The 144179-nt window shown below is 36.7% G+C and overlaps 1 long non-coding RNA gene and 1 pseudogene across 1 annotated transcript; both read left to right on the forward strand.

The window, feature by feature from the left end:
- Positions 1-21225: 21225 nt before the first annotated feature.
- On the forward strand, positions 21226-62285 carry LOC131875535 (uncharacterized). The gene is made up of 3 exons (XR_009372381.1): positions 21226-21671; positions 53564-53653; positions 61991-62285. It is a non-coding gene; the product is annotated as an uncharacterized LOC131875535 (long non-coding RNA).
- A 6204-nt stretch (positions 62286-68489) lies between these two features.
- Positions 68490-90378, forward strand: LOC131875356 (light-independent protochlorophyllide reductase subunit B-like; annotated as a pseudogene).
- Positions 90379-144179: the final 53801 nt, after the last annotated feature.

A 144179-nucleotide genomic window follows, 5' to 3' on the forward strand; every position in this document is an offset into this window, starting at 1 on the left:
TCCCCGTATTTCACAAGTTATGGGTAAGGAATATGATCTTATTGAACAACTTAAAGCTACCCCTGCTAAGATATCCCTTTGGGATTTGATCCAAACTTCTTCCGCTCATCATGGAATGTTACAAGATGCCTTGAAAGATTTGAATGTTCCTCCACCTAATACATCTAGTAATATAGCGTCTTTGGTTAACTCTGTGATGAATCCTAAAGCTCAAATTGTGTTTACTCAAGATGAATTGCCTACTAGTGAAATTCAACAACAATTTGATCCCTTGATGATTGTGGTTATCATAAATGACACTGCTATAAGATGAACACTGGTAGATAATGGTTCTGGCCTTAATGTGTGTAGCATTAATCTATTGCATAAGATGAATGTGGATACATCCCTTATTGAGCCCGACTCTCGTCCCATTCGAGGCTTTGATAATGTGGCTAAGTCTTCATTAGGTATTATCACCTTACCCATCACAGTGGGACCTGTTACTTTGCCTACTCCTATCCATGTTATGTCGGGAAATCTATCATACAACTTGTTATTAGGGAGACCTTGGATTCACAGTATGCAAGCTGTCCCCTCTACATTGCATAGACAAGTTAAATTCATTTATAACAATAAGACATATACCTTGATAGGTGATACTAAACTTCAGGCTTGTTTACAAACATCTACTTCCAAAGGGAGTTCTTCTAAGCCTTCCTCTTCTAGTAATGACTCTTTGAACAAGATACCTATGGATGAATCATCACCCTCTGATAGTCAAAATTCTTTGGATGAGCCTGAAGTTCCTAAAGAAGATTCTTCTCAACTTGAATCTACACATGAAGAGGCTTTTGATCCTGAGAGGGTTCTCGCAGAAGATGATTGGGGATCTCTTGACTTTAATCCCACCTTTGTAGGTGAGTATAGGATTCCTCCTAGAGAGCTTAAAGTTAAAAAGAAGGAAGAAACTAAAAATCAATCAGTCTTACTTGAACCTATGAGCAATAATTTTGTGGCCGCTTCTCAAAATTCTTCTCCTCACACCTCTAATTATGAAGAGTTTGATTCTTTGTCTTATGAAAAACCACCTTCTCTTCCTGAAATGGCTGATCGTTATGGTCGTGGTTTTCGCATTTTTGCTAAGCATGGGTATCATGGAAATGGTTGTGGTGCTCATGAACAAGGGATAAAAGTTCCTCTAGAGACTAATTTTCACAATTATGCCTTTGGACTTGGCTATAATCCCTGCAAATGCACTAAGGCATCTAAAAGACCATCTCTTAATGTGAATGCTATATTTAGTAGTGATGATGATCTCACTTCAACTAAATCATCTTCTACTTCTATCAACTCTCATTCCCCTCATAAGGAAATCTTGGCGATGAACAAATCTCTTTATGAATCCCCTCAAATTTCTAAATCTACTTATGAATCTTTATCTCCTATTCATCATAAAGTCCTTTTCCCCAGGGATAAGGCTCTAATAAATTACACTCATCCCTCTTCTAAGATTTCTTGTGACTTTTCTTCTTCAATTTTTATCATTTTGTACATGTTTTTGATCTCATTTATAGTTGAGCATTTAGCATGTCATATTCAAATACCTCATTCAATCTATCATGTCTTTAAATAACATTAATGGCTATTATGTTGCTCATCATTATGTGATATTGGTAGCTCATTTATTGGGGGCTCATTGTCATTCATGATGGTACAATTTCAAGTGCAATCATATATTTTTTGAAGCAACATAATAGCCTAATTTTCTTGTTCCTATGGGGACAAGAGTGATTTCATACATCCCTTATTTTGCTTATGTCCAAATCTCTCCCTAGAAGATTGTATAAGTCCTTCTCATTGAGGCAATGATCTTTCCTTATTTTTATCTAAGGATCCACTTTTTCCTATTTTGTGGATGGTGTGAACTTTATTACTTGATGTTATTCCTTGTATGCATTTGTTGTTGTTTGTTCAAGGATTCTCTCTTACAAGAGGTGTAAGTCCTTGACTACAACCTCTTTTGCACTTGGTAAAATACATCTATAATGAATTTACTCTCCCAATTGGGTTAAAAAGAGCGTCATCCTTCATTAAGAATCACTTGCACTTCGCAAAAGAAGGAAGTATTGCATTCTTATTCTCTTCTTTGTCTTAGTCTAGAAGATGTTATATTTGTCTAAGACAATTCCTCTTGGGGATAGGTGTCTTTTGTACAAAGATCTCTTCTCCTCTAAGGATCTCCTTTACACATATTACAAGATATCCCTTTTCAACTATCTTATCCTTGCTTAAAGAGTGCAAAACTCTCTTGCTTGGATCTATGACATTGTTGCATTTTTGGGGTATCTTCTTTTGTGATGAAGGTAGGTATCCTTGTTCTACTTTGCTTATGACATAAACATTACACTTTTTGAGTAATGGGTCATTCTCGAAACCAGAGCACAGACTCTTAGAGCGAGATGTCTCCATTTTCTTTTATGCAAGGTGATCATTCTCGGAACCAGAGCACAGACTCTTAGAGCGAGATGTCACGCTTTTTTTTACTATACATATACAGGTTGTAGCATACTCAGGCATAGACTCCTATGAGGTGCTTCTAACCTCCATTACACACACATGCACGAGGTTGAGTGGATCTAGCGGCATAAGGCTAGACTTTCTCACTCTCCTCCCTTACATGGATCACCTAGACAGACTCTAGGGGCTAGTTTTCCATGTCCTTTTCCCATGGATCACCTAGACAAAATCTAGGGGTGAGAAGTCCATGTTTTCTCTCTCACTATTCTTCTCATGGATCACCAATGTGTGTATTCATGCTTTTTTCCTTTCTTTTCTTCTCTTTGCATTTTGTTTCCATTTACATCCTTCATCTTGTGTTAGCGAACTCTCAAATCCTCACACTCTTTGTTGTGTTGGAATTGAGATTTGGTCCTCTTTCTTACCAAATGATTCTCCATTAGTTTTTGATCTTATATCAAATCTTTTTGTGAGCATTTGTCATCAATATTCTTTAACAATTCGAAGTGGTAAACATGATACCCTATTTCAACTCACTAAAATTAGCAAGCCAAAACAGGGGGGGCATATAGCTACCCTCGAATTTTCATCATCTTCCTTAGTAAGCATTAGGTGATTTTGTGATCTAATGTGTGTTTTGTAGGGTGCGGTTCCTAACTGTGTACTGCAGATATCGCTGGGGGCTTCGTTCGACAGACTTATGGATATATCCTTTTTCAAATAATGTTTACTTTTCTGTACTTTAGCTTGCATATGCACGTAGTGTTCATATGACCGCTAAAGTGGGGGCTAAATGTAGCGTCGTAAATTGTACGCACTTGCTAGGGTGGTACAATTTCACACCTAGTTTAGCACCCGCCTTGGTGCATTTTGCATCTTGCATTGCATTTTCCCTTTAGCACTTAATTAATTAAATTAATTAGGTCTAAGGTCCTATTTTATCATCTCCCATATCATAAAGTTGGGCCCTTTCATTAAAGTGTCCCCTTTTCATTTTATTCCTCCAATACATCATTTAATCAAAAACCCTAATTAGGTCCTATTTTGAACTTGGGGGCTTGATTTCGGGGGTCAAAACATCTCGAAATCACCTGTAACTTCGGGATTCTCTCTAAAATCATCATATCCGACGGCCCTGAAAATTTGGTGAAAAGTTGTCGGGACCATGGCGCCCGGAGTGCACATGGTCCCGGACATTTTTCCCGAAATTTTAGGAGCACGATCCAATCATAAAATAAAGCTTAACCCCAATAAATTGGCGGGATATTCAATCTCTAGGTCGGCCAAAAGATGGAATTAAGACCTAGGGTTTCATATATAAGAGCTCTCTTTCTTCATTTGAAAGGATCCGATTTTGGCTTTCAAGGACCTTCTATGCAGCGAAAGAGCAGATCTTTGAAGACTTCAACAACAATCAACATCCATCCATCAAGCATTCATCAATTTCATTCATTCATTTAGGGCTTGGAAGACATTGAAGAACAATAGGAGATTACCGACTGAAGATTGGCTTGTACTCCTCCCTTGAGGGTTGGGTATGATTTCATGTTGTTTTTATGTCTTTGCATAAGCTTCAATATATCCTTTATTCATGCTTTAGATCACTTTGCATCTTGATTTAGAGCATTTACATTATCATTTACAAGCAATTAGGGTTTACTTTCTAGGTTGCTCTAGTTTGCTTTCTTGCATTTTAGGACCTTGCACACACACTAGGTCTGCACACACAATACATTTTACAATACAACTTGGCTATTCATGGAGGTGGAAATCACCGAAGCGGGGGTTTGACTAAGGCAAAACCCTATATAGCCACCCAAAACACCTTTTCAGATATAAGTGCAGGTTTCGGGATTCGGACGACGTCGCAGGTTGCAGATCCGGGAGAAGCAGACTGAGACAAACCTTCCCACCAAATTTCAGAGCAAAAGACCAGGACAGGGGCGTGGGGCGCCCTGGTCCTGCCAGGATAGGGGTGCTGGATGCCCTGGTCCTCCTGACAGACAGCATTTTCAACATTTTTGACAGCTTTTCCAGAGTGCAAAACAGCAGTTTCAGGGGCAGAATCAAGACAGTGGCGCCCGCGCCCCCGTCTCGAACATTTTCACTCAGATTTTGACTCCGGGTACACATTTACATTCTTGTCTTGTCCTTGTGTTTACAGCTTTCCATTGTTTAATTTCAATTCTGCAATCTTGTTATTAGTTCATACTTGCACTCTAGGGCTAGTAGTTGAACTTGCATCATCTTATCTTTCAAATTGCAACAAAGGAATAGAAATCCTAATAGGTAGCCCGTGGCTCTCTCTTTCACAAGAAGAAGTAGCCAATTGTGTGATACCTCTGGGCTCTTTCGTATTCCGTAATGTGTGTCAAAAGGTAGGATTAGGGCATGTTTGCTTAGTGTCACTTTTTCCCCTTACACAGGATTCTAGAAGAAATTAGGAATAGGGTTTAGGATGCAAGTGGGAGATGTACGAAAATGCAAGTGGGTGAGGGAAATTAGAATTAATTAAAATAAATTACTTTATTTCAATTTGGTTGCAATTTGGGGTAGACTATTAATTAAATGTAAATTTAATTAAAAGGTAAGAAGAAGGGATTTAACTAAATTAAATGATTTATTCAATTAAATGATGTAAAGGACTTAAGTGAATTTAACTAAATAAATTGAATAATTTACTTAATTAAATAGAGGAATGTGGGTGATTTAGTTAAATTAGATTTAACTAAAATAGATGAACATAAAATATTCATTTAGGAATATGGTCATTTTTATATGTCTACAGGTAGTCCAACTATCCTCCATCTAGTAGCAAGAAACTAGGAACCTATCTAATCTTTCAGATATAGCCTTAACCCCACATCTCCTATTTTTCTAGGTAAATAAACCATTAGAAGGTTGGAAATCCACAACCCTCGGAATCTCAATGTTACTCCTCAAGAGCCTTGCAGAAGGGTCCAGCCTAGGAATACCTCCCCACTTCTCTTCCAAACATAATACAACATTAAAACCTCCTGCTAGAATTCAGGGAAACAAAAGCGCAAGAGAGCGGACAACACCTATATGTGACCAGAGCAAGTATTTTCCAACATAATCAATTGGAGCATAAATATTAGTGAAAAGGAGAATCTCACCAGTCTCTCAACAAGTGGCCACTAAGGAGATAGAGGACTTGCTAGAGATCCACCAAAGTGGGACGAACTTGCGAGGATCCCATAACAAAGCCAAGCCTTCAGAACTACCCTGAGCACCAATACATTGACAAAGACATTTTAACCAAACTTTAGCAGCCATGTTGAACATACCATCTATAGAAAGCTTAGTTTCCTGAATGAAAACCACATCAGGTGAATAAGATCGAATCAACTCTTGAATAGCCTTTTGTCTAGGGATACTATTCAACCCCCTTACATTCCATGAGAGCATAATCATTTATGAGGCTAAGAGAAGTGAGATTCAATGGTCTTCACAACACCAGATTTCACTAAAGTCTCACCAACAAGTTTAACCTTCTCCTGGTCTTTCTTCCTACCCACCTTAAGGGACTTCTCCGAAGTACCTTTCTTAAGAGTTTTTTGTTGAATTCCCAAGACAGGGAAAGTTCCTATACCTTTTCTCCCACCCAATAGATCCTTTCCAACACAAGTCTCCAAGCAGATATAGTTTAAGCTCACCTGCACTTCAATACCTCCACTACCTAGCATCTCTCCCACAGGCCTCAGGGAAGTATCTATATCCATCTGCACCCCAACTGCTTCCTCCAGTGATTCAATCTAAATATCATCGATCTCTTCCCCACCTATTACCCCTACCTCCAAAAGACCATCGCTAGCAGACATATTAGCAATAGCTCCATCGAACTACTCTAGATCTTCAAGGGCATCAAACCTATTGAAGACCTCATCTGCCTGCATGTACATAAGAGTCCACATTAGACCCTGACCTTTATTTTGAGTTCTAACTGGGGTGAAACCCTCCTTATCCTCCCTCACAGGAGCTTTCCCTTTATCTTGTTTAGGGGATGCATTGGTTGTCCTAGATTTAAAATCCCTAACTGATTTAGATTTGAGACACATCTTCTACAAAATGCCCATAGTCATGACAAATTCGACAACGAAACGATAATGTTTCATAATCAAGTTGTTGAATCTGTGAACTAGATCCCAATCGAAGTTCCATAGAATCAGGCAGAGGCTTGTTCAAATCAATTTCTGTGCAAACATGGGCATAAGTAATTACCTTATTTTCCATACTCTGACATGAGGAGCCAATTGGCTTTCCCAATTGAGCTGCGACTGGATTGAAAATGTCCTCTCTCCAAAATTCCAAAGGAAACCAAGGAAGTCTTATCCAAATAGGAACCCTCGAAGGAAGATCTTATGTGGGATTAAATCCAACATGCCAAGGTTTGATAAAGAGGCCAATCTGATTATAGAAATAAGGCCCCCCTTCAAACACCTTTTTTTTGTCAGTCAAGCACGAGAATACTACCAAAAAATAGCCATTACCAGCTAGCATCACATTCATTTCCCCCTCTAGATTCCATGTCCATTGAGCCCAGGAATTCGAGAAAGGCAAGGACACCCAGATCCCCATAAACTTACAAATCAGAGCATGCCTAGATAGATATTTAATGTCCTCCTCAACAGAAGGTGGAGGAATCACAATAACCGGCCTACCGTCACTCTTTGCCAAGCACCCATTAACCTTCATTGGTCGAAAACCTCCAACATGAGAAGATTGTTCACCCATATCTTGAACCGACTAAGCCAAACATTGGATTCTCCCGCATGTAGGAGGAATAAATATTGCTTGTCAAAATATCACGAAATGGTGTGCCCGAAGAACCCACATGTCCTTTTGGGTAGCCATGCAAAGCCACCACACAAAGAAGTAGAGCCCACAAACCCCCAAAAACAAGGGCACAATCCAATCAACAAAAGCACCACAAACACCCAAGATTCGACACCACCACCCACCACAAACAACCAAGACACGACACCACCACCCACCATGAAAGCCAAGGAAAAGAAAATGAAAGTGGGGCAGGGCAGCCCCATACTACTCCTACAACACCACACCCCCACACAGCCCGAATGACACCCCAACGCTACAACAAGCATTAAACAGACCCAAAGATCACATAGGAAGGCAAGGGAAGGTGTGGCTAGGGTTTCCCCTAGCCTATACACGCAAAACGACCAACCGAAGCCATCAATCCACCACTTAAGTCAGATTTTATTTTAATATTAATTATTTTTATTTTTTCACTTAATATTTGTTGTTACTTTTAATTTATTTATTTTTAAATTTATCCAAGATAAAGTAGTCCATATATTATGTGTACCTTAATATCATCATCCAAAATATTTTTATCGATCTCCTCTTTTCCATGGAAGAACACCAAACTTTGAAGCCCATTTAAATTTAAGGTACACATAATATAGTTAGAGTTAGAGTTAAATATTGTCATTTAATGTGCAGATAAGATTAGCATTTAAGAGGAGATCAAATGTATAGAATCTTGTTATCAAAAGACAACCAGGAATTGTTTTGCGTTACAATTCCTTGTAGACGACTGTTTCTATTTATTGCCAGGAACTAGGTATTTCCCACTATCCCTATTCCTATTCTTATTTCTTCTATTCTTCCTATCAGCTAGTAAGTAGGATGCTAGCAAGTTCTCTGTTTTAAAGAAAAAAGAAAAAAATAACTTTGTCACTTTACTAACTTTTAATCACACAAAATATAGATTTTGTTTTAATATTATTTGAAAAAATTAATTTGTTGTTTTTCATTTAATATTTGTTCTTATTTTTAATTTATGTATATTTTTAAAATTTATCTATGATAAAGTAGTCCATATATATCTTATTACATTTTAATTATTTATATTATTTTATCATTTTTATTTTAAAATTGATCTCTGATAAAGTAGTCCATATAAATCTTATTATATTGTTATTTTTTATATTATTTTATTATTTTTATCATTATTAAAATCTTCTAATTATTATTATATATCTTATTATATCTCCGTCGTATATATCAAATTCCAGATTGAAGAGATTTTTGATATTGTATGATAGTGGGCCTGATAAGCCACGACTAGGGAGCTTCCCTATCTCACAAATCATATATGAAAATTAGGTCATGTAGTCTTATTAATACACAACAATACCATCTCTGATATAAACTTGTAAAAATAAACCCAACAATGAAAAACAATCTGAAACTAAAATGATAGAACATGAATCTAACAAGGCAGTGACAAAGTTATTAGTTGAGCATGTAATCATACTCCAAGTACAAGGGTTTGCAGACATCCAATCCCAATTATTGAGTACATTTTGTGGATCATGCAACATAAGAGCAACAACTACAGCAATAAATAAAGCAATTTTTATTCCTATCTCAGAATCACATAAATTTGTTAGCATCAAAATTTAACATAAGCCAACAAAAGCATGGGAACATACTCACAAATACCTTCACAATTGAGGCCATTTGAAGAGAGTGTTGCTATGCACGATAATATCATCATCTAGAATATATTTAACGATCTCCTCTTCTCCATCGAAGAACACCACCAACCAGCACAACAAAGTTTGAAGCCCATTTAAATTTAAGGTACACATAATATAATTAGAGTTAGAGTTAAAGATTGTCATTTAAGGTGTAGATAAGATTATTATTTAAGAGGAAATCAAAGGTACAAAATCTTGTTATCAAAAGACAACTAGGAATTGTTTTGTGTTACAATTCCTTGTAGATGAGCATTTCTATTTATTGTTGGGAACTAGGTATTTCGCACTACCACTATTTATATTCCCATTCTTATTTATTCTATTCTCCTATCAGCTAGTAAGCGAGATGTAGCTATTGGTATCAATGTAGACAACAAGTTCTCAATTTTTAAGAAAAAAGAAAAAAAAAACTTTGCCACTTTATTGACTTTTTCCCACATAAAATATAGATTTTATTTTAATATTATTTAAAAAAATTAATTTGTTATCTTTCATTAAATATTTTTTGTTATTTTTAATATATATATATATATATATATATATATATATATATATATATATATATATATATATATATATATATATATATATATATATATATATATATATATATATATATATGATAAAGTAGTCCATATATTATGTGTACCTTAATATCATCATCGAGAATATTTTTAACGATCTCCTTTTCCCCATGGAAGAACATCAAAGTTTGAAGCCCATTTAAATTTAAGTTACACATAATATAATTAGAGTTAGAGTTAAAGATTGTCATTTAAGGTGCAAATAAGATTAGTATTTAAGAGGAAATCAAAGGTACACAATCTTGTTATCAGAAGACAACTAGAACTTGTTTTGCATTACAATTCCTTACAGACGACCATTTCTATTTATTGCCTGAAACTAGGTATTTCCCACTATCCCTATTCCTATTCCTATTTCTTCTATTCTTGCTATCAACTAGTAAGCATGATGTAACTACTGGTATCAATGTAGTCAACAAGTTCTATGTTTTAAATAAAAAAGAAAAAAAAAAACTCTACCACTTAATTGGCTTCTTGCCACACAAAATATAGATTTTATTTTAATATTATTTGAAAAAATTAATTTGTTATTTTTCATTTAATATTTGTTCTTATTTTTAATTTGTATTTTTAAAAAATTTTATCTATGTTAAAGTAGTCCATATATATCTTATTATGTTTTTATTATTTATATTATTTTATTATTTCTATTTTAAAATTTTCTATGAGTAGTCCATATATATCTTATTATATTGTTATTTTTATTATTATTTTATTATTTTTATCATTTTTAAAATATTCTAATTACTATTATATATCTTCTTATATCTATGTCTTATATATGAAACTCTAGATTGAAGAGATTTTTTATATTGTATGATAGTGGGTCTGATAAGCCACTGTTGGGAGCTTCCCTATCTCACAAAACATATATGAAAAGTAGTTCCTATAGTCTTAATAATACATGACAATACCATCTCTGATATAAACTTGTAACAATAAACCCAACAATGAAAAGTGATCTGAAACTAAAATGACAGAGCAGGAATCTAACAAGGCAGTGATAGAGTTATCAACTGAGCATGCAATCATACTCCAAGTACAAGGGTTTGCAAATGTCCAATCCCAATTGTCAAGTATATTATGTGGGTCATACAACATAAGAGCAACTATTGCAACATAAATAGAACAATTTTTATTCCTATCTCACAATCACATAAATTTGTTAGCATCCAATAGTCTAACATAATTCCTCGCAATAAGGATAAAAAATGACAATCGGGAGCAGCGGGTGTGGGAGCAAGAGCGGAGCAGTCAACATGTGAATTCACGGAGATCAAGTGACTAAAACCCTTGACCATGGACAAAAAGCGCAGGGGTATATTGGTTCATGGAGCGATGAAGCCGATATTTTCTTTCCTCTTAACTCTTCAAGAGCCAGAACATCCATCGGGAATCAATTGTATGCCAGAACAGTGGAGAATTCACAAAGAGTCACTCAAACACGACCAGATAACATGCATATAGGAGGAAATTCCAATCCCCAAATAAACCTTGGAAATCCATACTCGAATGGCAACCAATGACCAATAAACCAACAAAAATGGAAAGAAAAAGGTTTCAGATAGAACAACAATGTTGGTTCCGCAATGCGAGGCATCTTGCGTCGGAGTTAGCATAAAATTGGCAACCAATCACAAAAAATAATAATTCGGGAGAGGAACTGAGGCAATCCAATCCAATTAGGCATAATCGAAATAGTGGAAACTACTACATATTGAGGGATGGGCAATTCAGGCAAGACACGAAGTCGAGAGCAAATCAGGCCAGAAATTGGAGATCTAACCACCAATCTAACCTTAAATTTGATTAAAAAAGGTTTTCAGAATTCAAGGGCAAGCAACATTTTTCAACCTCTCGCTTTCAATCCAATCCGATAAGAAAGACCTTTAGACCTACCAATTTTTTGGGATGATAATATGATTAATATTGCTAGGTCAAATTTGCAAGATTTTTGCTTCTTTACCAAATGGGGCGGTGGAAATTGGGGAAAAGGATGCTTCAAAACTTGGTGTAGATCAAATTGGGGGGAAGACATAAACATCAATATCCTCCCCAATGGATTTTTCATGATTGAGTTTATGAAAAAGGAAGATAAATGGAAGGCCATGAATAAGGGACCTTACTTTTTAGATGGAATTGAAGTCCACATTATTGAATGGCAGCCAAATTTTAATCCCCAGAATCATCACCTTCCTGGTAGTAGGGCATGGATAAGGTTCTATAATTGCCCCTCAGATTATTGGCATATAGATATCATTAAAGATATATGTAAAAGCCTCAGAAGCTTCGTTTCTGTGGATGATATTATGGAAGATAAGTTATGGGGAAGTTTTATCAGAGTCTGCATTAACACTGTGCATGTTTTTAAGATTCTTGAAGAAATAAAAATCATGGGCACTGGAAAGATTTGGATTCAAAAAATTGATAGGGAAGACCAATTACATATCTGCCCTAAATGCTTCTCCCTAGACCATGTGGGCCTAGACTATGAAGTAATGACTACCATACTGAAAAGCCACACCTGTATGCAATTTTCCATTGAGGAAGAACTTCAATCAGAACCACCTAAGGAGAATGATCCAATTCTTGATGAGGTAGATACTAGGGTTACTAATCAAGATAAGACCAATTTCCCACTTATTGAGGCTATCCCTGTTAATTCGGCACCTCCTTCTGTTGTACCCCAAAATCAGGATTATAAACCTACTGGAACAAACAAAAGTATTACAAACAAATATTGAATCTCAACTTGCAGCTTCGTCAAAATCATATAGTGTGGAAGGTTGTTTGGAAATTAATGATACTATTAGACCCTCACAAGAAACCTCCAATGTAGAACCTCGGATCAAGGAAAAGAAGGAAACAGTTTTGGAGGAAGGAGAAATTGAATCCTCTGCCTTAGAATGGGAAGAAGATTTTGACCTAGATGCATCAATAATCATGGATATGATTGTTAAAGGTTTTGAAAAATTGACCTCCATCAGGAAAGAGCCAAATATAAAAACCAATGGCAAAAGGGGAAGGAAATCAAGGAAAACTATGTTGAAAATTGTTGGTTCGGCAAATGGGCAAAAAAAACTTAATTTGGGGAAGGGCTTTACCCTTCCCCAAGAACAATGAGACTCCTATCTTGGAATTTCAGGGGCATAAATGCCCCTGACAAATGGCGCTTAATCAAGTGTCAAATTGATGAGACTAAATGAGATGTTTGGCTGCTGCAAGAAATTAAATGGAACCAATATGAAATTGACAAAAGATTGAGGTCTTGGAAGCAATGGCATGGTTTGATAAGGCATTCTGAAGGTGATTCGGGTGGTTTGGGAATACTTTGGAATCTCATGAATGTGAAAATATCACTCGTAGGAGAAGATAAATTCTAGCAACACTATGTAGTAACCCATTTATGTAATAATGAAAGTTTCAACTTATTCAATATTTATGGACCAACAACTAGAAAAGAAAAGAGAAGATTATGGGGTTTGCTAACTAACAAACTTTAGTCTACTAATGATGGACTTTGTATTTTGGCCGGGAATTTTAATGCTATTCTGGCTGAATTGGAAAAAAAAGGAGGCATAAAGAGGATTGGCACTACTCAAAAAGATTTTCAAAATTTTGTTGACCCGAATCACTTGATGGATATTATTCCCAAGAATGGATCCTTTACTTGGACTAATAGGAGAACAGGTTTCACTAATATTGCAGAGAGATTGGATAGGTTCTTAATGGTTGGAAATTGGTTGGGGCAAAATAGGCTGATAGAATCAACAATTCTTTCTCTGGTAGGCTCAGACCATTATCCTATAAGCTTGAAGATCTTGAGGGGGCAATTACTGGGAGGTACCCTGTTTAGATTTGAAAAGATGTGGTTTAGAGATCCAACTTTATAGGATCTCATATTGTTGTGGTGGAATGAGCTAGAACTTGGTAATCATTCTAGGCTCTTCAAGCTAAATCAGAAACTCGAGTATATAAAGACAAAAGTCAAAGAATGAAATCTTAATCAATTCCAGGATATCCATAAGGAAAAAATTAGAATCATGACATAATTAGAAGATGTGGCTAACTTCATTATTAACTTAGGAATGGATGAGACTTTGTTTCAAAAGGAGAATAGCCTAAAATCTGATCTAAATGAGATCCTTTGTAGAGAGGAAATTCATTGGAGGCATAAATCCAGGGAACTGTGGCTTAAAGAAGGGGACATAGATACAAGCTTTTTCCATAGATATGCTATATCCAATCAAAATAGAAACGTAATTTTAGAGATAAAAAGATTGGATGGGAACACTGCAAATAATCAAGAAGAGATCGCCCAGGAAGCATAATTTTTTTTTGAAAACCTCATGAATGGGGTTAGTTAGACTGACCATGAAGCAAAAGATAGAATCCTAAACTCAATACCTTCATTAATCAAGGAGAGCCAGAATAAAGAACTATTCAAAGTAATCACTATGGAGGAGGTCAAAAAAGCAACCTTCCAACTTAATCTAGATAAGACTCTGGGCCCAGATGGCTTCTCTGCAACCTTTTTTCAAATTATTTGGGACATCATTGAGCAAGATCTATTTCAAGCAATAGATGAAACTTGGAAAAGATGACTATGCTTGGAGCAATTAATCATACTTTCTTGGCTCTTATCCCAAAAAATAAAAACCCAGCGAAAACAAGTGATTTCAGACCAATCTCTCTTTGCAACATAGTCTACAAGATCGTGACAAAGATTATTGCCAATAGACTGAAGCCAATCTTAAATCAGGTCATCTCGGATGAACAAAGTGGTTTTGCTCCGAGTAGGTTGATTGTAGATGGAATAATTATTGCCCATGAAACTTTAAATACGACAAGAGAAACAAAGAATTCCTGCATGATACTTAAGTTGGATATTTTAAAGGCATATGATATGGTAGACCGAGAATTCTTAATTGATGTTTTAAGGAAATTTGGCTTTTGCAAAGATTGGATAGCATGGGTTAAGAACTATTTAGCTTCCTCTAAATTCTCGGTGCTAATTAATGGTTCCTCACATGGATTTTTCCCTGCATCAAAAGGAATTCGCCAAGGTGACCCAATGTCTCCATTTTTGTTTATAATCATGGCCGAAGCTCTAGGAAGATCAATTAGAGCCCTTCAACTGGAGGATCGTTGGAAAGGGGTCAAGGTGGCTAATGGGATTGAAAACTCAACTCATTTACAATTTGTTGATGACATGGTCCTTTTTGGGGAAGCAAGTAGAAGGGAGGAAAGAACAATTAAAACATGCCTGGATGATTACTGCAAAGCCTTAGGCCAAAAAATCAACTGGAGTAAATCGGAAGTCTTCTTTATCAATTCTAATCTGGTTCTACAAGGTATACTCTTGAGAATTCTGAATCTAAGAGTTGCAAAATTTCCAGGGAAATTTCTTGGAACACCCCTATTTATAGGAAGTAATAGGATAGGCTATTGGAAGCATTTAATAGAAAAATGCAAGTCTAAACTTGAGATTTGGAAAGGAAAATGGTTATCATCAGCTGGAAGGCTTATGATGATGAAATCTGTTCTGTCAGCACTTCCTGTTTTTCAATGGCATGCCTTAGACTACCCTCGACTATAGAAGATGAGCTGACTAAACTAATGAGGAATTTATTATGGAATGGCTCAGAGGAAAAAGGAAAATTCCCATTAATTGCTTGGAAAAATATCTCACAATTGAAATCAGTAGGGGGAGCTGGTATCAGACAAATCTCTACAATGAACTTGACAATGGGAGCAAAATTGGTCTGGGAGATATGCAAGGGTGGAAGCCAGAAATGGGTGAGGATTCTCAAAATGAAATACCTAGATTCAATGGAACCCAAAAGGATACTCACAATTGCTAATCCACCATGAGGATCGGCTATTTGGAATTTCTTGCTAGATTGCAGAGATATTATCAATGATCAAGCCTCTTGGGAGAACAGGAATGGAAAAAGTGCATCCTTTTGGCATGATTCCTGGGGTGTTAAGGAAATCTTAAGCCAAAATCCAGCTTTGCAGGCAGTAATGAGAGAAACATGAAACCTTTGGGGCCAAAAGGTCAGTGATTATGGTTTTATCTCTAATGAGAATGATTTTAACAAATGGAATTGGAAGTCTGTAGATCCTCTAAACCTTGATCAAGACCAGAAAGACTTATTCAATAAAATCATCAAGGAAAGAATAATTTGTCCATCTCCTGAATATGACATTATTAGATGGTGTGGCTCCTTGGATGGCAAATATAAGTTTTTCTTCAGTTACAAGTTAAAAGAAGCTGCAATAGACAGGAAAGAATGGTCGGTAAATCTCTTTTGGCACAAACACCTACTCCCTAAAGCAAGGTCCTTTGCTTGGTTGGCCTTTCAAAAAAAGATCTTAACAAGGGATAGATTGAGGAAAATTGGAATCCTGGGTCCAAGCAGATGTGTCTTATATTGTCAAGAAGAGGAAAATACGGATCACCTCCTTCTGCATTGCGAATACACTAATAAATGTTGGTGGCATTTCATGGGGAAGCTAAAGTTGCAATGCCCATTCCCAAAAGGATTAGATGAATGGTTCCAGATATGGCCCAAAGCCCCAAAACAATCACTATTTGGAGATATTTATAACATCCTTCCCTCATTAATAATATGGGAAACTTGGGAAGGAGCGAAATTGAAGAATTTTCCATGACAAATAAATGTCACCAGTATCCTTATGCGGGAAAATTGAAAAGTGTCCTATATAACTAATGAATGAAGCATCTAAATATAAAACTCTGAAATAGAATATGTATACAGATTGGGATTCAAAATTAAAAATTTCTCTACCAGACCTTGTAATTCTGACTCTATTTGGAAATGGGAATCAACAGGCAACTAGTAATCTGAGGCCGAATGTTAAGTGGGAACCTCCTGAGGTTGGGTGGCTTAAATTTAACTTTGATGGTTCTTCTTCTAGAAATCTAGGCCGAAGTGGAATCAATTGTATAGTGAGAGATACTTAGGGAATATGCATCAAAGAAATCGCAAAAGATATAGGCTCGACAACAAACAATGAAGCAGAATTTAGAGCAACTTTGCACAACCTACAATTGGGGGTGGAATTAGGTATTCAAAAAATTCATTTGGAAGGTGACTCTTTGAATGTCGTAAATGCTATTCATCGAAAATCGATGCCAAGTTGGTGCCTCAATCAGTGACTACGACTGATCTTGGCACTGCTGGAGAAAGTGGAGGAGTTTCGTATTAGTCACGTATACAGGGAAGGAAATGTAGAAGCGGATAGACTATCTAAAATCGCATTATGCGATGGTAACGACATCCCTGCCTCGTGAAAAACACATCATCAAATGACACGAACAACCTTGATAAGTAATGACTCGAGTATAAGGTTTTAGACGACATGCTGTATTAAAAATGATGCGATCTATTAAATCTAGAAAAAGATTTGCGTGACATGAGGAAAGATTATTCTCGATTTATGAGAATATGGATGGGTTGTCACAATAAATAGAAGGGATTCCTTCATTCAAACACCTCATCTCTTGCTTCTTTCTATGCGAAGATATGGAAACACCTATCCTGTTGAAAGCTACCTGTAGACAGATGGCCTTCCTGGGGGAAGTTACGAATGAGATTGCTAGAGGTTCTCAATTCTAAGCATCCTCTGATTCTGTATAGCGTTAAGAAAGTCCTGGGTGAAGAATTTATTAAGGCATACCATAGATACAAAACAAATGCTGACATTGTTGCTTTCTTTTTAGCGATGCTTCTCTATATGGGTGTGTCCAAGCAATTGGCAAAGAAGATCACTGAGATGACCTTCAAACACAGGTGGTTAGGAGCTATAGACGCAACGCTGGACAATGTGGATGGTAATCTCAGAACCCCTATGCCACAAAATTTATATGTCTTTGGGGAATGGAGCGAAGGTTAAAAAATATGTTGTAGTGAACTCTCTGGATTTCGATACCCTAAAAATGACCTAGCCTGAGAAGAAAAGGAACATTGCCATCCTTCTGAAAGTGGCTGGCTTGTAAATTGGTTTCTCTTCAGCCTAGAGGTGTAAGTTCCTGCATGATGAAGCCCTTGTTGGTAAAAGGGACATTGGTATCCTAGAAAATGGGGACATTTAGGAAAGTAATTTTGGGGCTTCGACGGTGGAGATGAATGGATTCCAGACGATGACAGGAATCCTAGAGAAAAAGCTCAGCCGACAGCACATGCTACCTGTGGCAAAGAGTGTCCCATCATCTTGGATGCTACCCTAGTGGAGGAACACATTTCCCTTGACTTGAGCTTAGACAAGGAAGCAACCCCTGACACTAGAGGTCTGAGAAGTGTTGAGGGCGAGGCTTCATGATTTCACTCCAGACCAAGTTTCGAATCCCATGGTTGTTTTTGTTAAAATAAGGGTCTTTAATCCCCCTTGCAACTACTATCATGTTTATAATATGAAGATTATGAATTAGTTAGATTATGAATATGGCCATGGGCCTGCTATCTCTTTTTTTGTAAAAAATATAGATACTTTTGTATTACAGTTAGTATAGTTTGCTGTTTAGTGGAAGGTTGAAGGCCATGGGCCTAGCTTTGTATTAACAATATTATCTAGCATTTTGTTAACCAGTATGTTGGTTTTTCTGGAGCTATGGTAGGGGGTTTTCTTCCCCTGGTTCTTTCCCCCTACCTCTCCTTTTTGAACTAGGTTGTAAATTTTTCAATAGATAATAGAAACGGGTACTGCCCCTCTGCAGTTATTTATCTATTAAAAAAAAATGTTAGCATCCAAATTTAACAAAAGCATGGGGACATATTCACAAATACCTTCACAGTTGAGGCCATTTGAAGAGAGTGCTGCCATACACAACAATATCATCATCCATAATATATTCAATGATCTCCTCTTCTCCATCGAAGAACACCACTAGCCAACACAACAAAGTTTGAAGCCCATTTAAATTTAAGGTACACACAATATAGTCAGAGTTAGAGTTAAAGATTGTCGTTTAAGATGCAGATAAGATTAGCATTTAAGAGGAAATCAAAGGTACATAATCTTGTTATCAAAAGACAACCAAGAATTGTTTTGCGTTACAATTCCTTATAGACAATCCTTTCTGCTTATTGTTGGGAACTAGGTATTTCCTACTATCATGATCCCTATTCCTATTCTTATTTCTTTTATTCTTTCTATCAACTAGCAAGTAGGATGTAGCCACTGGCATCAATGTAGTCAGCAAGTTCTCCGTTTTGAAGAAAAAAGATTTTTTTTTTGCCACTTTATTGACTTTTTCCCACACAAAATATTGATTTTATTTTAATATTATTTGAAAAAATTAATTTGTTGTTTTTCATTTAATATTTGTTGTTATTTTTAATTTATATTTATTTATTTATTTTATCTATGATAAAGTAGTCCATATATTATGTGTACCTTAGTATCATCATCAAGAATATTTTTAACGATCTCCTCTTCTCCATGGAAAAACACCAAAGTTTGAAGCCCATTTAAATTTAAGGTACACATAATAGAGTTAGAGTTAAAGATTGTCATTTAAGGTGCAGATAAGATTAGCATTTAAGAGGAAATCAAAGGTACAAAATCTTGTTATCAGAAGACAACCAGGAATTGTTTTGCGTTACAATTCCTTGCAGACCGTCATTTCTATTTATTGATTCCATGCCCAAACGATACTCCTCCGAGACAATAGTGTTCATCACCTTCTTCACCGGCTCCGTAGAAAGCTCCAATTGTAGTCCCCACGCCAACATTAGTAAGTATATGTCTATATTCATCCTGTAACAATGCTCCACCACCCCAATAGATTCACCCAACAACCTCTTTTCACACTTCACTATCCTTTCATCTCTATAAAGAAATACTTCATACAACCTCCTCTCTGAAATCGACCCGAGAAATGGACAGAGTTGTTTCTTAGTCTTCAATATAAAATTTGCTTCCATTTCTACTTGGATTGGCTCTATATTCGCCTCCACCAACCTTAGACAAGAGTTTTAATTCCTCCAACCACTTCAAAGAAATAGGAAATGAAAATGAAAACAACACAAATCAAAGCATTGAAAAATAAGACCATATAAGTACCATTAATGTACTGTCCTCAATCCGCCACCTTTCAACCACGATGAGAAAGAAAGCATGCTTCCCAAGGTAGTAAATAAATCATGCATTAAAGACTCGTACTTGCACAAGGATTTTAGACATTTCAACAAATAACACTTCACATCCCCAACCGTAAATGCAACTTCCCTGACAAGTCATTGTTCACTCTTTCTTGCGCAAAACACAGTGTCCAATACTCTCAACATCACCACAACACATTGCAACCAACCAAACCCATTAGATGCCAACTAAGCAGTTCAATGTGCCTCCTCATCTGCATTCCCCCACCACTTGAATGCAAAAGGGTCCAACTCACGTGCCACATTAGATAGAAAATCCACCACCCCATTGCTTGCCCTTTTAATGTGTGAAACTCGAAAATCTTGGAAGGTTCATAATTTTGAGTAGATGATTGAAATAAACTTATTGATACACCAACTTGGGGAGGATCCCTTAGAGATTGCATCAACAACAACTTTTGAGTCTCCTTCTAAATTAACCTTCCAAACCTTTAAGTTGCTAGCCAGCTATACTGCCAGCAAAGTTGCTTGAATTTCTGCTTCATTATTTGTTCCAACCTGCAAATGTTGAGCTCCTTTGAATAAGATTTTACCATCCTCATTACAAGCAACACAATTTGCATCTCAACAACACAATCTACACCTGAGATGCTTGGGTTGCCTCTCGAAGCTCCATCAAAGTTTACTTTGATGCACCCTTGCTCTGACTTAGCCCAACCACAATCTGAGCCCCCACCACCACTAAGATTAACCTTAGACTGCCCATGAATGGGCCAAAATCTATTTTAATTATCTTTCACTATATCTCTATAAAATTAATATGAACTTCATTACTTGTAAACTCAAGACAAATATAAAATTGACATTAATTTTTTACCATTACATAATTTAATATTTAAGTTGAGTAGATCATGCTCGCTTGAATGATTATGTTTTTAATAAATGATTATAGTTTGAATATAATATAAAATATGTTAGATTTAAATATTTCCTAGTATAATATCACCTCCTTTATCTCTCACTCTTGTTCCCTCTATCTCTATCCTCCGATCTTTCATGAGATCTCCCTCTATCTACCTATCCCTTTCACTATCTCTATATATGTCACTTTCTATATCTTTATCTATGTCTCCAACTCCCCACTCTCTCTTTATATATCACCCCCCATCTCTCTCTCTCTTTCCCCCCCTCTATATCTTCTTATCTCTCTATCTCTCCATCTCTCTATCTCTCTATCTATTCCTCGCCCTCTTCCTCTCTACCTCCATTTAGACATTCCTCCCTTTATCTATCAAACTATCACTCTCTCTCTCCCTCTCCCTCTCCCTCTCCTAAAATTCTATATCTATGTCTCTTTGCCCCTCTATTTTTTATCCCTCCATATTTCTTCTTTTATCTCTTATGTTATCTCTATCTTACTATCTATCCAACTCTCTCTACCTTATATATCTCTCTATCCTTCTATATATCTAAATGATGTTAAAGTCGAAAAGAAACTTGTAACAAAAATCCATTTTATAAATTAAAAACCCTAAAGTGCTTCGAAGTTTTCAAATTTTTTTTCCCTCATTTGTAAAAACCTCAAACTGGGAACGCTGTGATTTAAATTCCACCTGAACGCTCGCAAACCCTCACGGTGAAAACCCGACTCACTGTTGAAGGAGCTCTGTTAATGGCGGCTCGACGTGGTGCATTCTCATTTTCAAGGTCTGCGAGATCTGCATTTAATTCATTTAGAAATAATTCCTCTGGTGCATCACAAACAAACAGAGCTCGCAGAACAAAGAGTCCATTTGAAAATGGTAGCCCTAGCATGAACAGGCGAAGACTCGCAGAAACGATGATACCTCTGCACAATGCGGTCGCCTCTGCTAAACTCGTGACCCACCTCAGTGTTAGCTCGCGCAGTTGCCGTGCCCTCTCTCCAGGTACCTTCTACTCTCTTCTCTGTCTTCATTTTATTTTCAATTGTTTTCCTCTATAGTTTTTCTCACGGAACAGTCAATAGCATACATGCCACGATCTGGTTGAACGTCTAGCATCAAATTTTCGGAAACAATTGCCACTTAGGACAGCTGAGGATCAATAGCTAATAAATAGGAGGTTCTATTTTTGAGTCTTAATTTAGAAATTGAGTAGTTAAAAGGCAGAGCACACCAGCAGCAAATGGTTAAGTCTTAGGTTTGAATCCTAGCTTGTCTAAGGAAATTTAATATTATAACTTCCCTTCCATGATTTTATCTATTAGGTAATGTCACTGCTAGAGTTCTAAAGCTATTTAAACACTGTATGCAACACCTATGGTTTTAACGTACTTTGCACACAACACGAATTGTAGGGTATTGAAAATAGAAATATTAGGGAGAACGCCCAGCTTTAAATAGGAGGTGCTATGTTTTAGTCTTAATTTAGTCCTGAAAACTTCCTTACTAGTTAAACCTTGTATGCAACACCTATGGTTTTAACCTGCTTTGCACACTTAACATGTATTTCAAGGTTTTCAAAATAGAAATATTAGGAACCAATTACCACTCAAGTAGTTCAATCACCATCCATGGCCACAAGAGGATAAGTAGCTCAATGAACACTCCTGACCGCAAAGAGGACAAGTAGCTTAGAGGCAGAGCACCCTAGTAGCAAATGGGAGCTTCTAGGTTTGAGTCCTAAGTGGTCTATGGGATTCGAAGATCAAAATTATTGCAACTTGTAGAAGGCCTAATCATGTTATGGTAAGTCACTCCTGAATTTTTAACCTAAATCAAGCACTTTATTCCACAACTAGAAATTTAATCTAACTTTAACACATGTTTTAATTGTATTTTAACACTTTATGTCATACATAGGGTATTAACCTAATTTGAACAACTTTATGCCAACTATAGGTTTAACCTAGACTGAATACTTTATGCCACACCTACGGTATTAACATACTCATAGGGGTTTGAAGTTTGAACATGTTGTGTTTTAACAAATGACTTGATTATTTACCAATTAAGGTCATACTATTTGTCTATATTCATATTTTTTCTTTAAATGACAGAGTTTCAATGTTTACCATTTAAACTCGTCCTATCCAAATGTCATCATCTTCTATTAAGCATTCTACTTTTGATGATTTACCACTTAAGGTGATTTTGCTATGTAGTTTTTATCCTTTCTTTAACCTTGTAGCTCCGATTACTTACTGCTTAAGCTCTTCCCATTTGACCATTTTTATCCTTTCATTAACCTCATTCTGATAACTTACCACTTAAGGTCATTCTATTTTACTATTTTCAATTTTTTTTAAACCTGGTTGTTGGACTAGTTTTTTCTTTAAGCCATCCCATTTGACCATTTTCATGTTTTTCTTTTATCTCATAGTTAAGATGCTTTACGATTTAAGACTATCTTTTTTATGAACTTTTGTTTGACCACATAACCCCAATGATTTGCCACTTAAGTTGACCCCATTCTAATATTTTCATCTTTTTGTTAACCACTTAAACTTATCCCATTTAACTATTTTCATTTTGTCATTGATCTTGTAGCTTTGCCGATTTACTACTTAAGCTACTCTATTCTACTATCTTAATCTTTTCTTTTACTTCTTAGCTCCATTGCTTTTCCACTTAAGCTGACCTGACCCTATTCTACTATTTTTATTTTTTCTTTTACTTCTTGGCTCCATTGATTTACTAAAAGATAGAGCACCCCAACTTCAAATGGTAAGTTCTAGGTTTGAGTAGTAGCTTGTCTAGGGAAATTTAATATTAGAACCCCCCATAAATGATTTCATCTATTAGGTTATGTCACTCCTAGAGTTCTCACATAATTTTAACATTGTATGCAACACCTATAGTTTTAACCTACTTTGCACGCTTAGCATGTATTGTAGGGTTTTGAAAATAGAAATATTAGGAATGATCTCCACTCAAATAGTTTAATCACCATCCATGGCTACAAAGAGGATTAGCTCAATTAACACTCTTGAGCACAAAGAGGACAAGTAGCTCAAAGGTAGAGCACCCCTATAGAAAACGGGAGGTCCTAGGTTTAAGTCCTAGTTGGCCCATGGGAGTTAAACAACAAAATTCTTATAACTTGTTTAAGGCTTTATCATGTTAGGGTATGTTACACAAATTTTTAATCTAAGTTGAATGCTTTATTCCACAACTAGAGTTTTAATCTAATTTTAATTTTAACACTATGTTCTAATCTAGTTTTTAACACTCTCTATCATATATAAAGTATTAACCTAATTCGAACAAACTTTATGCTACCTAGAGTTTTAACCTAAATTCAACATTTTATGCCACATCTAAAGTCTTAACATATTCATAGGGGTTTGAAGTTTGAATGTGATGTGTGGCAACAAATGTCTTGATTATTTATCAAGTAAGCTCATGCTTTTCATTTGTATTCTTTTTCTTCAAATGACAATTTTTTAATGTTTTACCATTTAAACTCATCCAATTCAAATATCATTATCTTCTCTTCAATATAGTAGTTTTGATGATTAACGACTTAAGGTGATTCCATTATGCAGTTTTCATCCTTTCTTTAACCTTGTAGCTCTGATGACTTACCACTTAAGCTCATTGTATTTTACTATTTTCAATTTTCCTTTAACCCTGTAGTTCGATTGGTTTTTTTCCTTAAGCGCATACCATTTGACCATTTTCATCTTTTCTTTCATCACATAGTTAAGTTGCTTTACCATTTAAGACCATCTTTTTCATTAATCTTCATCTTTTCTTTGACCACATAGCCGCAATGATTTACCACTTAAGTTGACCCCATTCTATTATTTTCATTTCTTTGTTAACCACTTAAACTTATCCCATTTGACTATATTTAACTTGTCATTGATCTTGTAGTTTCGATGATTTACTACTTAAGCTCATCTTATTCTACTATTTCTAACATTTTTTTATCTTGTCTCCATTGGTTTTCCACTTAAGGTCATCTTGTTTGATTGTTTTCACTTATAAGTTAGCCTCATGGCTTCAATGTTTTGCCACTTAAGCTCATGCCATCTGATTACTTTAGCTTCATAGTTTTGATGATTTATGATTAAGCTCATCCAATTTGATTATTTTCATCTCTTATTAAGTTATTTAGATGCATAGTTCCAATGATTTACCACCCCATCTCATCCTATTCATCTATTTTCCTATTGACTAAAATCTTCTAGCCGCAATGACTTCCGTGTAATGTCCCCAACTAGGGATTACCTGAATTTCGTCCTAAATTAGTAATTCCATAATATAGTTTATCATTTTTTCAAATTTTTAGAGTGACTTAATCTATTCATTAAATAAGCTTACGAATTGACGAATAAAAACATGGATTAATAGCACATATATTGCAAAGAATGATAAACATGTCTTTCTACCTATAACCAATCATAGTTTAGTTTGGTAGGAAAGCCTTGAGAGGGTGCCTGTAAACTGCTCAACCCAACTAAGCCCAAGAGCATGCAGCGTCCCACTATGACAACTCACCTCTTGGCCCACAAGAGGAAGGAACGTCCCAATATGACATTTCCATCCCTTGGGGTGACCTACTTAGCTTGGGAGAACCGGTAAACTGCAATTCCCTAACATACTTCCTCCATTCATTCCTTTGATTGATTACGAGATAAGACATGCATATATAAATAATCTAAGAAAATATAATCAATCAAGCCAATATAAATCTTGCTACATCATTATCATATATTGGTAATATAACACAGGTTGGGCAGAAAGAGAAAAAGGCCAAACTATATATATATATAACCAATATATTTGGTAATTACCTACTATATAAATTATTAACACCACTTCTACCTATTGTGGCTGTAAAAACAGACAGATCTGACATGCGTCAGATCTGGTCTGCCACAGTAATGAAATTAAATATGTCTGTCATCGTATTGCAGTCTATATTAATAGTATTATTAAATTCTGCATAATAACATTATCAAGCTTCATATATTAAGCATACGTATTAAGCACATCCCCATGCATACCACCAAGAACACAAATGTTACTGCCTGTAACTTGATAACAATTCTGATCTGATCCGATCAATGGTGATGTCACTAGATGCTTTTGATTCCTTCCCTTTACGTCTCTCAATTTGAGGGAGAGGTCACACCTCTTCATCATGTATGCCCTTTGGCAAGAGACATACCCTTTCACCATTAGCACCCTTTGAAAGAGTGCAACTCTTCATTATTTCTACCCTTTGAAAGGGACACAGCCTTGCATAATCAGATCTGCACTTCTCATTTCCAAATTATCCCCCCCTCTTAAATGAGGTTTTCTTCTCCCTTTTATATCTCATTGTTGAGGGAGTCACAACTTTTCCTTTCATGTCTTTTGACTTTTCATTAACTTAATTAATTTTTAATTAATCATATTTAATTATATTATTTTATATTTTAATTTAATTTTTTTATTAACATTTATTATTAAATTCTTTTTCAAAGTGGGGACATTACATTCCGACTCAGGCCCATCCCGTTTGACTATTCTCATCTCTTCTCTCACCCTTGCTCTAGTTTGGTTTAATATTGCACCCAAACTGAATATTTACATGTCATATTTGCTAATAAGATGGAAAACTAAATTTCAAATAGTTGTATCACATTTAGCTTAATGAGAATTTATTACCTTATAATAAATAGCAAGAGTCTTGAAGATATTTTAGGATTCCATGGAAAAGAATGGAGAAACATATATGTCATTGTGTATTCATCATGTTTGTTTTGATGCAAATTGTATTTAAATGCCGTAAATATCAATGCAATTTTTTTTTTCTCCCCAAATGTCCACCATGACCTATCACAAAAACATAAAAGGAAAGGTGACATCTTAGGTTTCATCTTAGCTAACATGGCTCTTGAGTGCAAGTGATATCCTTTGCAGAAACACGGATTTTTTTTTACTTTAATTTACATATATTGTTCAAGTTCTGTACCTCCTAAGTCTTGAGCTCATGAATAGGTTCAAGTGCAAATCAAACCTTGCAAGGTTTGATTTGCACTTAAAACTGCATGTGGATGTTGACTATCTTTCCAAGTCACATTTTGTTTTTTTAAGTAAAGTGGATGACATGCTAACAATTATATGTTGGGAAAGAAACTTCTTGACTGTCAAGGGGCTTTGTAGTTGAGATTTTTGAACTGATTGAAATGGATTATGATTTTACTGCAGTAAAATTTGGCAATTGTTTCTTTGAAAGCTGGTAAAGGTGAGTATTGGAAGTGGGAATGTGTAAATGGCCCTTTTAAAATTTTCTTAATTTACTTTGAATATAATAAACCCTAACTCACAATTTTAATAATTTGGACTATTAATATAAATATAAAATCTTTGTGATTAAGAAATTTCTGCTAATATATAATTCTGTAAATCAGATTTAATACTCAGAAAATAGTTTTTGAATGACCAAATGTACTCTTTCCAATAGTTGGTAAAGCATTCTCTCTTTTTTGTAGTGATTTGTCTTCAATAGAATGCCTTAGAATGTCTCTAAATCTTCTTGAATCAGGGGTTTCGTCCACTAACTCAGCAATGGAAATTAAGGGGGTTTTGTTTTCTAATTCCAGACCTTGAGGGGTTCGTCTCTAGATTGTTAAACCATAGTAGATTTTCCACAAGGAGTAATAAGTATTCACAAAATGTACTCAATGATTATCCTTCCTCCTCCCTTTTCGATTTCTTCATATGCCTTTTATTTCTAATAGTCATAGCACTTCATATGCCCTTTGACTTTTACTAAGACTAAACTTTAAATTAATTATACTTTATTATCATTTAATCCTTTTTTAAGAACTTGCTGGCATTCTCCATATCATAAATATTATTTATTGAATTTGTGAATCAGCACTCATCAATCTCACAAGACTCATGGGAATAGATGGGCACAAGTTTTAGTTTTGGTTTTTAAATTTTAGGTAGGGGCATTACAGTCCACTCTTCCCAAGATTGCATGTCCTCAAGCAATCATCAATTAGGATGTTGAAGAATTTCTATACCTTCCAATATAGCTTCATCTTCAGAAAGATCTTTCTATTGAATAAAATATTTTGTTATTGTTTTGTTATTATTTTGTTGTTAGCTTTCTTTCTCTAAAATTTATAACAGATTTAGGAATTAGAATTATTTTCCCTTCACCATCTAGTGGGGATAGTTCTAATGAAGGAATAATTTAACTTCCTAATGCTCTTTTTAAACAAGAGAAATGAAATACATTATCTTACTTCTTGACGTGTTTTTTAGGACAGTGTCTAACATAGAATAAAGTCACCAACGGTCACCTTATCCTCTCTTGATCAAGATTAGTCCGTATGCTAGGATTGCTTAAAGTTCAGATGGCTAATTCCAAGGTTCCTTAAGTGCGTGGACGTGACTCAGATGTTTGATGGGTTTGCTAATAACCCAAGGGGCCTTACGTGTGTTCAATTTGAGAAGACTCATGCAATCTCAATGATTTCTGCGCGGATGATTTGCAATGGAAGTTCTAGTTTTGGATCTTTTAGATTTTGAATTATGCGGAAAGTAAATAAGAGTAGGGTAGAGAAGACTATGTTAAAACTAATTTAATCCTAAGAGCAGGAGATAGGATCATTCATGCAAAATCAAACCACGCTTTGTTTCGCCAGCAGAGCACAACTATGCGAAGGCGGTGCAATCTTCAAAGGATGTGTGGAGGTTTTTTAGATCATCAATATGGACCATCGGATCGAACAATCTCTACTGATGATCGAAGTTAAATGCATACACATCAAAAGGCTCAGGATAACTTTGCATGGTATACAACAATCAGCTGCACAACAAAAGTATGAGCTCGGATTCTGCAACAAGTACTATCAAATCTAGTTCTTCTAACAGCATATAAGCAAATCTAATCTAATTGAAGAGAGCAAGACCATGGAGATTGCCAAAGTAGAACAAGAATACACCTTCAAAATTGAACAATGCATTAAGTTGGCTACTTCACAATCTCGATGCAACAATCTCAGACAATAATCTCTCCTCCTTACAAATGAGGGGGGTCGCCCCTTTATATAGGCCTCAGGCCATGCAAACCCTAATTAGGGTTCACCCCAGAAGATTTCCACTCAAGGTGCAACAAGGTGGGAATCGACAATTAATAAACCATTATGCCCGTATACAATTAATTCAAAGAGCCTAAAATAGTGCCCACTAGCACATTAAATGTGCCCCATGATGTTGATTATGCTCAGAATATAGTGAACACCTTCATAAAGCCCATCATTCTCCCGACGACGACGGCATGCATGAAGAATCTGTCATAAAACCATAATGAGAAGGCGACATGTAAGAAGATTCCTTATCTGACGGCGACATGCATTGACTAGACCCATGCCTAGTCAAAATACCTTCAGCAATAAGTATGCCACTAGTATTCATCCAAAAATGGACGACCATTATCCCTCTCATTTATGGCGTATGCAATGAATCTGTCGATGACAACTTCTAGCTCTCTGATGGAGACACTTGGCACATTTTCGATGTCAAATTCCATCAAGGCAGTTTCTTCCTCACTTTTGGAAAAGAAGCTCTCCCACTCCCTCATGATTTCCTGTGTCTTCTTCATTGTACCGGAAAATGAAGAAACATTTGCAAAATGTTCTTGAGGGAATGAACCTACGAAGAAGAAATCGTGCAACTGAGATTTCAGGGAGTTCACCGTTATTCCTCTGTCATTGAGTTTCTTCACAAACAATGCTTCTATTGTACTAATGATTTCCTCCTGTACCCCTCTGATGGACTCTTTTAAGGTAAAAGAGTCAACGCTGAATTTGTCAAAGGTGTTCTTTCCTGAGCAGATTGCGTAGAACCATCGGGGAAAGTCATAAGCTTCATTTTCTTGAATCACTTTCCCGTCCACCAGGATTTGCCTTGGAGTCTTCGTCAGAGCTCTGAGTCGTGGAATGTTTAAGTCTTGCTAAATGCGCACATCCTCCCATAATCCTTCTACTGTCTCCAAACTGTTCAGAAGGGCCACGAACTTTGAATGAAGCTGAGCTAGATCCTCAATGAATTTTCTTGCCTTAGCATAAATGTCTCTACCCATTCCGGGGAATTTTGCGCCATTGCTCTAATAAGCTCTGCATCGTCAACCACTTCCTTGGGAAGGGAGGAAGGAGGTGCGAATGAAGGACCCGCCTCCCTGAGGGGTCTTTTGAAACTCTTGACGTATTCGCATAGGACTCTATTTTCTTGCCTCAGTGGCTTAAATTTCGCCTTTGATTTCATCAGTTTCTCCATCATGGCTAAGGAAGATTCTTCAAAGTCTCCCATTACTTGACCTGTGGAAGCATGCCCAAGATCAATCTGTCTGATGACATAATCCTCCTGCCTGATTTCACTTCTATCTTTATCCACTGCAGGCTCAACAATGTGCAAAGTCCGCAATCCAGATTCTTCCCTGACAACCTTGGAAAATTTCCGTGGAGCCTTTCTTTCCGCTTGTTGATCCATCCTCTTCAATAATTCTACCAACTCCTTAGCAGGATCGGTTTCCCCTTATGCTTTTCTCCCCAGCCTGCCTATCAACCAGTCTGGAGCGGGGATGGAGTGGCTATGATCCTCTACGTGCTCTTGTTCCTGAGATTCTTCCTCCATTTCACCAAGGATAGCTTCCACGAAGCTATCTTGGCGAGCTTCTTCCTAGTGTGGGAGACTTTCTTGCCTTTGACTTCTCAATCGACGGTGTCCTTGTGAAGCGTTGATGCAGAGTATATCGGGTGTTGGAACGCTCTCTAGAAGTGGACCGGTGGTATGTGGAAACTTCTCTACTTCTTGCACACTCGAGGAACTAATTGGTGAATGCTCCCTTTCCGTCCTTGCTCTCTTTTGTGGAGTTTCTTCTTGCTGGACTTCCTGCTGGATATCCTTCTTCTTCGTTGTCCTTGGTCTCTTTGGGGCATTTTTCCCTTTATCCATACGAGCTTCCCTTCCTGCCTGAACCTGCAAAGAGCTTTCGGTTGCCTCACTGTGGGAATCTAGACTTCCCATTAGTTGATATGTTAGATGAACATTCTCTTCCACCAACTTCCTTATCTGCTTGTCAATCTAGTGCTTAGTGAATTTCAGCACCGGTCTAGCTAAAATACTCAAATCATCTATCTCAGGCTCTGACCAATTTGGCAACTGAACAAGCTGATCCTTTACTTTCTCGAATTCAGGTTGTGTCAAATCTGCATCTTCCTTCACTTGATTTGGCACTTGATAAATTTCACTTATCCTGATGGTGTTGAGGGGCAATCTGGAATGCATTCTCTTCCGGATTTCAAGGTCATCCTCGACGCTGGCCCAATAATTTTCTAAGTGAAACTTGTGTATAAATTTGACACCAGCAATCTTTTCGATTTGGCGGTAAGGATCATATTGGGCCTTGGATGTATAAAATGGTAGGCAATAGAATGCCAATTCCCTTGTTGCACTTTCAATGGCGTCCAAGCCTGGGCATATTTCCATGAAGTCACCCAAGACAACCGGAAATTTGATTGACTGCTTCTTCTTCTTCTTCTGTAACTGATCATAGGCAGTTAACTGTCTTATGAGTTCCAGTAACACAAGTTTATCTGAGGGATATCTTGGCAACTTGTATGACTGGAATGGGAATCCTTGCATCTCGATGTAGGTGAATTTAGGAAATTGCAAGAACGCAGCTCCATATTTCTGGACCAAGGCACTTGCTTGCGGTGACACCCTTACGTGCAACTTCTTTTGCATAAGCCGTGTCAAGTACATGGTGAAGGTGACATTCGCCAACCTGTAAGAATTAACATTATGAAGATGCAGCTAGGGATAACACTCATGTACTTTCAACTGAGCTGGTCCGCAACCCATGATTCCTCTTGCTGGCAACCCATCGAATCCTCGTCTTCGTGCAAGCATATAGAATAGGTAGGAGCTTATGAAAAAGGATTGGGATCTTTTTTCTTTTAGTTTCTTCAATTGCTCATGCAAGTAGTGACTAATCAATCTAGCCCAGTCGATTAGCCCATTTGAATTCATGATTTCACCTATGTAGAAGAACATTCAGGTCTCAAAGTTCACAGAATGTGAACACCCCATTACCCAGCTTAGCATTTTATCAGGTCCACATACTCCTTCTTGAACTCGAAGATGGTGAGAGTTTTGGCATCTTGGAGGCGTGCACTTTGGGCTTCAGTAACCACTGTTTATTAATCAAATCAGCACACCTGGCAGGACCTGCTTCATATACTGCCTGAGTTCCGCTGTTGGTCTTGTACATGTTGGTGTTTGTTTTATCATCTACCAAACATTAGGATAGGATACCCGAAGGCATTCTATCCTCTCCTGAAAAATCACTATTGATTCCAAGGTCTATATGTGCGAACAAGCGACTTTAGTGGAATAGCTTCTTGGGTAGTGTATGCTGAAAATCTCAAGGGGGACTTACGTTTGACAAGTATCCTGAATAGCTGGACTTAGAGGGATTTTGCAATTTTGGGTTCTTCTTTTTTGGAATTTTCAGGGTTTAGATGTTCAAAAGAAAGGAGAAAAGGAATAGGGTTAGGAAGGCTAATCTAATCCTATGAATTCCGGAGACGGTGTCAACTGTGTGCTCTCGAGAAACCAAACTTCGCTTCTCCACACTAGGGACAACTACACAAAGCTGGTGCAATCTTCAGTGGGTTGTGCGGATGATCGAGATGTTGGGATGCACATGGGATAGGCTCAGACTAACATTGCACGGTAGAATGGAAATCATCCATTTACCAAAAGTATGAGTGGAGATACACAATCAATTGATACTTATCAAATCCTTCACTCCAATTTAACAACAATGTAAGCAAATCTATATTAACTTTAACTAGGTGTTGAGGAAATTGAAACCATGCAAATCATTCAAATAATAGTGATTACAAAGCAGCGCACATGCAATATATTATCTGGAAATGACCTTAAGCAACAATATATCAAAAACCTCACTCTCTCCAAATGAGAGGAGGCAACCTTATATAGTTTTTCGAAAATCAATGAATGGTCGAGATCGAACAATGATCAAGGGCCAAGATTGATAGCTACAAACCCTAATTAGGGTTTCCCCAAATTAACTACCCTCGACCAATGAGAAGATTACATTTGGGACACTTGTTTTTCTTGCTAAAAATGAACCTTTAATGAAAATAGAAGGTTGTTACATTGTGAAGTGTGCCCTTCTAGAAGCTTCTGGATAAGTCAGGTTTATTGAACCTAGACATGTTGACTTGGAGCAATCTGATTGGTTGGAAAATGACGAGGTGCCACCTCAACGTGTTGGATGTTTTTCTTGAATTCTCCAATTTGTGTCAAGAAATCGTCTAAGTATGGAAATTTGATTCCTTCTTGTCGCCATTTGATTCTGCTTGGGAGCTTGTCCTCTTCAGGAGATGAAATCCTTCAAGAAGCTGGAAGCTTTTCTAACTTTTCCATATTTTCACCAAGTTTGAGAACTTTTCTTTCTTGATGCCTTGAGATTCTTTCAAGTGCCTTGAGTTTGGAGAAGAAATCCCCTCGTGAAGCTTTTCTCATACTTAGCCAAATTTTGGCCCTCTCTATACTCGGACGAACCTTGCCTGTGGTCCCGTCTTCAATTCTGAATTTGGCTTGAAACTCCATTTGTGTTTTCTGTGATGATCCTGCCTTCAGTTGCCATTTTATGTTGCGTGGGAGGAGGGTTAGAAAGTCCTTAAAAATACTCCCTTAAGCATAAATTGATGTAATCCGGATATCAATTGTTCAGCCCTCCTTCTAGCGCCATTTTATGTTGCGCTTGAGAGGAGGGTTAAAAAGCTCTGGGTAACCCCTTGCAAATATGAAATGATGGGATCAAGTTGTTCGGGCATTTGCTGTGATCATGTCCTCCTTCTCGATGCCTTCATCATAATTGAGGAAATTGGAATTTTCTTTGTGAAACATTTCCCATACTTAGCCAAATTTTGGCTATCTTCACGCCTGAATGAACCTTGTCTGTGAATTTGTCCTCAATCTTTCGTTTGGCTCGAAACTCCAGCTGCGATCTCTATGATGATGATCCTGCCTCTACTTCCTCTTCCGACCTGCAAAACCAAAGGTAAAATAAGTTAGAAAATTTCTGCAAAATTTCGAAAAAAAATAACGGGGCCACGAAAGGGCTAAGTGTTGGAAAATTTTCCATTTTTCACTCTCATACTTAGCCACAAAAATTGAATTTTCATTGGTTGAAGTCGCCATCAAGTGTTAAAACTTTCAAAAAAATTTCACACTTAACCAAAAGCCAGATTTTTTTTCAAAAAAAAATTTGAAAAAATATTTCTTTCCAAAAATTTTGAAAAAAAATAATTCCCAAGTTCTTGAAAATATTCAGAAAAATCCATAAATCTGCATCTTGAATTTGGTTTCACCTTCGAATGTGCAGAAACAGGGCTATAAATCCTCTCGAAAATATTCAGAAAAATTCAGCAAAGGTTAAATAATCTTCTCACGCTTTGATTGCCCTCCAAAAATTTGCGAAAAATCTGGTCTAAAGTGATTATCCAACTTCCAGAAATGTCAAAATCCTTGTCTAGATGATCTTCGAACTGAACTATTTACCAAGCTTTCCTTAGTAATTTCGAAATTGTTGATGTAATAATGAAGTATTTGTAGGCAAGGTTAAATTCTCAAGTAGAAACCTTTAAGATCTTCCAAATCATACTTCTAATTTCATCTTCAGTCCTTTTGGAAAGTTTTTTGTCATGTTTCCAAGTTTGAAAAATATCTTCCAAAACTTTCTAATTTGGTTTATAAGTTCGAAATGTCTATTAATCTTCCTATATTCTTCTTTGGAAAACTTTCTATTTTGGTTGAGGTTCGAAAATATCTGTTAATCCTTGAATTTTCCTTTTAGAAACTTTCCATTTTGGCTTTCAAGTTCGAAATCTGTGTTAATTTTCCAATATTCTCCTCCGGAAAACTTTCTATTTTGGTCTTTGAATTCGAAATTTTGGATGAGTTTTATGACATCATGTTGATTTTGCTTAACTTTTCAATGCGTAGGTGGTATTTTTGAATTTTGAATTTTCATTTTCCCCAATTTTGGCGCACTTTGGATACCTCTCCAAGGTATGGCGGACTTTGGAGGTCTCTCCTACTTGGCCTCTCTTCAAGGCAAAATTTTGGCTAAGGCATGGGGCGGACTTTAGGCTTAGCTCCATCAAGGTCTCCCAAGGCATGGCAGACTTTAGCCTTAGCTCCTCCAAGGTATCCCAAGGCATGGCGGACTTTAGCCTTTGCTCCTTCATGGCCTTGAAGACCTTGGGTGGACTTGGGACTTGGCACCCATGTGACCCCCCAAAGGCATGGCAGACTTGGGACTTGGCACCCATGTGACCCCCCAAAGGCATGGCGAACTTTGGAGTGAGCACCCACATGACCTCCCCAAACATGGCGGACTTTGGAGGGCTCTCAAGATGGCGGACTATATATGAAATATAACATTTAAGTATAAGTGGTATTTCAATATGTCTTTTCTCTTTCTTTCTTATACTTTAAGCTATATTTCATATATATTGTCGGGATGTTTGAGAGTGGTTTTGGACCTCTAGGACTAATAATGCAAAATCTAGTTTTTGGAGGATTCTCCAATTTTCCAGACTTGTCAAATTTCAGGATCAGGATGACATTCCAGACTTAGCCAATTTTTAGAGAAATTTCAAAATTTCGCAGTTTAATCTAATTTAACCGGATTAACTTGAAATTTGAAATCCATGCTTAGGTGGATCATCTGAGGCATCATGCCCCCTAAAATCTAGGGATTTGGCTTTTTAGGTCAAAACTTGGAATTTTTGAGTTCCGGTAGGAGCTGGTCAGTGGTGCAAGTGTAAACCCTAGGTTCGCATCTCGAAAAAGCAAAAAGCCTAAAATCTAGGGATATAGCTCTTTTAGGTCAAAACTCTGATTTTGGATCCCGGTCGAGGCAGGTCAATGGTGGTGGTGCAGACCTTGAGTACCCTTTCTGAGAAAGCCAAAAGGCGGACTTCCTAAAAATAGACACACCGGGGATTGGGCTAGAAATGCCAAAAACGAAACTTCCTAAAAAATCGGAAAAAGCAAACTTTCTAAAAATAGAAAGTTGTTCAAATTGATCCAAATCGATTGCGATCTTCGTTCTTTGGCGTCCCTAAGTGCTTTGAAGGCGTTTGTACTCTGGAATCACATGATTTTCAAAAACTATCTTTCAACCGTCAGGGCTTGAACTGTTCGAAACTGAGCAAGGCTTGACAAAATTGAAGAGAAAGGTCGTGGGCGCTAACAAAAACCCTAGAAAGTAGGAAAAGAGAGGGTCCCCATTTGCAATGGGGCGATGTGTGAAAAAGGTCACAACAGTACGTCATGGAATAGTGTGAAGGAATTCCAAAAGCCTCACCGATTGACTTTGGAGTCAATGTTGCCAACAGCTTGCCATCTGGGGTTGAGATTGTCTTTCACTCCAAATTGTAATGTGTTGCACATTCCAAGACCATGTTTGGGCATTGAATAGCAGGAGGAAAACCAGCTGCCCCAACAATTCCACTTTTCACAATTCTAACAGCTGTCGGTGATGGATTGTGCCCTGCTGTTCCGAACATTCTGATCTTGAATGCAGCCAAGTTGAATGTGCCCAGATTAGTATCGCTGATTTCATCCCACCTTGAATTCAACTAGGAATGAGGAAGAAAACTTTTCATTTCCGCCTTGATCAATGCCTGCTTGGAGAGAGTAGCTGCCTTGCTTGATTTCGCTATCCTGGAAGCACCTTGGAAATGTTGAAAACAGAGACTAAGTATGACTACTCTTCACTTCTCCACTTCTTCCCTGAATTTTGCACATGAGAAATGAAATGCCTTTCCAAACTTATGTAGAATTCTTAAGAGGCATTAAATTAGCAATTGCATTCATGACACGTCATACTTTTCCCAATTACTACACCATGCAGAAGTAACTTCCCATGCGAATGAGTTTGAATTTAGAAATTTCCTTAAATGCACCAAGTCATGCGTCATACTTGGAAGATTCTCTTTGCCAACTCGTTGATTTCACTCTTTCCAATTTTGGAGGGAATTTGAAGGATTCTCTCAGATTTGCTTGATTCCATTTTAACTTGTCATCTCCTGCTTTTGAAGGAATTTCTATATCTCCTTTTCAATATCCCTATTTTTTAGGGATCCTCCTAAAATTTAGGAGCCAGGTTCATTGGATGGAGAATTTCACCACGATTCTGAATCTATAAAATTTTCCACATTCTGGCGAGTTTCGGTGTCTAAAACTAGCAAATTCAAAAATTTGCCCGAAGGGAATTTTGCTTTTTATTCCTCCTTGATCACTTGGATTCCATGCCTTAGGCAAAATTTCAATCTTTTCAAACTTGAGCGTGGATTTTCGTTGGAGGGGGAATTCCATCAAATTTGTGAATCTTCCATGGACGTTTCATATTCTCCATGAGCATCTTGGTTTGGCGCTCTCCTTAGTACTTGGGCATTATTTCTGCAAGGAGGAATTTCATCATGTTTGAAGGTTCCTCTATTACCTCCATTTGGTGCCGTAGCTAACCCTTGGGCGCTATTCTTCATGAGGCGTGGAAATTTCACCTTTTCATTTTCTCCATTGCATGTCTATTCTGGCGCCCTTCTCAAGGTTGGGGCGGTTTTTTCACTGGGTGAAGGATTCTTCACTTTTTCCACCTATCCTTGGAAAGTCCATTTTGGCGCCCATCTCAAGGCTGGGGCGGAATTTTCACTTGGCCAAGGATTTTCGCACTTTGTCCATTGTCCATGCATTCCCCCTTTTGGCGCCCAATCACTTCCTTGGGTGGATTTTTGGCTTGATCATGGATTCTTGAAATTTCCATGCTATCCATGACCTCCCTTGTTTAGCACGCAACTCCTTTCTAGGGCGGAATTTTGACTAAGGCAAGGAATTCTTCACCCTTAATGTTTTCCATGTTGGCCTCCCTATGGTGCCTTGGCCATGTGTTGGGTGCTATTTTCCTTTAGGCATGGAATTTCACTATCCTTTCATCTTCCACGTCTTCATGGATTTGGTACTTGGATTCATCATTGGGCGCAATATTGACTTGGAGATGGAATTTAAATTTCGTTGCATTTTCCACGGGTTCCTCTTTTGGGCACCCATGCACAGACTAGGGCGCTTTTTTTTTTTTTGCTCTGGTGAGGGATTTTTTTACTTTTCATGAATTCCATGACTTGCTATTTGGTGCCCTCCCAGGTGTTAGGGCGGAATTCTGCATAGGTGGTGGATTCTTGCAATTTATTCATTTCTCCTTGTCTTCCCCATTCTGGTGCCCATCCTTGGTCTAGTGCAGAATTTTGCATGGGGGAAGGAATTCATTGATTTGTGAATTGTCCATGAGAAGACCACTTTGGTGCCCAATCACTCCTTTGGGTGGAATTTTCACTTGGGCATGGATTCTTGGAATTCATCAGTCAATCTCTGGACACTTGGATTTAGCGCCCAACTGCATACTTGGGCGGAATTTTTACTTTGGCATTGATTCTTGGAATTCATCATTCAATCTTCTAGACTTAAAACATTTTGACCTCCTTGCGATTTTGAAGTGACTTCCTAAACTTCGGTGAATTTCTGAGCTTTCCATTTTAGGCATGGGCTTCCAGCACTTAACCGATTTCTGGCTTTCTCAGTCTGCTTTTTGACTTTCCGGAATATAGAAATATCTGAAAATGTCTGATCTTTGTCGCCTTGTCTGACTGACCCTGCTAGTATTGACTTTCCAAAAATAGAAACCTTCAAAACTTCAGCGTTAGACCCCCTAGACAGGGTGCAGGAATGACTTACTATAAATAGAAACTTACTAAAAATAGAAATTACTAAAAATACTAAGTTTGATTTTTGTCAAAATCATGACACATTCCGGGACCCGGAAAAATCTCTAAAAAATAGGAACTTTTTAAAAATAGAAAGTTGCCCCGTTTTGGCTCAAATTTTATTGGGAGGTTCCTTGAAGGGTCCTGATTCTAGTTGTATGTTCAGTTTTCCAAAAACTCCTAAGAGAAACCCCTAAAATCTAGGACAGAAGGTAGAAACCATAAAAAGGGACAAAACAGGCCCTAGACTTCATAGAACTCTCTCGACAGAGAAGCAGATTAACTCCAAATGACCCCCGAACATCTGCAAAGCGGAGAGACTGACAAGATTGCCACTAAAACACACACAAAAAACAAGACTAAACAACCGAAAGGGCCTAAAAGTTAAGGGGGTCCCTATTTGAGATGGGGTGATGTGTGATTAGGTCACAACATTACTGTTCTCAGGTAATTTTAGTTTGTATTCCCCCTCCCCAATTTTTTGCTTGTAAAAGCCACAAAACCTTGGTTTTAACTTCTCTACTCGTTTTTTATCAAAGAGGATTGTCTATAAGGTTGTAGCCTGTAATGTCCCGTTTTTGGATATTCTTGAGTTTTGCCCTAAAACAATAATCCCAACTCAAAATGAGAATTGCATTATATTTATAAATATAACTTCATCAAATATGATGAAATTTTATTATGATATTCAATTTATAATTTTATAAATAATTCTGAAAATAGAACTTTGATTTTCTGCAATATTTTCCTTTAAATTGTCTTGCCAAAGATCAACAATACTTGGATCAATAAATCATAGCACAATACTCAATTGATCAAATTGTGAATTCCTTGTAAATCTACTGAGTGAAAAGATCCCATCCCTAACTCAACAATGACGAAACCAAGGATCTCGTTCCTAGTTCATCAGAGGAAAAATACCTCATCCTTCCAAACCATAGCTCATCTTGTGAGCTGAGACCCTTCCCAATGACAATACCAAGGACCTTGGCCCTAATTTGTCAAAGGGTAGGAAAAGACCTTGTCCTTCCAAACGTTAGCCCACCTTGTGGGCCCAAATCCTGTCTGATTTGCAAGTACTAAGTAGAATTCAAAATTTATATCTTGATGCATTTGCTAGATTATTGTTGATTGCTCGATCTCTCTTTACTGACATTTTTTGAAGGATTGATGAGTGTTTTAGAATAATATCTTCTTATTCTATTTGTTAATGGTCATCTTAGTGTAATTAGCTAGTTTCTAATTTCGTCTTCAGTTATCGTTTGTTTCTATATGGAAACATCGATCTTGTAACTCTATAAATGATCTTTCGATCATTCATTTAATTTATCCAATTACCTATATGTAATAGAGTGGATGCTTAAATGTTGCTTGAATGTTGCTTTAGGAGATTTTTTCCGAATTTTTTTTGAAATTATATGCTTCATTAAATCCTTCAATTTAATTCTTATAACATCTAAAATGCAGCTAGGTTAGTAATTCCTCCTTAAGAGTGTATAAAATCATTAAAACCTTAATGAATTACTAAAACCCTATGCTTTTGCAAAACCCTACACTTGTCTAAAATCTGAAAACTGCCATCTAAGCTAATGAATTAGGCTTTGAAATGTGCTTAGATGATTAAAATGCAATGAACAAAGCATCCTATGATTAAAATCGTATGAAAAAAGTGAATGTGAAACTGTACCAGCTTAAACCAAGGTCTGATTTTCTAGAAAAATGCTTATTTCAGACCTCCAAATTGCTTGAAAATGAACTCGTAACTTCAATCTGATTGATCCTTTGGTAAAATTGCCCTCTATTGAGGTGTTTGTTGATATCAAATGCTTGAAGTTTGTCAAATGGCAGATGTAGGATCGCTGGTCTCCCTCTAAATTCGCTGTTAATCGATCATGAATTCGCTGATTTAGAAAATCAGTTTGCCGTTCCTCAATGAAATCGCTAGATGCTTGAGGTCTTGATCACTGATTCTGGATGTAATTTGTCTTGGCTTGCTGAAAGTCGTTGATGGTTATGACAAATTTGCTATCCTTTGTACAATTTCACCTTTGCTTGATCAAAATTGCTTGCTAATGATAAATGAATTTGCTGCCTTGTTGATTAGATTCGCCGTCTTAGCAAGATCATTCACAAAATCGATTCTTCGTTGATCAAATGCAATGATCCGGGTGGAACCTAGGGAGAACCTGGGTTGACTCGAGAGAACCAAGGCCCATGGGTTCCCAAAAAACGGGGCCCACAGGTCATAAAAGACCAAAAAACAATAAAAAACAACTTTTTAAATATTTTTTTAACATCTAAACCCTAATTTCGCCCCTTATGATGCATGAAATGCATCAAACATTCATTCAACTCATTTCATTTGCATTTTTGGAGATTTTTTCTCTACAACTAGGTTTCTTAGTTTTTGCATTTTCTTCGAAGGTGAAGACTACGAAGTTGTGAGACACGCATCAAAGGTGTAGGAATCATTGGAGAAGGAAGATTTAGCCATCAAAGCTGACTGAATCTGAATTTTTTTCAAGTTTTCAATAATTTTTTCAAGTTTTTCAAATTTTTTTTTGAAGTTTTAATTTTTTTAAAAAGAAGTCTTCTATATTTTTGTTACACTTTGTATGCATAGTATGGGGTTATAATGCTGATATTTTTTGAAATTTTTTCAATAATGTTGTGTTTTCTCTTTTTATTTTAGGTGCATTATTCATATATATTATAAAGCATACATAATGGCTGGAACAGGAAGTGCAAGTGCAGGCTCTAGTTCAGTTGCCCAGGTCTGAACTGAAAATAACCCCTTTAAAATTGATCAAGATTCACCACTTTGGCATTGTATAATAATGATCAAAGCAGTGTCTGGTGGTGGTGGTTTTATTTGGTAGTGTAACCATTATGGCATTGAGTGTATCAGCTCATACTATTGAGTGAATGGTCACCTTTGCTTCATCCCCGAACGTGGAATAAAATTTTGTAAGGGATCAGATGACAAGGGACTGTCAAAAGCTCTAGTTTTGGAATATATTAGAGAACAAGAGGAAGCTGATAGGAGAAGTGGCAAAGCAAAGACTGATCATCCTCTTGTCCAGTCAAGCTCGAAGACTACGAGGCCTTCTAGTAGTCTTGGCTCCACAAGACTAGCTAGTTCACATCCTTTCATGTCAAAACCACCAATTGCTCCTTTAGAGAATCAAAATGTTGCGGCTTCATGGAAAAGAGGCCCATTGGATAATGCCTTCAAAAATGAAATGTGAGAAATTGCAGATCAGAGCATTGAGTGTTGCCTTTATGGCAATGGGCTTCCTTTCAACCTCGTTAGATCACCTTACTTTTAGGACATGGTACATACCCTTTGCAACACACCTTCTCATTATGTTTGTCTAGGGTATGGAAAGGTGAGAACTACCTTATTGGCAAAGGAGAAAGTATTCGTAGAGTCACAGTTGAAAGTCATCAAAGATACATGGCCGGAAACAGGTTTGACCATCATTTCTGATGGATGGAAAGATTGTAAAAATTGGCCATTGTTCAATGTTATAGCAGTGTGCCCTAAAGGGGCAATGTTTTTGAAAGTGGTGGATTGTGAGGGGCAAGTGAAAGATGCAAGTTTCATTGCCAATATCCTCATCGAATGCATTGATATGGTGGGGTCTAAAAATGTTGTCCAAGTCATAACGGGCAATGCTAAAAATTGTAGGGCAGCATGGACTATAGTGGAGGCTACATATGGTCACATCTTTTGGACACCATGTGTAGTCCACTCAGTCAATTTAATCATGCAAAAGATTACCACACAAATTGATTGGGTAAAAAAACTGTACGTCGAGGGCGAGGAGATTCAAATGTTTGTGACTAATCATCATATGTTACAAACCATTTTTAGGACCTTCTCCAAGTTGGAGTTGTTGAAGGTAATTACTAATTTAGATTTTATTTTTTAATTTTTTATAGTTGATATGTGTATTTTTTTATGTCATGTTAGGTTGCTAAAACACGATTTGCATCTCATAGGCTTGTCTTAAGATGACTTGTGAAGGTGCGAGAGGCCTTGATTTCTATGGTCATCAACGGATTGTGGAGTGTATGGAAGCAGGCCCACACAAAAAGAGCTCTAAAAGTAAGAGCATTGAACCTTGATGAGAAATAGTGGGATAATGTGGAATATGTTTTGAATTTCACTGAGCCCATTATGAGCATGATTAGGTATGCTGATACTGACCGCCCATGTTTGGGTGAGATTTATGATGGCATGGTAGAGAAAATAAGAGAAGTAATAAAAAGAAAAGTAAATGACCCAACGGAAACATTTTTCAAAGTTGTGTAGAATATTATTGTTGACCATTGGAACAAGATGACCACCCCCTTACATCTCTTAGCATTTGCTTTGACGCCAAAATTTTATAGTGTAGAGATGCTTGCAACACCAAGGAGGGTGCCACCATATAGAGATGTAGAGGTTGCTTCTGGCTATAGGGCTGCCTTTAGAAAGATATATCAAGATGAGGAAACAAGAAATGTTGTCTTGAGGGAGTTTGCCCAGTTTGTATCCACAAAAAATCATGATGTTGTAGCTCTCAATGCTAGATATGGGATGGATGCTGATGAGTGGTGGTATGTACATGGTCAAGGCTCCATTTACTTGCAGCCTCTTGCAATTAAACTTCTCTCCCAAGTATGTATCTTTTTATTTTTTATTTTTATAGTTTTCCAATTCCATTTGATGTTATCATATTTTTATTTTATAATTTATAAATTTCTAATTATGTTTTAACTTTTAATAGGTTGCAATTTCTTCTTCAGCTGAGTGGAATTGGAGTACATACTCCTTCATCCACTCAGTCAAATGTAATCATTTGGGTGCAAAGAGAGTTGAGGATTTGGTCTACGTACACCCCAACCTTCGTTTGTTGTCATACAAGGACCTTGAATATAGTGTGGGTGCAACAAGGAATTGGGATCTAGTCCCTGAGTGTGCTAATTTAGATGCTACAATTGCACAACTTGCCCAAGTCTCTATAGACGAGGCAGCTATGGAACTTGAGAGAGACATGGCTAGTGGGAATGGTATTCCATTTGATAGTGGCTCAATTGATGCTGAATTTGAACCACTTGATGACCTTAGGCTTGGGTTGAATGCTTCAGACGAAGATGAATAAGGAGTTTAAATCCCATAGATGGCTTGTAATTTGAATTTTTATTGTCATGACATTTTCACATTATGAAACTTGAATCAGTTGATGCTTGAAACTCGAATATTATCTTTTTTGCAAATTATGAAAATGATATTAGACTTTAGTTATTATTGATTACATTTGCGATATATGAATATTTATTGGCATTGGCAATTATGGATATATGATTCATCATTTATCATTTATGTATGGAAAGTCATATTGTATATTTCATATTTGTATGGATTGTATCATTGTAATAATCAATAATGGTAGTGATAGTTTATAAATTATATAATTATATTTTTTAATTTTGATGTTTGAACATATTTATATATATATACATATGTATACAGACGTACCTGTACCCCACGATTTTTTTTTTTGGCCGAATCCGTGAATCCGTATCCATACCCATAACCGAATCAGCAACTTGGTTGTTATTGCATTCTTTTCAGTTTATCAATGATAATTAATTGAGGAATTGAAAGTTTAATTTACTACCGATTCAACCTTCCACCCCCTCTCTCAGTAGTAGAATTGTGTTCTACAAAACATATAAATGAAAAATTCTTACTCCCTCTTGTTCATGGTTTAATAGTAAATAATAATCGTCATAAAGATATGATTGGTTACACTACACCAAGGAGCCAAGATTTAACTTTGATGGGGCATCGAAAAGCAATCCAAGAGAAGTTGAAGTTGGTTTTGTGATCAGGGACTGTCAAGGTTCTTTTTTTGCATGGGGTCTCTAAATACTTAAAGAGTAAAAATGAACAATGAAGTAGAGATGGAAGCTCTCTAGTAGGTCTTCAAGTGACTTATGTGGAGAGTTATAGGTGTATATAGGCAGAGGGAGATTCACAAATTGATATAAATGCCTTTGAAAAGGAATTCTGTCCTAATTGAAAACTTCAACTGTTGCTAGAAGAATTGGTTGTTTGAAAAATAGATCGCTTTGGTCAGCATGAGTCATTGATATTGAGATTAGAGTAGAATTGCAGATTGTTTGGCAAATGGAGTGATACATAAGAAATTTGCATAGCTAAAAAGTAAGGAGGTGGGTGGTATGGAGAGAGTGTGTCACTTTCAAAATGGAAAATAGCAGAAGGAGAACCATTTATAATCATAGATAAAGTAGGAGTGGTACAGTACGCATAGAGTAGATAGCTTCCTAGACAATCACAATACTATGAATGATTTGATGATGCTAAACAAACCTTCCTTGTTTGGAATAATTGATAGAAGGAAACGTTTCAACTTCTCAGCAATAGTTCTAGAGAAGTTTTTTATAAATAGTATGGCAAAGAGCTATTGGTCTAACATCAAAAAAATTCAAGACCTCATCCTTCTTAGGAAGCAAAGAAAGAAAAGAGCTATTGAGAGATTTAAGCATTTGTTTTGAGGTATGTAGTTTTTCAGAAGCCTCCAAAATGTCATATTTGACAATATTCTAGAAATTTTGAAAGAACTCAATAGGAAATCTATCAGGGCCAGGAGTATTATCCTTTTTATCATAAAAACGACTTGCTCTAACTTACCCATGGAAATAGGACCATTGAGGAAGGAATTGTTATGAGCAGAGATAAGATTAGGAATTCATTTCAAAACGATACTAACTCATGAAAGTGAGAAACAACTTCTTTTTAAATATCTTGAATGAAAACAATTTTAGATCCATCCCATCTTTGAATATCATTGACAACATCAACATGTTTTTGTGCCACAATAGGGTGATTGAGAAAAGAAGAATTCCTATTCCTACCTGCAACCGTTTAGCACAAGATTTTCGTCTGCACATGAATTCCTCCTGAAGCTCAGTTCTAAGTCATTCTGAAATTCGGAATGCAAAGTTAATAAATCCTTACTTAAGCCTTTTTCTTGAATACAACCTTGTATCTTTGTTAGCTTGTTCAAAATATTCTTTTCCTTTGCAAAATATTACCACATGAAGAAAAATTCCATTGTTTGAGTTGTTTGACAAAACATGATTTGCAGAACATAACATATTGAGTTGTACCATGGCTTACCTTATTGCCAGCATGGTCTAATTTTTCCTTCCAAGTCAGTTTCTTTTAACCATGTGTTGGAATCTAAAAAGGAGAATTTTGAGGCTTGAAAGGTCCTTTCCAATGCCAAGCTATGGGCTAGTGATTTGAACCAGCATTGTCGAAGATGAAAGAGGCAAATTGAAGGGTGCTAAGAAGGCCAAAAATCACTAAATAAAATTCTATTCAAATGTTCTGCAATGAACTCATCTCCAATTCTACAACTGTGCCAAGTAAAGTAGCCATTGTTTAGGAGGGATATCCATTAATGGAAGATGAATAATGTTTTGTAGAAGAAGAAGAATAGCTTGAGGAAGGGTAGGAGAACCACCCTTTTTTTAACAAAGGGATAACACAACATTGAAGTCATCTTGAGGAGAAGCTTCTTTGTGAACATGCAAATCATTCCTTGAAGATCTTTGGGGGCATAACCATTAGTGGTCAAGTCTCAAGACATTCAGATTGTTGGAAATGAGAACTCCTAAAGATAGACCACTAGTACAACTCAATAAATTTTTTTCAAGAAGTGAATGTTTACCCCGTGGGGTGTGTTATTATCAATAGTCAGATGATAACCATAAGATAGAATAGTAACCAGAAACTCAGAGCAATGCTTTCATTAATGCCAAAATGTCTAGTACAATAATCATTCTCTGCATCCCTGTCTCCAACAACAAGTACAAGAGCATATATAAAGACATGGTCTAGGGTTGCGGTTACCACCCGTGGGGAACCCTTGTGCAACGGACAACTACCCTCGACGACACTAACATACTTAACCAACATAGCTTAACAAGTAGTACAAAGCCCATTTTATGACCAACATCATCCCCCCCCTAAGAAAAGTCATCTCCGGACGACAAGGACAAAAATTCGAGAGTAGCACAACAAAATGGCGATGAAGTACACTATATACAATAAGTAAATCACTGAGAAGAAGGGGCTGAGGGGGCGTCCCTAGAGGAGGTAGTTGCACCGACGATGAAGAAGATGCAGGAACTGTTGACACCAGTCGAGCCCGAAACTCATACACCTGCTGCATCCTCGCCTGAAAACCATTTTCTGCTACCATCCGATGCTCAAGTGTGGATTTCACCATTATTGCTTCCGCAAGGAGTTCTTTTTTTCCTTGACATCACAATCCTCCTGTGCCTAACCCAAACTTGTCTACAAAACACGCTTTTCAGTCTCAGCCTCCACCAACTGCTATTCAAATGATGCTGTCTCCCTAGCCAATTTGTCCTCGATAGCCACTTGTGCTGCCCTCTCGACATCCAGCTCTTGGGTACATTGAGCTAAGTCTCACACTACTACTGCCTCCAACCTGGTGGTTAGCTCCTCCCGAGCCCTCCGTGCATCCACCAATGCAACCTCACGTCCAGCCGAGGCATACTCCGAGTTCCTCAAAGCGTACTATTCATGCCTATAAGTGGCCACAACCCTTTGGCACAAAGGTTAGGAGATGCCTCAAATTCTCCATCACACTCCCCAAAGGCTGATAACTGAACTGAATAACTCCCTGGTGCCGTACGACTTCGTGTGCTTGAAATGCCTTCCCTCAAACTCTGTTTGTTTGCAACCTCCAAATCCGTCTCCCTCTACGGTTTATGGCTTCCCCGCCAATGCTTAGCTTCAGGCTTCTTTCTCATAGTACAAAACAACCCCAACACTTACCGCGACTTCTCTGATGCCCTTCGCCCAACTCAAAAGTGTATTGTAGCTCAAAAATAAACTGGGGGTCTGGGTGCCCTTGCGGGGTCTAGGGCAGTGCCCCCGCCGCCAACACCAATTTACAACCTTCAGAACCACACGGAAGTCCATGGCGCACATCATTTTTGTGATATTTTAAGATGCCAAAAACCACCTTCTCCACTCTAATTTTTTCAGCGTCTTGGCTCCAGACTCAATCGAATGATTTTTCAATCTGGTCATCGTTTTTTTTATTCTTTGTTGTTTATAAATTAAATGCATGCTTGTTTGAATGTGGTCCTTCAGGCCTACGGTGGTATTTCGCTGCCGCCGTCGCCGTGCTCCTTCAGGCCTACAGTGGTATTCCATCGCTGCTGACCTTCGTCGACGGTGGTTCCACCGCACGGTGGTCCCACCACCACTTTCAAAATATATATAGATATATATTTTTTTAATTTAATTTCCTAATCTAATTGTCCAGAGAGTCTTTGGCTTAGGTCCCGTGCCTATGGGATCGCCCTTCATCCTTCTTGGTTTGCCTCGCCCGAGAGTCTCCTGTTTTGGTCCTGTGCCTCTCGAGTCGCCTGCCCGGCCTCTCGGGTCCCCTTCCATCCTCTTGGGTCCCCCTCCAGACTCTTGGGTGTCCTTTTGGCCTCTCTTGTCCCCTGCATGCTTCTTGTTGCAGGGTCTCAATTTGGACCTGTTGATGGCAAGTCTATTTTCAATGGCCATCCGAAGACCTAGAACCATAAATTCCATAGTGACCACGGTCTCCTTCTTGTACATAAGAAGAAGAAGTAGAAGAATAAAGATTTTGAAGGGTGCGGCCTTCCACACAGGGTTCCAATTGTTGCCGAGACGAATGATCTTGGGATTATCTACGTCATCGAGGTTTGTCTCCTCCAATTTTACCTCTTGATACTTGATGGGTTCTTCCTTTGGGAACTGGTGTGCCGTGGTGTCACGCACACGGGCGTCTCCCTTCCAATATTCTCTGTATTCAGCAGGTACACCTCCTCTGTTACTTGCTTTGGTTCCTCTACTTTGAGCCTGTAGCTCTGGAACATTTTGTAATCCTCCATCTGCAAGTGGAAGAGCTCGTTCAAAGATCTCGTCTCATCCTTAGATCACTCTCCTAGTTTGAGAATTCCTTCGTCGTTGGGCTCCATGCAGCCTCGTCCTTCGTCCCTCAGGTCACCTTTTGCTTCACCCTCCGATTCCGAAGATGATGCCAGTTCCTCACTAACCAACTACTTCCCAAGGTCTATGATAAAATTCCTTCCTCCATTCTCCTTAGACAGAGTGTTCTTCTTCCAGTTGTGGGTGGCCTTGGCTGTCACCAGCCACCCTCTCCCTAAGATCACATCATACCTTTTTTTCTTTAGTGGGATTACCACGAAGTCCAGTATGAAGGGCTGCGCCCCGATGGTAACTTGCTGGCCCATTAGTCTCTTGATGGGTTTGATTCTATGCTGATCTGCTCCCAACAGATTGAATGTGGATGGCCACAATGTCGACTTCCCCAGCGTCCGTCAGGTTTCTTTTGGAAGAACATTCACTTCCGATCCACCATTGACGATGGTATCGGTTAGAATGGTGCCAAGGATACCCATCTCCACAATGGCCGGGTTCCTTCCAATGTTAACTGCCAGCAGCCTGGGGTCTATTGTAGACCCCCCAAGAACATCCGTGTGGTGGTTGGTATTGGTGCGTGGTTGGGAGATTATTCAACAATGCCTTTCGTAATTGAGGCATCGTCTAGAGGAGATCGTGTACCTTCACAAGAACCTCCAGTTTTAAAATTTGATTAAGTATAGCCTCCTCCGCCTCCAGTTGGCTGGAAGTACCTGCCGTACCCTTCGCCTTCGCACTCTCTCGTATCTCTTTCTCAATTTCTTCCCGTGCTTCTCGTATCCTTCGCTTCTCCGTCTGCGGGTCTAGGCACGTTGCTTGTCTAGCTTGGGCGTGGGTTACGACCAGTACTTCCTCTTCTTTGGTTTCCTCGATATTGAGCAAGTTGATGTCGGACTTCAGGCAGGTGGCGTCTTCGTGGTCTCCCGGTCTGCACCATTTGCACAAATGTTGTGTGGGCTCTCCCTTGGGGCAGTCTTGGGCGAAGTGCCCCCATTGGCTGCACACTTTGCATTGTATCATCGGTCGACCTTTGGAGTCGTATTGGATCCGGCTCCTTGTATTGTTATTGTTGTTATTGTTGTTTCGTCCTCCCCATCGGCTATCTCGGTAGCCTCCCGATGTTGCATTGTTGTTTGCATGGGAGCTGCCGGTACCGCCCGATGTAGTTGGTTGTTCCTGCGTAAGCAATACTTGTTGGTTTCGTGTTTTTATGTTGTAGGGGCATGCCCTGGTGGGATGCCCCATCAACTGGCATATATCACAATAGGCCTTCTTTGGGCAAGAGCATTTTGTGTGGCCATCCGTCTTACATTCCGTGCACCAAAGCTCCCCTTCGTCGGTCTTGCTCGGACCTCCCTTCATAACCTTCAGCTCTTTCATCATCCTCAACATGTCCTTCTACAGGGCTTGCACCTTTTTGCCGGACTCGCCATCGCTGCTGCTTCCCTTGGAAGAGTCATCATCCTCGGACGAGCTATCCTTCTTCTTTTTCTTCTTGGATGTCTTGGTCTCGCTCTCGAGATCCATCGCTCTATTAAATGCATCTTTGTACGAGGTTAGTGGAACAATTTTCATCTTCTTCCGAAGGGAGTGTTTTAGTCCCTCCACAAACCATCTCTTTTTCAACCCTTCCGTTGGTTGACTCGCCATTTTCCCCAACAGTTCCTTGAGTCGCCGACTATAGGCTCAGACTGTCTCGTTCTTGTTCTGCTTTGTGCCATAGATTTCGGCTACTATTTCATTGTCATCTCTGAGGAGGCAGAACTCTATCTCGAACTCCTTCAGGTTGGGCCATGTGCTGACTTTGGCCTTATCCGTATCGGAGTACCAGTCAATGGCCACTCCCCTTAAGGTTGCTGGAAATTGTGTTACCCATTCATCTTGGTCAGTAACACCACTTGCTAACCATATGGTTTCGCAAGTGCGGGAATGGCGGACGAGATCTTCCTTCCCGTTGCCGTTGAACTTCGGCAGCTTCTGTTTACTGGCCATTGATGGGGGTTGTGTCGCCTGTCGTGCACTTGCACCACTCCCACCCGTGCTGGTGGTGTGTGCTGTTTGAGTGACTGGGGGTACAATGGTTTGTACTCGTGTGCTTGGTGTGATGGGTCCCAAGAGGGGGTCCTGCTTGTCCTGTGCCTATGCCTCCTCCGCACCTACGGTCGTACGGTTGCCCTCCCCTTCGTTCTCACCCTCGTCGTCTGTTTGCTCCATTTGGTGGTCCTCCGTGCGCGGTGTAAGGGATAAATTCTTGAACTGATCCCAGGTCTCTTCGACCAGATTTCTTCGTAGCCTTGTTTCCTCCAAAAATTCTTCGTAGCTTCTCACCCTATGATGTTCTGGCGACACGTAGAAATCTCCTTCGGCTTTTGCTCTTGCACCCTCCGTGACACCCCCTTGGTTCCCTTCGGGCAACCCTTCGGCAGGTCGTCCTTCGGCAAGTTGCCTCAGCCTCCGTCTACGTTCTACTTGTTGTTCCAGAATCAGGGCTCTCTGTGCGGCCTCCCACTCCTCACTTTGTGCCTTCTTATTTCTATCCTTATTTAATAAGTTGGGCATTAATTCCCGTACATAATGTAGGAGTCTTCTTTATTTTGCCCATGAGGCTGAAGGTTCAAGTTTCCCGTCGTCGCTTGCCATTACGCTCCTCTTCCCAGCGACAGTTGTTTTCTTCGTACTCCCGGAGGACCTATTGGCGTCGCTCCTCACGCTGGGTTTCCTCCCTTCGGTGCTGGTGGGCAAGGGTTGCTTGGGTAGGAGACATGGGAGTTGGTGCAACAACCTATTTGCCGCCGTACTGACGTTGAGAGCGTCCTGGACTACACCCTCGGGTACCTCTTTCTGTGTAGCCTCCCCTCGTACGAAAGTCTCTATAGCTGTTTGGAACTGGATCACGAAGTCGCCTGTCAATGCGTTCTCCCCTTCATAAAGTTCTCTCAGTCGGCTATCATCCTCATCGATGCTATTGCCAATGGGCTGGCCCATTATCCTCCGTAGGCCATTCACACTCCATGGCTACCCAGATTCAGACGACAATGGTGCCAGATGTTTACTCCGTGGGGTGTGTTATTAATATTGCATATCACTGTCAGATGATAACCATAGGATAGAATAGTAACCAGAAACTCAGAGCAATGCTTTCATTAATGCCAAAATGTTTAGTACAATAACCATTCTCTGCATCCCTATTTCCAATAACAAGGACAAGAGCATATGTAAAGACATGGTCGAGGGTTGCGGTTACCACCCGTGGGGAACCGTCGTGCAATGGACAACTACCCTCGACGACACTAACATACTTAACCAATGTAACTTAACAAGTAGTACAAAGCCCATTTTACGACCAATAGTGAATATCATATGAGAAGATGTTTCCCTAATGCTTTCATATTCCAGTTGGTGTCCACATGTTTAGAAGTGTTAGTTTATTTCAATATAAGATTCTGAAACTCAAAAATTTGTCTATATCAACATTGGGTATGCCTAAGGTACTGCCTGGGCATAACTGGGGATGAACTTGCACCAAATCAGTTCCAGAACCGAACCCACACACAAATTTAGGTGAAAATAGGATCTGGTAACATAGTCTGAAATGACTGGCTTCATAATCAAGGTTTGATACCAAGCAAAATCTCCCACTTGAATATTGGGCAAAGGATTATTTAAAGCGAGTTCAACATAGATATGGGCATAACTAGAGATTTTTTTTCTCTGGTAATCTGTGAAGTACCTAAATAGGTATGCAAATAATCTCTCAAGTTTTTAAAGCATTAATCTTTGTAGAAAATCAGTGGCAAAGGGAAGAAATGAATCTAGACCGGAACATTGGATGGGGTTTCCAACATGCTTGAAGAAATAAAGGCTTTCAAAAAATTTGGACACAATCAACAACATTATTAAAGGAAGCAAAAAAATACCCATTAGCAACCAGGGTAATCTCCATGTCTCCTTCGATCAGCCAAGCTCTAGGTGTCCAATCCTCTAGTAAATATCCACAGATTTAATCTTAAGCCCAATGAACTTACAAATGAGAACATGCCTTTGGTAATTTTCTTGTCCCATTTTTGGTATTAGAAGGACTACGAATAATGTAAATCCTTTTATGTTTAAACATAGGTATTTGACATTTGAAAAAGAAAACCATATAAAAGGAAGCAAGTATGTTTCAATCCACTTTTGTTTACTTCACCTGGACGTTCGTCTAAATTTCATCTTAAATTGTACTCTAATTAGACTCAGGTAGCTGAATCATTCTTGAGGACGATTTAACTGGCGGTCTTCATGGAATACAAAAACCAGCTACTGGGTCAGTTCATAAATCATGAAGGCTGACAGTCCTGCACATGATCTGGAATGCTGATTATATTGAAATGAGATTTAAATATGGAACATTCTACCCTGTCTCTACAGACATGCAATAAATATCTCTGAATTGGCTTTCATCTGTTGCTGCAGATGTAATTCAGTGGATCCTATTGTCTTATACCAAGTACGGCACTGTAGTAGATTTTTTTTCAAGCAATATTTTACTTTATTATGGCACTCCATTCTCATCAAATTTTCATTCAATCAGGATCTCTAGCTTTTGTGGATGCCTAAAATTAATTCAGGTTTTGCTATTTTCAATGGTTGCAAATCTCTGTACTCCAAGTGTTTTATGATACCTTTAGGAGCATGGCAAAATTTTCAGAGCAAATACTTTTAGAACTCATTGGTCATTTTTCATTTTGGCAATATATTGTATCTATTCAATTATAGGGACAAGTACTTTTATATATCTAATATTTGTAAGTTCTAACTCATGCCATGGGTTTTACTTAGAATAGGTAATCTGCATTAGTGTCACATTTTAAACTGTTTCCTTCCGCTTGTATAATTCCCATTTTGCATCATAACTATACATTTTGATATGCTATGGTTGTATGCAGGTCTTCAGGGTTATTTTTATGCTTCTTTTCAGTTATCCACGCTTCATAGGAGTTGATATTATGAGAGGCACATTGGGAGTTCAAGTCAAGGTATGTCCTGGTCCCTTTTGATGATAGTTATTAGTGTTCCTTAGACAATTTGATAATTCCTATGTCCATTGTATCAAATGTTATTAAAATAAAAATAATATATGCTCTCTTAGCTGGTAAAGTCCATGATTTGCTTTTTATATTGGAAGTCAATTTTAATAAAATAAAAATTCTTGAATTTAAATAATTTTTTTAATCAAGATTTGTTCCCCATTTGTCTCTCGAATTTTTGATCTGCTTATGTTGCATCTGTTATTTCATTTGGATATGGTTTATTGCAAAAGAAATCATACTTCAGGGTCATAACAAACACATTTATTGCTGGACAAACGATCATTATGCAGAGAGCTCTTAATGATCGTAAAATGACTGATAATGTACTGTTAGCTACCTTATTCTTCTATCTTTAACATGTTAGTTTACTGATTATGTGATTGGTAGAAAGATGGAACATTATAAGTATTAGATATAATGTTTTGAGTAGGCTTTGTACACAGTTATTGCTTCTGTGCATCATGTCATAACACCACATTTATTGTCTAAAAATAACTTACACTATTAAGTTATAACTGCCAAAAAACTTCCTCTTACAATAATAAATACAAGCAAATAGACATTGGACTTTGTGCCATACAATTCTCTCAAACTTAGTGCATTCATTTTTCTAATGTTTGCCATTAGAGTAAGGAAGCCCTAGGCAAGGGTATGCTAAGGCAATCATCAACAACTAGGAAATTTCCTATTAAGACCTAAGGGAGAAATGCTGTCAAAGGGTCGACTGCAAAATTTGATGATTGCTATTGAGGAGTTGATTGGTTTCTGTCGAAGGAAAGATGGGGATAATATTGAAGAACAACAGCTTCAAACTGTTGAAGGGCTGAATGAGGGGAAATCAAAGACAGCAGGGTCACACAAAGCAGGTGTGTGTGGATAGAGCGGGAGGCATATGGATAGGGCAGAACAGACAAGCAGGGCAAAGTGTGCAGACAGAACAGGCAGCACACAGGGTTGAAACAAAAATTCTACTTGTGCATTTTGAAACAAAGAACCTGTCTGCCTCCAATGCATCCACCTCTATTGCTACTTTCTCCAATTCATTGATATCTTCATTAGTAAATAATCCTTCATTATGTTTTTGGAGAGTTTAATTAGCAATTGGATCGATGAAATTCTGTAATGTCCACTTGTTGAAATAGGATTTATTAATAAATAATTATAATAAATTAAAATATAAAAGAATAAAAATAAAAATTAATATAATTAAAATTTAATTAAGTTTAATGAATGGTCAAAAGGCATGAAATGAGAAGTTGTGACTCCCTCAAACTTGAGATATAAAAGGGAGAGAAGAGAACTCCATTTGGGGAAAAAAGGAAAGGAGGAAAGAAGGGAGCAAAGGAATAAAGGAAGCATTGATGGGAAGAAGATAAGGAAGTGACTCTTTCAAAGGGGCAGCAATGATGAAAGGTTGTGACCCTTTCGAAGGGCAGTAATTGTGAAGGTTGTGACCATTAAGAAGAGGTGTGACTCTCCTTCACATTGGAGGATATAAAGAGGAGAAGTTTTCATTTGAGAAGGGAGGATCCATGGAATAGAACAAAATAGCTGAAGCATTAAAGCAGATTTAGGAGCAAACCTAAATCAGAATTATAAGAAAATCTGGAAGAATGATATGAACATTTATCAAAGAGATCAGAACACAAATACAAATCTGCAAACAATAATAAAGCAGACATCAAAGGAAAAGAAGAGGAAACAACATTGAATTGATATAAACAGCAGACCTGTGCATTTAAAGAGGGAAACAACATTGGATTGAATCTGCCCAAATTACCACAGCAGACTGAAAATACATAACCTGCAATAATTCTACAAGTATATTGGGCAAGATTTAGTGTCCTCCCAAAAGGGGACATTACACATTCAAGTTGATTGTATCATGAGAAGAACCCTCCACTTTTTAGTTTAAAGGTGAAGATTGTGTTGGACAAAGACAAGGTCATTAAGCCTTTCTTGGGTCAAATTGTTTATTTTCTTGGCCTTAAGCTCTCAAATAAGCTCTAAACATCTTCACATGCAAAAGTGTATAGGGCCAGGACAAAACACATATAACTAGCCTATGAAGAGTTGGTGTCCTACCATCACAATTATCTCACCACAAATCTACAAACAAAATATTTAAAAAATATAAGAACTAAGTAAAATATATAGAACTTGTTATTTAAAGTTTCCACTTCTAAGTATTAAACTAAAAATTAAACGATAATCTTTTATGTGGCTGTTTGTTTCCCCTCTTCGAAATGTTTTAACTTGAAGAAAAGATCTTCTCATCCACACCTTTGTAGACTTGCAACTCATCAAGAATTTTGTCTCTTACTCATTATTTGTGATCATTCCATCAATGCATGAAAGAACTCTTGCCATGACCTCTTCATCAGCTTTGAAGTTTGAACGTATTAGGCAAGTAAAATTTTTGGGTATAGGTAGCAGGCCAAGGCATGTACTAGTTAGTAGAGTTGGTTTGCTTGTCAATGATCAATGATGCACCATATTATCTCATATTTTTGGTTATATGATCTCATTGGTGTTGATTTATAGCTAGGTCGGATCCCTTTCTTGGGCTGACCTAGTTCACTTAATTGCTAAGTGGCCTTTGGCCTTAGCAATTCGGCTTTATATTTATCTGGCCCTATTTGGGTGTACAACTTATGTGTCATATAAGTGTTATGGGGCATGACCTATTTAATATATAAATTGTAAATGCAATTTGTCACCAAGGCCGACCTAGGTGGCAAAGGAGTTTGAAGCATATAAATAAGAAGTGACTTGAAGTCACAAATAGAACCTACACAATTCAGTAAATACATTCCTATCTGCTATCAAGTGAATTACTTAAGAGAGCAGCAAATCATCTCTGTGATCAGCGAATCATATTCAGGAGTTGGCGAATTTCTGTAGATGCACAGCGAACACCCTTGAAGGTCAGCAAACTCCATCCAAGACTCCAAAGGCAGCCAACCTTCCTTTCTGACAACAGTCTTCACTTGAAGGTCAGCGAACTGTCATTGAAGGCTGTGGACATCATCAGTGAACTTCATCTTTGTGATAGCAACATCTGCAGATAAGTTCACTATTCCAGTGTGCCCTAGGTGGAAGATATTACTGTGTTTAGTTTGCTGATAGCTTCAAGTGTTGAAGCTCATTGTAAAGATTCAATTCGTCATTGCCTAATAAAGATCTGAGATATTGTAGCTGGGTTTTTCACCTCCAAGAGGGAGGTTTTCCCAGGGTATAAGCGTGTTATGTGTGTGCTTTACTTTTTAGTTTGGTTTTCTGTTCTATACTTCTAATCTGATTGGTAAAAACTAACAATTGGCTCCATCCATGGCCTTATAGAGGTAACCCATTGGCATGCCATCCCTATCCACCAAATGTAGAACCTTGTCACCTAAAATTGAAAATAAATTTTGAATTATTATAAAATTAACTAACAAAAACAACAACAACTAGAAATTCCTTATAAAATTTATGTTTATATTTTTTTCTATGATCGGATTAGTAATTTATGAGGTAAAAGTGGGTGTTTGAAGAGGCTTAAACTCTGGTTTATAATTGTTATTTATGTAACTCATTTGCATTTTTGATGAACAACTCAAAAAATTGTTCTTCCAACTTTCCCTTTGTTTAACTTTTCTTTGGAATATGAAGAGTACATCTAGATATGCTTACAAACATCTCCTTGAAAGGACTAGTGGCTATAATTCTTTGCGAAGTGAGGAATTTGGTGGCCAATTATGTCACCTTTGGTTGCACTAGCTTTTGCCACTTGTGCGATTTCTCATCAAAGAAAGGACCAAAGTATGGTTGTAGATAAATTTGGTAACACTTTTGACCGATCGAATCCTCTCAATGTCCTCTAGTATCAAACCCAAGCAATGTGTAGCACAAGGACTTTAGAGGGATGCCTCTCCATAATAAGTTTCCTGGTAGCTACATATGTTGTAATGTCCATGACATTACAAACAACATTCTCAATCCAAAGCTCTTGGACCACCTTGTCTAACAAATTGAACAAAGTCTCAACATTTTTTATTTCATGTGAGGCATGCAAAGACTTTAAGAACACCCAGGTGCCACTCAAGCTAAAAAAGTTGAAAGGCCTACTTTGGCCATCTATCCATCCATTTACAACATACTATAGCCTTTTCTCTGCTATACTTTCTTTTGATCCTCAATCATACACCATTTTTTAAAGTAGCTTCAACTAGCAATGGCCCAATCAAATCCTTAATTGTTGAAGTCTTAAAACTCTTATTGACAATTGTCAATACATTTACCGACCCTTCCCAATATGGGTTGTTTTGCTACATTGAAGGTATGTTATTCTAGTAATAAGAGTTTGTTGCTACCATCCTTTCTCTTTATTCTAAATGACACCTTCAAGTGAAGGTTGTGCTCTTGGAACATAGTGAGGAAAAAAGAAATTGAATGAAGAAGGAAGACAACCAGAATTCTCATGTGTCTCAGCAATAGAGGAAAGCAGGTGATGAATTCACCTGCCAATAAAGAAATTTGTAATTGAATTGGGATTGGCATTCTTCATCGCTTTTTATATTAAAACTAGTAAGTAGTGCATCCATTTCTCTTCTAATCTCATTGGGTACATTATAACACACCGTAACATCTAGATATCCAACCAAGCTGCTGTTTTAGCCTATTGATTCCTTGTGCCATTTCTGTTCTAATCTCATTGGGTACATTAGAATACACCTTAACATCTAGATATCCAACTGAGGTGCTATTTTAACCTATTGATTCCTTGTGCCATAGGATGCTAGCAAATTTACAATTTACCTTGCCCTTGGCATCGCCTGGAGTGCTAGGCTTCCATTAGGGTCTTCCTCATGTTGCTTTGTATTTAACTTGTCATTGCTGATTTTAGCATAGAAAAAAAATAGTAGGGTTTGAAAAAAATTTGTCATGGAAAATAGTTAGTTATAATACAAACCAGAATGTAACATTATGTTGTAGGGTCAGGAAGTGAGAGAAAAATTGTAGCACAACACTTACATTTTAGTATTTAGTCAAAATTAGGAAAAGGTAAATACCTTTGTCAACCAACTCAAACCCACTCCAAACTTGATTGGATCTTCAAAGAGCCTTCTTTAGCATTCAAATATCTTATCTCAATTGTTGTTTAGTTGAAGAAGAGTTTGACATAGGAACTTATGAGACCGATGACTAGACTTGGTTGTGTTCTTTTTGTAGGAATCGGATAGTCTTTTGTGAAAGCATAGTGGGGACTCTACTTGAGTCTTGTAGGCTTGATTTGTTTTCTTAGTGGACTTGCAATTTGTGCTGAGTCCACACGAGTCTTCAAACTATGGTGAAACACATTCTGATGACTTGATCCCAAAAATTTGGAATGCTATTTCGTTTGTGATTTGTGGGAAAGACTCGTAAACAAATATCAAACCTCTATTAAATGTAGACATAAACTTGATATTCTAATGTGTTAGACAAAGTTGGGTGATGGCGTCACTCTTTCAGCATCTTCTTAGGATGAAAAGCCTAAGTGATTCACTCTCCATCAACACAAAGGTGGATAAAGATGGCATGCTTGCTCTTGCAATTAATATTTTGCCACCTTCATTTGTATGTTTGTGGTGTATTTGCATTTGTTGGTAGGGATTTTAACACTAACATGAAAACTCACATTGAAAATTGAGTTTAAATTCATCAGAGAAGGAACTCAACAAGTGCAGTTGGGAGATTCCAGTTAAAGGCAATTTTAGAATGCATTTGCTACACTGTGCTGGTGTATAATCATGCTTAGGTGTTAGCTTGCTTATGTGGCAAGCTAGTTACAGGGCTAGGTAGGATATTTTGCTATATATGTACCTCATCCTAATGCATTTCAATGGATAACTCAATCATCAATCTTCATTTTGCTAGCAATTCTTTTTCATCGTTGTCTCCATTTTTTTCAGTTTCCTAGCATTTTCTACATGGTATTAGATTTTTGCTGGTGCAAATGGAAATGCAAATAATTTGCAAGCAAGTTCAGCATGAAGAATTAAGGCGAGGGCTGCAAATTTGAGCCTGAAGATTTGCAAATTTTGCAAATATTTGCTCTTTGTCAGCAATATTTGTCATCTTCATGGAAATTTTGCGCGGTCTATGGAAAATCGACATGGATTTGCAATTGACTGGTGAAATATGATCAATATTTACAATTTTTTTAACATTTTTGGCAAATATTTGCAGTTTTGTTGAAATATTGAGGAAATTAGTGTTGATATTAGCAAATGCCAGATCAATATTTGCATATAAGCGCTCATTTTTGTAGAATCTTTGTATGTAGGGACTATTTATTTCCACTTATGGTGTTAATAATGAGTGTCTACTTGAATATTTAACTATCATTTTGACATTCAACTTGCACTTTGAAAGCTTGATCTGTAACATTTGGTGTTTCTACAAATATTTTAGCACTTGAGGGTTTGCATTTCAATTCGACTCAGTATTTTGCCTCAGTTTCAATAGAAATCTACCTTTGAAATCTGTGACACTGTCCAGATCAGCATGGCTTTTGATTTTGGCCCTGAACTTTGCATTGGAGAATTTAGATTGACTTGATTGTGCATTTGTACCCTACATTTTGCCTGCTGCTTTGTCATCGAATTGCACTATTTTGGTGTTTCGACCTCATTATCATCAATAATAAATATTAAAAACAAACACTTTATGCATTAAGTTTGTGTTGTAGCCTATCACCAAAGCATTATGCTTTAAAACACACAGCTGTCTTGAAGCAATAATTCACAGGACCTATAGCAATAATACACAGGACTCGTAGAAAACGTGCAGTCCCTGTTGCCTTTCTATAGCAGCTTATAAATACTTGAAACTAACCTGTAACAAATTTAATTAGGCTTAAAGCAATCTGTAGGTGTCCTTTAGCACAACTACAAGTGGATTGAAACAGACAGCAAAATTGTATTCTTTCTGTAGCACTCCTGAGAAAACAAGTTGACTGAAGCTGCAACACAGTAAGCAAACACACTAAAATTGAAGAAAATTTGAAAACAAAAACATTTGTAATTGTTTTTTGGTGGCATGGGACTATTCATGGATTCGGATGCTTCCGCATCAATGCCAAATCACTTCAGAAAAGCTCGAGATAATACAGTGTAATCCAACATCTATGCCTATGAACATTGGGATCAACTCTCACCTTAAATTGATTTATTATTGGTTATAGAATCAATGCATGGTCAATTGGGGGTAGTTTGATTTTTCTGATTTCTATTCAATTGGATCCATCTTTTGTAGTAAGCCATCTTTTCTATTTACATCCAAGCCACAAGAATATTGGAAAGTTTCAAAGTTATCTCTTCAATATGTCAAAGTAGATACTTGCAAATCTACGACAGGTTTAGTTTTTGCTCTTGGTTCAAGAGTTATGTCTTGGTAGAGCAAGTTACAAAATACGTTTTCCTTATTGTCCATTAAAAAAATATAAGGCTACTATTAGCACAAGCTATGAGGCAATGTGGCAGTAGAGTATATTAGTTGATCTTTAACTTGACTAAGCAATACCTACACCACTTTTCTATAACAATCAAAGTGTGCTAAAGATGGTGAGCATCCAATCTACATTTCAGAACCAAGCATATTTTAGTTCATCATCATTACACCTACCGGTTGATCAATACTGAATGTTTGTCTTAATTATTGTCCTATAGAGGAGTCGATTGTTGATATAATGACTAAACCACTTGGAGAGGTAATTTGTTAAAATTGGAGATAAACCTAGGATTATATCTGGTTTAGTCATTAAGAGAGGGTATTAGATAATATAAGTTAGAGAAGTTAGGGAATATAGATGTTTGAGATTGCTAAATAATAGGCAATTATTATGCTTAAACTAGAAGCTTGTTTGTATATTAACGAGGTTTGGTATTTATAATTTGGTTTCTTGCTTATATAAAGATGCATAATGTAATGTAAAACTATGGCTTGTTTTTCAATAACAATAAGAATGCCTATTAGATGTGATTAATAATTGAGCATGCCCATACTTACCAAGGACTTCAAACATCAAAGTAATGCAATTGATGTGGTCCTTATTATTAATATATACTTCTGCTTCAATGTTTAAGCTAATTCAACTTTATTCAGTTATGTACCAAAAATATCTAGCTAGTCTAAGTGGATGCTTTTATATTCGTTCATCATTGTTTTATATGTTTAGCATCTGTGAAATCGAATAACTTTTGTTCTTTTTGATTATTATGGTTGTGATAATGTACTGATCTAATCTACTATGTGCAGGTCGACAAAGTTACATAAAATGTCACTTCTTGAGCATGTAGCATTGTTAGAGTCACAACTGAACTAATAAGATGGTGCGATTTTATCAACTTCATGCAAGTGTTACATTTCATACCTATTGTAATAATGCGTTCTTCAAAGTTTGTTTGTATTAGATGCAAAGTTTTAAATCCCTATTTATTTTTCTTGGAAATCTTATCTATGTTGGATCCCCAACCTTTCCATTTTGGATCCCCAAGATTTTCATATTAACCTTTAATCTAATAAGTTGAAAATCCTCTCGTGTTCAGGTACATTCCACTCAACTTACATGCATTCTTTGAATATTCTTTGCTTTGGTCATTACCATGCTGATTAATGGGTTTTGCAGTCACTTAGTTTTTAGTGTTAATATACACCATCTTATGTTGCATGAAAGTAATGGCTAAAACTTTAGATTTCCCTTTCTACTTTTCTTTATATATTGAGAATCACTGCTTCTATGCCGATTCTTTAACATTGTCTTCTTGTATTGTATGAATGTTTAAAACTAAACATTTATTCGATTATTGATCCTCCCACATTGCTGCTCATTTTATCGAACTTTTCTGTTATTGGTAGGTTATATTCTTGTATATGTTAGATTGATGTAGTGCATTATGCTTGTGATATATGATGCACCCATGAGTTGTATGTGATAAGTTATAAAAGGCCCGAATGTTTTTGCCTTGATATATTTCTTGTGTTCTTTTTTATGAGAATGTATAAATTTATAGGGGTCATTCTTTCCTCCAATTTTTAATTGACTTTGTTTTGAGTTGAATGAATGCTTTAAATAAAACCTGTATTTGATTATTGATCCTGCTACATTGCTGCTCATTTTATGGAACTTTTCTGTTATTTGGTAGGTTATATTCTTGGGTATGTTAGATTGATATAATACATTATGCTTGCGATGGATGCACCCAGGAGTTGGATGTGACAATTTATATAAGGCCTGAATGTTTTTACCATGATATATTTCTTGTGGAGTTCTTTTATACGGGAATTTATAAATTAATGGAGTCGATTCTTTTCTCCAATTTTTAATTGACTTTGTTTTGAGTTGAAGCTTCTATTTGTTGCCTGCTTCCTTTGTGGTTGCTACATGGATTGTAGATTGTATTTTTTGATTTTCCATAATTATGAATTGCATCATAATAGACTATATAATTTTGTTATGACGTTAGTTTGTTTCTCCAAACTAAATATGTATTGTACTCTAGTTCCCTATAGATAGAGATCTTATATTAGATTTAGGTATAGTTTGGTGCTAGTGATCGTTAATTATTTTTATTTGAAGATGAAAAGTTAGTTGTGTTCTTTTGCCATCTTATTTTGGTTGTGAATGAAATAACTGTTATCTCTACCTCAGTCTCCTATTTAGAATATAAGCTTTTGCTGCTTCTAATGATATGCTATATAACTTGTACATAATGACATTAATAAGATTGCTGATGGCATTGGCATTTTAAAAATAACGGGGAATGTATGATTAGACATTCCACTACACAACCATTGACTTCAGAAGTATTGTGGAAGGGAGGAGTATATCCACAAACATCTTTCAAGATTGAAGGAAGGTTTGAAGAATGCATATCAGAGCTAAACCGGTACTAAATCCAATATATGAAGATGCTATTTTGAGCAGTACATCATCATTGGATTTAACCATCCAATTGTAGTCAGTGTGACTCCCATTTTGTGATTGAGCAGTGAGCTTTAGGCAGTTGGCCTTTCTGCATGTGCAAACTCTTTTTTGTACACGCATACTATTTGCAATAGTATTATCTGATTGTGGGTAAGGTTTTCCATCGTGGTTTTTCCCCTTACAAGGTTTCCACGTACAAATATTTGTGTTATATGTTGTTAATGTTATTGCCTTTCTGTTTCATGCATTAATCTTTACCGATACTGCAATTAATTGATAAACTGTTTACTAACATAAAGTTGGGTTTATCGATATTAAGCATGAAGTTTTGGTTGAGTTAATTATGGTTGAATTTATTAGACAACTGATTCATCCCCCACCTCTCAGTTGTCTCTGAGACTTAACAATTGGTATTAGAGCCTAGTCCTCTTTTTGCAGAAGTTTAACAGCTTGAGGAGATCCAATGTCTTCTAACTATTTCAGGAAGGACAATCCTAAACTTGATGGAACTAACTATGGCATATGGAAGATGAGGATGGAGAGACACTTGAATTACATTGGAAAAAACATATGGGAGGTTGCAAAGAATGGTTATGTTGCTCCTACTTAAGGGCAACTTAATCCACCCACTTTGGGCAAAGATGAGGAAAATGATTGCAAAGCAAGAGAAACACTTTTGAGGGCATTGTCAAATTAGAAAATCATGGGATTGTTTGATAGATCTACTGCTAAAGCTATTTGGGACAAATTGGAAACATTGAATGAAGGAGATTCCACAGTCAAAATTGCAAAACTTGAATGCTTTCGAGTCAGGTATGAAAATCTGAAAATGGAAGAAGATGAAAAGATTTCTGCTTTTATGGAAAGAGTAAATGAAATTGTTTCAAAAGTTTTAAGAGCATTGCCACCGGCATATAAAATGAAAGTAACTGCTATAAATGAATTGTGAACAATTCCTAATACATTAGTAACTAAAGACACTTTGGTTGGAAAACTTTCAGCTTTTGAACTTGAGGAATTTGGTTTAGTTGCTACTATAAAGATAGATTTAGCTTTCAAGGCATCATCATTTGTTTCATCATCATCATTTGATAAATTTGATTGGAAAACCTTTTATGCAAGAGAACATGAAGAAAGCAGGAGAGAAAATGAAGAATTGGAAGAACTTGAAGCACTATTTGCAAAGAAAATGTCGAAAGGTCCAATTGGAAGTAAGTATGAAGGTAAGCACCCTTTAAATGTTTTAATTGTAATAAGATTGGTCACATGGCATCTAGGTGTCTCGATAGACATGCAAGTTTGAAAGAAGAAGCTAAAAGAACATACAAGCCTAACCTTGAATATCAAAGATACAAATTTAAGAAAAATAGAGACAAATCTTGTTACTTTGTTGATGAAGTAGTTATTGATGATTTTGATTAGGATCCGATAGACAATGGATGGGTCTTTGTTGCTATAGCAAAAGATCAATCGACACTTACTGTTCAACCGGTATAGCAGACCCTAGCAGCTAAAATTGAAGATAAGGATGAATGGATCATTGGTTCAAGATGTTCACATCATATGATTGGTGATAAAAGTAAATTCTTAACCTTTTAGGAATACAATGGAGGTCTAGTGAGATTTGGAGATGATAAAGCTTGTTTGATAAAAAAAAAAGACACTATATCTTTTGATGGTAAGCACAATACTGATAATGTTTACTATGTTGAAGGTTTGAAGCATAATCTTTTGAGTGTTGGTCAATTAGTTGAAAAAGGATTTCAGTTACAATTCAAGAATGGAAAATGCAAAATCATGAACAAAATTGGTTTGAAAATTGCAACCGGTAATTAGACTATAGGTAATATTTTTCATTTGAATAACAATGAAAAGAAATGTTTGATTGCACATATTGATGAAAGTTGGTTATGGCATAAGAGGCTTTGTCATGTAAATTTTAATTGCATTATGAAAATCAATACAACTAAGGTAGTAAGGGATTTATCTAAGATTGTTAAACCTCACAATCCAGTATGTAAGGAATGTCAATTTGGAAAGCAAGTTAGAGCATCTTTTAAGAGTATTCCAAAAAAATCGAGTAATGTTTTTGACTATTCTAGAATGTGTTGGGTTACTTTTCTCAAGGAGAAATCATAAACACTTGGAAAATTCAAGCTATTCAAGGTGATGGTAGAGAATGAAACCGCAAAGAAAATCAAATGTTTGAGATCAGATCAAGGAGGTGAATTCACATCTAAGGAATTTAATACATTCTGTGAAGTGAATGGAATCAAAAGATAGTTATCAACACCTCAGACACTTCAGCAGAATGGAGTTGGAGAAAGGAAAAACAAAATCATTTTTGATGCAGCTAGAAGTATGTTATCAGAAGTAAATCTACTTCATGTATATTGGAGAGAAGCAATGAGTACAACGGTTTACACATTCAACAAAGTTCACATCAAAGGTGAAACCGGTAAGATCTTTTATGAACTATGGTTTGGTATTACTCTTCCTTTTAAATATTTCTGAATATTTGGAAGTAAATGTTATATTAGAAGAGATGAGTATATTGACAAATTTGATCCTAGAAGTGATGAAGGAATATTTCTTGGTTGTTCATCTAAAAGCAAGACATATAGATGTTTTAACAAGAGATTGCAGAAAATTGTTGAGAATGCAAATGTAAAGATTGATGAACAGTTTAGAGGAAATTCAAGGTACATGGACTCTGAACCGACAACAAAGATAATATCAAATGAACCTACATTGAGTACACCGGTACAAAATGATGTTCCAGTCACACCGGCATCATCTGAAAATTTCACAGTAACTGAGGAACAACAAGAAACAAAGACACCTTGGTATGTAAGATTGAACCACTCTGAAGATCAGATAATTGGGAACAAGTATCAAGGAGTTATGACTAGAGGAAGATTGGCAAATGAAGAGGTATGTTTTATTTCTCAAATTGAACTAGCATCAATTAATGAGACGTGAAGATAAACACTGGATTAAAGCTATGGAAGATGAATTGGAACAAATTGAAAAGAATAACACGTGGACATTACTCCCTAACTTAAAAACAAAAATGTAATTGGAATTAAATGGGTATTCAGAAACAAACTTAATGAAGATAGTAAGGTAATAAGAAATAAAGCAAGACTAGTGTGTAAGGGATATTCACAGAAAGGAGTGGACTATAATGAAACCTTTGCACCGGTACCTAGAATTGAGGCAATCAGATTATTCTTGGCTTTTGCAGTTCACAAGAACTATAAAGTATATCATATGGATATTAAATGTGCATTTCCAAATGGTAATTTTGAAGAAGTTTATATTGAATAACCTGATGGATTTTCATTGACATATGACAAATATATGGTTTGCAGGTTAATGAAAACTTTGTATGGGTTAAAGCAAGCTCTTAGAGCTTGGTATGTTAGATTGGATAAATATCTTTTGAAGATTGGTTTCACTAAAGGTAATGTTGACAACAACTTATATTACAAAGTGACTAATGATGACATCTTGGTTATAGATGTTTTTGTTGATGATATAATCTTCGAAGGAGAAGATGGATTGTGTAAAGACTTTTCTAACAAAATGCAGCAAGAATTTGAAATGTCTATGATTGGGGAGATAAAATTCTTTTTAGGATTGTAGATTTTACAGACTGATAAAGGTATATTCTTGAGTCAATCTAAGTATTTGAAGGAATTACTAAAGAAATTTGGCATGGAAAACTCTAAACCAGTAAGCACACCTATGACTACAACTGATAAATTATCATTAAAGGATGAGGATGAATCAACACCTGTTAATTCGACTAGATACAAGTCTATGATAACAGGTTTACTGTATTGAAGTAATTGGCGCTCTGTAAGTTCATAATGAAAACGTAATCTTTGTTTTTCTTTTAGAAGGACAGGATATTTAGAAGGCTTAGGAGGTTTAGAATGTTTTTTTTTTACTAGGCTGTTTCGTTCTATTTGGTGTTTTCTTACTTAGTCCTGGTAAAGTTTTGAGACGATTTATTATTTTTAAACGAGGTCCGCGATAACGAGACATAAAAAACTCCTTATTTCAAGAAATGAACAAATAATGTTGGAAAGAGGAATAATATAAAGAGTACGAATATTAGAATGATTTTATATAGAGATAGAAAAACAAAATATTTTTCAATTTTGTTTCTATTGTAGAGAGAAAAAAAGATATGTTTCAATCATTCATTTCATTTCTAGTTGAAACGGATTATGCTAGGACAGACCCGACGGATTGGCGATCCGAAATGGAAGAGTCTTTTCCTTATTTCATAGATTTTAGCATTGATAATGGAAGAAATGAAAAGAATAAAAATGAGCCATCTATCAGGATCGAACCGATGACCATCGCATTACAATTGCGATGCTCTAACCTCTGAGCTAAGCAGGTTCATATGCATGCAGTATGTAGTCACATACTTATTGGCTGAAATTCAAAAATCTCTTCGAAATCGCTAGAATTATAGTGAATCGAATTAGAATAATGCAATTCAGATTAAAATGAAACATTGCGTCAATTGATATTATTTGATTAAAATTAAGCAACAATGGGGTGTGGCCAAGCGGTAAGGCTGCAGGTTTTGGTCTTGTTATTTCGAAATTTCGAATCCTTCCGTCCCAGGGGAAACAGTATTATTGAAAAAAGAAATAAGAAAAAAAATTCTTTTTTGATTTCTCATCCTTTCATTGACTATACTTATAGAACGGAAATATGATTTCAATAAGATTTAAATATAGAAAGGGATATTTTTGTGATGTACGATGGGAATACAAATCAAATTGAGATAGAGATAAAGTCTAATTTATGAAATTAGCCTATTGGATGTATGCTGGTCCTGCTCATATTGGAACCCTAGGAGTAGCTAGTTCTTTCAAAAATGTGCATGCCATTATGCACGGTCCTCTAGGAGATGATTATTTCAATGTAATGCGTTCTATGTTAGAACGCGAAAGAGATTTTATTGCTGCAACTGCTAGCATAGTAGATCGTCACGTACTAGCACGTGGATCTCAAATAAGCGTTGTGGATAATATTCTCCAGAAAGATAAAGAGGAACATTTTGATCTTATCATATTGACACCTACATGCACCTCTAGTATTTTGCAAGAAGATTTACAGAACTTTGTGAATAGAGCATCCATAATTTCTGATTCCGATGTAATTTTTGTAGATGTTGATCATTATCAAGTAAATGAAATTCAAGCAGCGGATAGAACTTTAGAACAGGCGATATTATTTAGATAGATGTTATAGACAAGAAAAATGGGATCAATTTCTAACCGATGCGCCTTCTGTCAATATAATTGGAATTTTTACATTGGGTTTTCATAATCAACACGATTGTCGTGAGTTAAGACGTTTATTACGAGATTTGGACATCCAAATTAATCAAATAATTCCTGAAGGAGGATCTGTAGAAGAGCTAAAAAATTTACCAAAAGCTTGGTTCAATTTAATTCCTTATCGTGAAGTGGGCTTGATGACAACAATGTCTTTAAATAAAGAATATGGGATGCCTTACATATCTACAACTCCCATGGGAGCTATAGATATGGCGGAGTGGATCCGCCAGATTCAAAAAAATGTGAATACCTTGGCTCTTAGTTCATCGAGTAAAAGAGTGGATTATGAACCTTATATCGACAGACAGACTCGATTTGTTTCCCAAGCTGCTTGGTTTTCAAGATCTATTGATTGTCAGAATTTGACGGGCAAAGAAACAGTTGTTTTTGGTGATACAATGCACGCTGCTTCAATCACTAAGATACTTGTTCGAGAAATGGGGATTTGTGTGAGTTGTGCAGGTACTTATTGCAAACATGATGCAGAATGGTTCAAAGAGCAAATTCAAGGTTTTTGCGATGAAATACTAATCATAGATGACCATGCTGAGGTAGGAGATATGATCGCTCACATGGAACCATCTGCAATATTTGGTACTCAAATGGAACGTCATATTGGTAAACGTTTTGATATTCCTTGTGGAGTTATTTCTGCACCAGTTCATATACAAAACTTTCCCTTGGGATACCGACCCTTTCTAGGTTATGAAGGTACTAATCAAATAGCTGATCTAGTTTATAACTCATTTGCTCTGGGTATGGAGGACCATCTTCTAGATATTTTATTCAATACATCTAATTTATTCAATTTCCCAAATTGCAACCAAATTGAAATAAAGCAATTTATTTTAATTAAATCTTATTTTTCCTCATCCACTTGCAAAATCCTACATCTCCCACTTGCCTTCTAAATCCCCTTCCTAAATTTTTCTAGATTCTTCTAATCCTAATCAATTAGCCCAAACCTATTCATTATCCCCTTTCCCTAAAGTTGAGGAGGTCACTTCTCAAAATTGGAGTAAAGTCTTCAAAAGGCATTAAAGTCTTTATCCACTCAACAAGTTAACTTGTTGAATGCCCTCAAATTTGGAAGGACTCTTACAAATTTGTCCCCCAAAGTCTTCAAACCATTAATGGTTAACTAACCCTTTGTGACATGGTTAGAGACTTTTTGACTAACTTAACCCTCATCTAACTCAAAGGTCTCATCAAACATTTATTGCTTTGACCATGGTTATTCCTTTAACCTTTGCACAAGGGTTTACCCCTTGGGTAAAAGCTTTATCCAATGGATAACCCTAACCTAGCCTTAACCCTTACCTCCTAAGGTAACCACCATTTCTTCTCAAGAATTTAATGCTTCCTACCTCTCATCTCAACCAATCTTATGTTGACAATTGTCACCATTTCATTGGTGAAAATTGAAAACATGGTTTGACAACTTTCAATCTTGACCCTTGATTAACTCTTTCAATTTTGACCATCCATTGCCCCATTTTTTCTTTAAATAGAGCTCTCGTTCCTCCATTTTTATGGATCCATGCAAGCTTTTAGTATCTCATTTATGCTCAATTTTATCAATATATCTAGTCTCTCTTTGCAATAGGAATTAATCTAATAAGCATTTTAGAATATTTCCTTTATCATTAGCTTAACTCATAAATTAGTATATCATGTTAGGATAGTATTTATACTAATCTTGTCATCTTATAATCTAGTTTATTGCATTTATAGAATCATGCATAGATAGGATGCATTTTCATAACTAAATCAACCATAAGAATCCTTCGTTCTTGCATTTGTCATCCCTAAACCACTTTGCTCAATGATCTGAGAGCAAAGGCATTGGTTTGCGGGACCTTATGAGATAGAGAACCATGGAACCAACCTTGGAAAGTTGAGTCATTCTTTATGACTCCATAACTTACACCAAGAAGTCTTGTGGGTGTGTGAGCAAGCCTCTTTGAGACTTCATTTTTCATATTTTAAGTTTCATCAACCCGCTTTTCCCGCATACAATGTGCATTCATAGATGCAAATTGGGCACCACCGGTGGAACATTTTTTCTTGGTAGCAGATTAATTTCTTGGTTGAGCAAGAAACAAAGTTGCACATCTTTATCAACAACATAATTAGAATATGTTGCAGCAACAACTAATTACACACAGGTATTATGGCTTAAGCAAATGTTGAAGGACAAAGGTAAAATGCAAAAAACCTATAACAATTTACTGTGATAATATAACATCAATTGATATATCTAAGAATCCAGTACTTCACTCAAAAACTAAACATGTTTCTATCAAATTACATTTTTTGAAAGAGAATGTTGAAGCAAAAGAAGTGAAATTGGTTTATGTGAATACTAAAGAGTAGATTGCAGTTATTTTTACTAAGCCTTTGCCTAAAGAGACTTTTGAATATCTCAGAGAGCAACTTTGGGTTATACCCCTACCGGTAGAGACTTAGACAATTGATGTTTGTCATCAACTGACATAATTAACAGAGAAACCTTTTGTTCTGGCTTTGATGAGGAGATCTACTTCTCAGGGGGAGTAGTTGGTATTTTGTATGAACCTGTTTTTTTTTGTATTGCTTTGACATTTGATGTCAAAGGGGGAGAGATTGATATGAAAAAAACACCTTATCCTTTGAAGGAGAGATATTGTTTACTCTCTGTATTTGTATTTTGATTTCTGATTAATGATCTCTTTGGGAGATTTTTGGTTTTTGGTTTTTGGCATGGCACTTTGATGGTTTTTCCATCTTGTGTTGCTATCAATGCTAAAGGGGGAGATTGTTGGTATTTTGGATATGTTGATATGGTTTTGTCATTGATGTCAACAGTTGTCAACATTTATCAACACTTGGAGATTTGGTTATGTTCACCGGCAAGTCAATAAGTTATGCACAGTCACCGGTATTAGGTTCACCGGCAGGTTATATTGTTCATCGACACTTGGAATAACTTGAAGATTACTTGGTTATGTCGAAGACATTGCTTGGACACTTTGTCTTGGATATTTGTTCATTGGTTTGATCGGGTTTGCATATTTGCTGTTACCGGCAAATAGGTCCAGGTTATGCACCGACAAGCATATCTATTCCAGATTAGCACGCCACAACATGAAGATGTTTTGTTATTATTGTAAATGCATTGAGCCGACATGATGCATCAGATATTGATTAATTTGTAATTGGTTTTATTGTAATATCTCTTAGTGAGCCGACCTACTCAATTGGTCTTAGGTTATGGTATAAATTTAAGATCTCATTTGGGAGAATGATATGTGTGGTTAAGGAAAAAAGATTGTAATAAGGTATATGCGAATAAAAGCAGAGATATATACGTAGACATCATTCAAGATTGAAGGAAGGTTTGAAGAAGGCATATCAGAGCTAAATTGGTACTGAATCCATCATATGAAGATGTCATTTTGAGCAGTACATCATCATTGAATTTAACCATCCAATTGTAAGTAGTGTAACTCCCATTTTGTGATTGAGCAGTGAGCTCTAGGCAGTTGGCCTTTCTGCATGTGCAGACTCCTTTTTGTACACACATACTATCTGCAGGAGTATCATCTGATTGTGAGTAAGGTTTCCCACCGTGGTTTTTCCCCTTACAAGGTTTCCACGTACAAAAATTTGTGTTATCTGTTGTGGATGTTATTGTCTTTCTGTTTCATGCATTAATCTTGACCGGTATTGCAATTAATTGATAAATTGTCTACCAACATAAAGTTTGGTTTATTGGTATTAAGCATTAAGTTTTGGTTGAATTTATTAGACAACTGATTTACCCCCCTCTTAGTTGTCTCTGGGACCTAACACCTATCTACACCAAAACACAATAGGGACAACTTAACCGCAAAAAACTAAAAGAAAGAAGAAAAAATCAGACCCTTTAATATCAGCTTGCCAACTGTTTGATGAAATGCTAAACCCAATAGTCTGAGTTTTTGTGCTGAAGGGTAGGGGCCTTTATAGTTAACTCAATCTTAACTCAACCTATTGCTTCAAGTTGAACTTGCTTTGCCTTTTTGTAAGAGGTGCCATCATGTATAAATGAAAATAACTCAACTCCAATACCCTTTTGGAAAACATTTGTTTTGCCCTCTACCTAGTTAACAAAAATACTCGACTCTAATACCCTTACGGAAAACATGTTTGTGTTGCCCTTTACTGAGTTAAAGTATTTGCAATTATCTAAGAAGTTTATTTTATCTAAGAAGTTTATTTTGGTCTTGAACATCTTGAAATGATCTTCACATCCTTTCACATTCCAATTTGATATTGAAGAGCTAATTTTATTGAACAAAATTTGGGCTTTTGCAAGGTCAATCCATGCAATCCTACTAATCTAACATAGCCAACTTTGAATAGTATCAATGATATGTTTAAAATTGGGTGGTACACATTATTGGTTTTACCATGGATATTGAGGAATCTATGAAAACTTGTGATCGAGAATGATCATATAGGTGATTAGTGGTGTATAAGTTGGAATTATTCTTATTTGCTTTTTATGTTGGTAAGTGTTGAATGGATTGATGTAATGAGTGAATTGTTCTTGAAGTTTTTATTCTAGTGTGCAATTGTGATAGATAATAATATTCAAGTAATATGAACTATAAAATTGATCTATTTCCTTCATTATTTCCTCAATAAGCTATCTCTGCTATTGATATTTTCTGAAGTATTTTACTTAAGAAGGTCATAGCTTTGTGTTTTAACATAACATTAGATACAAAAATACCAACATCAGAGCAATTAAAGGAAAAATTACAAAGCATTTTTTTTGAAGTGCAAAATTTTTTTGAGGTGTTAACTACAAAATAATTTCTCATCAAGGATATGTGCTCTATAACATGTTAAGAGGTAGTCGTTCCTAATTCTAACAAAAAATGTTACATCTTAATGTCAATGTGGCATTAAAGAAAATTGCCACAATAATTGGAATTAGATCTTAGAAATATAGTACCTAACATATTTAACATTAATTTATAGTTTCTATGACTATATGTTTTAGCTCTCCATGAAGCTAAATTGGTGAAAATGCAACAAATTAAAGACAGTTGATATAAATCGAGCAAAAGTAGAAAAAAATAGGGATGATGAGTAACCATGCAATGCTATACATTACCAACTCAACACCATTAGGAACCAATTATAGTTGAAAAGTTTGTCTACAATGAATTACATTTCAGATAAAACAAACACATGCATGTAAAGTTGCAGGCTACAATAAGTGCACCACCTATAACATTAAAATAGTGTAATTAGGAATAAAAAGTTGAAGACACTATTTTGTTAGTCTTAATAAAAAAAGAATTTGGAATCCTCTTCACCAAATATATCATTCACTTGCAAGCATAGTTATAACCATGAAGTTTATATAAGGTCCTTCTGAAAAGCTCGAAGTAAGATGAATCAAGAGCTAAATAAAGCATGTTGACTAGGCAAGTTTTTTAACAGAAGTAAAAATGTAGGGTAAAATAAAAGTGTTTAAGAAAACCCAAAATGTACTTATACATCATAGAAATGTTAGAGAAGCCATACAATGCATTTTGTTACACAAATTAAGCACTTATCTTCTAAAATCTTGCATTATGATTCTAGAGATGAGACACAATTTGTTGGAAATATTGTCATTGTTGTCACAATGCTTGGAAATATTGTCATTAAAGGTCCGTGGTTATCATTGATGTGGACAAAATCGAATGAAGGTGAAATGCGACTATTCATGGCCAAGATTGTAATCACAAGACCATCTCACAAGTACACAATTAATCTAATTAATGTTATTTTGGGCCAACCTCATGTTTGGAAAAGGTATTTAATGCCCCAAGGTTGTGGGACACATTTCATCTGTTGGCCTTGGTGGTGGTGCTTTTGTCAATGATCTTCTTGTTTTGGTTGTTTTCCTTGTTGGTTGTTTTTTGGTTGGTTCACGTAGCTTTGCCCATGCTACCAAGTATGGTCGTGTTTGCTCCTAGCTAGCGATTCATCATGTCCCTTGAGCCAAACCATCTTCAGTGGTTGTTTGTGGTGCAGAGGTTGCTGAAAATGAGGAGTTCTACTAGCACAAAGGCTACTTGGAAACTCATTGTGGTTGGCACACTTGAGCTCTACTCTTATGCTAAAGGCTTTTTCATGGCCTCTATTTCCTCATCTAAGGATAAAGATTTGGTGGTCTAAGATCATTGGGCTTGGGGAGAACATTTCCTCTCTGTTTAGCCTTGGTCTCCTTCAATCCCCTCTTTAAACCACTTGATGTGCGCCCATTTTGGATTTAACTCTTGAATCTTCCCCTCTAGCTTTGGAAGGACACCACTTTTGTGGCCAAACATAACTCAATGGGTTGCTTTCTTAAAGTTGATTATCCTACTTCGCATTTTGGTTGATTATGAAGGCTTCGCCTTCAAATGTTGTCGTTGCTTCATTATTGGTCACTTGTCTTTGAACTGTTCTCTATTATGTTGGAAAGGTTCTTCTACTTGGTGGAAGAGTGCCAATGAAGATCATTTGATGGTTGAGGTTTTTGTCTCTTTTGAGGATATTCCTAATGTGTGCCCTGATGTTGATGTGACATTAGTGTTTCTTGTTGCTTCTGCTAGGGATTCTCTCGCTTCAAGTTTGATTGCCCTAACTATGGATTCTCTAGCTACATGCTCAACTCCGATTACATGCTCAATTGTTCTATTGGCTTCCTTGACCTTGCCTCCTCTTGTGGTTGACATATGTCTCCTGATTGGTTCTCTCATTGCCCCATCTACGATTGTGGTTGATGCCCAAGTGGAGGAGTCACCACTTGTTTCCCATGATAACAATGTCCTCAATAATGGTATTGCTTGGATTGTGGTTTGGAGGAGGAAAGGTTCTTCCTCTTCTCTTCCTCTTTTGTGTTGCGAAAGAGAAGCATCAAATATAGGGTTGGGATCCTTGTTTCTTGCCAATCCTTTGCTCTAGTTAAAAGCTTTCTAGATTTGTAGCTCGTTTTTTTCTTTCTAATCTCAAGTCTTGTGAGATTCATCTCATTTGCCTTGATGGCTGTTTTAACGGGTCTGGGCTTGGGCCTGGGCCTTCCTGGGCTTATTTAATCAAAACAATAATAAGAATCACATATATAATGAACAACAAAAGTGGGCAAGGTAGTACACAACGATCCAATGAAGATGTTAATAGACTTAGCAAATAGTGGTCCAATGCTCATTGAATAAAATATTAGTGGTTACATGTTGAAGAGTAGTAATAAAATAATGGTTAATAAATAATATGTAGTGATTACATGAAGAGCTGCGACAACATAAAAAAATGACATATTTGTTAATGATTAAGAAATAAATAATTAGATGCAATTGGAATGGAGGCTTCTTCGAGCAATGTGGAGTATTTGAACTAGGAAATAGCTAGAAACATTGTTTTAAGTTTGTTTGGTTCTAGTGGTGGTGGTTCTGGTGTGGATTTATAGTTGGTAAAGGCTTTTCTCAAGGTGAAGGGAAGGTTGGTGGTTGTTGAATTGTTGTTTTGTTAGGTGGGTTTGGAGCTTTGGTTTCAAGGATCCTATCTCCCCGATCTTGAAAAGTGTAGTTTATGGGACAAATTGCCTTTTCAAGGGGCTTTCTCTAGCTGATCCTCTGTTGAGTTGTACATGGAAGGTTTCTCACCTTGATGCTTCATTCTTCAGTAAGGACTTTTTCAAATAGGTTTTTTCAAGACATATGGGTGAGAATTCTAAATGGTCTATACACAAGTTACTCCCCCCCGATCCAAAACCTTTATAATCTTGCTACACGTGAGTTCTCTATTTCCATCCTTGATGTCTTGATTGATAAGAGTGTTTCCTTAATGGAAATGTCTTACATGGGCAAGATTTTGGGCCTTTCACCAGTTCGATCTTTCACTGAAAAGAAATGGAAAATCAAAGGACAAAGAGATGTTTCTTCCATGGCTAGAGGTTCCTTTTCCTTCTCTTTTTCCCGTGAAGAGGATTTGTGGGCAATCTTATGTGGTGGGCCTTGGCTTATTGGTAAGTCGACTTTGGCTCTCAAAAAACGGGAACCTGGTTTTTACTTGGCTGATTGGCTGGTTTTAACATGGTTTTAATTCTACGATGGGGAAGTGTGAAAGAATTGTGAACTCCTTTGGTTTGGTCTTGACTATTGATGAAATGAATTATTCTAGAATGTAACTTAGACTTAAAGATTGTTGTCCTCCATAGTTCTAATGCTATTGGGATCCATAGCGAGGAGATTCTTCCAGCTTCCATCTTTGATGTGGTCACCCACCCTACTACCAAAGAATCTAATACAAGTATCTTTAAAAGGGAGTGCACTTGACAAGTGCTTAAGAGAACAACGATGAATCCACCAATCATCTGAGAAGCTAATAAGTCAACCATTTTGAAGGGACCACCTTAAGCCTTTAGAAATGATAAACTTTAATTTTAGAAAAATAAAAGTCACACCACCAATCTGGGCGAGTAATCTTGGGAGTTCATAAACCGACTCAAGTTGGGAGGGCCTTGTACATACTTGCTAAGCATGACCTTATTCCGTTTGTTATTTTATGTAAGAAGACTTCAAAGTTGTTTAAACAAAAGAGCATAATTAAACTCTCTTAATCTTCTAATTCCAGTCCATCGAATTTTGTAGGATTGCAAAATGCTCCCAAGCTAGATGTAATCTTTTTGTCTCCTCAATACCAATCCACAAAAGCCTCTTTTGAATTTGCTATATCTTTTTCATAAATCTACTAGGAACTTTGAAAAGACTCAACACAAGCATGGAGGTTATGAGGAGTAGCCTTTATAAGCTAGACTTTCACCACTTGGCTTAGGAGAATACCCTTACAACCATCTAATGTTGATTGAAATCTATCAATGACCCCCAACCAAAAAGAACCTGGAACATTATTACCACAAAAGGGAAGGCCCAAATATTTGCAAGGAGACTTTCCACTTTACAATCAATAAATCTCGAGATTTTCCTCTACCTAGGCTCTGAAGTGTTAAGAAAGTAGATGAAGCTTTTTACGAGACTAAACTTCTAACCAAAAGTAGCTTCATAGCTGATCAAAATAGGCTTAAGATTCTTTGCCTCCTAAACCAAAGACATTAAAAATTATTGTGTAATCAACAAATTATTGATGAGAGAAGATCTGCAAATTAGATGAAGGGAAGAGACCTTTCAACAACCCCACATTCATAATCTTCTACAAATATTTCCCCAACGCCTTAGCCATAATGATGAAAAGAAAGCGAGAAATTAAATCTTTTATCTAATTCTATGAGAGTTGTTGAAAAAGGCAGATAGAAAACTATTGATGATCACCAAGAACTTAAGAAGTCAATAGGAAGTATCATAACCTTACTATCAAAAACAAAAGCCTTGAGCATCTTAATGAGGAATTGCCAATTTACATGACCATAAGCTTTCATTAGATCAAGTTTAAGCAAGAAACCAACTTTTTTGACATTGGTCTTAACAAAATTGAGCCTTTTCACAACTATATAAATAGTAGAACCGTCAACTCCAACATTCCACCATTCCTTAATTTTGTCTTTGAAATTTGGGTGCCTTAGCCACATCCTTCCAAACCTAAAAGGGAACCTCCTTTTTCTACCCAAAATCTCATCAAACCCAAAACTAGAAAGTATCAGGAGAGAACAAACGTAAGACACAAGCTAATTAGAGGGAATTGGAGGTTGGTCCAATTTTATTTGAATAATATCTATCCCCACACATCTGTTTGAATAAGTGGAAACATCTTGAAGTTCCACATCTTTATGTGGATTATTAAAATCCCCCATGACCAACCAACTACAATCAAGATGGGAGAGGATTTGAAACTAGAAAAGGTTATTCTAAAGTCTTCTCCTAGCAATCTTATTGATTCAATGTGATCCAAGAAGTATCATCTGTTATATGCTTGAAAAGGGTAGTGACATGATTAGAGTCCTCAAAGGGACGAGTCCTCTTAACCAATCTTGAGTTCCAAAAAGTAGCAATCCCACCTAAAGCACCAATAGCATTAGAACTATGGAGGACAACAATCTTTGAAGAGGGAGTTCTTAATTCTTTCAAATTTGTCACTTTGCATACTAGTCCCTTGGACAAGTAAGATATTTGGTTTATGTTCTCTAATTAGGTTACATATGAGATCAGGTTTGTGAGGGTGATTCAACACTTCAATATTCTAGGATAAGATCTTCATAATGTTTTTTTGAGGTGTGCTCTTAGACCACATCTATGGTAGAGTTTTTTTGGATTCATTCAACTATTGCTAGCTTACTCTCATTTTCCTTGTTGTGAAGAGGGTCTCCCCTTTTCTCTTGATTCTAAACCTGTTGGGGAGCGAAATACCAGTGTGCTTTGTTCCTCAGAAATTGTTAGGTACCTTCTTCAGAATGAAGGTTGGGGACTCTGTCTGAAAGATCGAATTTAGAACAATGGATTGGTACAAAGGAAAGTTGTAAAGTGACAGTGAAAGTGATGATGAAGACTATATATATCAAAAGAAGCAAGTTCTTGATGAGCTCGTACAAGTTGACTTCTTGAAAAGCTTTTATGGTGGCATGCAGTTTACTCCTGATAAGATTCATCCCTCTTTATGTCAAGTGTTGCAAGATATTGAAGAAAAGGATGGAAAGGAGAACAATTTTCTTGCTTGTGATCATTTACCTAAATCAACAATGATCAAGACAAATGAAGACAAAAGTGATCTTTCTCCTAAACCAGTTGCTCAACAAAATCAAAGTCTTGATAATCCTGAACGAGTCAACTTCTTGAAAAGTTTCTATAGTGGAAAGAAACTTGATCCTCATAAAATTAATCCTTCTCTACTCCAAACTCTACAAAAGATTGAGGAAATAGATGGAAGAGAGAACCAAATTTTTGTTCATGATTGTATTCTTGAATCAATAATGGATAATAATGATGATGCTCATTATCCTCCACCTATTTCTCAACAAAATCATATTCTCAATCATTCACATATCAAGTTTTTGAAAAGCTTCTATGGAAATGGGAAACTTGATCATGATAAAGTGCATCCTTCTCTGCTTCAAACATTATAAAAGATTGAACACAAATATGAGAATGAGAATCACTTTCTCATTGATATAAATTCTTGTGATAAAAGTAATGAAATGAGCTCATTAGAGTGTATATGCAGAAGAAGATGAAGTCACATCTACTTGTAAGGATACATGTCAAGAGAAAGATCTAAAGGTGAGTGAGATAGAGAAAGAAGATTGCATTGGAAAATGCCATGAGCACTATGAAGGTTGTCATACCAAAGAAAAAGTGTTGTATCAACTTGAAAGCAAAGAGATTGAAGATGATGAATTAAATTCTTTTCAGACATGCATGCATCCGAAGCTTGAAGAAGATGATGAAGAAAGAGCATCCCAAGATGAATTCCCTATAGTCTTCATTCCAACTTGGTGTCTCAATTCTTCTAATGATGACTTTCTATGTGGTGAAGATATTCTCATTCATCCATCACTAATAGTTGAAGATGAAACCTTTTCCAAGGAAATAAAAGGTATGATACCTAGTGGACAACTTTATACGGACATGACCAATGGAGAAGCAACCAAAAGTAAAATTTTACAGACATATTCTTTATCTTAAAAAATGGAGACCTTTACTGAACTTCTAGATCAGCATCAAGTGAAAGAAGTTGAACCATCAAGCATTCACTCTTTATCATTTATGCCACCTGAGTATGAAGTTTTCAAATTTCATGAAGGATGTGATGAAGAGGAATCATTGGGACAAGAGAACACAAAAAGTAATGCAAATGCCTATCAACAGGTTGAAGATGAAATCTATGTAGGTATATCAACAAATGTCCCTATCTTGATGGAATTACAATCTATTACTTATGACGTATTCAAGGTTCAAAGAAATCCTCCTTTTGAATATTTGGATCAAGAAGACACCCCTATACAAGAGGATAGTTTTGGGAACTGTACCAAAAATGCATAGATAAATGAAATAATGGATGATCTAATTAAGGAAGCCAATGGAGTTAATTCTCATAATGATTTTATTCTAGATTGGTGTTTGAAGGCTTCAAATGATGACTTCTCCTATGCTGAAAGTGTGTGCCTCAATCCTTTGTTTTCATATGAGTGTATTTGTACAGGTGATTTTCAAGCTGATATTCATGAACATGATTTGGTGGTTATGTCAACTCAAGTTTCTTCACATCACAAATTATATGAAGTTTGTCCAATTCATGGATTAATTTATTGCAAGCCAGACTATCAGAGGGATCTTTAGATAGAGGATATGGGTATTCTTGAGAATATTCCACAAATTGCCAATAATGTTCAAAGTAGTACCCAAATCTTTCAAGAGAGCCTGTAGATTTATGATGAGAGATGGATGTTTAGTTCATTTCTCAAAGATATTTCTCATCTTATACATGTTGATCTTACCAACCTCCTGAGCTTATAGGTGTCACATGGATGCATGCCACTTTTCCACTAAGGTGCTATTTCTCTTAGCCTGTGAATGGTTTTGTATGACAATCCTGGAGAAGTTTGAGGTAGGATTTGCCTACCATGTACATACTTTAGTTAGAAGTTTTATTGTGTTCCTCCCATTTTTGGTTTGTGTCTGGTTTCTCTAGCTATTCCCTATGTTGCTTCCTCTTTGACTCTGTTGCCCAATGAGTAGTGCACAAGCCTACGAACCAAATATTTTGGGTTCATCTTGCGTGCTTTGCAGTCCTTGTCCCCAATCAGAGCCAACTGTTGCCCCCATATTTGGCATACCTAACATTTTAACTTCAAATTGGTCTCAATGTTGAATGAAGATCCAATAGGTGTTTATGTGTAAGCAGTGAGCACGTGATCCAAGGTCGTTTCCAGTCATAATATGAAAAATGCACGTGTTTTGAAAATTACCAAGAATTGAGGGAAATCAATTTATAGGAAGGTTCTAAGCGTCATTTTGTATCACATAGCTAACTTTCGCTTGAACCCAGTTCATTTTTTACTATATATTAATCCTTCAAATTTTGGTGTCTGTCGCCTATAAATGACTAAAATATCTCATTTTAGGATTCTTCATGAGGAGTAAATGATGTTATTGGTTCATTTCCTTACCATTGATGCGTGTTTAAAATTTCAGGATCTAACTCCCTACCGTTTGGAAGATATGGTCATTTTCCTCAAGCCTGAGCATTAAATTTAAAATATTTAAATTATTTTTCAAATAAATAATTTAATATTTTAGATTATTTTAATATTATGATCATTTGAGGGAAAAAGTTGTCTAAAACATCATTTTGATTTCTCCTTTATTCTCCTTTGTGGTCGATGGTTTCTGGACGTCAAGGTCATAATCTTTGAAAGAAATGGTTAAAGATGCTCCATTTTCGAACATTTTTAACTCATAATCATAACCTTTGCAAAAAATGGTTAGGAATGCTCCGTTTTTGAGAATTCTTAACCCATATTTATAACCTCTCACAAAAAGGTTAGGAATGCTCCAAAGTGGAGCATCTCTAACCTTGTGGGCCCGCCTTGTCAAGAAGGTTAGAAATGCTCCGTTTTGGAGCATCCTGAACCTTTCCAGAAGAGTTTTTGTGTGTACAAAGAAAATGCAATCTTATGGCTTTTTGTAAGCGAAGATAATATGGTTAATAATGCAAATCTGATCTTGCATGTTCTTCTCGTCCTTCCCATCCATGCAAAGTCGAGAACTTTGAACAGGTTATGGACATTCATCAATGTGTAAAAGATAAAGTGATTTTGCCAGATGTTATCGTTGCAATTGCTCTGAAAGACGTGGTGCAAGCTATACTCATATGTTTAAGCTGTTGATTACTTTATGATGATGGAAACCATAGTATCTTGGCCCAAGCCGTGTCATGTGCCTGAGTAGCTGCCGATCGTGGAGGCTAGATGTTGTAGTTGCAGTTGCTTTGGAGAATTTTGGTTTCATAGCCAAAGTCGTAAATGGCTTACAGATTAACGTGTTTGTAGTAACACAAATCGTGAGAACAAGATAATGTTGTTGCAACTACTCTGATCGACATGAATGCACGTGATGGAAGCATATACACTACACGTGAAGTGTTCGAAGAGAACACGACATATGCAGAATGTGGTAAGTATAAATAATGCAAGTTCAGACAATGTTGCAGAATATGGAAGCATAGATAAAACATGTCGAATTGCTTGATAGAATGCCACGTCAAAATGCATGTAAAAGTGGAAAGCTTAGAAATCACATGTGAGTTGTTTGACTGAATGCCTTAAAGAAATGCGGTCTCATTTAATGCAATGATCACAAGATATGCACCAAATTGTCACAGGCATTCATCAAATCGCAGAGAATAGAGGAATTTAGTTAGATGTTGTAGTTGCAACTGCTCTGGTAGATATGACAGCAAAATCATGGGGTCATAGCCAATACCGTGAGATGTTTGATAAAATAGCATGATGCAGTTCGTGGGAAGCATAGACAAAGCATGCTAACAGTCTGACAGAATGCGTCCAAGAGATGTCATCTCAACGAGTCGAATACAATGATTATGGGAGCACAAAATGAATTTTTGAAGTGGCTTTAGATGCTTTCAAACCAATGCAAGGAGAAGTTTAAACTACCATCTCCCTAGGAAGCCAAAATAAGCTCTTTGTAATGGTCTATGAGCATTCATCAAAGAACGAAGAATAGAAGAAATTTGTTGACTTTCACAGTTGCAATAGCCATGAGAGACATGTACGCGAAATATGAGAGCATAACTAAGACACATGAATTGCTTACATGCTAGTTCGAAGAGATGTCATCTCAGCGAATGCAATATTTGCAGAGAATATGCACAAAATAGATTTAATGGCATCGCTGCCATTGTCACTGCACACGCAAAACGTGGAAGTACTAATAAGGCTTAAAAAAAATTGACAAAAATATCTCAAAGAAGTGTCCTCTCAAAGAATGAAATAAAAGGATTGAACAATGTGCACTGAATGGATCGCACAAGGAAACTCTCAAAATTTATTGGTGAATGAATATCTCTTTGTCAAGCTGGTGAGAATGCATAAGAGATAGTTAAGCATATAAATCTTCCAAGTAATTAAAGTTTGACTTCATCTAGTTGAATTGAAAATGACTTTGTATTTATTCCTGGAAGGCTTAGCAAGTTTGATGGAACACAACTTACTATTTAAGGGTGTGAGTGTGAGAAAATTCGGTTATGTCCAAACTCTTTTATGATGGTCAAAGATTATCCTTATAGATGAATCATATCATGATGCAAATTTCAATGTACTAGCATTCCAACTTGTAAATTATGGCACTTTCAAGAAAAGAATGAGAAGGACAAGCTCAAAGTCTCTAGAAACTACAATGTAAGTGGAAGTTGTGATACCTAATGAATATTCAAGAGATTGTGTTGGTGAGCTTAATTTGAAGCATGATTAGATCTAAAACTTTAGTGAGAAGCCAATATGACTGAACTTCAATAATGCATTGGTTCCAAAGGCATAGATGTTTCAGTATGCAGCTACACTCCATAGTGCAAACAAAGATGGATAAGCACCTTGCCATGATCCTAACCTGAAAGTTTCAAGATGTTCTTGTGAAGAAGTGGCTATGCTACTCATTGTAACTAAAGGTTAGAAAGTGGACCTTATTCGTTCAAAAGTGAAGTCGTTTCTAACTAAGCTCTTTTTTCATAAGAATGAGTGAGTTATTAACCTATCCAAAGTTAGTTACTAAGGTAGTTATTTTGGGAAGCCTATAAAGGCAAGGCTATTTGTAATGTAATGGGGGGGGGACTCTGACAAAGGGGGAAAACTCAGCATAATTTTGTAGGAAAACTAAGTGAGATCTTTTGATGTTCATACCTTTGTACTAAGGGGTTTTTTGAACTTGTATATTTTCAAAAAGAATAATGAAGGATGCATTGAATTCGAGTGTCTTGAATGTATTCATGGGTTATTATTACTAATTTCTCGTATGTTGAATTAGTAATCCCTTTATGTATTGGTGAAATCTATTGATGAAACACATCATTTCATGGTATCTTGGCTTGCATGTGCTAGTACAACATGTCTCTTCATGTGTCGAGGTTTATTGTACTTCTCATCATTGTTGCATGGCTACCCTTTTTGGTGGTAACCCCTTTTGTGATTGTTATCATTTATGAAATCCTACTTGGTGTTCGTATGTCTTCTAGTAGGGTTTCTGTTATTAATCTTGTTTAAGTTCTATATTTTCTCCTTTATGTACTTTCAGGTTAAAAGTACACAAAATCCTAAATACTACTATCATACGAGGGAGCTGCTCCTCCCAAACGCAGATGAAGATTGTGGTTTCATTCCAATCTCTCCAACTATTTGAATGTTTGTCACTGCTCATCGGGGCAAATAAGGTCAGTTTCAGATAAACAACCGCAGTGACAAATATTTTTCCCAACAAAACCACATTTAACCTATTGTATATTTCTAGTAGTGACCCCTTGAGAAAAAAAAACAATGATTGGGGTTTTCTTTTATCTTGCATTTTACCATGATAAAAGTTTTAACTCATCATGGGTGGAACCCTCAAACAACTTAAGCTCGTAAAAAGGAATAATTTGTGACGTCTCCTTAATATCAAGGTAAGATCAAACAAACTACAACAAAAAGCAATCTTAAGGTTGAATCCCTGATATGTGATGGTTTCAAGAGGAATGCCTGAGTTTGGAGAATCCTTGAGAAGGGTGGAGTCACTCCATATATAGAAGGACTCAATGATCATGATCCTCAAGCCTCAAGCACCTTCATAAGTGTTGGAAAGGGCATACTTTGTCTACCTATGGGAAGGACTTGGGTATCACTAAAGAGGTTATTGTAGAGATTACTGGTTTATTGGTGCAGGGTAGGAAGCTCTTCGAGGATAGAAAGACGTCAGAAGATGTTGTGCATAAATTTCTCAAAGGGAAGGAGGAAGACAAACATGTCAAGAGTATGAATGGTGACTATGACAAGGAGTCCAAATGCCTCTGACAAACATTAATAAAGGTAATCATGCACTACTTCACTCCTAATGAGTGGTTTACCATTGTGTTTGGCTCCCATTTCATTTTGTCGAATAATTTCTGACACAAATAGTTGGTTTCTTTCCCTTTTATCTCCTTGCCTCACTGGAGTTTGGTGTGAAGGAGCACATGAAAAATGCTTGACAATTTATTTTGCATGAATGCTAGATTCTTTTAATTGTTGGATAGTTGAAATCACTTGTAATGTCCCCTCTTCAGTGACAGGGTGCAGGAAGTCATATTCTGGCTTGCAGCATTCCCGAGGCTAGGATTAATGAATTAAATAAGGGAATAAAAGATTAAATTAATTTATACCCCACAAAAGCTTATGATTGGAAATTAAAAAATTTAATTCATCGATGTCACTTAAGTTGGGGCTATTTCAAGTTATTAAGTTGTTTCACATAGGCAAATCATTATGGGGGTCAATTTAATAATTTACACAACATTTGATAATATGCTTGTCTTTTAAGGAGGTTTCTAGATGGATCGATGCCTTTTGTTGAGGTTATTATTTAAGGAGCGGTCAATGTCTAAGAGGAGGATTATGTTTGTCTTCTCTTGTTTATTTACGAGCTCTGCAACTTAGCATAAGTACAGGATGAAAACCTTGTCTTAGCAGTTCTGGATGCAACCTTAGGTCTCCAACAACGTTCTACTTTAGTTGGAAGTAGTAATTTCATCAAATTATCTATTGCCTGAAATGTTGGTGGTATTTCTAGCCATCTGGGTGAGTTGATTTCAGCCTGAAGGAGTTTGTGGGTACAATGATCTGCATCTAATATAGAGTCTTTCATCCAACCAGGACACGTACATGTGACCAGAATATAAATCACAACTCCATGAGGGTTTTGGATGCCAAAAGATTCCAGTTTATGGTTTGTTGCACATCTGAGAATTAATCCTTGACAACAAATTAGGCTTGTTGATTGGTGTGTGATCTATAAATTCGAATATTGAAAAAGCCAATTCATGAATCAAATTTCCAAAAATTCAATATAAAAAAACCTTGTTATCCTATGCCTAGCTTTTTATTTAGTTTGGATTGGAAACTTAGATAATTGCTGTTGTTAACAATTTCTTTAAAATAAATAAACGTATAATGAATTGAGTTTCAAAAGGGCGTAGTAGAGAACATTTGAGTGGTATCAGAGCCACTTTTCCTGCCAACCTGTGTGGGAAAACTATTTGCATGTCAGTTATCTGGTGAATTTAGTGGTTTCATGTTAAAGTGAAGAAATTCTATGCACAAATATAACACCAAAAGTAGGTCCGAGCATCAGGAGGAAACTGAAATCAAACAAGTTGAAGGTGAAATGGGTGAGAGAAGATATGGATCACCACCCAGATATTTAAACAATCAAATGGATCAGTTCTTGATAGGCCTTGCCCAGCAGCAACAACAAATGATGCAACAATTCCAAGATCGAATGATCACTGGTATGGGTCAGTTGAGGATGGATTGATCTAGGTCCAAAAGATCGAGTAGTGTAGCCAATTGACCCAATAGTCGACATGATAACCATGACAAAGCAGGGTCTAATATTGTTAGAACAACAACTAAATGATCAGATAGACCCCTACGTCCTACCTTCTTGCCTAGACAAAATGAAGAAGAGACCATTCCGAAGCAACCAGAGGTAGAAACTCATATTACCGATGATGTGATGGCTGGATATTGGTGCAAGAGCACCTAACCCAAACGTACACCAGGAGTTTAAAGATCATTCCATGAATCATTTCACTCATATTTGAGTTTATATGGTCATTTTAATGTACTTTGAGTCATTTTGTGAAGCATTGTAAGACATTTGCTCAAGATGTGTATTTGAGTCCTAATTGGGTCTAGGAGGTCAAATTTGTATAAAAAATTCATGGAAGGGTAAAGAAGATCTAAAAGGTTGTTTTGAGCCCATCTAAATGTATTTGAAGTGCACAGGCAAAGATTAGGGGTCATATTTATCAAAATGTCAAAATTGTCAATTGTGTAAAAAATGTTGCCAAGCACAAATTGCATTATAAAATTGCAAACCAAGGATGTAATTGGCCTTGGGTAGTTGTAACAGCCATATGGATGTGTGGAGGTTATAAAAACCATAATTTGGTCGAATCCAATGGGTGTGTGTAAGATTGGAGGAAGGAAATGAATAACATTTGAAGTTTTTACACACTCCACATTGTTTTCTGGGTATTGCAGTCTGATCGTTCACGTTTTTCTTTATGAAAAATAATTTGTATCCATTGGAAACTTATTTGATATGATAATGGCATGAGTTAAATTTGTTTTCCCTTTGGTTTCATTTAATTTCAATCAATTTGAAGCAAGTTATGCAAGATTTGGTGAAAACTGTCAAAAAACCCTCCAAATTGGGGTTTGTGGAGAGTTTCACTAAAATATTTTGAATGAACCATTGGAAATTGTTGTAACTTTGGTTTTTGATATAGGGTTGAATTATATTTTAAATTAATTCAGTTTCAATTTGATTGGTTAAGTATTTCATGAGATATTTAATGCCCTAGGCGGATTGGGAATGCAAATTTCTTGTCTTTTCTATAACAGTCAAAATGGTCTCAGTGCAGAGACCATAACTCGTAACTCCACCGTTGGATTGTTCTAAATTTTGGATATGGTTTTAGAAACCTAGTTTTCTACAGCCTCATTGAAGAGATCTTCCAAATATGCTCGGGTTTGAAAGTTATTAATAATTGAGTACGGGTATATCAAACTGTCATTTACTGGGACAACATAATGCATTGTTTGGGTCTTGGATAATGTTTAAAGGGTTATAATGATATGAAAGATTTGATATTGGATTGGTTGGTTGATAGTAATATTTTTAGATTCCTCAAACATATCAAGGTTGCAGATTGATGATTATTTTCGGTCATTGAGCACCCTAGGATTGGGACTCCATGGTTGATTTGGGGTTCTTCGTTGGTTTTTCATGATGCACTGCATCACATATGCTTACTACATGACCATTCTTGAACATGTTAGAGCGTTAATGAACTTGAATTAGTTCATGGATCAATGAAATAACAAAGCTAGATATCGTATGAATAGGCAAGATGAAAGACCTAGAGGATAGGGTAGACTTGGCACTCAACCAACTGAATATAAGGATGCACTTAATAAAATTCCTTTACCCACTTTTGATGGAAGTGGACAATTGAGTGCCAGATCTTGGGTACACAAACTTGACACTTTCCTATTTCTCAAATCGATGGAAGAAGATAAGGCCATTCAATTTGCTACAATGCATTTGGAAGGAGTAGTATATGACTTGTGGCATCATGGGCTAGTCTCTCAAGATCATGCACTGATTCACTTTTATGAAGAATTTGTTAACAAATTGATTTCTCTGCTTGATAGAAAAAATGTTGAAGTCTATTAAACAGAGCTGGCATAGCTTAAGCAGTTTGGTCATGCTGAGGCATATATCAATGAATTTAAAAAAAATGCAGTTATGGTTCTTGATATGATGGTTTGGCGTGTTACAATGCTATTTGTTGAGGGCACGAGTGACATATTGCGTGGGTTGGTGAAAGCTCACGAGCCTAGCACATTACACGATGCCAAAGGTCTAGCATTGGATCTGGAGACCACACCTCCCTTCCAACCATAGAAGAAGTTCTTTAGTGGTTCTCAGTCAAAGCAAAAGAATTTTAAACCACAAAAGAACTTCTCACCAAAATCAGATCAGGAGTCCAGAAATGAACTTTACAGGAAGAAGTTATGTTTTAACTCCAAAGAACCCTATGAGCCTGGCTATCGTTGCCTTGGTAAAGGCAAGGTTATTGAGGTGGTTTTTGAGGATGAAGAACAAGAAGAACATGATACTAGTACTGATGAGGATTCTAATCAGGGAGATCAACCACAGATAGAATTGGAGGACTTAGCAGCTAAGGAAACATCACACATTGTTACTCTATCTGGAGTCCCACGTAGTAGACCTTTTAGATTTAAGGGTGTTCTTAAGGGACAAAGGATGGTATGTTTGGTTGATAGCGGAGTCACACATAACTTGATTGATGAGGGATTAGTAATGAGGCGTGGGCTTCAGGTTGAGGAGTTTCTTGGATTCAGTGTCATAGTGGCTGATGGTTTTTCGTTGACGTGCACTGAGGTAATTCCACAGATCAGTATACAGTTCTATGACTGCACTTTGACAGGGGAATTCTATGTGATTAACCTCAGTAACATAGATGTTGTATTGGGATTGGAGTGGTTGGACTCACTTGAATGTTATGTTCAAGACTTCAAACAGATGCAGTTGGAGTTCATGATAATGGGAAAAAGATGATACTTAAGGCAATGGCAGATGGTGGACCTAGCTTGGTGTTAAATAAAAGGATGGAGGCCCTTATCAGACATGGAGATGTAGTTTGGGCAGCACAATGTTTTGTTTCTTCTAAACCGGTCTCCAGCGGGAAACCAGAGCACTGTGTGGACATACAGACAATGTTAGATAAACATAGTGCAGTTTCTGGAGACATACCTCTTGGATGACCACCAGACAGAGGATTTGAACATGTGATTGAGCTGGAAGAGGTCTCAAAGCCTGTGACCACCACACCTTATCAACACCCGCGTCACTTTAAGGAAGAGATCAAGAAGAAAATCAAAGAGCTTCCTAGTATGGGACATATCAGGCCCAGTTCGAGCCCATTTGCCTCATAAGTAATTCTGGTTAAGAAGAAAGATGGGAGGATGCGCATGTGTATAGATTACATGGCACTAAACAAGAAGACCATAAAAAACATGTATCCCATACCCAGGATCGATGAGCTGATCGATGAACTACATGGGGCCGTGTACTTTTCCAAAATATATCTGTGCTCTGGTTATCATGAGATACATGTGAAAGAAGAGGACATTCACAAAACTGCCTTTCGTTGTCACTATGGGAATTTTGAGTTCCTGGTCATGCCATTTGGACTCACAAATGTACCGACAACATTTCAATCTTGTATGAATCATGTGTTTGAGGAGCAATTGAGGAAATTTGTTTTGGTCTTCTTTGATGACATCCTAATTTACAATAGATCTTGGGGTGACCATTTCCAACATTTGGATGAGGTATTGGGAGTTATGGAGGTACAATGACTTTATGCAAAATCCTCTAAGTGTGAATTTGGGTTGACAAAGATCCTATATTTGGGACACATCATTAGTGCTGATGGTGTGAAAATGCATCAAGAGAAGATTCAAGCAATCTTAGACTGGCCACCACCTACAAACATATCATGTAAGGTTTCTTGGGCCTATGTTCATATTATTGAACGTTTGTGCATAGTTTCTCTCAATTAGCTTCTCTACTGACTGACTTGACTAAGAAGGGTGCGTTATCATGGTGAAAAGGTGCACAATTAGCTTTTGATAAGCTTAAGAATGCTATGAGCTCATGATAGGTGCTAGCACTACTAGACTTCATGCAACCATTTTTTTTGGAGTGTGATGCATCAGGGCATGGAATTGGTGTAGGGCTAATGCAAAACCAACATTCAATCGCATACAAGAGCAGAAAATTGAGGGATAATGAGAGACTTTATTCCACATATGATAAGGAAATGCTAGCAATTATGCATGCACTAGCTAAGTTCAGACAATACTTGATTGGGACTTGTTTCATAGTGCTTACAAATCATAATAGTCTCAAGTATTTCTTGGAGCAGAAAAAATTGAATGAGCGGCATCATAAATGGGTAAGCAAGATTCAAGCCTATGATTTTGATGTGGAGTATGTAAAAGGAAAGAAATATGATGTTACAGATGCTCTCTCTAGGAAACCTACCCTTTGTTCCCTCATATAGATTGTAGCTGACTGGAAGACGTAGTTTTTGTTTGAGTATCCGAAGAATCCGTTTACTTGTGACCTTATTGATGGTAAGGTGTATGATGATAGATATGCAATGATGGATGATATTATCTATTTTAAAAACATAATCTATCTTGTACTTGGTTCCAAACTGAAGAAAAAAATATCGAAGGCACTACATGATTCACTTGTAGCAGGACATCGAGGTTTCTTTAAAACCTATCGTCAGATTCGTGAGAGGTTTACCTGGAAAGGATTGAAGGATGTTATGCTCCAACATGTTAGAAGATCTCTGACTTGCCAGCAAAACAAGCGAGAACACACATTTCCTGCAGGTCTTCTACAACCTTTGCCAATTCCTGAGCAGAAATGGAATATCAATGGATTTTATCACAGGGCTACCTCATGTGGAGGGTAAAGATTGTATCTTTGTGGTAGTTGACCGACTCACTAAGTATGCACACTTCTTTGCTATCCCTACAGATTCCACAACATTGCAGATTGCATAATTATTTTTCAGGGAGATCTCCAGGTTGCACAGATTGCCCAAAACAATTGTAAGTGATAGAGACAATAGATTTATGAGTATATTTTGGCAAGAGTTGTTCAGATCGGTAGGAACAAAATTGACACCCAACACCAGCTACCATCCCCAAATGGATGGGCAAACAAAAATAGTTAACAAGTGGATTGAAGGCTATTTGCGAAACTATGTTTCAGGGAAACAACTTGCTTGGGTGAGGTGGCTCTATCTTGGTGAGGTGGCTCTACAATACCACCTATCACATGTCCATTGGCATGTCACCTTTCAGATCTCTGTATGGGTATGAAGCTTTATCATTTATGGATTTAGTATTTGATGACAGGTAAGGTCCCACGGGCTAAGAAGACTATGCAGAACTATGAGGACACCCTCAAAGCACTAAAGGATAACATACATCATGCCCAAAACCAACAAAAGATGTATGTTGACAAGCACTGAGTTGAGTGGACTTTCGAAGTGGGGGACTTAGTCTTTCTATGTTTGCGGCCATATAGACAGTCCACATTGAAGATGAGCGAGGCATAAAAGCTAAAACCATGTTTTTATGGGCTGTACAAGATTTTGAAGAGAATAGGAGAAATTGCATAGGAGATGGAGTTACTTGAGGGCAACAAAATACACAATGTGTTTCATGTCTCCTGTCTTAAAAGGGTTTTGGGTCAACATACAATTGCTTCTCCTGAATTGCCACCTCTAGATGAAGAGGGGAAATTGGTCTCGGTTCCAGAATGCATTGCAGATTGGAGAGAAAGGAAGTTGAGAAACAAAATGGTTCGAGAATATTTAATCAAATGGAAGAATTTGCCTCGAGGACGCTATTTGGGAAGAAGAAGAGATCCTTCAACACCCCAACTTGCAATTGATGGAGGACCACCAATCTCGAGAAGAGAGGACTGTAATGTCCCCTCTTCAATGACATGCTATAGGAAGTCAAATTCTGGCGTGTGACATTCTCCGGGCTAGGATTAATGAATTAAATAAGGGAATGAAAGATTAAATTAATTTATACCCCCAAAAGCTCATGATTGGAAATTAATTTTTTTAACTCATCGATGTCACTTAAGTTGGGGCCATTTTAAGTTATTAAGTTGTTTCACCTAGGCAAATCATTATGGGGGTCAATTTAATAATTTACACAACATTGGATATTCTTCCTGTCTTTTAAGGAGGTTTCTAGATGGATCGATGCCTTTTGTTGAGGTTATTATTTAACGAGAGGTCAATGTCTAAGAGGAGGATTATGTTTGTCTTCTCTTGTTTATTTATGAGCTATGCAACTCAGCATAAGTACAAGACGAAAACCCCATCTTAGCAGTTTTGGACGTAGCCCTAGGTCTGCAACAACACTCTACTTTAGTTGGAATTAGTAATTTCATCAAATTATCTATCGCTGGAACTATTGGTGGTCTTTCTAGCCATCTAGGTGAGTTGATTTCAGTCTAAAGGAGTTTGTGGGTACATCAATCTGCATCTGATATAGAGCCTTTCATCCAACCAGAACACACACAGGTGACCACAAAATAAATCGTAGCTCCATGAGGGTTTTGGACGCCAAAAGATTCTAGTTTATGGTTTGCTGCACATTTGAGAATTAATCCTTGACCGCAAATCAGACTTGTTGATTGGTATGTGTGATCTATAAATTTGATTATTGAAAAAGCCAATCCATGAATCAAATTTCCAGAAATTCAATATAAAAAAACTTGTTATCCTATGCCTACCTTTTTATTTAGTTTGGAGTGGAAACTTAGATAATTGCTGTTGTTATCAATTTCTTTAAAATAAATAAACGTATAATGCATTGAGTTTCAAAAGGGTGTAGTAGAGAACATTTCATCAATGCCTTCTTCAACCTGCAATATTAGGGTTTGAAGAGAGTATTCCATGGTCTTACTATTCTAATGAGTTATGATATTGAGGATTCAATCATAAGGCATGGGATGATGATTGGGAGGTAGAGGAGGATGAAACAACTTTGTTATAGACCCATTTGAAGCCCCTGCTTGAGTTGAAAAAATCTAGTTTGCAAAAATCTAAGATGAAGAGAGCAAAATATCAAAATTCTTGGATTGATGGGTTTGATTCTGATTGTTTAGGGAAATGTGAAAATAAAAACTATGGTTGAGAAAGGGAAAATAATAAAAATAGGGTATAGCAAAAAAATTACGAGCAAATCTAAGGGCAAGGATATTTTGGGGGAGGCTTTAACGTTTTTACCCTCTTGGAGGTCAAGTGGGAGAAGAGTGGGGCATGATCCATTTTCAAATGACCTTAAGAAGGATTCCCCTCTTCTTGATCTCAATCGAGAAGACTCAAATGGTCTCCTAGGTGTTGCTAGGGATGCGATTATTGACCAATTTAGGTTGCTGAAGTGGTTTTTCTTGGAAATCAACGAAATCAATGTGAGTGTTTGCTCTTTGCAGAATAAAATGGCTTCTATCCAAAGAAATGAGGAAACGCCTAAGGCAACTGATGAAGATAAGAAAATGATGACTATCTTGGAAGATGTTGCCAAAGATGTTAGTATAGTGAAAAATGACTATGAAGTTTGGATAAAAGGGGTGGAGGAGAAAATAAACAATATGTATGATAACCTAGAAAAATTGTTTAAAGTGAGCTAAACTATCATCGATAACAACGCTAATAGCATCAAAGTTATATTTGAGAAGTGGCAGAAGCTTTAGACAACTGATACTTCCGGTGTTGCTATTTATTGATGTGGAAAAAATTGACTAAGGGTAAATAGGTGACTGTTATGAAGGGAGCTTGCATGCGTACGTGGGGTAGGATGCAAGAGTCCGTCGAGGAGGCCAATATTGTTTGATAGGATTTGGCTAATCTCCATCTTAATGTTAATTGACTAGAGGCAAAGGTTGTAAAGACTCTAAAAAACTTGTAATAGTTATGCTTGTTATTGCTCTTGTTGTCTCTTTTTGGCTGTTGCTACTCTTCTTTTTTATAGTATGTTGGTTGTTGGTTGATTGTGCGTATCCATGTAACAACATTGTGTTAAAAGGGTTTCTGATTCTTTCAAAACTTGCTTTACCCTTTATTAATATAAAAAAAATGATGTGACTTTATATTAACCATTACATGGAGTGGTTTTTTATAAAGTAAATAATGTTTTAGTGTGACTTGATTAAGGGATGTGACTTAAATATTACATAGTGCAACTTTGTAATGCAATTTCCATAGAGCAATAGATTTATCCAGTTAAATCAATAACTAACACAAGTATATCAAAGCGTGTGGATTGATTATTTGTAGTGGACAAATGTTAATGAAGATAACAAATGAATGGTTATAAATGATGTAAGGTATAAATGGAGATGGTGAAAGGTGGAGAAGAATGAGTGTGGAAAACAATAAAGTATATAAAATACATCAGCTGATGAAGAAAGAATTATAAGGAGTTTAATTATAGACTGGACGTTGAGATTGTAAGAAATCTTATGGGAGATTTGCAATTAGATTTATATTGAATACTTAAAACAAATTTGTGAAGGGGGACTTAGGCAAGGTTAAAGAAGATTGAAAGCAAGCATTTTGGAGGGAGTATTTAAGTAGATTTGGACAAGGTTATAAGAATTTTTTTAAGACAATGCCATGAAGAATATATGCTGAAATTTATAAGAGGATAGTGAGTTTTGTTGCCCAGATTTTGAGAAGAATGTAATTCAAATTTGGTGAACATGATATTAGATACTATCATAAATAAAGATTGTAATGTCTATTATCCATCATAGAAGCAACTTAGAGGGCAATACTTTGCATTGTAAGTTGGTGCTTTCTAAGGAGACATTGGTGTCTCACTAGTAGGTACCATGGTACCTAGGAATTTATTTGTTAAAGTTGTTGCTTCCAGTGGGTTGGTGTCTGGAAACTTTTGTTAAGGGGATTGGGGTCTCTTGTAGGTTGGTGCCTACAAAGTGGTAAGAACTTATATAAAAGCATTATTGTGTCGTGGTTTTCTTCCACAAGGGTTTCCACGTAAATCATGTGTTGTACTTGTGTTGTGTAATTGTTGCACCATATGTTGTTGTTATAGGCAATTGACATGTTTATGGTATTAAGGATGAAAAAGTAAAACAATTTTGTTTTATTGATTCGTCCCCTCTCTCAGTATAATTGTCATCACAATCCCATTTTTTGGATATTTCTTATTGTTGGCTTTTCCATAGTAAATTCATGTCTTAATCTCTATTTTTCACAGTTCTTATTTTATATATGTTTTTACTTAGAAAAAAAACATTAACCAGGGTGTTGACCCTTAACATAGTCAAAGACTATCAACAACCCATAAACAACATAGACCCAAAATGAACCATGAGAGCAAGCCCCCGAACAATAAGGTCAAATAGGGGAACAAAAGCTCATCAAACCAAAAACAACCTAGACCCCACTCTAGGAGGGGAAGACACCCAAGCCTTGACAAGAGGGGTTTTGGGGGAGAGGGGAGGAATTCCCCTTCTGCTTGTGACAAACCACAGTCCAAGTACTTCTATCATTAGGACCATCAAGAGAGAGGTCAAGTAGGGAGGACCCCACAAAGTTACATTTAGAAGAAACAATGTGTTGCTGAAGGACCGCTGTAGGCTACAACAGAACAATGCTAGGCTATTGCAGAGGGACAACATTAGTAATAGGAGTAAAACGAGGTTGTGAATTGTTAGGGATAGGAGTGACAACTGCAACATCAACAGTAAGAGGCATGTCATCTCGGGAAGGGATCTCATCATCAACCGAGTCAAAATCAGAAGCATAGATTGTCAAGTAGTCAACCGTAGCATCTTTCCACCAAGTAATGACACCTTTATGGCGTTACATATGTTAAGTTGCTTGGAAGAATACTTATTTTGTTTTCAGTAGCAAGTATAAGCATTTCAATCACACAGCTGACAAAATTAAATCTTATTAATTATTGACCATGAATTGCAAGTTACATGTCAATTATAGTATAAAAGCAACATGATGTCTTGTTTATGGACTTGTTTGCATGCATATGAGCATGTGCACAATTGAAAATTGAATGATATATTTAAATTACTATTTATATTAAAAATTATAGCTTACCGATGTTATTTTCAATAGAATATATCATTGTATTAACATAAGTTTTTATCCATGTTGGTGGCTCTGATATTCAAATATCCAAACAAATTACTATTATTTATCTCAACATATATATCTAGCCATTGCTTATGCTTCTATCAATGTAGTCTTTATATATTAAACTACTTTTCTTGTCAATATTATAGTCTAGAGGGGGAAAAATGAACCACATGGATAGGTAGATAACAACCTCTTGGGGACTTACTAATCAACCTCTCTACTCGAGATGAGAGCAAAGCCTAAGGCTATCAAGTATCCTATAGATGACACTGCAAATGTCATAGAGATCTTTTGACGACCTCTGCTAACTTCTTGTCTGAGGATGCACATGCAAGTCTTAGAGGATATCATGACGTGTTGGTGTCACATATGGATAGAGTGGAGTTCCGTACAAATAGTACAAAATGATGGATATGTGTTGCATATATAATAAAATGAGATAAATGCATAACACAAAGTAGCAAATGATTGTAGAAATGGAAGAGAATAAATGAAAGAGAAAAGGGGAAGTGAAATCTCACAACTGATCTACAATTGCAATTGAAGCCTCCAACAATGTGCTCTTCACAACCAAACCTGCACACAAGTGAGAAGGAAAAATGTTGGCACTATGTATAGAGGCATGCCATGGTCAGACCCCCATTTCAGTGTTTCCACCTCCATGAGTAAAGAGTAGTGAAAATGATCTTGTAGCTAGAGAGATTCAAAATGAGTTGCTAGAGAGCTAAAATGAAGCCAAAGGGGGAAATATACATGCTAGAAGTAAAATTGATGTTGGTGGTTGTTAAGAGGGGCATCACAAATGTTTCTAGACTTAGGCATAATACTCAAACGACCACTTGCGAACTATTGATTTGTGGGATGCTAGCGTGGCACACAAATGTCTCCGTGGCATACAGGTTTCGAGTCATACAATCAATGAGGTAAAAAAAGGCCAAAATAGTGTGTGATGGGGCAAACCATGTAGGAAAAAGGACAAAGGGTGAAGGAGGTCTTCATTTAATATAAAGCGAAGATGCTTATGTAGCATGAAATTGCATGAGGTGCAATTTATGACACGACATGGAGAGGAGTTCGTGTGTTTGGGAGCTACCTTCCCCCAACTCCATATCAAAAGAAAGAAAGAACCCCAACCAAGGCTCCTACAATTTTTATGGAGTCAATTTCCTATAATAAGAAGGGAGGCACTCTTATTAGCAAAAAATTATTCCTTCGTTCCAACTATATCCTCCACCATAGAATAGTAGGGGGCCCTACTTTAGTGAGCATATTGCTAGCACAAGATGTGAGCTTAAGTGGAGAGATTTTATAAAGATGTACAAAAGGGATGCATAATTCTCTAATCTATTGGCATTTTTGATGATTGATGTTGTGATTGTCATTGATGGACACACACTTGCTTTGAGATCACCTTTTTGTATGTATGAGCTAAGCTCAACTGGTATTTGTTCCAACCGGTATCATGTGTTAGCCTTTAGACTATCGGTGTTTTGCAGAAAGTGTTTACTGATCTCAAGCGGTATGAAGACCCCAAGCGGTTAGAGGATCTCAAGAGGTACGAAGGATCAAAGCAGTAGAACACATATATCCCAGTCTTCATTTTCGTCAAACTGGCAACCGGTATTTTGTGTAAACCGGTATTTTGTATGAACCGGTAATACTCTATGATGAGTTACCAACTGACATTTTGTGATGAGTTACCATCCACTGATTGTCTGGCAGTGCCGACACTTTGGTGGTGCTTTTTGTGTCGTGTTATCAAATATGTCTAGATGCACTAAACCTAGAAAATTGTATTATAATCCTACTAGACTGACATGAAATTAGATTCCTTTATAAGGACATCATGTCTAGGGTTTTTTGTTGTAAGGGTTTTGAAAGTGGTTGATGAGTTTTTGTGAGTGCGATCAAAGAAGAGAAGTTTAGGTTTGCGAGAGAAGGCAGAGTGTGAATGTGTTGAAGACTAAAGTAATGCTGGAATGCATTAAGAACGAGCTATCAAGGATCTAACCAAGCAATCTATGCTATCTGCTAGATCACTCACTTGTTGATTACTGACATCTTCAACAAGTCTGAAGCCCTTAACCGGGTAGGCCCATAAAGCCTTTTGTAAATCCTCTAACAAGGTGGTTTACATATGTGGATCTAAAATCCTCTAGCAAGGTAGTCTTTAATCGGACTTATCTCCTAACAAAGATTGAGATTCCTAAAAGGATCTGTTTTGGTAAAGAACATTGTATGACCTTAACTGGTCTAGTTTCTATTCTGCAGATAGTTACTTGTGAGTTTCATCTCACTGTGGTTTTTCCCATTTGGGTTTCCGCATCAAATATCTTGTGTTATGGTGTTATTTCTCCTATGGGTGAATGCCTTATTTTCTATTTGGTTTGCATGTGTGTTAATCAGTTTGTTTTTCAAACTATTTTACCAGTTTACTTCTAGACTGTTTAAGTGTTTAAGTTTAGTATTTTTTGGCATACTAATTCACCCCCCTCTTAGTATTCATCAATTGGTATCAAAGCCAACCTTTCTATAAGTCTAACCACTTGGAAAGAGATATGGGGGAATACACTGTGAGGGAACTTAATCATCAACTCACTTAGTCTGAGCAAGCCTATGATGAACTTATGGTCAAATATAAGGCCTCTTAGGCAAAAAGAAGAGAGCATGCTGAAAAAATGATGGAGCTATTTGAAAATAGTTCTTCTGATGAAGTGGACATGGAAGCCCTAATTCAAGAAGTAGAAAAGCTAAATGAATCCAATTCCAACTTGAGAAAGGAGTTGGAAGGACTGACTATATGAATGTGTTAAGAGCTTGAGAACCAGAGGAAAGATGAAGACCTGGTAAAAGACAGATCACAAGATCTCCAAGCTGAAGCAAGAGACCAGTGCACTTACCGCTAGTTTTCATGAAAGCGAAATGGAAAAAGAAGTGCAAGGTGAACTAAACATGGCTATCTCTAAGAATGCAACCTTGAAGGAATCCAATACTGCTATTTCCAAAGAACTCACTGAGTCAAAGGAAATACTTGCCAAATTCAATAAGAGCACTGTCAAGCTAGAGCAGAAGCTAGAATCAGCTAAACCGGTAAAGAATACCAATGGACTTGGTTTCTCTGATTATGAGGAAGGTGAGACCTCTGGAACAAAAGATGAAGCATCAAAGAAACAACCGACATCAAAGGATAAAGGTAAGGAAAAGTTCAAACCTGTTTGCTTTAACTGTCTCAAGGAAGGACACAATGCTAATGTATGTAGAAGTAAGGCTTACAATATTTTTCCTTATTTTGTAAACGATAAGCCTAGATCCAATAGTTTCAATGGTAATTATTATGCATGCAACAAGTTTGGGCATAGAGCATTTGAATGTAGGTCGGTCATGCACAATACCAGAAAGTATCCTCAAAGGAATCAAGGAGTTTTTCTTGAACCCTCTGGGAACCAGAACCCAAACCGGTTTAATACCTATAATCATCAGTCAGGTAGTGGTGGCCATCAACCAGCAACTGGATGAAGAGAAAACTGTTGGATTTGTCATGGTCATGGTCACCCTGCTGCAACATGCAGAAGGAAGAATGGAAGCATGAATAATGGACCTTGGAGAGCACCTGGAATGGTTTGTTATCATTGCAACAAATCGGGTCATTCAACAAGATTCTGCAGAAGTAGAAAGAGCATATCGGATGAAATACCAGTCACTCCAGAAGGAAAGATTGATGTTGAAACTGTTCAAGCGGATATGAACAAAACCTAGAAAAAGAAACTAGGGGTGTTGCAAGAAGAACCGGTTTCTACACCTAATGCGGAAATTTCAGAACTGACAAACTAAGCATCAGAAAAGCTTAGGGGGAGAAAACGGTGAAATGTTTCGAACCACCAGTTTACACTGGTAAAATACCTTAACCGGTATGTGATACTTGTTAGATTGGCAGAAGACTGAAAATGGTAAAAGGCAAATTAGGGTTTACGCCCTAATAGTGGAGCATTTATTATGGTAGGTGGAGAAGCTGTTTAAAAGGAATTTTCAAATCATTTCTCACTATCATTTTTTGAGTGAAGAAGTTTTTCAAGTGCAGAGCAAAGAAAAGCGATTTACACTGCGATTCAAAGAATTTATCAAAATCCTGAAGAAGAATCTGAAGCAAACATCTGTTGGAGGAGTGTAGAATGCAAAGCGGCAATTCAACAACTGAAGGAGTGTGTGGCGAAGTTCAAATTGCGAAGCCCTAAATTTTGATTAACGAAGGTATTTTTCAAAATTCTCTGTTTATCATGGCTTCCGCATCTCATACTAGTTCTAGTGCTCCCGTTGATTCTATAGACTTCATTCAACGAAAGTCAAAATACAATGCCCTATCTCAAATACCCGCTGGTGTTATAGTGGAAGAAGGCATTTCCGATTACATAGACTGTAAAATCGAAGACCTAGGGTCTCTTGTGATCCATTCCTAGTTGAGTTTGTTCTACGGGAAGGATAAGAAGATTAAACCGAAATTTAGCATTCTGGAAAAGAAGAAACTCCACAATACAGTCTATTTTCTTGAAGAATTTTCAGATGATCACATTCGCATCATTCTGAGCAGAGTTCACGGTGATAAGATGTATTTAGAGCGGACGCATGACATCACACTGAAAGTGATTCATGCTGTCACTGGTTTCTGTAACATTGGGGAAGTACCAGCCCTAAGAAAGGTCAACAAGACTAAAATGTCCAAGATCACCAGTTCAGTGAGCGACTCACGTGCAATGACTTTCAACTCAATCAAGGATGATATGGTTAAGTATGCCTGCATGGTGATAGGTTACCGGACGTTCTCTGCTAGAAGAATTAACTTTGTCTCTGCTGCAGTGGTAAATGCCACTTAGAGGATGATCTAGGAAGATGCATCGTTTGATCTATGCACTTGTATGCAAAGACAACTTTTGTTGAACCTCAAATCGATCAAACAGGACAATGCATTGAGATTTAAGTTTGGACAACTATCGGTTGGGTTGTTCTTCTACTTCCAAGGTTACTTCCAAGGAGTCGAAGATATTCAGTGGTCTGCCGACCAATCGGTGTCAAAGCAAATCAAGGAAAGCCTACAAGCGGTTGGAACAGGTTATCCGGAAGTACTGAACAAATACTTTGATGAGTTCAAACGCAAGATGAGCCAAATGATAAGAATATCCGGTGATATAGTAAAAAAATATGAGGAGGACATCTGCTTCACCATCAAAGTTGATGTGTGCATAATGGAGGCGGTTGTGCCTAGATAAGAAGAAGTGGAACCAATGGGATATGAGGTAATGAATGACATGCTGGATGGGTATGCCTCTACCCTACTTGCCTTGCCTCTTGATCCAAAGGAAAAGAGAACCAACACCTATCTAAAAAGGGTTACACTAGTTATAGAACCCTCAGTAAAGAAGGGAAAGGCAATGCCTTCAGCATCGGCACCAGTTACTGCAACAAGTCCCAAAGTGACCAAGTGGTCACCAGTAAAGAAGAAACTAGAAGTGGCACCTGTCAAAGTCTTTGAGAGGAAGCACAAGACAAAAAGAAATTCGCGAAACTCAGAGGACACCGTGTCTGAAGAACAACCTAAAAAGACTAGGCAAACGAGAAAAAAGACAAAGAATGAATCGACAACATCGACACTGGTAAATATTGACATTTCTTCCTACAAACCTTTGACACATTGTCAAAGAACCATTAAGAATATTAGGAGAAAATTGCTTGAATCATTTAATAGATCATTTTGATGATTTCAATAATGATGAAAAGGAAGAAGTTGAACAGGAAATCATTAAGTATTTATGTGTTAATGATCGGTCGCCATCAGACATCAAATCCGTGACACCAGATTCTTTGTATAATTCTTTAGACATCAAATGGTGCATTGCCATTGAAAAAGAACAGGAAATAAGAGAGGAAATATTTGCACAATATTTTCCTCACGTATCCCATTTGTGTTTCCACGTCAAATATCTTGTGTTATGGTGTTATTGCTCCTACGAGTGAATGCCTTATTTGCTATTTGGTTTGCATGTGTGTTAACCAGTTTGTTTGTCAAACTGTTTTATCGGTTTACTTCTAGACTATTTAAGTGTTTAAGTTCAGTATTTTTCGGCATACTAATTCACCCCCCCCTCTTAGTATTCATCATAATCGTGCAGATTTTTTCCCAGGGAGGAGACTTGAAGCTTCATGAGATGTTGCTAGGTTGTTTCATCAAAAACATGTTAGCTACAAATAAACATGTTAGATGAAAAATAAAAAAATACGATAAAATGATTTGATTAGACATTGAGAGTTTTGATTAAGTAAAAGCAGGTATTTGAAAGGTACCCGAGCCTTTTACAAGCCAGGAAATATAAATGCTAAAAAAAGTGCCTGATCACTTCAAAAAGTCAAAATGAACCCACTGGAAGGGCACAACTTAATACATCATTACATTAAAAACTCAGAACAGACAACAAAAGGAAAGCAAAAGACAACAAAGAGACAAAACCTAGGACAACAACTGGAACTAAATACTATTCAGAATCTCCTCAACATGAACAACCATTTGTTTCATGTTGTTCGCTGAGGTCTTCATATCCTCTAACTCACGACCATCGATGTCGACCTTATTCTTACAAGACATTGAGAGTTACAAGATAACGATCACTGAGATAAAAAAGATTTGGTTGGTATGGGTAGCAAGTTGTGTTATGCTAGATAGCTATATGATAGGGCGATTGTAGATAGATAGTGGTTTGGATTGAGAGAAAAGTCAAAAGATCAAGTGGATTGGTCCCCACAAAGGCGATAAAAGTAAAGATCAAGTGGATTGGCCCCCGCAAAGGCAATAGATAAAAAGAGATCGAGTGGATTGGCCTCCACAAAGACAATAGATAGAAATAGATCATAAGATAGACAATCATGACACAAATACAAAATTGAAATGCAAAAAATGTAGAGATATGAAAGGCCCCCCTTAGAATGGTATGAGTGGACCACATGTGATTCTAAGGAGAAGATATATTGTGTCACATCAACATAACAAGATGTTTTCATGTAATGTCATCTTCGACGAAGGACACATAAGACCCACAACATCAACAAAACACAAAGAAGGATAATTAACAAATAGAAGAAGTGCACAGTTGATAATCCCCTATTTCCAAGCGCCAACATAGCAACTCAGGTCCTCTAGGAGAGCACAAACACATAAAGACGTCCTCTAGGAGAGCACAAACACATAAAGACAACCAACCTCTCATTCCAAGCACCAACAAAGCAACTTGGGTCCTTTGAGAGGGAACAAACATATAAGAAAAGCATGGGGGAACACAAACAGGCACACCCTAATCTAGAAGATAAAGAAAATGAGGTACTTTCTTAGAGTTTTTATGCCAACAGGTCATTGTCCTCCCAATATTGTTCATATTGGGAGAGGGGACGAGCCCAAAGAAGAACAACATGGGTAGCACTAGGTGCATCACCAACAACAAGAGACAGGGACTATTCAACTTCCACGTTCTCATCTAGAAGCTCCTAAGAGGCAAGGGTCGATGATAGTGTGAAGATCATAGACAATGTCGAGATATACTCTAAGGAGTCAAACAAATACCCCTCAACATAAGAGGTAGGTGACTCGATTTGAGGCATAAAAATAGGAGTTGTACCACCAACTTCCTGAAGAGGGGAAAAAACAAAACTTCAAAGAAGGTGGGACCTCCTTAACAAAACAAACATAAGAAAATAAAGAAACAAACACTAAAACAGGTAAAGAAACAAAATCATAAGGCGATAGAGTTGACTTCCGACGATTAAACTCATGCATGTGGATCTTCTCAAAATTTTGCTTTAGGTTTTTGCGGAGGTGAAGGCCTTCGATCAATCGTAGAAAGTTAGAATACCCCGAGAAAAATGTGATGCAAATGCAATTACAAAACATGAAAATCAAACAAAAATACACTGAGCACAACCTATGTATGCAACATATCAACAAGATGGGAAAACAGAGGAACATTAGGCAAAGAAAGTGATAAGAGGAGGCTCTTAGAAGGGAGAAATAAAAACCGATACCCTATTAAGATGAGACTCATCAGCAGTTTCCTAAGTGAATGACAACATCATACAAGATGAAGTAGGCATAGGGGAGTAAGAACTAAAGAAGGAACAAAAACAACAAAGACATGATCAAACACCAAAGATTCACTCACAACCTTTAGAGTGACCTCACACTCTTGGGCCATCATCCACTGATGACGCTTATGCTCATGCGCACATTGGTCTTGGCATTGATGAAAGAGTAAGAATGAAAGTTTGAGAAGGCTTAGTGGCATCATTATTCATGGAGAAGCCTCTTGAGTCGTAACTGACGAAAGAGAAGGTCTAAGCGATGAAACATGAGGTGTATTCAAAGCTCGTCCCATCGACACAGTCACATGCACCTTCCTCATTTTTCTCTAGCAATAGTTGAAGGAACAAAAGTTATCCTTGAGTGTTATGATGTAGGAGCCAAGGTGATGTGCGAGCTCCAGGTGACCGCCTACCCTAACCATATCGAGCATGATGATGTATATCTGCAAGGATCAGAGGCTTGAAGGGAAGACAAGTTGTGGATCATAGCAACGTGAGTGTCTTTCCCTTGTCCGTAGTAGGTGTGGACAGAGGAACAAAAGACAACACCAAAGGTTGTGTGGTCCTAGGTGGGTGAGGAGGTCTACCCTAAGCAACAAGTTTATCCTTAGCCCTCGATGGAGGAGCTAAAGACAACCCACTACAGAACATGAGAAAACAGGTAAGGAGGAGTAGAAACAAATGCTGGAGGTAGAGAAACAACAAACTCAGTTGATGTAGAGGCCAAATCCCCTGTCTTATATTTATAATAAGCTTTGTATAAGATATCTCCATAGGGAAGCATAGGGCCAATTCGGGTAGGCCAAAAGCGATATAATGAAAAGCCCCCACAATCAATCAGTGGTTGAATTGCAATGTCCAGGATAATGTGCACTACAACTCTTGTGAGAAAATTACACATTTATGAATAATCAAAGGGACTGCTTCCATGGTGATCAGCCATGAGATACCTTTCTTAACTCAAAATAGGTCCAATTCAGGGATAAAAAAAATAGTTGATACCACTTTGGGTGGCACGAGGACCATCAAAGTGGTATTACCTAGAGGAGGAATAGAAAGCCCATTGTGTGTGCAGACAAAGGCATGACACTCATCATATCTTGACCTATGCCAACCATTGATAAACAAAGCCTCCTCCATAATAACATCAACTCAAAATGCATGAGAAACCATCACACCTATAACAATATGATTATTTGTCTTAGCCGGGATGTATAATAGGGAAGACTCCCCACTATAAGGAGTATCCAGAGGTGTGAATGATATATCAATTTTTTTCATCCTCTAGTTGGGGGGCAAGATCCAAGTGATAGTGACCATGTTAACAAAAAGGGTACCACTAAACTCAGGGTCTAATGTTAGAAAGATAAATTTTGATGAATGAGGTGGGAAAGGATCAATATAAATCTGCAACTCATTTGAGATTTATAAGATTATCATTTAAGGACTTCGACATGATACTCAAATAGGAATTAGATAACTTTGTAAAGACCTGATTTTGTTGTAGATCTTGCGTAAGTCTCTCAATAGCCTGAGGGACCACAATGACATTTGACACAACTTTATTCTTTTTAGAGGCTCCCTCAAAAGTATCAGTATGAGATTTTGAAGAAGATTCCCCAAACTGAGTCATTGTGTGTTCGTAATTAGTGAGTCCAAAGCATAGATTTGTAAATTTTGAATAATGATTAAAGGCTAATTTTTCCTTTAGTACTGGATGTAGATTTTGAATAAACATCCTTTGTAAATCACTATCCGATAGGGAAAAAGGGATCTTAGTAGAAATTGACTAATATTGAGAGATGAATTCTTAATCCTCTCATTGGGTTTTCGCTTACAATGAACAAGGTTTTGTATAGTGACCTCGCTACTAATGTGCATCTAAAACTGTGTACGAAAGGCATCCATAAGTTGATTAAATGACCTAATGGAATAATTAGGTAATGAGTTGTGCCATTTTAATATCATTCCCTTAAGGGACCAAGAGAAGCTTCAACAACATGAAATTAAGATTATGATAATCACTACAAATTGCCATGAAAAAATGCATATGTGCATTAGGATCTTCTTCTCTGTTATATCAATCAAAATTCAAATATTCAACACCTTGAGGGGTGATCATGTTTAAGATGCTTATATAAAAAGGAGGGAAATGATAATAGGCAGGAGTAGAGGACTGACAAGCAGTTGATGCCAAGGTGGTTAGTTATTGTTGTAATTGTCCCATTTTTTGTAGAATAGTATTCAACAAAGGGTTGTTAGGCAGATGAGGAACAATATAGCCACGAGGGCTTGTACCACCACCACCACTAGCACCAGTGCCAAAGGAACCAAAAGTTGTATATGTAGTAGCCATCCTAATGTACCCCAAAGGCATTTGTGAAACATTGATGCTAGGTATATTTCTGTCGGAGAATGGGTCAATAGTAGGTCCAATGTCCACCACATGTAGTAAGGCTCTAGGGATTTTGACATCAATTTGTGGGCCAATGAGATTGGTTTGGTCATGTTGAGCGAGAGTTTCAGCAAGAGGCATATGATTTTTGACAATCATAAGTAGAGCTCTTAAAACTTCCCGGCCTTTCTTATCTAAGATAAGCATAGCTCTCAAAGTGTGAATAATAAAAACAACCTAAGGAAGGACATTTTATAATTTAAGGAATCTCTTCAAGTTCTCTATGTTTCTGAAAAGAATGAACCTAGTCAAACAAAACCTCAAGAGAAGACTCATAATCGACAATAGGTGGAGTTGTCAAGGGACTATTTGTTGGGGTATTATTTTGCGAACTATTTTCATAGAAGCCCCTAGTCATAATATTCTCGAGGGGATCATCCAGATCCACCGTGCCTGCAAACATTGCTTCTAGCCGAGTCATGCTCTAATGATTCAGAGGGATGCTTAGTCCAGAGGTTCTCCTCACAAAAACCCCAGAGGTAACTTGGGTCATGAAGATCATAGACAAGCATTACAACACTTTGACGATCCATGAAGGTATGAAGAAATAATCTGGCACAAATGTTTAAATATCTTAAACTTAAAATTCATTTTAGGCTCACCAAAATGTAGAAGGGAAAAATAAACCATACTGACATGCAGATAACAACCTCTTAGGGACTCACTAATCAACCTCTCCACTCAAGATTAGTACAAAGAGTAAGGTTGTTAGGAGAGTAAGGTTGTCAGGAGCCTATAGATGACACTGAATGTATCACATAGATCTTTTGACAACCTCCACTAACTCTTTAGCCAAGGATGCACATGCAAGTCATAGATGAGAGCACGATGCACTGACATCCTGTACATACAAAGTATGGAGTTTTGTATAGAAAGAACAAAATGGTGGATATGTATATCAGATATAATAAAATGAGATAAATGCATAACAAAAGTAGGAAATTACTATAGAAACAGAAAATAATAAATGAAAGAGAAAAGGGGAATTGACATCTCACAACTGGTCCATGATTGAAGCCTCTAGCACTGTGCTCTTGACTAACCAAACCTACACTCAAGTGAGAAGGAAAAATGTTGGGTTTGTGTTTAGAGGTCTGCCACAGTCAAACCCTCATTTCAGTGCTTCCACCTCCATGAATAGCCAAGATAGATTGATAGATAAAGTGATAATGGAAATAGAAAGTAAAATATGATACAAATATGCCTATGGAAATAATAAAGAAGAGGAAGAAAGAAGTCCCGTTCCACATCCTAAACCAAGAGCTCCTTGAGTGAAGAAGATGAAGTACTAAGTCCTCATCAAAGGACAAGGATAATGAGAGCCTCAAACATGAAAAGTGACAAGAATGCTAGAAAGTACCACTAGAAAGCTTCAATGGCATAAGTAGAGAGTAGTGAGATTGATCTTGTAGCTAGAGAGATTCAATATGAGTTGCTAGAGAGCTAAAATGGAGCTAGAGAGGGAAAATATAAACGCTGAAAGTGAAACCAATGTCGGTGGTCGCTGAGAGGGTGCTGTGAATTCTCAGATGCAAGCGTACTGCTCAAACAACCACTTGTGAATTGCAGATTCATGGGAAGTCTCTGCGACACGTGAACGTCTTCACGCTGTGCTAGTGTCCACAATTTATACAGTCAACAAGGTTGAGGAAAAAAACAAAAATAGTGTGTGATAAGGCAAGCCACGTGGGAAAAAGGACAAGGAGGTGAAGAAGGTCTCTATTCAGCATAAAGCTAAGGTGCTTATGTAGAATGAAATTACGACACTACATATAGTATAGTCAAAACTATACATTTTTTGATGTCTCATTTTTCAAATTCAATAATTATGGATTTGATGTGGTTTATCATGTATAAATTGGGTTTTAAAACCATTTTCATATGTATTTTTTTGTCAATCAAATGTAAGTATAATGAAATAAAGCAGAATAATAAAAATCAAAGAATAAATTAAATTGATGTACATCACAATGTAGAACTGTTGAAATAAAAAGTTGTGACAGTGCGAAGGTATGACCTCTTGATATATGAGCCAAATAGAAATTCCATAACATAATTTGTAGTATGGAGTTATATTTCCTATTTGTAGTTAAAAAATAGCTAGAATAACTTTAAGGCAAACAAAATTGCTTTGATCATACAAGTAAAATTCTAACTAGAAATTATGCATTCTGAAAGTTTCTTCATAACATGATCATACACAATAACATAAAGAAAAATGAAGGTATAAAATTTTCTCAACCGTGAAGGCTTTTACCTAAATTTTTCTATTAGTTCAAGTGATGTATTTGGAACCTTTTATTTTATTTCTTTAATCAAACATTTTTTTGGAGCTACTATGTATCAAATTCATATAATTGATAACCTTAGCTAGACACTAGGATGTTTTGAGTAAATCTTGTATAAGTACCACTACCAATCTACCAAATTTAGTTGCACCTTTGTGTTGGAATCCAAGAACACTGAGGGGGGGGGGGGGGTGGTGAATCAATGTTCTACCGGTAAAAGAATTTTTGAACTTATTGCTAATCAACTGGATGACGAAATATAAAATTAAAGTGCATAAATAAATCAACACATAAAGCAATACGATAACACCAATATTTTTACGTGGAAAACCCTGTAAAGGGAAAAACCACAGTGGGGTTGATACCCATAATATCTATTTACTTGATCAAGGTGTACAAATATTACATAGAGGGGTATGCACATGCATACAAGCTCACCGTGTAGAGCTTGATGAATAATGATGAAAAACTAATACTCTAACCGGTACTAAGAGGGGGGGGGGGGGTGAATCAGTATAGACAAAAAATTGCTTTAATATTTTGACACTCTCCAAACACAGATAACTAGTTGTCTATATCACTACACTTAAGCATAGCAATACCGGTTAACAGAAATACTTCAGACAACTAAATTGGTAAAACAAAAGTACTTCAAATAGCATCCAACAATTTTTAAATCTAGATAGCTATTTTACCAGTTTGATCATGCATGAGTTGCATTAGTAATGTCACTACCATTAGCTATGCATGCATATACAAATGAACAAAAACTACTCAATCATCACATGAAAAATACATAGCCCATGACACATATTTTTCACGTGGAAACCCAAATGGGAAAAACCACGGTGGGGATGAATACCCACAAGCTTGTTTTTGAACTCTTTTGAAGTCCACTCTGTTAGGAGCCTAGTTTGGTTAAAGACTTTACAATAAGGTTCTGTTAGGAACCGATCCTGTTAGGGATCACCCGGTTAAGGGATGGCTATAAACCCTGTTAAAGGTTGAAACCTTGTTGAAGGTTACCTCACTAGAGGATTTAAAGAACTCAATGAGCTTGAGTCACCTAGTTAGAGGATTTGCAACAAGCCTGTTAAAGCTATTCGATCAAGGGATTTTCCTTCTGTTGAAATGGTTAGAAGATAACAGGTAAGACTTCAATTTGATAACAACACTACTTGGCTAAGGAAGATCCTTTTCAGTTCCTCTCTTCTGCAATCACACTCTGTAGGCTCCTTACTCTGGTTTGGCAAGTATCAAAACATGCAGACACATACATAACTTTTGCCAACACAAACAATAACAAACATCATCGACCTTATAGACAATAATTAGGTTAGTAGCATAAACACTAAACCCTAAACATTTATGTTTTTAGTTAGAAGTGATACAATCTTGACTGTTAAAATGCATTGCATAGAATAAAACAATTTGAGAAAGATCTCAAGTCATTCTGCATCGTCCAATCTTCACTGCAAGTGGAAAAACACTAACCCATCACGTTCTTATCGTATACCTCTAAGAAAAACGCATATTCCCAAGGTAGACATTCAATGCATTCGATCTTCACACACAAGAGCCTCAAGGAGATTCTTCACATGCACATAGCTGACGTAGCATCTCGATCTCATCCTTATCTCTTAACTAACTCATCACAGAATGTCATCAGTTGCACTGCACAATTCAGAACACCAAATCAAAAACCCTCAAGCTGTACTGAGATTACAAACTAGTAGTCAAACTATGAACCCCGACATCAGTTCACTCCATCCCAGTTGACTGTAGCCACTTCCGGTCTTCATACTGGTTCATACTGGTTCACTTATTGACATCAATGACAACATACATCATCACTGCTTCATCATATGCCAACAATCTTCCCCTTTGGCATTGATGGCAATACTCAGTGAATCACTGCTCAATAAAATATATAGACTGGTTGACACTATATTTATGCAACTTAAAAGATCACCATCACTTGGACTGGTCAGTGTGTATATGTTCAATCATCTTCTCCCCAAACAATATATCTTCTCCCTCTTTGACATCAATGCCAAAGTAGAGGTACAAGCTTCCAAGCTCCACTATGTTGCTCCCCCTATGGAGTAGCATCCTTCAACACATCAATCCTATAAGATCTGACATGGTAGTACTTGACTGATGTGGAGCACACAACTTCAGTTTACTTCATGAAGGGGCAGAACCCCTAATTCACCTCTCAAATAGATAAATGTAGTCTTCGGTAAGGGCTTAGTGAATATGCCTACTAGCTTCTCCTTACTGGAAACATGTTCTAATACAATCTCTTTATTCAGAACCTTTTCTCTCAAGAAATGATACTTGAGCTCAATATGCTTGGTCCTTGCATGCAATACCGAATTTTTGGAAATATTGATTGCACTAGTATTATCACAAAAAATACTTACCGGTTAAGATATAGTCACTTTGAAGCCATCCAATACATGCTTCATCCAGAATGCCTGAGTGCAGTTCATAAATGCTGCCACATACTCCACTTCAGCTATAGACTGGGAGATACAACTCTGCTTCTTACTCATCCATAAGACCAATCTTCCACCAAGGAAAAACGCTCCACCGGTTGTTCTCTTCCGGTCGTCCACATTACCTACCCAATCTGTATCGATAAACACTTTGAGATCAAAGTCACCATTGTATGGATAACATAATCCATGATAAACTATCCTTTTCAGATATCTAAGAATCGTCTTTACCACTACCAAGTGGGATTCTCTTGGATTCTTCTGAAAATGGGCCACTATGCCCACTGCATGAGCAATATCGGACCTGTTGTGCACTACAAAGTGTAGCTTACCGATCATTGATCGGCACTTCTTCTCATTCACCATCGATGAATCATCCTCCTTAGTCAATTTGGAGCTAGTCACCATCGGTGTTCCAAATGGTTTGCTCTCCTCCATGCCAAAGGTCTTCAATACCTCTTTGATATACTCAGACTGGTTAATGAAGATACCCTCCTTCATCTGCTGAATATGTAGACCAATAAAGAGCTTTATCTCTACAATCAGAGACATCTCAAACTCTTTCTTCATTTCATCTACAAATGCATGACTCATTTCATCATCTCCTCCAAAGATTATGTCATCTACAAATACTTCATAGATCAGTTTCTTATCACCTTCAGATTTCAGGTAGATGTTATTGTCCTCACTTGTTCTTTGAAATCCTATCTTCACAAGATGAGAGTGTAACCATTCATACCATTCCCTTGGTGCTTGTTTTAATCCATGCAGGGCCTTGTGTAATCTACACACCATGTTACTATCCTCTGACAAAGCAAACCCATCTGGTTGCTCAATATACACTTCTTCTTCTAGGATTCTAGTCAAGAATACATAATTAACATCCATTTGGTATACCTTGAATCCCTTGAATGCTGCAAATGCAAATAGCATTCAGACACCTTCCAGTCTAGCCACTGGGGCAAAGGTTTCTTCACAGTCTTCTCCTTCTTCCTGAGCATATCCTTTGCATACAAGTCTGGCCTTGTTTCTTATCACTGTGCCTTCTTCATTCAACTTATTCCTGAAGACCCATTTGGTACCTATGACATTCTTGTGTTCTGGTCTGGGTACCAAGGACCATGTTGCATTCTTCTCTATTTGGTCCAACTCCTCTTCCATTGCCTTTATCCAGTCTTCATTGGTAAGTGCCTCCCTAGTGGTCTTAGGCTCAAAGTCTGAAATTATGCAAGAGTTTTATTTCACCTTTCTCCTTGTGAGTATCCTTGAGTCTTTGTCTCCAATGATCTGCTTCGGATCATAATGCAGTTTTACATACCTAGGAATGACCCTAGCTAGTTCTACTTGCTTTTCCTCTTCTTCTTCCACTTCATCTTCTTCTTCTCCTACTGCAAATTCTACTTGTATAGAAACACTAATGTCTTTGTAGTGTTTGTCACTTGTTTCTTTCTTAGCTAGTTCCCATAAGGCTAAACCCAGTTCATCTTCTATTTGATTGCTACCGGTTTCCCAAGGCTTCTCAGGGGATTCTTCAACCTTGACATTGATACTCTCAACAATTTTCTGAGTCCTATTGTTGTAGCACTTGAGAGATTTTCTTTTAGTGGAATATCTTAGAAATATTCCTTCATCACTCTTAGCATCAAACTTGCTCAGATGCTCACCTCTCCTGATATAGTACTTGCTATCAAATACTTTGAAATAACCTACATTAGGAGTTCTCCCCTTCCAGTACTCATAGGGGGTTTTGTCTTTACCTTTCTTGATGAGTACCCGGTTCATATTATAGACTGCAGTGCTTACTGCTTCTCTCCAAAATTTGTGAGCTACCTTTCCTTGGATCAATATAGTTCTTGCTACTTAAACCATAGTCCTGTTGTTTCTTTATGCTATGTCATTCTGCTGTGGTATCCTTGGGGTAGAAAATTGCCTCTTAATGTTGTTCTCTTCACAATACTTGTTGAATTCATGAGAAGTGAATTCACCTCCCTGATTGGTTCATAGGCATTTTATGCTTCTGTCATTCTCCTTCTCCACCAATGCTCTAAAGTCTTTAAACTTTCCAAATGCCTCAGACTTGTCTTTCAAGAATGTGACCCACATCATTCTTGAGCAGTCATTGGTAAGAATCATGAAATATCAATCTCCCTAAATACTTCTTGTTTTCATCGGACCACACAGATCGGTGTGCACTAGATCAAGTAAGTTCTCTGCCGAAAAAGACTTACCTTTGAATGTTGAGGAAGACATCTTCCGAAGTTGACATTCTCTGCACAAGGCATTCTCCAGTTTGTTCAGCAAAGGCAATCCTCTTACTGCCTTGATCTTACTCGCCTTTACTATATTATCAAATTTTATATGATAGAGTCTCCTATGCCATATCCAACTATCATCAAACTTCGCCATCAAACACTAACTGATCTGGGCATTCAGCTAAAACAGGTTTCCTTTGGTCCTTTTATCGGTGGCAATAAGTTCACCACTCTTTTTGATTATTTTGCAGACCCCACCTTTCAACTCCAGAATAAGTCCTTTGTCATTCAACTGAGCAAAACTCAAAAGGTTGTGCTTAAGGCCTTCCACCTAGTAGACATCATCCACACTACTCTTTCCATTCAGTGAGATGGATCCTTTTCCTTTTACCATGCAGGGTGCATCGTTGCCAAACCAGACAACACCTCCATCATATTCTTCCAAAGTCAAAAACTTTCTTCGGTCACCAGTCATGTGGTGATAACACCCGCTATCAATGATCCACTCATTAGAGTTGTCAATGTGAGAGACAAGGGATTTCTAGTCAGACACCTCTTACTTGACAACTACAAATACTATGTTCGCACTCTCTTCATCCTTAGATTATTCATTGGTAACACCTTCATCCACTAAAATAAGACAATTTCTCCTACCTCCTCCTTTATACTTTCTAAACCTTTCCGGTTTATCCTTATTGTCCGGTGCCTTTTGGAAGTCTCTTGGCGAGAAGAGCTTCAAACTCCATCAGAATCTCCTCATCATCCATATCTTTGCTTGGCCTTGATTCATAACTAGTGCTAACCTCTTTTCCTCTCCTGGTAGGTACAGAGGAAACATATGCTCTGAAGGCTAACTCAATCTTCTAAATGCTACCATCTTAGCCATTAAATTCATATGCAGTCAATTTAGCAATAATAGAGTCTAAGGATACCTTTGTTTTGTTGATAGACCTTAGCTCTTGGATAGCAATAACCTTGATTGCATAGACCGCTAACAATGATCTCATAACTTTACTGACAACTATGGCATCGTAAATTGTTCCACCATTGCTTTTGATATCTCCAACCATAGTCTTGATCCTTATGCCATATTTCTGAATGGTCTCACCTTCAACCATCCTCATGTCTTCAAATTTTCCTATGAAGCTTTCTTCCTTAGCCTGCTTGACATGCTCATCACCGCCATAAATGGTTTTCAATGTGTCCCAAACATCCTTAGGACTATCCTTATCTCGTACATCAATGAACTCAATATCAGATGGGCTACTAATAAGGGCTTCCATGAATTGCCCATTTTCTTGAATCTCTCTTTTCTGATCATCGGTGAGAGTGCCAGTAGGGATTACATAGGCATTCTCAACATAGCTCGAGTGTTGAGCACCCAAGCTCTTGATATAAATCTTCATTCTATCCTTCCATATTTTGAAGTCGTCCCTATTGAACTTAGGACCTTCCCTCTTCATCATTAAAGCAAGATCTTTTGCCTCAAGTGGTTAAGCTTATGTCGCCGAGGACCTGGAGGTGCTGTGATACCAATTGATGAATAATGATGAACATCTAATACTCTAACCGGTACTGAGAGGGGGGGGATGAATCGGTACAGACAAAAAATTGCTTTAATATTTTGACACTCTCTGAACACAGATAACCCGTTGTCTATATCACTACACTTAACCATAGCAATACCGGTTAACAGAAATACTTCAAATAACTAAACCGGTAAAATAAAAGTACTTCAAATAACATCCAACAAATTTCAAATCTAGATAGCTATTTTACCAGTTTGATCATGCATGAGTTGCATTAGTAATATCACAACCATTATCTTTGCATGTATATACAACTGAACAAAAACTACTCAATTATCACATGAAAAATACATAGCCCATGACAAGGATTTTTCACGTGGAAACCTAAATGAAAAAAACCACGATGGGGATGAATACCCACAAGCTTGTTTTTGAACTCTTTTGAAGTCCGCTTTGTTAGAAGCCTAGTTCGGTGAAGACTTTACAATAAGGTTATGTTAGAAACCGATCTTGTTAGGGATCACCCGGTTAAGGGATGACTATAAATCCTGTTAAAGGTTACCTCGCTAGAGGATTTAAAGAAATCAATGAGCTTGAGTCATCTGGTTAGAGGATTTGCAACAAGCCTGTTAAAGCTACTTGGTCAAGGGATTTTCCTTCTGTTGAAATGGTTAGAAGACAACAGGTAAGACTCTGATTTGATAACAACACTACTTTGCTAAGGCAGATGCTTTTCAGTTCCTCTCTTCTGCAATCACACTCTGTAGACTCCTCACTTTGGTTTGGCAAGTATCAAAACATGCAGACACACACACAACTTTTGCCAACACAAACAATAACAAACATCGTCGACCTTATAGACAACAATTAGGTCGGTAACATAAACCCTAAACCCTAAACATTTAGGTTTTTAGTTACAAGCGGTATGATCTTGACTGTTAAAATGCATTGCATAGAATAAAACAATCTAAGAAATATCGCAAGTCATTCTGCATCATCCAATCTTAATCTCAACTAGAAAAATGTAACCCATCATGTGCTTTTCGCATACCTCTAAGAAAAATGCACATTCCCGAGGTAGACATTCAATGCATTCGATCTTCACGCGCAAGATCCTCAAGGAGATTCTTCACATACACATAGACTACATGGCATCTTGATCTCATCCTTATCTCTTAACTAACTCATCACATAATGTCATCGGTTGCACTGCACAAGTCAGATCGCGAAATTGGGAACCCTCGAGCTGTACTGAGATTACAAACTGGTAGTCAAACTGTGAACCCCGACACTGGTTCACTCCATCCCAGTTGACTGTAGCCGTTTCTAGTCTTCATACTGGTTCATATCAGTTCACTTATTGACATCAATGACAACATACATTATCCTTGCTTCATCATATGCCAACAAAGCTCACTACTCAAATGGAAGTCTCACTGACTTACACAACATTACATAATGATTCACAACAAAATTGAACTTAAATAATGTATTGGACCATGTTGGATAAGTTTCGATTGTAGCTATGAGATCCCCCAATTGAACTAGTTATATTGATACTCTGTTTTGCTACCGGTTAGGATTGCGCACATGCAACTATGCACATATGCTAACACTCGCTCATCAAATCGTACACTATCAATCTCTGACCTTTTCGCATCTCAATCGCATCACACAATATATGAAATCCATTGCTAAGTGATCTCCCTTATATACCCTTATAACTTGTTCATCATGTCGACCTCATAAGAAAATGAAGCTGTCTGCTTCCTCTCGGAGCATAAAGTATATTATGTATTATTCTGATGATCTGATTTGATGTCAACCTACATGCACCTTTAACTCCTCCAATGACTTAACCGGGTCCTATAATATCTTAACCGAGTCCCATAAAATGAATCACCAGTACCAAGAATAACTAGCTAACAAGTGTAAACCATAGGGTGTATACTGGTTGGCCCTATCCAAACAAAATGATAAAGCAATAAGTCTGGACGAAGAAATACCAACACCTTAAGATAAATTGCCATCAATTACAACCCAAAATGCAATTTACCTTAGAAGGTGACTATCGGATGAGTGTCAATTGCCAATAATTTCCCCCTTTGGCATTGATGGCAACACTCATGTGAAAAATGATACCACCTTTGAGTGTGCTCCCCCTTTCCTGTACATCCATGCAACTATTTACATATGTACTCTCCCCCTATAATAAATATTCATTTTTCACTGTACTCCTCCCCCTTTGAGATCAATGACAAAGCGGGGTGTCCACCAAAATTATTGTACACATATATACATACCGGTTCCTATACATATTTCAAAATGTCTGCATACAAAGTTTTTAGGAATGAAAAGTAAGTATTTAATTACTGCTTAAGATAATCTACAATGGAGTTGAATCCATTCAAGAGGCTAGCATAGTACTCAATGGTCCATGATTCAGTCGGATCCTCTCATTGCATATTAGCTATACACTTTGTTTTGTGGCAAAGTAGGTAATCTAACCGGGGACCTATAAAATTTCGGAGGTTTGTTGCTCTCCTTAATATACTATCCCTTTCCTTTTCTAACCTTAAAATCTGATCCATGACGACCAAAATTGAACCTTCAAGAGAACAAGGACATGGTTTGCAGATTGAAGAAAGCTTTATATGGATTGAAACAAGCCCCTAGAACCTGGTATGCTAGATTGGATAAATATCTTTTAAAGATCGGATTTAGCAAAGGTAATGTTGATAGTAACTTATATTATAAGATTGAGCATGATGGCATATTGATCATTGAAGTCTTTTTTGATGATATTTTTTGAGGAGAAGAAAATATATGCATGAGATTTTCTAATGACATGAAGAATGAATTTGAAATGTCTATGATTGGTGAGATGAAATTTTTCTTAGGTCTGCAGACCACTCAAACTGATAAAGGTATTTTCATTTATCAAACTAAATATGTGAAATAATTGCTTCAAAAATTTGGACTTGAAAACTCAAAACCGGGTGGAACTCCTATGATAACTGATTATAAACTGTCAAAGGAAGATGAAGCTCCTAGAGTGAAGTCATCTAGATACAAACCAATGATTGGTAGATTACTGTATTTAACTTAGACCAGACCGGATATAATGAATATTGTCTGCATTGCTTCTAGATTTCACCGGTATGGGATGACCACTGGTAGTAGAGATGTATGTGCAATATTGTTGTGCATAAGTCTCGCATATCCCCTTGTGTTGCAGAACACCGGTAATGGTAAGAAAGATGACCTCCGAAGTCACTAGTACAACAAGTTAATGTCTGACTTGTGTGATGAGATAGAAAGGTGTTTGAGCGATTGTTTGTGATGAAGAGGCAAAATATTACCTGAATCCCATCAACACTAGAAGAGAAGAATAAACTGGTATGCTATGAGATAGAAGAACAACAAGACTCCCACCGGATGAAGATGTAGTGATCATGGGATGCAATGAATGACAATGAATGTGCTCACATCAGTTCACATGTGCCTGTTTGAAGAGATGTTGCACAACAGGGAAATCACATGAGCATATGGCAGAAAGTGGATGGTTTTACTCAACCAAGTAAGTGAAACTTATCTCCTATTATGCATTAAGTACATTTTGGAGAGATAAGAATGAAGAGGTAAAGGCAAGGACTTGAAGGATCACATCGGATCTTTTGGTGAATCAAAGGAATGCCCTAAGTGTATGAGATCAGGGTTATGCACTAAACCAAAGAGAAGACATGATTGAGATGCCAGTACAAAGTAAGTGTGAAGTGTTTTTCACCTTGACAAACTGGTAGAGGATGGAACAACATTGATTAGGAAGAAAGGCTGAGTAGATGCAAACATATGAATCTGACCTCACTGAAAGAAGATGGAGTCTTGTGAAGGTTGATGATATGGTGTCATCAAGAGTGGTAACTGGTATATGAGTCCACCAGTTATATAAGGTGCAGTTGCAGAAGATTTCCCACTTGAGGAAATGAACATACTTTGGATTTACCAAGTCTAGAGACTAGTTTGAGAGTTCTATCGAGAGTTCAAGATGAGGGCAGATATGATAAGGTAACCAATAGAATGGTTGAGACTGGAAAGCTTAGCAAACTGACAGAAGTAAGGAATCGGTAGAGTGGTTGGTCGGTGATCCTACTTGGACTGACTTGAAGTGCCAAGATGGCAGTTAGTCGATATGAATGCCACATGGAGTCAACGTGGAAAACCTGTGTTTGGATAAAGATGGAATGTACATCGACAGGGTTGTTGTAGGGTTGGTCGACTTTAATGAAAGGTCACACAAATCACGGGACATGCTGCAGAGTGATTGTAGGGGTTTGAGGCTCGAGGTCTGAAAGACAACTATGAGTCAACCAAGAGTGATTGAGAAGATCGAGGAAACAACACAGAAGATTTTTCGTGATTGACCAAGGGATCAACTATTAGGGTAAAAAGCAAGTCACCAAAGATGAAAGGCATGATCCAGGAGATGCGAATATGGAAGAGTTGTGCAATCGGATGCCAGAAAGATCAGACCGTGCAAGATCTGATTGGATTTGGTTTTCCTCAAGGATGGTGAGGAAACCCTAACCGCCTAGATTTTGAATTGGTTTTTGGAGGGAAAATTAGACTATAAGTGTGTGGCTGAAGAGAATGTTTAGTGCTACTGAATAGAAGAATATGGTGTTCTTGTGAAGTTGAAGACTTCTGCAAGAAAGAACAAATCAACCAAGTGCTCAACGAGCATCTGTAAAGAGAGTGGAAGTGAAAGAGAATTGGGTTGAAGCTTTCAACTGGTAGTGCTCATATGGCAGAGTAGAATTGAAGGAGGCTGAAGAGAGATAAACTGGTAGCGCTGACCAGTAGAGCAGCAGTAGGTGAAGAGCAACATAGAAGTGAGTCGGTGAAGCAGAGAAGGTATCTCATCGATAGCACAAGAGATATATAATGGTTGCAAGATCCACTTGTAACAAGATAACCACTTATGTATTTGATGTTTACATTGTGAACTCTGAGTTGTAGCTTGGTGGAGGGGTTGTAGCTCCTTGGGTTGGTGCCCTAAAGTCAGGGCTTGTTGCTCCTTGGGTTGGTGCCCTAAACTTTTTAACTATGTTTATTGTGAGGTTGGATTGGAGCAGTAGACACCAGCAACATTGCTCACCGAGGTTTTTCCCATCTTGGGTTTTCCTCGTATATGCTGGTGTTATGTAATGTCTCCTCATGTGTGTGTGTATTTGAGATAGTCTGCATTGTGTTTGATTCACAAACCGATATGCTCACAAAGGAGAGCTGAATGGAAAAGTTTTGAGAACCACTAATTCACCCCCTCCCCCTCTCAGTGGTACATTGTGTCTAACAATTGGTATCAGAGCCTTGGTTCCCAGTTAGAAGAGTGTTCTCCAACTTGGGTAGATTTTGGCCTAAGGACACAATGGTTTGTCCAGTATCATTCTCCGCTCCTGTATTTGATGATTCAAAATTTTCTGTTTGGAGCTGCAGAATGGAAGTTTTCCTATCCTCTTTACGGTTTGATGTATGGATGTTAGTAGTTGATGGTCTCCCTAGAAAGGCCAATCTTCCTACCGGATTTGTAGAAGAAAGAAGAAACCAATGCAATGAAGAAGCCATGAAGGCTATTTTTAGTGGACTCATCGGTGATGTCTCTTCACAGGTGGACAGGTATAAAACAACAAAGAGCTTATGGGAAAGATTGAAGAAGCTCTATGAAAATGAGCCCTCAACTATAGAACCCAAAATCGAAGCAAATATGAGAAATACCTCTCATATTTATCTAGATGAGGAAGATAGATCTGCTAGCAGCCACGACAGTGATGAAGAAGGAGCTCAACTCTTCACGGCCCAAGAATTTGAAAGTGGTTGGGCACACAGTTATCTTCAACAAGATGTGTTGATCAATGATGATGATGAAAAGGAAGACATGGCAGATAGATCTTGCCATCAAGACCCTTTTGATGATGAAGTAGTAGAAGTTGACCTTGAAGGAGAGCTTGTAAATACACTTGAAGAACTCAACAGAGTTAGAAGGGAATCCAAGCTATTCAAGAATGCTGCTATTGTGGAGTAGAACCGGTTGATCAAATGCCTTAAAGAATCTGAGAAATGCATCTTAGAGTTGAAGACTTAGGCAAAGGACACCAAGAAATGCCGATGTAAAGATCTAGCCTCTCAACTAGAGATAAAAGAAAAAAAACTTCAGTGGCTACTTGGAGAAAACAAAGGGCAGACCTTCTCTATTAGATATTCTCCTCAAAAGAAGGTTGATCTCACTACAACTGGTGTGGACTTGCAGACAAGGGTGAAGATCAATGCTGTAAAAAGGAAGAATCATGCAGATCCTAAAGGTAAGGGGAAGATGGGAGAAGAAAACCTCACTGAAAGCAGGAATATGGGGAAGCATTAAAGGAGACCCTCCATCGGCAGGGGGCAAAGAAATGCTACCACCCACATGAGGAAGCAAGTGTGGGAGAAGAAGAAGAGATCAGATGAAAGAGGTGCTCAGAATGGACAACCAAGGGTCCATTCTCAAAAAGGAAAAGATGGGGATGCAAAATTGACAAGATCTCCTCATGCATGGCAAAGTAAATTCGTAAGTCATATGCCATCATATACCGATTACTGCTTTACATGCATTGATTATGGCTATATGGTAGGGGAATGTAGAAAGAGATCCAAAAAGGATAATGTAGGATCTCATAGAAATCATGCTTATGGGAAAGGTCTACCTAGAAGTAGATACATGCATGACCCTTCTCCCAGTTATGCAAAAATTATTTGTCATAACTATAATGGATCTAACCATAGAAAGTTTGAGTGCAGGAAGAGGAACCTGTAGTCACACGGGGATCGAAAAAATGGCCATGCTCTGAAAAGTGAAAACAAAGCATATGGAAAGCAAAGACCTGCATGTAACAAGATGAGTGGTGTTCTTGCTCTAGCAAGGTATCCAAGGAGACCGACTAATGGCTACAATGACATGACAAGAAGAAGAAGAGCGAACCAGTACATTAGAAGTTTCCCTTGTCATGAGGCTAGCATGGATGTTGTGTGCTACTATAGCACTATTTTTGGTTGTAATGCAGAGACCAGAAAAGAAAGGGCCTATTAGCAGAAGAAGGCAAACCCTGCTTCCAAGTCTAAAAGTGGGGAGAAGAATGAGATTAAGCAGGTATGGAGGAAGAAGACCATGGACCGGATTTGTGCATCTAATGCACAGGTGATATCTCCTAAAGTATAAAGGAGATGCAAGATCTTAGGGGGAGTAGTACATCGAATTTATCATTCACCCCCTCAGTAATGAAGGCAACATGGAAAACCATGTTGCCGGTATGAAGGAAGAAGATGACAAGTGTGTGTAGAAGTTGCCCTATCTATACACCTACTGATAAGTGTTGGATCACCACTGTATGATTCAAAGGGTAAAGGTTAACAATTGGTATCAGGTGTTAGCCGATATGTTTAGGATGTTACCGACATGAATGCAAAACAGGTTATGTAAGACAATGACATTGGAAATCATTGCAATAACCCGGTAGCATGGAATGTTGAGCTTATGTCTTAGGTGGTAAACACGTGTCTTTCAATAATGTTTTAAAAGTTTCTTTGATGCATGATTATAGTTAGAAAAATCAATGATAGCATCTTGTTAGGCTAATGATCCTCTAAGGCCTCTTATGTGCTTTTGAGTGGGCCTCTCCATTACAAATCTTATCATTTAAGAAATAATTTTGATGAATCAGTGATATAATTCTTTGGAGAAAATGACCCTATTAAGCACTTAATTGATGGCAATGAAGAACAAAATATGTTTTAAGTTAATACTTGAGACCTTGTACACTATATAACAATTTCAACTATTGATTCAACAATCCAAAAATGTAATTGGAGGCTTATTAGTGGAGCTATATTAGTTCTCCTTTTGTGTCTTCACGTGGGAGAAATTTTAATAGATTTGTTAAATTGTGTACACCTTTAGCATAAATACACCCATTGGGGTGTCTTATTCCAATACTACTAATCTTAGTTTTATTGACAACAAAAGGTTGAACTCTATCTCCATATTTCTTGATATTGTATTGTTGTATTTTGGTCAGGTTCCATATCTGGTGCCAGTGAGAGGGTGTTGGATTAATTTCATTTGTACAATTAGTCTTACTAGTGGTTTAGTGTTGGAATTCTATCTTACATTGAGTTTTTCCAAGGTAAATTTCTTATGTCATCTTTCTTCTTATGTTCTCTCTCTTGTGTAAGCTTATCTCTTCTATGTTTACAACAAGTAGAGCACAAATATGTGAGCACACTCTATCTCATAATGGTATAATGTTCAACAACTTGTCAAAGAGTAACATCCACATCATAATTTGAAGCCTTTGAAGTTGTCTAATTAAGTATAAAACTTGTGGGTAACAAGGTGTTGAATATGAGATTTGTGTTGATGAGTTGTGCATTGAAATGTCAATGATGATTATAAATCAAAACACTAGGCATTATTCCTTGTACCTACATGATTTGTCAAAACATTGATGTGTTTTGGATTTCATAATTCATTAATGAGGAAGCAGGGGATTTTCGGTTGATTCAACTCAGTTCACTATTTTTATCTCATTTCTTTCTCCTATGTCTATTTTTCTTTCATTCATCCCCATTTTGCCTTCTCTATCCATTTTTCTCATTATTTTGTCTTTTCAAAAGGTCACTTGAAACATCTTTTCTTGCCTACCCTTCCTATGGGGCATTAACCTTCTACCATATTTCCTTCATTTATTTTGACCAAGCACCTTTTTTCTCTTTAATATTATTCAAGTGGCCTATATTTATTTTCTTTGAAATAATATTATTTTAGTGTCATTTTTAAAAGAGCAAAATATACACAACTAAAATTGACACTATTTTTTTTTGATCGGTAAAATGTCGAAGCCTGAAAAAGTTTTTATTAATTATATAAAATGATTACAAACTCCATTCAGTGTGGGCACCGGTAGGAAAGAATGGAGGAAGAAAACCCCTAGTCTTGCCCAGATCCCTTAGAGGATCATAATCTAATGATACACTAAGTAAGAAAGAGAAACAAATACAATAGCCATTGGGAAAATCCCAACCGACTGAGCTATATGACATAGATATATCATTCTAGAAATTTGAAGTTCTGAAAGAGATGCTCCAGCCTAAAAATGATAACTGCTACACCCATGATAGCCTGGATATAAACCCTCAGAAGCAGGTTACCAATGATCTGCAAAAGATCTTTTGGCCAAGATCAGTGACAAAGAATACACTATAGAACTTAAATAAGAGAGCAATGTCAAGAAAACTCCCTGAAAGAGTAATGAAGCATCAAACTCCTCAAAGGAAAGGCCCTGTAGGGCTAATCCTGACCAAACCTACATGAAAACCTTCAGGCTAATCCTACAACAAGCACTTAACAAGATTTTTTCCCAAAAAAACCACACAACTAGTGGTGCCAACGTTCATAATTTATCTGCAAACTCCCTAGAGACTATAGGAGATATTAAGAATAAAAAGCTCATGTCATAAAAAGCCATATTATTGCATTATATTTAGGAGATAGAACCAGTCACAAAGGACAATAGGAATAAGGAATAATCTTATCAAAATTAGATAATTTCACTCCCATTTCCTACAAAGAGAAACCGAGAAGGCTACCACCTCTCAAACATAGACATACATCCTACCCAAAAAGAAGAACTTGAGCCGAGTTACAGAAACTCACATAATCACCATAGAAGCTTCCAAATGTGGATGAGGACAATCACCTTACTAAATTATTCAATATATTTTAAAAGAAAGCAAAGGCCAAGTGCTACTTAGGCGAAACCAAACAAAAGCCTCTATATATTTAGATAAGAAGGATTTCTTAGACAAACCCATTTGTAGAAAAACTGATAAATATATGTTTATATATATATGGCTATATATATACATATAAATATATAGAATAATGCGAGAATATATATACATATAAATATATAGAATAATGTGAGAATATATATATATATATATATATATATATATATATATATATATATATATATATATATATATATATATATATATATATATATATATATATATATATATATATATATATATATATATATATATATATATATGATAGGAACACTTCCTTCCATCTTCAATCTCGGGTTAGCTTCCTAAGGGAGCAAAAAATCACCTCCTCCAAAAGACCCCTCAAGCTGACCAAGGCCAAAGGTCTGGGATAACCCAATTAGCTAAAACAGAGGAGGGGACCCCCTCCTAACTAATGGACTGCACATTAGCTAATTCATCCGCTCTAGTGTTTCCTTCTCTATAGATGGTCATTTTCTTGAAATCTTTAAGGAGACCAAGAGCTCTAGCCAGAAGCACATTCAACTTCCAATCAGACAGGGAGCCTTTTCTAAGGCCATTAATAATAATGGCTGAGTCTCCTTCAATGGTCAGTTTATGAATACCTTTGTTTTGGCAAAGAAGGAGACCTTCAATAAGGGCTAAGATTTCAGCCATGTTGTTGGATTCAAACCCTATAGGTTTTGCTGCACTAGCTAATTCCCTCCCACCTTCATCATGCAGACAACATCTGATGCCTGCAGGACCTAGATTCCCTCAGGAAGCTCTATCAAAGTTTATCTTAACCCATCCTCTTTTAGGGGCTCTCCACTTGCAGACCTTTCTTAACTCCTGATTGTTAGAGCTACCAATTCCAACAAAGGGAGGGATCCTCAAACCAAACCACCACCCCCTCATCTTCTCATCCCAGTAGGTCATCTCTGAGAGATTACTAGGAAATTTATAAATTCTACTATTTAAAGTCTCCACTATTGAATCTTCTATTTTATTCACCAGAAGGGTCCACTCCATCTTCTTCTCCTTAAAGAGTCTCCTATTGCGTTCCTTCCAAAGTTCCTATATAACCAAAGAGGGAGCTAGGTTCCAAAGCCCACCATAAAGGGAGTTCTTAAAAAGGGTTTCCCATGCCTAAAACATCCCAAGGATGGTATTGGGAAAGACTGAGAACCACACTAATTTGTTGCACAACCACAACCAACACTTAGAGGCATAATTGCAATCGAGAAGGATGTGGTCTTTATCTTCTTCAGCCTCTTCGCACAAAGGACATATGTTGGGGCCTGCATAGCCCATCTTTCTAAATCTGTCTGTTGTTAAAATATTATTCTGGAGAGCTAACCATGAAAACAATCCTGCCTTTGGTAGACACATCTTGTCCCAACACAAGGCTGCAGGGACAAAGGTAGAAGAGGAATGCTGCTGACTCAGGAGGAGATTATAACCATCTTTTGAGGTATATTCTCCCAATTTTGACCCATCCCAGACAATAGTATCTAACCCTAAGTTGAAAGTGACCATCCTCTTATTAAGGATGTCTTGGAGCAAAAATTTATCCCTGACAAGGATGTTCACCTGATCAAGGGATCTCCAAGACCAGCCATTGGCTAAGGCTCCCTCATAAGGCGAGATGTAGTCCTTGACATACCTACCCCAAATAGATTCAAGCATTACTCTCAAAGACTCCAGGTTAGCTTTTTGCTGAAGGGCTGGAAAACCTCCCCAAGAGTCAGACCAGAAAAGGGCTTTATCACTGTTGCCCAGATTTCATGTTAATTTGTCTAAGATGATTTTCCTACAATCCAATAAGAAGTTCCATATACACGAGCCTCTCGAGGGTGAGGGATCCCTGAAGAGGCTCATATGGTTTTTGTTGGCATATGGACACTCCAATGAGACATTGTGTGTGATTGAAGGTTTTGTCATTGATGGCAACCTTGTAATCCTATGGCACTGGCAAGACATCATACCGGCAAAGCATTACACAGGCAAGACAGTGCACCGGCATCAACAAGATCACTCTACACCGGCATCGACACCGGCACAGAAAAAAGATGTATACTGGCATAAAGGCCGACAAAATTTTTGATATGTAATATTTTGTTTATTATTGTAAGCCGGCTTGGCAAATTGTAAAATGACTCTTGTATATAAAGGAGATCATTGTAGACATTTGAAGAAGTAGTGTAGCGAGCATAAAGAAAATTATTAGGCAGACCTAATGTGGCGAATTGTAGGTCAAGGGTATATGTAAAGAACAGAGTTAGAACCGGTACTAAATCTGGCATTGGAGATGCTATTGTAAAGCAATACAAATCATTGGATTAGTATAATCCTCATTGTAAGTCAGTGTGACTTCTCATTAAGCAGTGAGCTCTAGGTAGTTGGCCTTCCTACATGTGCAGGCCCCTATTGTAAGTAATATTCTCTTATTGGCCAGTGAGTGAATATTGTGGGTCACAAATCCCACCAAGGTTTTTCCCACACTGGGTTTCCTCGTTAAACATCTTGTGTTATGGTGTTCTTTTCATGTGGATGTTTCTGATTCTGTTTATTGCATTAATTCTTGCATATCGGTATACCGCTATTTTATGTTCTGCATGTTTTAACTTAAGAAATTCTTATCATCAGTTAGATATTGATTCACCCCCCCCTCTCAATATCTATGGGAATCCTAACAGTCTCTACCTCGGAGATATTTATGATAGAGGATTTGGGTCCACTTAAGATGAGGAGACCTAAAAATTCTCCATACTAATTTGGCCCCTAATGCCCTACTTTGAACCTTAATATCCTTAATCCCAATACCCCCTGCAAACTTAGGCCTGCAAATATCGTCCCAGGCCATTAGGGAGATTCGTTTCTTCTCTTCCGCCCCTTGCTAAAAGAAATATCTTAGATGTCTATTTAGTACTTCCTTTTTGGACTGGGGCAGGTTAAAATATGAAAGCTGGTAGATAGGCATAGCAACTAGAACCAATTTAACCAGAGTAGCTCTGCCCGCAGAGGATAGCCACTTACCTTTCTAGGTTGTTACCCTACTTTTAATCTTTTATACTACTTCATCCCATAGATTAAACGACCCGAAGCCCTTATCCAAGGGAAGACCTAGATACTTACAGGGGAGACTTCCTAGATTGAAATTCAGAATGCCACAAATGTCTTTTTGTAAACTTAACTTAGTGTTAAAAAAGAAGACTTCTGATTTAGCCAGATTGATTTCCCGACCTGAGGCCTTTGAATAAGAGTTCAAGATTTTCTTAAAAGCCCGAGCCTCACCTAGATCGCTAAGCCCATATGACATACTGTCATCCACAAATTGCTGATGCGTTATAGGGTCAAGGTTGTTGGTAATTCTAATTCCCATCACCTGACTATTCTCCCAAGCTCTAGAAATTGATCTTCCCAAGGATTCAACCATAATGATGAAGAGAAAAGGGGAAAAAGGATCTCCTTGCCTCAAACCCTTAGAGGAGCCAAAAAAATCTTCGGAGGTGGCATTGACTAGTACTGAGAATTTAGGCATAGAGATACATTCAAAAATCAAATTAATCCAGGCAGAGGGGAATCCAAAGGCTTGTAAGCATCTGCATAGAAATCTCCTGCTCACCTTGTCATATGCTTTCCTAATGTCAAGCTTTAAGAGCATGTTGGGATTACCATTCTTCTGGACATAGTGGATAACCTCCTAAGCTATAATAACCCCATCGTAAATAGATCTTCTAGGGACAAAACCTGTCTGTTCCTCACTTACCAACAGGGGAAGGAGTTTCTGAAGCCTATTAGCTAGAGTTTTAGAAAAAAGTTTATAGATAGTGGTGCACAAGGTAATGGGTTGAAACTCATCAAAACTCTCAGGTTTATCCTTTTTTGGGATAAGGGCCAAAAAAGTGTTATTAATTTCTTTGAGGATATTACCTGAGTTCCTCATTCTTGCCAGAGCTGTCATTACTTCCACACCTAGGAAGGGCCAATATTTTTGAAAGAAGCTAGTCAGAAAGCCATCCGACCTAGGGGATTTGTCTAGGCTCATCTGCATAAGAGCTACTTCTACTTCTACTAAAGAAAATTTAGTAGTTAGAGAATCAGTTTGGTCCTTATTGAGAAGCTTTGGGATACACTTGATAAACTTGTCCTAGACAGAGCCATGAGGGCTCTAGTCGGAGTTTAAGAGAAAAGAAATCTACAACCTCTTTTGCAATGGATTTAGGGTTAGCCACCTCAAAGCCATCACTTAACTTGATCTTAGAGATATGGTTAATAACTCTTCTCATCCTCATACTATTGTGGAAGAATTTGGTGTTTTTATCACCCTCCTCCAGCCACCTCTCTCTAGATTTTTGTTTCCAAAAGACTTCTTCTTTGGCAAGAATAGATTCATGATCCACAAGGAGTTTCTTTTCTCTAAGAAATAAGGCCTTATCCATCCCATGTCTCATCACTTTATCATTTACTTCTACTAACTCAGCTTCCACTTGGGCTTTATTGTCAAAAATATTGCCAAAGTGCTCCTTATTCCAATGCATGAGATTCTGTTTAATATTCTTAAGTTTTTTAACAACCTTAAAGATCCCAGACCCAGAGACCTTAGCCGCATTCCACCACTCTTTTAGGAGCTTCAGGATGTTGTCATCCTTCAACCACATATTCTTGAATTTAAAAGGGCATCTCTTTGGGCCAACCTCGCCCTGAATGCCAAGTTGAATAGGAAAGTGATCCAATCTTGAGAAAGGTAGAATAGAGGCATCCAAGGTATAGGGGAAGTTGATGAGACTAACCAATACAAAGAATCTATCAAGTTTCTCTGCAATGTTACTAAATCCTAACCTACGGTTGTTCCAAGTAAAGGCTTCCTTCACCATATTAATCTCTATCATGCCACACCGATGGATCCAATATGCAAAGTCAAGAGAAGCACAAGCATTTATACCTAAGCCTACTCGCTTCTCATGATGATGCAAAATTGTATTAAAGTCCCCACCTAAAATACATAACTAATTGAGGGTGCTCGTAAAATTATCAATTTCCTCCTATACTCTTTTTTTATCCTCATTAAGGAATCTTGCTGGATCTTGATTGAGAAGAGGGGAGTTCTAGGATCAATACAGAAGCAGGGTCTAGATCCAGAATTTCTTAAATTGAGGGTACATAAGGAAAGACAACACCCCTAATTTAATTTCAATGGGTTTTAAAGTTTTAACACTAATATCCATATTAATTATCATTACACAGTTCGAATATTTCCTATTCTTATCACTAATCTCTACAAATTCACCCATGTGATTACCTATTTTGCTAATAATTTTGATGTCCATTAATTCTACTGGTAGGTTAGGGATCAAAACCTTTGAAAGTTGGAGATTTACCTGTTCAGAATTCCTCCTTATGCCTTGAATTTCCATAATCAATATACAAAAAGCCCTCAAACAAGATAGCTATACTTACTATCCAATTGATGGAATACATAAACCAGTTTGCAATAACCTCTAATGAAATTCCAAGTTCCCGCCATCTCGCGAAAACCCCAAAGGCTTTGCAAGATTGTTGAATCCTCTTAACCAAATTCTCATTAATCTCTAAAATATTTTCCAAGTCTGAATTAGGGTCCCTATTTGTATCTGGTTCATCCATTGAGGATTTAGGAGGCGTCACAGCTATCTTGCCCTTACCCTCAGAAGCCCTAGGTCTGGATTCAATACCAACTGACCTTCTGTGATTATTATTTCTTCTTCTTCTAGCATTATCGGAGTGTGAGCTAACCCGAGGAGATGGTTTTATGAAACCTTCCTCAAGATTTTGCAATTGATTAAACCAATTGGAGATGACCGGCTTAGTATTTCCTTGGCAGTAGTCATTGCCAGTAATAACCCTCAGAGGGTTTTTCATAGCTTCCCTGCGAGACCTCCTAGGTTTCACCACTTGCCATTCCGACTGCTCTTGAGGCAGGGGAGCCCTAATCCTTGGGTTGCAGACCCTGAGCGCATATTTAGTTCGCTCGAAAAACCACTTCTGATGGGTCAAGTCTGGCAATTTTCACAGAGGAAATCGTGATGAGAAATTCACTCGATACGTTCACTGCCTTTTTTCGCTATTTTTTATCACAATATAATAATGATAAATGAGTTAAAAACATATACTAAAATTGACACTATTAATTCTCATTATTCTTCTAAAATTTATTATTTATATTTGATCAAATATCCAATATTCTCAATTCCTATATTAATTAAATAGTTTTTATATTTAATTAATATTTCTCATTACTCTCATTATTCCCCTTTATCATCCAAAATCATTTTCTCATCTATCACTAAAGTTTAGTTTTCAAATAATTATTTAATAATTATTCAAACATAACCTTACACTTATTTCTTCAAAATTAAATAAATATATTTATTTAATTCCCACTTTCATAATCCATTTTTAAATCTTTATTAATATTTAATCAATTTATAATCCTATGCACGTACATATGACACTTGTCTTGTATGGGCATGACAAGTATTTTCCAAAGGGCTAGCCAAGTTGTTACCCACCTTGCCACTCGCTCCTTACAAATCTCTAAAATCTTACCCACCCAAGCTATTTTTATAAATCAATGTTGAATGCAAGGTTATGTTGATAATTTAAGTACTTGCATCCTCAATCTATAAGACAAGTCTCTTGATAATGTAGCTAGAAGGTTAACGTGTATTTTTATATGGTATTTTTGTTGTTGTTGTTTGAGTCTTCTATAGCCTTAATTGAGTGTTTCTGTTTGATCAAATTATATTGTTTGAAAGAAAATGCAAGACCAAGGAAAGAAAAACAAAATCCAAGTAAGTTTATTGATGAAGTAAATGTTACCAAGAGAAATGTATAAACCTTGGAGCAATCACCCAAATGTGAAGGAGGAGGCACAAGAACTTTTGGAAGGGGAAAAACAAAGAAAAACCCCTTGTGATATTATGAATGAGGCAATGCCTAAAATGAAAGAGAGAGAGAGAGAGAGAGAGCAAGAAGCTCTTTACAATAATTTCATTAAGAAGAAATGAGAGAGGAGACATCTCTTAAATAGAGATGAGAAGAGGAGTTACGAAGTAACTCCCAAATCTATGAATGCCACCATTCATAAAATGTGTGTGCCATGTGTCCACATCCTCTTGTGGAGGAAATTTAATATTCCTTAATAAAGGAAAATAAAAGAAATGACTTGTCCTCACACATGTACTAGAGGACAAATTACATGTAGGAATTCCAAAGGAATATCCTAAACTAAATACAAATAAACCTAAGCCAAGTAAAGATTAAATATTCTAACACCCCATCTTAAGCTTTACTTGGGGAGTTTACATCAAACCCTTCAATGGGTTGCAATCCAAGATTTTTACAATGAAATTGGAACTTTTCTTTACAAAGTGGCTTGGTCAAAATATCTATAACTTGGTCTTCCCCCTTGCAATAGATGAGTGAAACTTACTTGTCTTCAATTTGTTCTCTAATAAAGTGGTGTTGGAGAGCAATGTGTTTTGTCCTTGCATGAAAAATTCAATTTTTAGCCAAGGCAATGGCACTTTGGTTGTCACAATACAATTGAGTTGGTTCGTGTTGAGGTAGACCCAAATCTTCAAGTAGTTTTCTAAGCCACAAGGCTTCTTTGGAAGCATTAGTGCATCCTCTGCACTCAGCTTCAATGGATACAAGAGAAGTAGATTGTTGTTTTTTACTATTCTAAGAAATTTCTCTTGAACCAACTAAAAAACAATAACCACAAGTAGATTTCCCATCATTGGGATCTCCACCTAGATCGGAATCAATAAAACCATTTAAAGTCAAATCAGAATTTGCATCATAAAACAAACCTACATTAATATTTCCTTTAATATATCTTAAAATTCTTTTAAAAACTTTAAAGTGTGTTTGTTGAGGTTTAGACATGAATCTTGAAATCAAACCAACACTATAAGCAATATCTGGCCTAGTAAGAGGTAAATAATTCAAACTTCCAACTAATTGTCTATACAAAGTAGGATCAACAAGTGGAGTTTGCATATCAAGCATTAACTTAGTGCCTAATTCAATAGGAATTGAAACATGGTGAGCATCATTCATTTTAAACTTATCTATGAGATCTTGAGCATATTTACTTTGAGATAAGAAAATTCCTTTAGAGGTTTGCCAAATTTGCATTCCTAAGAAATAATGTAAAAGACCTAATTCAGTCATTTGAAATTTTTGATTAAGTTGAAACTTAATATCAGAAATCAAAGTATTGGAACTTGAAGTAAGAATCAAATCATCTACATACAAGATAATAATAATAATATCATCTTCACTATGTCTAATATACAAGTTAGGATCATTTTTACTTCTAATAAAACCTTGAGAAAGAAAGAATGCATTAATCTTTGAATACCACTCCCTAGGAGATTGCTTTAATCCATAAATTGATTTCTTTAATTTACAAACTAAGTGTGCATTACCTTAGTTAATAAAACCAGGAGGTTGAGACATATAAATTTCTTCATGTAAATCACCATTAAGAAAAGCACTTTTAACATCCATTTGGTGAATAGGCCAATTCATTCTAGAAGCTAAAGCAAGCACAAGTTTAATTGTAGGCATTTTAGCAACATGAGAAAAAGTTTCAGTATAATCTAAGCCTTGAATTTGAGAAAAACCTCTAGCAACTAATCTAGCTTTAAATTTACTAACCTGATTATTAGCATTCAATTTAGTTTTATAAAGCCACTTGCAAGAAACAAGATTTTTACCATGAGGCAAGGGAACTAAATCCCAATTTTGGTTAGAAATTAAAGTATCATATTCTTCTTTCATTGCTTTTTGCCAATGTGGTTGATTTTTAGCTTGATCAAATGTTTTAGGATCCTTAGAATTCATAATAGTAGTCATTAAAGCATAATTACAATAATTAACTCTTCTAGCTTGAAGTCTATCCATTCTAGCTAAGTATTTATCACTATCTTGAATTAAAGATTTAAACCATTTAGGTCTTCTTTTAGCAGTAATGGATTCATCACTAGAAGAAGAGTCACGAGGAATAGAGTTATTATTATCATCATCACTATCACTAGAAGGCATAGAAAGAGATGCATTAGGAGTAGGGTTAAGAGAACGAGGTTGGTCTTGCACAAGCACGACTTTTCTTTGAGCAAGTTCATCATCGTCCACTTTAGAACAATCATGAGTGCCTTTTTCTACAATACAAACATCTCTTGCAACTTTTACCTTGTTAGTAATAGGATTGTAAACTCTATAACCTTTAGTATTTTCATCATAACCAACAAAATAAAAGGAGAATATTTAGCATCTAATTTATTCTTTTCTCCTTAGGTTTGTGAACATAAGCCGTGGAACCAAAAATTCTTAAATTCTGCAAATTGGGTTTTTTACCAAACCAAGCTTCTTCAAGAGTTTTATCCTTTAAGGCTTTGGTACGTGTTCTATTAATTAAATAAGTCACACAAGCCATAGCTTCAACCCAAAACTTGTAATCCATATTTTTTGCATGCAATAAACATCTAGCCATTTCAACAATTGTCCTATGCTTCCATTCTGCCACACCATTTTGTTGTGGTGTATAAGGAATGGTAAGCTCATGTTTAATTCTAAAAGATTTCAAATAAGCATTAAATGCATTATGACATATTCTCTTCCATTGTCAATATGAAGAATCTTAATTTTAGAACCAGATTGCCTTTCTACAAACATTAGAAATTTAGTAAACACATTAAGCACTTGATCCTTACTATGAAGGAAATATATCCAATTTCTCCTTGAAAAATCATCAACAAAGGTAAGAGAATACCTTGAACCTTGGATGGAGGGATTCTCCATGGGACCCAAGAGATCACTATGAACTAGATGCAATTTAGTATATTCGCTCCAAGATTGACCATGAGGAAAGGGTTCCCTATGCATCTTACCACTCATGCAACCATTGTAAACAATTTGAGAAGGAACAATAGTAGGCAATCCATCGACCATATTTTCTTTTTGCATCAATGAAATATCATCAGAATTGAGATGGCCAAGTCTTTCATGTCATATAGTAAAATCAACAGTAGTAAGCAAGAAATACTTTGTAGGAGCAAATTCATAGAACTTGAATACGTTATCAGTATCCATACAGTAGCAATAACATGATTAGTTTTTGGATCAATAATATAACCCATGCCCCTATAAAATTTAATCTTATAATCTTGACAAAGTTTAGGAACTGAAAGCAAATTTGATTTTAATTCAGGAACATAAAGAACATCATGTAATTTCCCATTCAGAACATTCACATCACCAATAGCTTCAACTTTGCAACTATGATTATTAGCTAATTGAACAGGAATATTGGAAGTATCAGGATGCAAAGATTCAAAACATTCTTTATGAGAAGTAACATGCTAAGATGCACCAGAATCAATAATCCACTCAAGTGGTTGAGAAACATTATAAGTACATGTAAATGCATGACGAGATGAATTACCATTATTATTACCTTTCTTATAATGAGGTTTATGTTGTTGATTATTTTGATTATTTTGGTTCATGGTCTTTATACCATTTTGCTTCTTAAAACAATTATTAGTAATATGTCCATCTTTCCCACAATATGTGCAATGGGGTCTTGCTTGAGAATTATTCATTTGATTATTGTACACATTATTATGATTATTATTATTATGAGAATTGTTATGGTAGGATTTAGATTGAGATTGATAATTAGAAGATTTGTGATTATTATTATGATTATGATTATGATTATTATTATTGGATCTAAAATTATTATTATGATTTTGGTTTTTAGACATAAAAGCATGTTCACTACTTTTAAGAGTACCAAATTGAATTAATTTAGCTTCCTCTTGACGTAATAAATTACGAAAAATATCATAAGTTAATTGAGTAGCTAGACTAGGAATAGCAAGTTGAGCATGAATATTCATAATAAATTGTTGAAATTGATAAGGAAGACATTTTTTAAGAATAAGATGAATTAAACGTAAATCAGCTAGAGTAACTCCTAAACTAGTTAATTGACTATTAATAGAATCAAACTTTAATAAGAATTCATCCATGGTTTTAAAATCCGTATACCTGAGATCTTCGAGTCGATCTTGAAGCTGATTTTTTCGGGATTCATTTGACCTATCATAAGTTGTTTTTAAAATTTTCCAAGCTTCATATGCTTTTGTACAATTTCCAATTAGAACATACAAATCAGGAACCATTGAAATTCCAATCAAACCAAGTGCTTCCTCATTTTGAGCCTTCCACCTGTCTTGGTCAGCTTGAGGAGCAGTTGAAGCGGGTTTTGAGGTTTTATCAGTAGCAACATCCAAAATGTGTTTGAAATGAAATATAAAAGAACTTAGTGTTTTTCAGGAATGATAATTAATGCTATTTAATTTAATTTCGGGAATTAAAGTAGACATGATAGCAAGATCAAGGTTAGAAATAAAAAATTACCCCCTTTAAAAAAAAATAACATCCTTGATTAAAAATAAACAAAATTTGAAGAATAAATTAAAATTATCAAGAAATGTTATTTCAAATCTTTACTAGAAAGTTAAATTTTTAAAAAATAGAATTCTTAAAAAACTTTATACTTTTAAAAAAAAATTATATATATGAAAAAATTAAACTTATATTAATATATTAAAAACTTTATAACTATTTAGACTTTATTACACACGTGAAAGAAAATGAAAAAGCTAAGCTTAACTTTTTAATATTTAGAATAAACTTTTTAAAACTTTTAATATTTAAAACAAACTTAGTAAACCTATTTTTTTTTTCTAAACTTTTAGGATGCATGAGTGAATTAGAAGTTAAGCTTGTTAAGGATGAAACTTTTTTTAATTAAACTAGGTGGTCGAAGCAATAATTAATAACCCAGTCAAAGAAATGTAAAGACATGAAATGATAATTAGATCCAATGCATGTAGATATAGAGACGTTGTTAAAGACAGAGGAAAAGACGTTATGTGACACTCGTCCAATGAGATATTACGGGAGGAGCAAATTGGGATGATCTACACAGGCTTAGATGGATTAAAGTTTAACAATGCAAACAAATACAACAAACAAAATGCATAAATCAAATTATGTTAATTATAATGTGACATGCAACTAATTGTATGCAATATACAGACAAAAACAGAGAAAAGAAGCTGAACTACAGAGAACTGTTAGCATTTAAAGGATTCGATACAAACTATGATAGAATGTTAAACTTCTTGTAAAAACATCCCACAATACACAAACTGGTGATTATAATATAAAAAGTAGAGATATTTAGTATGTAGAGATTAAATGCAGTAACAAAATGAAATTTGTTTTTATCAAAAAACCTGCAAACAAATCAAAGAACTTATTAAAAGTTTTAAGATGAGCCTACAAATAAAATAGAGAATGTCTTGGCGGCAAGCCTTCCAAAACAAGATACAAAAAAAATGGGTTTGGCAGCAAGCCTCCCAGAACCAAAACTTTAAACTAGAAAGAAGAAACTCTGGCGGCAAGCCTTCCAAAGCCACAACTTTAAACCAGAAAGAAAAAACTTTGGTGACAAACCTTCCAAAGTTTTTTTTATATAAAAAAACTAGAATCTAAGAAGATTAAACTTGCAGGCAAACTTGCTAACAAGTTTGAAAAAAAAATTAAAATCTGAAATAAAAAACCTGCATAGTAGAAAATATTACAGAAAGAACTTTTTCTCCTCTCAAGAATGAGTCCAAGAAGGTGAACTCCACAGAATGGTAACCTTCATCAATATCAGCTTGAAACAAGGATTAGAACCTGCTCTGATACCATGAAAGGAAATGCAAGAGCAAGGAAAGAAAAACAAAATCCAAGTAAGTTTATTGATGAAGTAAATGTTACCAAGAGAAATGTAAAACCTTGGAGCAATCACCCAAATGTGAAGAAGGAGGCACAAGAACTTTTTAAAGGGGAAAAGAAAAGAAAAACTCCTTGTGATATTATGAATGAAGCAATGCCTAAAATGAAAGAGAGAGAGAGAGAGCAAGAAACTCTTTACAATAATTTCATTAAGAAGAAATGAGAGAGGAGACATCTCTTAAATAGAGATGAGGAGAGGAGTTACAAAGTAACTCCCAAATCTATGAATGCCACCATTCATAAAATATGTGTGCCATGTATCCACATCCTCTTATGAAGGAAATCTAATATTCCTTAATAAATGAAAATAAAAGAAATGACTTGTCCTCACACATGTACTAGAGGACAAATTACATGTAGGAATTCCAAAGGAATATCCTAAACTAAATACAAATAAACCTAAGCCAAGTAAAGATTAAATATTCTAACATTGTTTTTAAGTAGTTCATTTTCATAGTAGGCTGAAAATTTGAGAAATAGAATTGTCACATAGTATTTGGTTTACTAGAAGAAAATATTTGTAGAAGATGCTACATGGGAAAGACTGTAATTCTTGGAGCACAAAATTCTGCAGTGCTTGAGTGTGAGCAATAGTTGGAAGGGTGGACTTTTAATATCCCCTTGTAATAATTTAATTCAAGGAACCAAAATCACATTCTATATTTCTTGTAGGCTTATAAAAGTGATGTGAAAATATTTTTAACTTAATATTTAATTTTATCCCAAGCTATTTATTGTCCAAAGGTGGTAAACTAATCTAATTGAATATTAATATATTGTGGTTTATTGGTAGCCCAAAATGAGGTGTGGATTCTCCATGGACACTGAGTAGCTCCCATCATCTTTACCATATTCTATGACAAGCGTTTAGAAAGTAGTTGCTAACTATTTTTATCTAGGAACTTGTAATGTCCTAAACTAAAGTATTTGATGATTTTGACAATAACCAAATATTCATGCACAAGTTGTAACACTTTATTATTATTATTGAGATCCCAAGATGGGCAAGGTAACAACATAAGTGGCTAAAATGTTACATTTTAATTTATTACACTTTGTAGTGGTTACAATGCATCCATTGAAAAGATATGAATACTAGATATGTTGTCTTAGAAGCCAAGTCATTCAAAGCCCTATACAAAATCAATAAAAAATATATGTGAAATGACAAAGAATTGCACAACATTTAAGAAATCATTTATTGATTAGGAGAAACATAATTTTTAAATTTTATGATCAACAAAACCTAAGCAAATATTGACCTAGTTGCAAGAAATTTCAAAAAACCTTAAGCTATACTATTAAATAGTTCTAAAATGATAATTTGATCCTAAAATTTATTCTCCAATTACATGTGAATCTTTAGAAGTATATTTTAGCATGAAAAGAATGTCATAACCAACAGGTGAGTGGTATAATAGGGCTAGTAAGTGTTGTTATAGGCGTTAAAAAATATTTATGTTCACCTTGGAGGTAATGAATAGCTTGAAGAAGTCACAACTATCTATGTACCCCATGTGTAGCTTGCATTTTTATAGAAAAATACCAACTATCTGACATAATGAGTGAAACCCTAGGGTATGTGACTTAGGATGTGGTATAGCAACTAGAAAATGTTGTGATTCAAGGGACACCAATCATAAAATATTGTGATTCAAAAAGAACCAATCTTAAAATGTTGTGATTCAAAACTAGATTGGTATAACATAAGGATATTTCATATAAATGAAAAGGGTAAACTCTTTGCATAAATCTATATAATATTGAAACCCTTATAAGAAATAAAAGCTAAAATCCTTTGTTGGCAACATGTGTTGTCATTACATCAACTTGATGTTTGACAATGTGTGTTGTAATTAATGTCAACCTAATGTCTAACAATATGTGTTGTCCTTAATTTTGTGGAGATTTTTGGCAAAATGTGGAGATTGTGTTGCTATAGTTTGTTGAGGTTGATGTTGGCATTATTGCGAAATATGTTATACAATAGATGGTTGATGGTTGATGGTTGTAGTTGCTTTGGGTTGTGGATGTCCACCTCCTTGGTGTCTAATGTATACATTCAATATGAGGTTTTGATGTGTTAATGCTGATATGTTGTGACATCATGATGATGATGATGATGATGAGGAGGATGATGATGATGATGATGATGTGCTTTCCTTGGCCTTGACACTTTTGTTTAGGTTAATGTTGGTTATGGAATGCTTTTAGTATGCAGGGATGTGATATTCTGGAAAGAGTATTTAAAGTTTGGTTGGAAAAATTCTTTGCAAACTTCCACATTTGAGAGTTTGGTCATGATTTTTATGCTATGTGGACATTGCACTACTATCTTTTTAGCTTCCTAGTGTTTCAACTGATCTGGCTAGTGATTGGTGTTTGTTGACAATTTATCTATTTATCAAAAGTGGATTTGGTTAGTGTAGAAAATGCTTCACATTTCTCTGCATTGGTGTTTTAAGTGTTGCAACTTGGAGTTTTTGATTTTTGTGCATTGTCTCAATTCTAGTGTCAAGTGTTTTACAAGAATATTTATGGTTGTTCTATTTAGGTTTGTTTTTGACATTCTAGAAATGAAGTGTTTTGTGTCTATTTATGTTGTGCCAACATGCATAGATGTGAATATTAGAAATAAGTATTTGGGAATGATTTTGGGTGTTTTGGGAATGTCCATATGTGCTCCATATGGTGTTAAATGTTTTGATTGGTGCTTGATGTAGGACCATCCTTTGTCAATGCATTTTTTAATCATTTTGATGTTCAAGTCCTTGTTTTAGGTTGATATAGGTCATAGGGAGTCATTTAGATCCACTTCCATGGATTAAGCTAGGCTATCAAATCTAGGTATTCAAACTTGTAATTTCCCACCAAAATGCAAGTTTGAATTTCCTAAGGGATTTTTGGCTTGTTGAAGATTTGGAATTTGTTCCTCAACCTAGTTTTGGTTTGTTGGAGTCCAATAAGGTCTTGAAAGAGAATGAAGACCATGTAAAGTCTCTTTTCATGGTTTTATTTAGTTTTAGGTGGTAAAAAGTACATAATTTTACAAGTTTAGGGGAAAAAAGTCATAAAAGGCATTAGGTTTTTTTTTTTTTAATGAAAAGGGCATGTATTTGAATGGTAACTGTTTATGGTGAAAATGGATAACAAATAACAACAATATTGCAAGGCTAAAATGAATCCAACCACTAAACCCTAGCCTAACAATGAACAAAGATCCACCATAACATATGAAGATCACCTAAGACAATGCAAATAACTCAAAATCACAAAGACTATACCATCACATGTCCAATAGGGTTTTGATCTCCATTCTTCCTATCTCCATTGATCTTGCTTGATATATTTGCTCTCAGATTTTTGTATGCACAAGAGCTCAACAAAGAACGGAATGTGGTTGTAAGTGGAATTGTAGTGTAACCAAGTACTCCAAAATCAGTCATTAGGGTTTGACAATAAAGAAAGCATCTCCTTAAATAGAAGACACAATAAAAAATGGAGGGTTAAGATTGAGAGGTGTAAAAAGAGAGGTCGGCTAGGATTAGAGGGTAGGTAAAAGAAATACCAAAATAATGAAAGAGGTAGGTAGTGTATGAATTAAGAGATGAATGACATGTGTCATGTGTAGAAAAAGATAATGAATTAATTAAATAAATAAAGATTTATTTAATTAATAGAAGAAGTAGGACAATTAAATAAATAAAATATTTATTTAATTTAGGAAAGGGATAATTTAAATAAATGTATTTATTTAAATGAGAAATAAGGCTAGAAGAGGATAAATGAATTAATTAAATAAATAAAAATTTATTTAATTAATAGAAGAATTAGGCTTAGATAATTAAATAAATAAAATATTTATTTAATTAGACATGACAATTTTGAGTGTTTACATTTTGCCCCTCTTTGAGACAATGCGGCTTGTCGCGTTGTTTCAAAGAAGATAAGATGAACTGATACAAAGTTGCCCCAAGATGGGAATTATATGCCCCCTCGAGAGATTGGATGAAAATGTCTGAAAAGATTGCAGACAATCTCTCGATAAGAAAGACGGGATAAAATGGACTGATCGGATAAAGTGACAAAGTCACAGGATGAAGAATACTGACTCGAGACATGAGGGCGAGGGCTAGGGTAGTCTATAAGATAGACCACGGGCAAAAACATCCTCATTGTCATCCACACCCTTAGAAGATCACAGTGCAGAGCGAGAAAAGAGCAGCAGCAGTCAGCAGCGATGGCCTTCATTCATAGATTCGACCGTGTTCGTCGATTCCAGCGACCAGCAGATGCAGGAGAGCCGGTAAGTACCCGAAAACCTCCTTGTACTTTCACGCATTTCAAGTTTTGTCATTAATGCTTAGTAGGTAGCAATAAATGCGCTAGGAATAGGGTAGTTAAAAAAATGCAAAAACGCGCAACCGCGTCTGTGTCAATGCTAGGCGCGTCTGTGTCCATCAGGCGCGTCTGTGCCTGGGACCACGTTTGTGCGAAATGCGGACGCGTTTGCGAATTTTAGGGGCGTTTATGTCATGTAGGGACGTTTACGTTCTAGAGGCGCGTTTGTGTATGATATAGGCACGTTTGTGTTCAGAAAGTGTGTCTATGTTGCAGAAGCGCGTTTGTGCAGTATATAAGCGTGTTTGTAAGTTTAAAGCGCGTTTATGCGTCAAAAATGCATAGGTTGAGTCGTCTAGGTCAAGTCGGCAATTCT

This window comes from Cryptomeria japonica, chromosome 4, assembly GCF_030272615.1.
Source record: "Cryptomeria japonica chromosome 4, Sugi_1.0, whole genome shotgun sequence".
Classification (NCBI taxonomy): Eukaryota; Viridiplantae; Streptophyta; class Pinopsida; order Cupressales; family Cupressaceae; genus Cryptomeria; species Cryptomeria japonica.